Consider the following 144,179-nt stretch of genomic DNA (forward strand, 5'->3'; position numbering starts at 1 on the left):
GGACAAGCAACAATTTAAGTTTGGTGTTGTGATGAGCGGATAATTTATACGTTTTTTGGCATTGTTTTTAGTATGTTTTCAGTATGATTTAGTTAGTTTTTAGTATATTTATATTAGTTTTTAATTAAAAATCACATTTATGGACTTTAATATGAGTTTGTGTGTTTTTCTGTGATTTCAGGTATTTTCTGGCTGAAATTGAGGGACCTGAGCAAAAATCAGATTCAGAGGTTGAAGAAGGACTGCAGATGCTGTTGGATTCTGACCTCCCTGCACTCAAAGTGGATTTTCTGGAGCTACAGAATTCCAAATGGCGCGCTTCTAATTGCGTTGGAAAGTAGACATCCAGGGCTTTCCAGAAATATATAATAGTTCATACTTTGAATAAGGATTGACGACGTAAACTGGCGTTCAACTCCAGTTCCATGCTGTATTCTGGAGTCAAACGCCAGAAACAAGTTGCAAAGTGGAGTTCAATGCCAGAAACACGTTACAAACTGGCGTTCAACTCCAAGAATGACCTCTCCATGTGTAAACTTCAAGCTCAGCCCAAGCACACACCAAGTGGGCCCCAGAAGTGGATTTCTACATTATTTACTCAATTCTGTAAACCCTAGTAACTAGTTTAGTATAAATAGGACTTTTTACTATTGTATTAGACATCTTGGGACGTTTAGTTCTTAGATCATGGGGGCTGGCCATTCGGCCATGCTTGAACCTTTCACTTATGTATTTTTCAACGGTAGAGTTTCTACACACCATAGATTAAGGTGTGGAGCTCTGCTGTTCCTCAAAGATTAATGCAAAGTACTACTGTTTTTCTATTCAATTCAACTTATTCCGCTTCTAAGATATTCATTTGCACTTCAATATGATGGATGTGATGATCGTGACAGTCATCATCATTCTCAACTTATGAACGCGTGCCTGACAACCACTTCCGTTCTACCTTAGATTAAATGGATATCTCTTGGATATCTAATACAGGAGACTGAGTCCGAGATATTAGTGTCTTCGTGGTATAAGTTAGAACCCATGGATGGCCATTCCTGAGATCCGGAAAGTCTAAACCTTGTCTGTGGTATTCCGAGTAGGATCTGGGAAGGGATAGCTGTGACGAGCTTCAAACTTGCGAGTGCTGGGCGTAGTGACAGACGCAAAAGGATAGTAAATCCTATTCCAGTATGATCGAGAACCGACAGATGATTAGCCATGCAGTGATAGCGCATTGGACCATTTTCACAGGAGGATGGGATGTAACCATTGACAACGGTGATGCCCTACATAAAGCTTACCATGGAAAGGAGTAGGATTGATTGGATGAAGACAACAGGAAAGCAGAGATCAGAGGAACGAAAGCATCTCTATACGCTTATCTGAAATTCTCACCAATGAATTACATAAGTACCACTATCCTATTTTATATTTTATTTATTTTCATCCACTATAATTTCTTAATACAATTTAATCCGCCTGACTGAGATTTACAAGGTGACCATAGCTTGCTTCAAGCCAATAATCTCCGTGGGATCGACCCTTACTCACGTAAGGTTTATTACTTGGATGACCCAGTGCACTTGCTGGTTAGTTGTACGAAGTTGTGAAATAGATATAAGATCATGAACGTGTGTGTTGAGTTTTTAGCACCGTTACCAAGGAATGGAATGATCACAATTTCGCACACCAGAATCCAAACCAAGGTTAATACGTTGGATACTGTTGCTGCAAGAATTTGATTTAGAAATTAAGGATAGGAGTGGTAACCAGAATTTAGTAGCAGACCACTTGAGTCGCCTTGAGCACATTAAGGATGACTCCACTCCTATCAATGATTCTTTCCCATTTGATAGCTTGCATGCAGTATCTGAAGTAGTTCCTTGGTATGCACCTGTAGCTAATTATCTAGTTAGCCATACCTTCCCTCCCAATTTTACTAAGCATCAAAGAGACAAGCTGAAAAGCGAGTCCAAATATTATATATGGGATGATCCATATTTATGGAGGTGTGGTGCTGACCAAGTAATTAGAAGGTGTGTGCCCCAATCAGAATTCCAATCCATTCTAGAGGCCTGCAACTCTTCTGAGAGTGGAGGACATTTTGGCCCTCAAAGAACAACTAGAAAAATTTTATACTGTGGATTCTGGTGGCCTACTCTTTTTAAGGATGCTGCTACCTTTTATAAATCCTATCCCCCATGCCAAAGGTTTGGGAATATATCCAAGAGGGATGAGATGCCCCAACAGATTATGCTTTTTTGTGAAATCTTTGATGTTTGGGGTATTGACTTCATGGGTCCATTTCCAAACTCTATTCTGTTAGGCGTCATGGTGCAGATGAAACTTCTATTCTGTTAACCGTTTTCCCATTTTCTCTTGAGGAAAAGGCAAGGAAATGGTACTACACTCAACCGGAAGCGACTATTACTAACTGGGATACGCTTAGAAGAGAATTTTTGGAAAAATACTTTCCAGCTGAAGTTACTAATAGATTGAGGAAAGAGATTTCAATGATTGTTCAAGGCGAATCCGAGACTCTCTACGAATATTGGGAGTGCTTCAACAATCTCCTGGACGCATGTCCCCATCACATGATTGATAGGCTAGTATTGATCAGCTACTTTACTCAAGGCATGAACCCCCAGGATAAGACTACACTGGAAGGTGCTAGTAATGGTTCTTTGAAAAAGTACAAAACTGCAGATGAAGCATGGCAGCTGATCAGCGACTTAGCTGAGTCCACTAGGAATCACAGACAGAGGCGTAACCATCCCAAGGCTGTTGCCAAAGTTTCTTCTGGCATTGAAACTACTGCTCTCACATAGAGTATATGTGAATGACCATATTATATGTCACTTTGGATCACCACGAGCAATCGTGAGTGATCAAGGCACTCACTTCTGTAACAGGAGGTTAGCAGGATTACTGAAGAAGTATGGGATAGTTCACAAAGTAGCAATAGCTTACCATCCCCAGACCAATGGTCAAGCAGAGGTATCTAATAGAGAAATAAAGCGCATCCTGGAAAAGATAGTAAAGCCCCATAGGAAGGACTAGAGCACCAGACTTGTTGATGCACTCTGGGCGTATCGGACAGTGTACAAGACACCCATTGGGATGAGCCCCTTCCGTTTAGTGTACGAAAAGGCTTGCCACCTTCCAGTGGAGGTGGAACATAAGGCTTTTTGGGCTGTGAGGGAGTGCAACATGGGATTCGAGCAAGCTGGTGCTGAAAGGAAGATGCAACTAGCAAAACTGGAGACCCTTCGACTCAAAGCTTATGATAACTCCAGATTATACAAAGAGAATATGAAGGCTGTGCATGACAAGCATATCAAAAGAAGAGAGTTCAGACCGGGAGATCTGGTTCTCCTTTACAACTCCAGGCTGAGACTCATGCCAGGCAAGCTGAGATCCAGATGGGAAGGTCCTTACAGGGTGGAGAAAGCAGAGCCATATGGAGTTTTCCACCTACGTCATCCTTCAAGTTCCAATTTCATCAAGGTCAATGGACATCGCCTAAAGCTTTATCATGGTGAGAGGATGAAGGAACACAAAGAGCTAGAGGTCTTCCTCTTGGAGGACCCACCAACAGAAGCAGAATGAGCTTGAAGATCGTCCAACTTAAGGACGTAAAAGCAAAGTGCTAGGTGGGAGACAACCCACCATGGTATGATCGTTCCGTTTCAGTCTTAGTTTTATTTTATTTTATTCTACTTTATTTCTCTTAGTGACTCTTCTCATAATCTCTGCATATAGTCTGCATTTGCATTAGCATTCTGCATAAAAAAAAAAGAGGGCATGCGACGCGCGAGCGTCGTTGACGCGTACGCGTCATACGTGTATTCGAAGGGTTAACCACCAAAAACGCCTCCAAATTATTCAAACGCTGACAGAAATGTATCCGAATTTTACTATCGATAAAAATACCTTTAAATAATTTAAAAATATAACAACAATACCCAATAGTAAATATATTTTTTCAAAAAATGCCTTAGAGATTTAATTTTGATGTGATTTTTTACAAGAATAATTAAAAAAATAAGATATTATTATTCTTAAAATTTAATAATTTTTTTCTAAGTATATATTTTTTTGTGATTTTTTAAAAGTATTATTAGTTGTTAACAAAAAAATTACAAAAAAAATATATACACAACGAAAAATCAACAAATTTTAAGGATACTAATATCTCATTTTCTTAATCATGCTTGCAAAAAATTGTATTAAAATTCAATCTCTAATATATTTTTTGAGAAATACATATTTAATGTTAGATAATCTTGCAAAAAAACTAACATTAAATATGTATTTCTCAAAATATACACTAGAGATTGAATTTTGATGCAATTTTTTGCAAGTATAATTAAAAAAATGAGATATTATTATTCTTAAGATTTGGTGATTTTTTGTTAAGTATATATTATTTTGTAAGTTTTTAAAAGTATTATTGGTTGTTAACAAAAATAATTATAAAAAAATTATATACTTAACAAAAAATTACCAATTTTTATGTATAATAATATATTATTTTTATAATCATGCTTGCAAAAAATTGCATCAAAATTCAATCTCTAAGGTATTTTTTGAAAATATATATTTATTGTTGGGTATTGTTGTTGTGTTTTTAAATTATTTGAAGATATTTTTGTCGATAGTAAAATTCGGGTGTATTTTTGTCAGCGTTTGAATAATTCGGGGGCATTTTTCGTGGTTAACTCGTATTCGAAACAAAGAAGGAAAGAAACAGAGAGTTGCGCGGGAGCATGGCTGGAGGCATGCCTTAGGCACAAACACGCCCATTCGAACACATCCCTGACGCGTCCGCGTCACTTGCAAAATCAGCCTTCCACGCGTGCGCGTCACCCACGCGTACGCGTGAACCTGAAAAATCGGCTTAAACAAGGTTTGGGCAGAGAGTTGTGATGCCTTGATGCTGGAATGGTGCTAGGAGCACGAGCAACATCACGCGTACACGTCCCTGACGCGAACGCGTCATTTTCCCCTCCAGGCCATCCACGCTTGCGCGTCCCTCACGTGCACACGTCGGTTGAATTTTTGGCAAATGTGCGAATTGAACAGAGAGTTGTGCGTGCGCGAGGCTGCTCTCGCGCGAATAGCACAATTCAGGTCACGCGTATGCGTACGACGCACAGTTTAACTAGATCTGCACCAGAATTCTTATCTTTTCTCCCCCAATCCTAATTCTTTCTTCTCCCTTCTTATTTCTTTCTTCTTCCTTCTTCCTTCTTTATTCTCTCTTACTTTCTACTATTTTTTCCTCCTTCTTCATCTTCTTCATCAAGGTTATTTTCTTCTTTCCCTTTTTACTTTTCCATTATTACTTTTACTTATGTTTTCTTCTTTTTTTCTTTTTAATTTCATTATCTATGTTTTCTTTGTCTTTCTTTTTACTTTTTATATCCTTTTAATTGGTGTTAGAAATTTAATTGGGTGATTGTTTTCTTCTATATTTTGTTTGTGGATATATTGAGGCATTGTTTGACAATTAATATTACTTCTTAGGGTTGCTTGCATGTTCAAATTCAATACTTTCAATAACATATTTACCATGCATGCTAAGTGTTTATGAAAAAGCCCGTATGGCATTGTGCATTTTTTAATTCTTCTATCATTCTACTATAATGCCTGTTTTTTACAAAACCCCTTTCAATATATTATTGATTGAATATAATTGTCAATACAAACAGATTGTTAGTTTGAAACATTTGATAATCAAATTGGGCAATTAATGCTTGATCTATGCTACTCATGCCTTTGCCGGCATGCCAATAAACATCTTGCATCTACTTGCCATAACATGCACTTGCTATATTCCCATTGATGAACTTAGCACATGTAGTCGCGACCATGTGTTAACGACATCCTTCTTTACCTTGGCATCGATTATCACTTGTACCGTCCCTTCCTTGCTTTAACCCTTAGCTTTACATGTTACTTTCCTTTTCCCTTTTCAGGATGGCCACCAAGAAGGGTAAAGAGAAAGCTACTCCCAAACCACCGGCAAGGAAAGGAACAAAAAGAGCACTAGCTGCGGAACCATCTTCAGCAGCAGTAAATCCCTCAATAAAGCGAGTCAAGAGGATCATCAAGGTCGATGAAAAAGAGAAAGCCTTTCCAGCAAAGGACACTGCGCGGTTCACTAACCGCTACTGTGAGCAGATGTTCCCCATCTTGGCTGAGCGAAACTATAACAATGAGCACCTACTCATCCTCCCGACCCACATTGTTGAATTTGTTGAGCCCGGCGTTGAGAACAGACAATGGGGATTCTTACGGAAACAGCCACGGCAGGTTAACTTTTCATGGGTAGTTGAATTTTACTCTAATTTTCACATGCCAATCCTGCAGTCTGTCTATGTCCGTCAGAAGCAAGTCCCCATAACGGAAGAGGCTATTCAACGAGCTTTAGATCTTCCCCCTGCTCCAGAAGGATTGGACGCATTCCAAGAAGCCTCTTTCAAGCGCCAGACATACCAATTTGACTGGGACGCCGTTCTCAGAGTTATAGCACAACCTGGCAGCAGATGGATCTATTGATACCATCGATCCCGCCCTAAGGGAATATTGGCTTCAGCACTCACCTTGGAGGTTCGAGTATGGCCACAGATTATGTCTCACTACGTCTTTCCGAGCACTCATGAGTCCTCCTTCACTGCAGATATGGCTGTTCTTCTCTGGTGTATCCTTACAGACCAGCCTCTCAATTTACCAAGATACCTTCGGCATGCCATGGGACACGTATAGATCACGGACAACCTACCCTTTCCCGCCTTGGTTTCAGATCTAGTCTCAGTAGATGGAGTCTCCTACAGAGCTGGGGACACCAAGACCATACTTCCACGGGATGATCAGTACGTCCCCAATAGGAAGTACATCAGACCTCCAGCAACCATTACTGGCCAGACTACAGAACCGGCGAAAGATATCCCTTCTCCTTCCACATCACAAGAACCTTCAACAAATCAGCTACTCCTACAGATAATTCAGAGGTTAGACCGACTAGACCAGCATGCAAAGCGAATGGAGCGCCGTAACAAGTGCCAATTTACATACCTCAAGGAGCTAATTATTGGCAACCACCCACCTGAAGAAGACCCAGACACCCCGGACTCCACTTTATCTACTAGCACAGGGAGCCATGACAATCCCGACTGTGGAGATGCTGCTACCAGCCCACCTTTGTTCCTGACTGATGGCACCGAGGACGGTGCCAAGCTTTAAGTGTGGGGAGGTCGGTCAGTACCTGACTTCCGGAGGTAATTTCTCTTTCTCAACACCAATAGGTTATTTTTCTTTTGTTAGGATAGGATAGATTGCATAGTAATAAGTGTTTGCATGTATGTTCTATTTGGTTGAAAAATTTCACTAATTTAAATCAAAACTTTTGTGTTAAAACTTGTTTGAAGATTGTAAATTGGAACATAAATGATAGCAAAGAACACACAACCCAATAAGATTTTTGAGCTTAATTACATGGTTATATTATTTAACCATAATATTTTATTCTTGTGTGTTTCCTTCTCTATGATTGTAATCTATATTTTGTTCCATCCTATATGTCCAATGTTTAATGTGTTATATACATTCATATGATTGAGGCCATTATTTGATTATTAACTCACTTATCCCAAATAGCCTACCCTTTAAATTACCCTTGTTAGCCACTTTGAGCCTTTTAATCCCCATTTGTTCTATAATTTACCAAATCACTAGCCTTAAGCGGAAAAATAATTAATTACCCCAAATTGAATCTTTGGTTAGCTTAAGATAGAGATTGTGTGTTAACTAAGTGTGGGAAAACTGTGGGAACATGGGTTAATAGAAAATGTGTCATGATAAAATATTGGGAATTTGGGTACCTACTCATGTGAGACCAAAAAAATTAATTATCCATGTGCATTGGTAATGTTATGTTTACTTTTATGCTTTAAAAAAAACCAAAAATATTCAATAAATAAATAAATAAGGGGACAAAATTACCCCAATGTTAAGTTAATGAAAAGATCAATGCATATGTGATACAAATTAAAAGAAAAGTTGATGTATGAGTTTGTAATGCAAAAGTGGGAATTTTGGTTAGCTAGGCATGAATTTAAAAAAGTATATAGATTATGTGTATAGGTGAGAGCTTAGGTTAGTCAAGGATTCAATTTATAGCTCACTTAGCCATATATATACCCTCACCTTTACCTTAGCCCCATTACAACCTTGAAAAGACCTCATGATGTTTGCATTTGTACATTAAATACTTGTTGATTGGTTAGGTGAAGAACAAAGTTTAGAAAGCATGACTAGAGAAGACTAGAGAGGATTACCCTATACACTTGAGTGATTAGAGTGTACATACACTATCAGTGAGGGTTCAATACTTGATTCTATGTTCCCTGCTTTCACGAGCTGTCTTCTTATAAGCTTACTTGTCTTTACTGTATAATTTGAATTAGTGGAATTTGATTTATGTTTGTCTTGAAAAACTTATTTACTTTTAACCAAGTAGGCAAATTCATCTTAGCATATAGTTGCATTCATACATAGGTTGTATTTCATGAGTCTTATTTTCCCTTATTTAGTCTTTTAATCTCCTTGAACTAAGCATGAAGACATGCTAATGTTTAAGTGTGGGGAGGTTGATAAACCACTATTTCATGGTTTATCTTGTGCTCATTTGAGTGGTTTTCATCAAGTCCTTACCCACTTATTCATATGAATTGCCTGATTTTACAATTCCTTCCTAGTGTTATTCTATGGTTGAAAACTTCCTTCCTAAGAGATCTTTAATTTGTATATTTTAATTCTCCTTCATACCATTCGATGTCGTGATCCGTGTGTTAAGTGTTTCAGGCTTTATAGGGCAGAAATGGCTTAGAGAATGAAGAGGAAGCTCATAAAAATAGAAGGAACACAAGAAATCAAGGAGGTAACCAGCGAGCATCGACGCGCATGCATGGCTCACGCGAGCGTACGATATGGAGAAATTTGCAGCGACGCGTGCGCGTGCCTGACGCGTGCGCGTGGATTGGAGTTTGCACAAAGACGCGTGCGTGTGACTGACGCGTACGCGTGATACGCCAAAACGACCAGTGACGCGCATGCGTGACTGACGCGTACGCGTGACATGCGCAATCTGCAGAAATAACAAAAAATGCTGGGGGCAATTTCGGGCCGAGTTTTGACCCAGTTTCTGGCCCAGAAACACAGACTAGAGCCAGGGAACGTGCAGAGACTCAACACACATTCTCATTAGCATAGTTTTAGTTTTAGATCTGAATCTAGAGAGAAAAACTACTCTTCCTCTAGGTTTTCTTTACATTCATAGTTTTATAGTTTTATGCTTTTACCTTGGATATTGAAGAGTCATCACTTCCGTTGAAGATACTATTCTAGTTTGTTTTCTTACTCTTTTATTATTCCATATTCTTAATTCTTGTTTAGAGTTACAATTGGATTATTTTTAGAATTTATTAATGCAAAGGATTACTTTTACTTTTAATTGAATCGTAGTTATTGTCTATCATGTCTTTCTTTTATTCCTTATTTAATTCTATGCAAGTAATTCTCATGTCAATGGAGTAGATTCTCAACTTGACATGGGGGTTGATTAAAAGGAGACACTTGAGTTGGAATGCTCATGTGATTAGTTAAATTGGAAGTTGTTGGCTAGTTCTATATTTACTAACGCTAGACCTTCCCAAGGGAGAGGACTAGGATTTGCGAATAAGAGTTAGCTCAATCACTTGACTTTCCTTTATTTAGTAAGGGTTAACTAAGTGAAAATAACAACCTCTTTATACTACACTTGAGAAAATTCCAACAAGGATAGAACTTCCAATTAATCATTCCCCCAGTCAAGGCCTTTTACTTAGAATAATATAAATCTCTTTTAATTTTCATTGCTTTAATTTACAATCATATGCTTGTGCCCATTGCCCAAACTCAAAATTCTCGGAAAACTCCTGATTAATAAGATAGCACCCTTTTTGTCAACTCGTTGGGAGACGACCCGGGGCTTATACTCCCAGTATTTTTATTCTAATTTTGTGACAACCTTTCTAAATTGATAAGCCAGATTTTTGCTGGTTAAGAACTATACTCGCAACGTATTTCTATATTGATTTCTTAATTGGCTGACTTCCGCCGCTCGCGTCTGTAGAAATTGAATACAAAGAGAATCACTCTACTTTCTATCCAATTTCTTGACGTAACAAGAAAAGGATTTCTCAACGTAACTTGTCCATGCCATAGTTTGAGAATTGAATCGAAGGGACTCCTCAACCTTCTACTCAATTCCCTGATGTAACAAGAGATGGATTTCACTCAATCTCATTTGTCCACATCATGGTTTTATCACGAAACCAAAAGGGGATTTTTAAACCCCTAATCACTGATTACTGCAACTACAATAGCTAAGGAGGTATGTATAAGTATAACCTCTTATTAGGTTAAAAAAGAAAAAGAATGTAAAGCCCACAAACATAAAGCTCAATTTAGTAACTAAATAAACAAAATTAAAATATATCAAATTAAATTGAAAATTCTAAAAATATAAACTAATAACATCTAAATAATATTTGAACTATTCATATCATGAACATTTGAAACATGTATCAACTGTAGTTCTACATTTTTCTTCTCTGAAATCACTCCCAATAGGAACAATACTTAAGGATGCATTATGAGATGAATCATCATTGCTGTGAGGTTTACCAAGAAGGAATGGTATGTGACATGATGGATGCCGCAGTATTGGAATCCTCCACCAGATTCCAACCAGATCCTTGGCACCGTTGTCGGTCATCAGGATGACGATTTGGCTTAATGGTTTGATCGCGTGAGTATTATGATAAATAGTTTCAAATCAAATTTACTTTGAAGTTCTTAAACCAAATTTGTATTCACTAATCTTAACTTTTTCATTGATAGATTTGCACCGAATAACAATGCGTGTACATAGAAGTGTATGAACATGATTAAGTTGATGTGCGATCAGTCCTGGCCGAGTTACAAAAAAGATTCTTGCTGAGACCAGAGAGAGATGGTTTCATAAGTGGACAGTAAAATTTGTACATATTCAAACTTGAGTTACTTTCTATTATTATTTTTTGTTTAATTATGTATTTCATTAATATTAACTCGTGGTAAATGTTTCTTCGTGCAAGAGAAATTTACATTGGAAAAGATTCACGATGCCATAATCAAGAAGATCTTCAACCATTGCATGACTCGACGGCTTCAGCAGATGTTTGAGGACGTACGTGAAAGGCATGACCCCCTCAACTAGGCGTCGCCGAGCCACAAACAGGGTCAATAGGGCATCGGCTAAGTCGTTGAAATATACCGACGAGTCAGTGACTTTTATGAAGACAAAGGCCAAGCTGGTCCGTAACTTGGTTTATTTTGTTAATTATTACTTGATTTAATTATTACTTAGTTTAACATATTGTTTCAATATGTGTAGTCTAAGTCGTTGGATCGTAATACGATGATTGCAGAGACCTTCAAGTATACTCACACATTGAAGGATAATAAGGAGAGATTTGGTGATCAGCGGTCTACAGATTATTATGTGAGTAAACATCCTGTGATATAAAGTTTAACATGTATTCATTTTCAATTAATTGTCGTCTTAATCATAACATGTGTTACACAGAAGTCCTACACATAGAGATTGGAGGTCGCAGTCTAGTAATCTCAGCACAGTGAGGAGGACGACAACAACTCTGTTGCTTCAGTCATTGATCATGTGATATAAAGTTTAACATGTATTCATTTTCAATTAATTGTCGTCTTAATCATAACATGTGTTACACAGGAGTCCTACACACAGAGATTGGAGGTCGCAGTCTAGCAATCTCAGCACAGTGAGGAGGACGACAACAACTCTGTTGCTTCAGTCATTGATCCTGATATAGTTTGGCGCAATACCACATCTGAGCCGTACAGAAATCGTGTCTACAGGATGAAGTCATTCTTCGCCATCAACATCTGCACCTCTACATTGAGGGCTTCGTCTGCCTCTGTCACCAGTACTGCCGATCTCGAAGACAGCGTTGATAAGAGGGAGCAGGTGCAGAATCTCACCCAAAGCCTTCACCAACATGCTCAATAGGTGCAACAGACTGCAGAGAGGTACAACGAGATCTTCGCATGCATGTCAAACACGGATTCTCTCAGACTGGAGCTTAGACAAGAGCTGGAGTGGATTCAGCGAATGTAGCAACAGATGGCAGTGTATCCAGAGCAGATGCACACTTATAGAAGTTGTCGTAATACTCTTGAATGATAGAACCGGAAGCGTGACATTCTGATAGTAAGGATGTTACATTATGGTATCAGAGCAGTCTTTTCTATAGAGCCCGATGAATAGACTGACTATACTTTAATCGCATACTCTGAACATCTGTCATGTAGTAAGTCTTGTTTGGATGATAGGAGTTAGAGCTTTATGCACATGATTGTCTACTGATTTAACTCTGTTAGTCTACTGTGCACATTTCATGGTATTCGGTTTGGTCAACCTAATGCTATTGGTCTGTGTATTTAAGAACACTAATGGATTATCATAGACGAAATAGAAGTAATAGGTTATGTAAATCATGTGAGTTTGAAAGAGTTAGGCATTCTTCTTTAATTGGTTTGAGTTGACGAATGTGCTTGGATTGTACCGCATGATCTTATGAACCTTTTATTCCTCTATTTCTTGTCTTGGGATTTTTAGCTTCACTGTCTTTTCTTGAAATGCGACTAGTTCTTTTGCTTCCTATCTTACATTTGCTTTCCTTTATGGATCTTAATTGGCATTGCTAGTGAACTATGTATTTCTCTTGTAACGAGACAATTTTTAGTATGGCATGCTCATACCAAAATATTGAGTGTTACTGGTGCACGAAATTGTGATCTCTGATAATGGCTCCAAAAACTTGGTGCTCTAATCTTAATTCATAATTTGTCACAACTTCGATACAACTAACCAGCAAGTGCACTAGGTCGTCCAAGTAATACCTTACGTGAGTAAGGGTCGAATCCCACGGAGATTGTTGGTATGAAGCAAGCTATGGTCACCTTGTAAATCTCAGTCAGGCGGATATAAAATAGTAATGGGGTTTTTGAAAATAATACTAATTAAACAGAAAATAAGGATAGAAACACTTATGTAAATCATTGGTGAGAATTTCAGATAAGCGTATGGAGATGCATTCGTTCCTCTGAACCTCTGCTTTCCTGCTGTCTTCATCCAATCAGTCTCACTCCTTTCCATGGCTGGCTTTATGCAAGGGCATCACCGTTGTCAGTGGCTACATCCCCTCCTCTTGTGAAAATGGTCCAAGATGGCCTGTCACGGCACGACTAATCATCTGAGGTTCCCGATCATGCTGGAATAGGATTCACCCTCCTTTTGCGTCTGTCACTACGCCCAGCACTCGCGAGTTTGAAGCTCGTCACAATCATTCAATCATTGAATCCTACTCGGAATACCACAGACAAGGTTTAGACTTTCCAGATTCTCTTGAATGCCGCCATCATTCTAGCTTACACCACGAAGATTCTGATTAAGAGATCTAAGAGATACTCATTCAATCTAATGTAGAACGGAAGTGGTTGTCAGGCACGCGTTCATAGGGAATGATGATGATTGTCACGTTCATCACATTCAGGTTGAAGTGCAAATGAATATCTTAGAAGCGAAATAAGATGAATTGAATAGAAAACAGTAGTACTTTGCATTAATCTTTGAGGAACAGCAGAGCTCCACACCTTAATCTATGGAGTGTAGAAACTCTACCGTTAAAATTACATAAGTGAAAGGTCCAGGCATGGCCAAATGGCCAGCCCCAAAATTTGATCTAGGATAGCATACAACTGATCAAAGATGTCTAATACAATAGTAAAAGGTCCTATTTATAATAAACTAGCTACTAGGGTTTACAGAAGTAAGTAATTGATGCATAAATCCACTTTCGGGGCCCACTTGGTGTGTGCTTGGGCTGAGCTTGAGTGTTGCACGTGTAGAGGTCCTTCTTGGAGTTGAACGCCAGCTTTTGTGCCAGTTTGGGCGTTGAACTCCACTTTGCAGCTTGTTTCTGGCGCTGGACACCAGAATTGGGCAGAGAGCTGGCGTTGAACGCCAGTTTGTGTCATCTAAACCCGGGAAAAGTATAAACTATTATATATTGCTGGAAAGCCCTGGATGTCTACTTTCCAATGCAATTAGAAGCGCGCCATTTTGAGTTCTGTAGCTCTAGAAAATCCATTTTGAGTGCAGGGAGGTCAGAATCCAACAGCATCAGCAGTCCTTCTTCAACCTCTGAATCTGATTTTTGCTCAAGTCCCTCAATTTCAGCCAGAAAATACCTGAAATCACAAAAAAACACACAAACTCATAGTAAAGTCCAGAAATGTGAATTTAACATAAAAACTAATGAAAACATCCCTAAAAGTAACTAGATTCTACTAAAAACATACTAAAAACAATGCCAAAAAGCGTATAAATTATCCGCTCATCACAACACCAAACTTAAATTGTTGCTTGTCCCCAAGCAATTGAAAATCAAATAGGATAAAAAGAAGAGAATATACTATAAATTCCAAACTATCAATGAAACATAGCTCCAATCAGATGAGCGGGACTTGTAGCTTTTTGTCTCTTGAATAGTTTTGGCATCTCACTTTATCCATTGAAGTTCAGAATGATTGGCTTCTATAGGAACTCAGAGTTTAGATAGTGTTATTGACTCTCCTAGTTCAGTATGATGATTTTTTAACACAGCTATTTTATGAGTCTTGGCCGTGGCCCTAAGCACTTTGTTTTCCAGTATTACCACCGGATACATAAATGCCACAGACACATAATTGGGTGAACCTTTTCAGATTGTGACTCAGCTTTGCTAAAGTCCCCAATTAGAGGTGTCCAGGGTTCTTAAGCACACTCTTTTTTTGCTTTGGACCTTGACTTTAACCGCTCAGTCTCAAGTTTTCACTTGACACCTACACGCCACAAGCACATGGTTAGGGACAACTCGGTTTAGCCGCTTAGACCAGGATTTTATTCCTTTAGGCCCTCCTATCCACTGATGCTCAAAGCCTTGGGATCCTTTTTATTTGCCCTTGCCTTTTGGTTTTAAGGGTTATTGGCTTTTTGCTCTTGCCTCTTGGTTTTAAGAGCTTTTGGCTTTTTCTGCTTGCTTTTTCTTTTTTTCTTTCTATTTTTTTTCGCTATTTTTTTCTTTTTTTTTCTGCAAGCTTTGTTTTTTGCTGCTTTTTCTTGCTTCAAGAATCATTTTTATGATTTTTCAGATTATCAAATAACATGTCTCCTAGTCATCATTCTTTCAAGAGCCAACATATTTAACATTCTTAAACAACAACTTCAAAAGACATATGCACTGTTCAAGCATTCATTCAGAAAATAAGAAGCATTGTCACCACATCAATATAATTAAGCTAAGTTCAAGGATAAATTCGAAACTCATGTACTTCTTGTTCTTTTGAATTAAAACATTTTTCATTTAAGAGAGGTGATGGATTCATAGGACATTCATAACTTTAAGACATAGTTACTAACTACTAATGATCATGTAATGAAGACACAAACATGGATAAGCACTTAACATAGAAAACGAAAAATAGAGAAAGTAAGAACAAGGAATGAGTCCACCTTAGTGATGGGTGCGTTTCTTTCTTGAGGAACCAATGATGTCCTTGAGCTCTTCTATGTCTCTTCCTTGTCTTTGTTGCTCCTCCCTCATTGCTTTTTGATCTTCTCTAATTTCATGAAGGATGATGGAGTGTTCTTGATGTTCCACCCTTAATTGTCCCATGTTGGAACTTAATTCTCCTAGGGAGGTGTTGATTTGCTCCCAAAAATTATGTGGAGGCAAGTGCATCCCTTGATGTATCTCAGGGATTTCTTGATGATGAGCTTCTTCATGTGCCTGTTGAGATTCATGAATGTGCTCTCTTGTTTGCTCCATCCTTTTCTTAGTGATGGGCTTGTGAGATGAATCTTTCCATCTTCCATGGCTCAGAGGTGGAAGCATTTGTCTTCCCTTTCCTCTTTCTTGAGGTTTCTCTGGCCTTAGGTGCCATTAATGGTAATGGAAAAACAAAAAGCTTATGCTTTTACCACACCAAACTTAGAATATTGCTCGCCATCGAGCAAGAGAAGAAATTATAGATGAAGAAGAAGAAGATATGGAGGAGAAAGAGGGATGTGTGTATGGATATGAGTGGTGAATGGAAAACAGAAGGGATGACCATGAATGGAGAGAGAGAGGGTGAGGTGGGTGGGGATCCTGTGAGATTCACAGATCCTGAGATGATCCTGTGGGGTCCACAAATCCTGAGATGATCCTGTGGGGTCCACAGATCCTGAGATGATCCTGTGAGGTCCACAGATCCTGAGGTGTTCAAGGAATTACAATCTTGCACCAAATTAGGCATGTAAAATGCCTTTGCACACAACTCTGGGCGTTCAGCGCCAGGTTGGTGCCCATTTTGGGCGTTCAACGCCCATTTGTTGCCCATTTCTGGCGTTGAACGCCAGAACCATGCTTATTCTGGGCGTTCAGCGCCAGCTCTTCTCCAGGGTGCAATTCTGGCGTTCAGCGCCAGGATGATGCCCATTTTGGGCGTTCAGCGCCAGAACCATGCTCTGTTCTGGCGTTGAACGCCAGACAGGTGCTTCCTCCAGGGTGTGATTTTTCTTCCGCTGTTTTTGATTCTGTTTCTAAATTTTTCGTTTATTTTGTGACTCCACATGATCATGAACCTATGAAAACATGAAAAACAAAAATAAAATTAGATAATTAAACATTGGGTTGCCTCCCAACAAGCGCTTCTTTAATGTCAATAGCTTGACAGTGGGCTCTCATGGAGCCTCACAGATGTGCAGAGCTTTGTTGAGACCTCCCAACACCAAACTTAGAGTTTGGATATGGGGGTTTGACACCAAACTTAGAGTTTGGTTGTGGCCTCCCAACACCAAACTTAGAGTTTGACTGTAGGGGCTTTGGTTGACTCTGCTTTGAGAGAAGCTTTTTCTGCTTCTTCTCCATGGATGCAGAGAGAGATCCTTGAGTTGTAAACACAAGGTTGTCCTTATTTAATTGAAGGATCAATTCTCCTCTGTCCACATCAATCACAGCTCTTGCTGTGGCTAGGAAAGGTCTTCCTAGGATGATGGATTCATCCTCTTCCTTTCCAGTATCCAAGACTATGAAATCAGCAGGGATATAAAGGCCTTCAACCTTTACTAACATGTCCTCTACTTGTCCATAAGCCTGTTTTCTTGAATTATTTGCCATCTCTAATGAGATTTTAGCAGCTTGCACCCCATAGATTCCCAGTTTCTCTATTACAGAGAGGGGCATGAGGTTTATTCCTGAACCAAGGTCACACAGAGCCTTAAAGATCATGGTGCCTATGGTACAAGGTATTATGAACTTTCCAAGATCCTGTCTCTTCTGAGGCAATGTCAGTTGATCTAGATCACTTAGTTCATTGGTGAACAAGGAAGGTTCATCTTCCCAAGTCTCAATACCAAATAATTTGGCATTTAGCTTCATGATTGCACCAAGGAACTTGGCAGCTTGCTCTTCAGTAACATCCTCATTCTCTTCAGAAGAGGAACACTCATCAGAGCTCATGAATGGCATAAGGAGGTTCAATGGAATCTCTATGGTCTCTAGATGAGTCTCAGATTCCTTAGGTTCCTCAGAGGGAAGCTCCTTATTGATCACTGGACGTCCCAGGAGGTCTTCCTCCTTGGGATTCACGTCCTCCTCTCCCTCTTTGGGTTCGGCCATTTTGGTAATATCAATGGCCTTGCACTCTCCTTTTGGATTCTCTTCTGTATTGCTTGGGAGAGTACTAGGAGGGATTTCAGTGATCCTTTTACCCAGCTGGCCTACTTGTGCTTCCAAATTTCTAATGGAAGACCTTGTTTCATTCATGAAACTCACAGTGGCCTTAGATAGATCAGAGATTAAGTTTGCTAAATTAGAAGTATTTTGTTCAGAGTTCTCTGTCTGTTGCTGAGTGGATGATGGAAAAGGCTTGCTATTGCTAAACCTGATTCTTCCACCATTATTAAAGCCTTCTTGAGGCTTTTGATCCTTCCATGAGAGATTTGGATGATTTCTCCATGATGGATTATAGGTGTTTCCATAAGGTTCACCCATATAATTTACCTCTGCTATTGCAGGGTTTTCAGGATCATAAGCTTCTTCTTCAGAAGATGCCTCTTGAGTACTGTTGGATGCAGCTTGCATTCCATTCAGACTCTGAGAAATCATATTGACTTGCTGAGTCAATATTTTGTTCTGAGCTAATATGGCATTCAGAGTATCAATTTCAAGAACTCCCTTCTTCAGAGGCGTCCCATTATTCACAGGATTCCTCTCAGAAGTGTACATGAACTGGTTATTAGCAACCATGTCAATGAGTTCTTGAGCTTCTACAGGCATTTTCTTTAGGTGAATGGATCCACCTGCAGAAGTATCCAATGACATCTTTGATAGCTCAGATAAACCATCACAGAATATATCCAGGATGGTCCATTCTGAAAGCATGTCAGAAGGACACTTTTTGGTCAGCTGCTTGTATCTTTCCCAAGCTTCATAGAGGGATTCACCTTCTTTCTGTCTGAAGGTTTGAACATCAGCTCTAAGCTTGCTCAGCTTTTGAGGAGGAAAGAACTTGGCTAAGAAAGCCATGACCAGCTTATCCCAAGAGTTCAGGCTGTCTTTGGGTTGAGAGTCCAACCACACTCTAGCTCTGTCTCTTACAGCAAAGGGAAAAAGCATGAGCCTGTAGACTTCAGGATCTACTCCATTAGTCTTAACAGTATCACAGATCTGCAAGAATTCAGTTAAGAACTGAAAAGGATCTTCATATGGAAGTCCATGAAACTTGCAGTTCTGCTGCGTCAGAGAAACTAGCTGAGGTTTCAGCTCAAAGTTGTTTGCTCCAATGGCAGGAATGGAGATGCTTCTTCCATGTAAATTGGAATTAGGTGCAGTAAAGTCACCAAGCATCCTCTTGCATTATTATTATTTTCGGCTGCCATCTCCTCTTCCTGTTCGAAAATTACTGACAAGTGCTTGCTGGATAGTTGTAATTTAGCTTTTAGTTTCCTCTTCAGAGTCCTTTCAGGTTCTGGATCTGCTTCAACAAGAGTATTCTTATCCTTGCTCCTGCTCATATGAAAAAGAGGGACAGAAAAATAATAATAATAGGGGTCCTTTTTACCACAGTATAGAGGTCCCTGTGTGAGTAGATGAATAAATAAATAGAAGGAGATGAGAGAGGAAGAGGATTTTCGAAAATAATTTTTGAAAAAGAGTTAGTGATTTTCGAAAATAGTTTTTGAAAAAGGTTAGTAATTTTTTTGAAAATTAAAATCAAAAATTAAAATAATTAGTTAATTAAAAAGAATTTTTCAAAAAGAGGGAAGATATTTTCGAAAATTAGAGAGAGAGAGAGAGTTAGTTAGGTAGTTTTGAAAAAGATAAGAAACAAACAAAAAGTTAGTTAGTTAGTTGAAATAAATTTTGAAAAGATAAGAAGTTAGGAAGTTAGAAAAGATATTTTGCAATCACTTTTTTGAAAAAGGTAAGATAAGAAGATATTTTTGAAAAGATATGATTGAAAGTAGTTTTTGAAAAAGATTTTATTTTTAAAATCACAATTAATGACTTGATTCACAAGAAATCACAAGATATGATTCTAGAACTTAAAGTTTGAATCTTTCTTAACAAGCAGGTAACAAACTTGAAATTTTTGAATCAAAACATTAATTGATGATGTTATTTTCAAAAATTATGAGATAAAAAAGAAGATTTTTGAAAAACATTTTTGGAATTTTCAAAAATAACTAAGAAAAATGAAAAAAGATTTGATTTTTGAAAAAGATTTTGAAAAAAGATAAGATTTTTAAATTGAAAATTTGATTTGACTCATGAAAACACTAGATTTTAAAATTTTTTGAAAAAGTCAAATCTAATTTTCGAATTTTATGAGAGAAAAAAGGGAAGATTTTTTTTTTTTTTTTGAATTTTTATGATGAGAGAGAAAAACAAGAAAAATGATGCAATGCATGAAAGTTATGGATCAAAACAATGAATGCATGCAAGAATGCTATGAATGTCAAGATGAACACCAAGAACACTATGAAGATCATGATGAACATCAAGAACACATTTTTGAAAAATTTTTAATGCAAAGAAAACATGCAAGACACCAAACTTAGAATTCTTTAATGCTTAGACATAAAGAATTCAGGAATGCATATGAAAAACAAGAAAAGACACAAAACATGCAAATGCAAAGATCAAACAAGAAGACTTACCAAGAACAACTTGAAGATCATGAAGAACACTATGAATGCATGATTTTTTTTTTTTCGAAAAATGCAAGATGCACATGCAATTGACACCAAACTTATAACATGACACATGACTCAAACAAGAAACACAAAAAAATATTTTTGATTTTTATGATTTTCTAATTTTTTTTGTATTTTTTTTGAAAATTATTATGAAAAATAAAAATAAGGATTCCAAAATTTTTAATATGAATTCCAGGAATCTTATGCTCTTTAGTCTAAAGCTCCAATCAAAGGGTTAGGCATGGCTTAATAGCCAGCCAAGCTTTAGTATGTAACTCAGACATGACACGCCTGACATTCCCTACAGGCATGGCTTTACAGCCAGCCAGGCTTCAACATGCTTCATGAAACACTAGAATTCATTCTTAAAAATTCTGAAGAAAAATATATTTTTGAAAACATTTATTTTAAAATTTTTTTTTTCGAAAACAAAGGAGAAATTTTTGAAAGATTTTTGAAAAATTTTTTAAAACAAAACAAAAAGAAAATTACCTAATCTGAGCAACAAGATGAACCGTCAGTTGTCCAAACTCGAACAATCCCCGGCAACGGCACCAAAAACTTGGTGTTGTTGCCGGATCAAACTTGGCACTGATGTTACCGGACCAAAAGCTTGCCGAAAACTCGAACAATCCCCGGCAACGGCGCCAAAAACTTGGTGCACGAAATTGTGATCTCTGATAATGGCTCCAAAAACTTGGTGCTCTAATCTCAATTCATAATTTGTCACAACTTCGATACAACTAACCAGCAAGTGCACTGGGTCGTCCAAGTAATACCTTACGTGAGTAAGGGTCGAATCCCACGGAGATTGTTGGTATGAAGCAAGCTATGGTCACCTTGTAAATCTCAGTCAGGCGGATATAAAATAGTAATGGGGTTTTTGAAAATAATACTAATTAAACAGAAAATAAGGATAGAAACACTTATGTAAATCATTGGTGAGAATTTCAGATAAGCGTATGGAGATGCATTCGTTCCTCTAAACCTCTGCTTTCCTGCTGTCTTCATCCAATCAGTCTCACTCCTTTCCATGGCTGGCTTTATGCAAGGGCATCACCGTTGTCAGTGGCTACATCCCCTTCTCTTGTGAAAATGGTCCAAGATGCCCTGTCACGGCACGGCTAATCATCTGAGGTTCCCGATCATGCTGGAATAGGATTCACCCTCCTTTTGCGTCTGTCACTACGCCCAGCACCCGCGAGTTTGAAGCTCGTCACAGTCATTCAATCATTGAATCCTACTCGGAATACCACAGACAAGGTTTAGACTTTTCGGATTCTCTTGAATGCCGCCATCATTCTAGCTTACACCACGAAGATTCTGATTAAGAGATCTAAGAGATACTCATTCAATCTAATGTAGAACGGAAGTGGTTGTCAGGCACGCGTTCATAGGGAATGATGATGATTGTCACATTCATCACATTCAGGTTGAAGTGCGAATGAATATCTTAGAAGCGAAATAAGATGAATTGAATAGAAAACAGTAGTACTTTGCATTAATCTTTGAGGAACAGCAGAGCTCCACACCTTAATCTATGGAGTGTAGAAACTCTACCGTTAAAATTACATAAGTGAAAGGTCCAGGCATGGCCGAATGGCCAGCCCCAAAATGTGATCTAGGATAGCATACAACTGATCAAAGATGTCTAATACAATAGTAAAAGGTCCTATTTATAATAAACTAGCTACTAGGGTTTACAGAAGTAAGTAATTGATGCATAAATCCACTTTCGGGGCCCACTTGGTGTGTGCTTGGGCTGAGCTTGAGTGTTGCACGTGTAGAGGTCCTTCTTGGAGTTGAACGCCAGCTTTTGTGCCAGTTTGGGCGTTGAACTCCACTTTGCAGCTTGTTTCTGGCGCTGGACACCAGAATTGGGCAGAGAGCTGGCGTTGAACGCCAGTTTGTGTCATCTAAACCCGGGAAAAGTATAAACTATTATATATTGCTGGAAAGCCCTGGATGTCTACTTTCCAATGCAATTAGAAGCGCGCCATTTTGAGTTCTGTAGCTCCATAAAATCCATTTTGAGTGCAGGGAGGTCAGAATCCAACAGCATCAGCAGTCCTTCTTCAACCTCTGAATCTGATTTTTGCTCAAGTCCCTCAATTTCAGCCAGAAAATACCTGAAATCACAGAATAACACACAAACTCATAGTAAAGTCCAGAAATGTGAATTTAACATAAAAACTAATGAAAACATCCCTAAAAGTAACTAGATTCTACTAAAAACATACTAAAAACAATGCCAAAAAGCGTATAAATTATCCGCTCATCAGTTACCAACCTGAAACTACACTGGCACTGTTATTAATAATATCAAACATGTAATCGATTTCATTCTTGAAGGTAAACTCGCCCAAGTTCAAGGGGATGCTGTGGCAACCGAGGCGAACAACTGGTTTTGGAGAATAGAGAAGTCGTTGAGGGCGCAACAGGTACCCGAAGTACAGTTTGTTGAGTTCGCAACATATATGTTGGAAGGAAAGGCTGAGCATTGATGGCATGGAGTGCAGAAGTTGTGGCGGCAAGACACGAGGGAGATTCTTTGGGAAGATTTCAAGGAGGAGTTTTAAGAAATACTTTTCGAAGTCTGTTCACGAAGCTAAGGAGATGGAGTTGATGCAACTGAGTCGTTACATCTCTTATTCAGCTTGAACTTGTTTTGGCCTAAGACACCATCTTTTCAATTATTTCTATCGAAGTTCTTTATATTTTGTTCATTTTGGAGGACAAAAATTTTTGTAAGTGGGGTAGGATGTAAGACTCCAAACTTTTGAAAATTAAAAATATGAGCTTTTGAGATTTTGAAAAATGTTTTATGAATAACAAGGAAAATAATTTGGAATATAGACTCGAGCACTATCTTAAAGGTTTTGGCCTAAGATAGGGCCAAAAGATAAAAAATACAAATCGGGCCCAAGGCCCAAAACCCAAGGCTTATAAGTCTTTCACTCATCATATTTCAGCACATTACCCGTTTTTTATAGAGAGAGAAGCTGAAAAAGAGAAGAGAGAACTGAGAGGAAATGCCCTAAATGTTACTATTCACACTCACACAAAAATCCACATAACTTTCAATCCGCAACTCCGATTGACGACCTGTTTATGGCTACGCGTTCGTCTCGACTCCCTTTTCGTTTTTATCTAAACATTGTGGTAAGAAACTTCGAAATCCTTGCCTCATTTTCTATTTCTTCACTAAAAAAGTATTTTTGTTAGTTTGGTGTTGAGATTTTGTGATTTTGATGTTTAAGGAAAGCTTAACCTAGAGTTTTAGCGGGGTTTCGACCTATGAACACATGGTACAAGATAAGGAAATTCTTTCTCTTTGATTATCCCCATTTTGAGTGAAAAACCTAGCATAAATGTTTGGATAATTGATGCAATTAGATGATTTGGAGTGGCTTAGGTACTTGATTTATTTTGGTGTGTGTTGGATGCTTGGGTTGATTGTGGAGCACTTAGTGGAGGCTCGGTGCTGTTGGTTGAGGCGTGATTTCAATTGGAGAGGGAATTCAAGGGTCGGGAACCGCCGTCAACAATGTAGGAGTTTTTCTTAAAATCGTTTTTATTATCGAGAACTGTTATAAATCGATATCGATATAAAAATTATATTTTGGTGATTATGTGAGTCTCATAAATTAGTATGTTTGATTTTTGTGGTGATTAATTAATTGGGTGGTAGCTTGAATTATGAAATGGATATATGTATGTGTATGTGTGCATAATTGTAATGATGTGGTTTAATTGCCTATTATTATTGATGTAAAAGTTTGGACCTACGACCGTGATAGGGTGAGATATCCCCTATTTGGTAAGTCATGGTAAGTGGTGTATTTATCATGAGTGATATGTTGTGGAATAATGAGAATTGGTGGTATGAATTAATTGTCGGATTGGCTATTGGTGGGATAATGTTGGAAAAAGAATGATTATATGTAATTGGGTTAATTAGGTATTTGATGGGTTGAATTTGGTTGTTTGGAGTTTTGAATGGCGAGGGAATGAATCTGAAGTGGTACTTATGGAAAGTTGATGTTTAGAAAACAGTTATGAAATGGTTTGAAACTGAATTGAATTGAGTTTTGGTAATTGGGTGAATTTGGTAAAAATAAGATTTTGACCAACTACGACAGGCCATAACTTAGTGCTTGGAGTTTAAAATTCAATGAAATTTATCTTAAATTAAAGCTAGTGGAAAGATCTTTAAAACGGTTTAAGAATGAAGGAAAACGGAATTTTGTAGCAAAAGTTATTGATATTTGAAAATGGGGGTGAAAAACTGAATTATGCATAATTGCATAATTTTTGGCACAACTGAATCTTGAGCACTATCCCTGGTTGTGAGGTGTGACAGGGCACTCTCCCTGCAAGATATGTATCGGGTATTCACCCTGCAAGGTGTACAAGATACTCACCCTACGAGGTGTGGCAGGGCCCTCTCCCTGCAAGATATGTATAGGGTATTCACCCTACGAGGTGTACATGACACTCTCCCTCCGAGTTTGGCTTGTGATAAGTCCAGAGATACTTTCTCTCTTAGAGATGTGCAACAGAGAGACAATATCTGGGCTAACTATCAGATGTGTCAGGTTCTGGCACTGTGACTGACAAGTGAGCTCATGGCCAGCAGGATAGGCATACATCATACTGCATCTTTTTTCCATTGTTTGGGTGTACTTTATTGTCTTTAGTTTGCCTATGTGAATATATCTATTTAACTGCTAATTGCCATATTTGCTGTAATTGCTCTTGATTGTGTCTGAATTTCATTACTTGTGATTGTGACTGGATGGTTCGGATTGTGGTGGTTGAGTGTTGATTGTTTTGTTTTGGCCGGAGGCCGTGATTTAGTTTTGTTTGGTCCGGAAGCCGTGATTTGATTATATATTGGGCCAGAGGCAATGATTTGATTTTGTTTAGACTGGAGGCCGTGATTGGTGTAAGTTATATGTCTCGGTAATTTTTGGTGAAATATGATATGTATTTTGTCTTGTGATGTTGTGATTGATGATTTTGGCTTTGAACGGATAGTCACATGAATTTCAAATGAAGATTTTGGTTTGGTAAATTGATGAATAAAGATTGGACGGATTTAAGAATGAAATAAATTAAGTTAGAGAAAAGAGATTCATAAGACGAGCAATGATCACCGCTGTTAAACGAATTTTGATTATTATATGTATATCCTTCTATAACAATTCTTAAACTCCTCTGGTGAGACCGTGTGGTTAGGTTCTCACCCCCTACAGCCTTATCCTTTTTCAGGAAACAGACGAGGAAACCGATGAAGATTCTACTGAGTTTTTAATCGTGCTTTTGTTTGATGTATTATCTTACCTATTGTCTTCTCTCACCATTATTATTATTATTATTATTATTATTATTATTATTATTATTATTATTATTATTATATTTTTGTAAAGAGGGATAGGAGTTGTGATTTGATGGTTTTATATATATATATATATATATATATATATATATATATATATATATATATATATATATATATATATATATATATATACACTTGTAGTAGTTATTCTTGTGCATGTAAAGTGTGATGAGATGTATTTGAATATATATTTCGTATGTACACGTATAAAAGAAAGGAAAAATCATTATAAAGGATCGTTAGGAAGATTTAATTATTAAAAAAAATTTTAATATTAAAATTATTTAGAATGACTAATTTTATAATATTTAAAGAAAAGGACCAAATATTTTTTGTGAAGAGACAAATATATCCTTAGATTATTTTCTCATTTATTTCTTTTTTTGTAAACATATGTTTTTTAATTATCTATCATACTCAAATCCTGATTCTTCATCTATAACTCATAAAGATATTTGTTGCTACCAATCACAAAATGTAAGACCTGGGAGTACCTGGGAGTATACTAATGTCTTACTATTATCATATATAGAGTAGTCAACAATGAGCATTAAACAAATCATTCAAAACTTATGGAATTTGTCTCGAGAGATCTCTTTCTTCAATTATTCAAGACTTAGCCCTTGAATCAAATATAATAATTGATGCTGATCTAATTGGTCTCTTGCATGAAATATTTGTATACCTTTGTGATAGACACCTAGCTCCTGGCAGGTAAGTTGATTTTTTAATGCTGCATTTGGTATACCCTTGCAAAAATATTACTATTGAATAATATGTTTCTTTCACACTCGTTTTTAGATTTTAATGTCTCTGCCCTCTATTACCCCTCAGGACTTGCTTGCTTTCGAGGAATCTATAATGCCTTACTATTTTGTTTTTTAGAGTAGTCAACAATTAGCAGTAATTAGACAATATTAGTATTTCTTTTTTCTTGTAATCCATATTCTCATTATTGGTTATTTATTGTTTTATATTTTTGCATAGACATGGAATCTACTGTTCGTTGACAAATTTTTTGTTATTTTCACGTTGGAGGTAATATTGAAGTTGTACCAAACCAGAAAATTATTTATCATGGAGGAAAAATCATAGGAGAGGTAATTGAAGAAGGATGTACGCGTTCAAATTCAATGCGTAAGATATGGCTTCGAACCAAGGAAAATATGCAGACTAAACGCGTTACCTACACACGCAAGTTTAACCAATCTCAACTCATAGATCTCATTGATACTGATAGTGTTAACCAATTGATCACATTCAATGATGATACAACTCATGTATACATCATGGAGGTAGAAAAGACTAACCATGATAGTACACCTCATGAGGACAATGATGACAATGTTCATAACAGGTATGTATTCCAACTGTGTTATCTTTTTATAAATTTTATTATATTAGTGATTAGTGAATTGTTATAAAAGTAATTTAATTTTTTTTATGATTAGTACACTATCAAGTAATTCAACTCAAGGAGTCGACGTCGTTGCTAATATTAATGGTCAAAATCCATTGACACCAATTCTATGTACAACCCAACTTGTCCCTACACCCCAGATTATCAATCGCTCTGCTAAGTGGAATGATCTTATAAAGGAAGAAGGACGGTTTTTTTAAAATGCAAGTAAGCTGAGAAAAGCATTGTTTGAATATGGTATTGCTCATAAGTTTACATACAAGTTCTTAAAAAATAGTGCAGGTGAAATAATTTGTGTCTGCAAGGTTGAAGGTTGTCCATGAAAATTGTCAGCTTATGCTATGGAAAAAAATACTTTGTTCCTCGTGGTGAGACATTTTATCAAGAATCATAAGCACTCAGCTCAAGATGTATTGGAGAGTACTCACTCTTTCAGGTCTAATTTGGGGTCTTCAATTATTGTCGATAAGTTGATATTAACTCCTGACAAGTTGCCTAATGACATACAAAATGACATTTTCAAAGAATACGGATTTTCACTAACATATCACCAAGCTTGGGCAGCAAAAGATAAAGCATTAGCTGAAATTAATGGCATACCTAAAGATTCATATATGCTAATTCCTTGGATATGTAATCATTTAGTGGAAATTGATCCACAAATAGTTGCAGAATGGACATGCTCTCCTGGTTATCAATTTGAAAAGCTTTTTATTGCATATGGGTGTTGTGTGATAGGTTTTCTTCATGGAGCAAGGCCTATATTATTTATTGATGGTTGCCACTTAAGTGGTCCATACAAGGGAACTCTTCTAGCTGCCTCTACATGCGATGTAAATAATGACTTATTTTCAATTGCGTATGCAATTGTTAGTGCTGAAAATAATGAGAATTGGCTTTGGTTCCTATCTAATTTGAAAGAACTAACTGGGTCAATTCCAGTTACGTTAATATCTAATAGGCATCCGATCCATCAATTATTGCAGCTGTGGAGCAAGTATATGACAGGGATAGACATGCATATTGTTATTGACATGTGAAAGAAAATTTTTGTGCAGAAACTAAAATGTTATAGAGGGGAATACGCTGTGAAGTAAAAGAAGATGCAAAAAAGCTACTAGATGCAATTTGTTATACCCGTTTTGGCACAGAGTTTACAGAGGCTGTGGAACAACTTCGTGCATTTTCACCAGAACTTACAAATTGGTTAGAGACTAAAGGAGATATTAACAAATGGGCAAAGTCTCAATTCCCTCATCGACGATGGGACCTCATAACTACCAATGTAGCTGAATCATTTAATTCATGGATAAGAAAAAGAGAGGACTCATAGTATTGTGCTTTAATAATGGAGAAGAGACAAACTTGCAAATCTGTTATATACTGCAAAGTTAGAGATGACTAAATGGAAGAATGAAGTTGGACCAAAGATTGATAAAATATTGATGGAGCATGTAGCTAGAAGTGAGTTTCTTAAAGTAGTGACATATGGAGATCATAATGTTATCGTTAGAGGGTCAAATGTTGATGTATATGTGAATCTAATACGCAAAGAATGTACATGTCTTGAATGGCAAATGACTGGAATTCCATGTCCACATGCTTGTGCTGCAATCAAATTATTACATGGCAACATCTACACCTATATAGAGGAGTGCTATCTGAAAAGTTCACAACAAAAGATTTATGCGAGCAGTATGATCCTAATTGAAACTCGTGACATGCCTGATGTCAACAACCTGACCCTAACAGACTAGGAGAATAATATTTTTCTTATGTCACCTACAACAACTCGTCCTCCAGGAAGACCATGCAAGAAGTGCCGAGAGTCACAATTTCAAGATGTGCGTGTTTACAAATGTAGCCGATCTGATCAGAGTGGTCATAATCGTTCTAAATGTAGAAATCCTAATCCAAAAAGAATATGAGTTTTTTTTAGATAGTTCTAACTTTATAGATTGTCACATTTAGAATTGCAATGTTGGTTTTCTTAAGTTATGCATATTAGATGATTTTACTGAGTTTCTTAATTGTATTTGTGAAAGTCTGCACTTAAAATTTATAGTTTTACTTTGATTTTTAATTAAATTTGTGTAATCTTACACTTGAATTTTTTAGTTTTACATTGATTTTAATAGCGTTTGTGCAAATATGCACTTGAATTATGCAACAGGTTTGGCTTTAGTTCTATTGTGCAATTCTACAATCAAATGACAAAATTCTATAATTTTGCATTAAAGTTGTTGCACTTAGTAAATAAAAATCTGCAATTATGCATTAATTTTATGATTTTGCACTAATGTTCTGTAATTTTCTGCACAAACTCTGCAATTTTACACTAAAATTGTGTAACTCTTCTCATAGTTAAACAAAAGAATCTTAGAAAAAGAAACACTTTCTATAAAATTTCTAATTGATATTTTCATTACAAGTCAAAGATCCAATGAATAATTGTGCTTCCATACCAGTCTTCCAATAAAATTAGACCACTCTAATGTTTTCATACCAATATTCCTTATGCTTCATTGTTCAAGTACACTGTAAACAACAACAATCATTAAATACAAAGACATTGCAAAAAATGTAACTGAAAGATTGATCAAAACCAGAACAATCTTCTTCTAACATTCCATCATGATCTAACAATGCATTCTTATTCTTTGTCTAACTGAAGTCCCAAATACTTTATTGCTCCAACAGTTGTCATCTTCCATGTATTCTTAAAGATTGGGATCAAGCTATTGCCACTACAACACACACTGAATATGATGCACAAAGGAACCAATAGTTGGTAAAAACCTTGCTCTAGTAACATAAATTCCATCTTCAAAATCCTGCATTTTTTTGTGTAAACATAATTAAGAGTCATGACATATAATCAAGTTCTTCTAATTAGACAAATAAAAAGAAATGCTACAATCATAAGCAACGCTAAAGCATTGCGTTTAAAGTTTATAAAAAATTTTAGAACACAAGTTTAGAAACAAAAACTGATCCATCTTCATTTTCAACCTCATACCAAACACACCTTGAACATAAACCCTTCAAATTCAGATTCATTCATTCATTAATATATTTTTTAATATAGACAACAAGTGTTATTAGAGTCCTTACTGGGGCCAAAGATAATTCTCTTAACATCAATAATGCACTACTATATTCATTAAAAAAATTGTAACTTAGATTTTGTTTAATGCATATGCCCTTATTACTTGAAAGAAACAAAATTGGAAATCACATAATCAGTAAAATGAAACAGTGACTAATAGTGTCATAAGCTTTAAATTAAGGCATTTCTAGATCACACTGAAATCTTAATCATGAATTGAAAATGTTCAAACTTCATCATGTATTGCAGTTTTCACATTAAAAGCTATACAATTTCTAATTTCAGGGATACTAATATAGCTCAAAAGCTTAAGGCAGGGACTTGAATCTGAAAGAAGCGTATGGCTTTGGGGAGCTTCAGGCGGGCATTGCTGCTGCGAGTGACTGGAGGAGTCAAAGGAGCGATGACCGACGTGGGAGGAATGAGTTTCACTACCGGCGACGAGCTTCAGAAGACGATTCTGCCCGAAGATGACAATTTTGCCTCTGGCAACCTTGCTGGATGGCAATGAAGACGAATCTCCTTTGACACGACGAAGATGGCGATGATTCCGCCTCTGATTTGACGATTCTACCTCTGGCGAATCTTCTCAGGCATGTGCCAACGACGCTCCCCTCAGGCTGGGTCAGGCACGCAATGACGTCTCTTTTCTCAGCTAGGTCAATTCTAGGGTATGGAGGTGGAATGAGTTTGAGAATCATGATTTCTCTGTGGGTGAAGAATATGGGGAAAAAAACAAGGAGAATGAGAAGAAAGATTATTGGGATAATATTATCTTTTTAATTTTTATTTTTAATAACGTAAATTAGTCCTTTTTAATAATTTTTATATTAACAATCCTTCTTATTAATTAAGTTTTATTAATGGTCCTTTACAATAATTTTCCCTAAAAGAAAAAGTATTTCTAGTTTTTCAAAGAAAGGTCAATGCAATTTCGAGTTAAAGGCTTCTATTTTTTTATTAAGTATATAGAAGTCGTCGTAATACTCTCGCTATTAGAGTGGCCAGCAGGAAGCATGACATTTTGATAATAAGGGTGTTACAGACTGATTCTTTTGCTTTCAAGAATTGTGTGAAGTTTTATCACTCCGACTGTGTTCTTGTTACCCCTGAGAAGGACAAATCTTGGATTTCTGGTAAGCCATTTGAGTTTCTTGGTAATGTAGTAGAGTTTTTGCTGGATAGCCAAATGTGATTACTGATTAGTCTTCTTTTAAGTGGAAATATGAAATAACATTATAGATACTAAAAAAAAGTTAATGTCCTATGAGTATGAAACTGTTTACCCCTGGTTCTTATCTGATATTGTTTAATTGTAAAATATGTTTCGTTTCATTCTTCTTGTAGTATGATAGTACTTTCCAAATTTTTATTGTTTAACTTCATAACTGTCCATTTGTGTTATTTTAAGAGTTCTGGAGCATATTATAAATATTATAAATCAGTAAGTGACATTTATTCATCCCCCACTTTGTCCTCTTGTTGACCTTTATTCTAAAAAGGATTTCAATTTGCTAACTAGGAAAAAATTTCTTGTAGAAATCATGGGAAAAATATTCCACAATGAAACTTAACCCATGAGAGGGTGAGTCTCTTGCTCTTTCTAGTTTCCTTTAATTTTCTGGTTGTTTGCATTTAGTTTACTTTAAACTTCTGACTGTTTAGGCTTGCCACATTGCCTATAATATAATGTTGTTAAGCCAACAGGATTGACAATGCAGCAATATGTATCACTAGTTATTGTAGAATATGTATATGGTAACCAACTGTGTATGTTGTTTTGTGATTTTACTGAGATTTGGACTTCTTATCAGATTTTCTATGATACAAATGGCTTTTTAGAAAAGAGCAGAGATTTTGAATGCAAGTGTTTTATCATGATTTAGTTGTCCATTTTTTACGTGAATAAGATATGAATTATCGCTGCCTGACTGTTCAATAAGAATCTACAAGTTCAAATGAGAACATATTATTTCTCCTGGCTCGTCATCTCGAAGGTCAAAATTAAGAACCCGCAAATCAAATTGTCATGTTATCGTGAATATGTGTTCCTTGGTATCTTGTTCTTTCTTTTTATTCTTCTTTGGTGTGTGTTCAGTAAGTTTTGGATGAAGACTATGATGATGAGGAGGATGAAGATGACAAAGGATTATAGCTTATGTTTTTAGGATGTTTGAACATAATGTATCAATATATTTGTGTTTATGTTTTGAATTGACTTGCTAGTTTTTAGTACTTTTCTTCTAGTTTGATAACATGATGAACTTGTTTATTTTTTGAAATACTATTAATGTTCTAATATAATTTTGATTTCAATTAAAAATTAGATGAAAATTTGTCTTGATTAAATTTGTATTTATTTTGTATAAAAACATGTTTACTTTGTGTTAGAAAAATATAATTTTTTTATTTAACAGTTTTTTTTAATTTGATAAGAATATAACCACGCTTTAAAAGCATGACAATAGATTTACATCTAGGCACACAATTTAAAAAGCGTGACTATAATTTACATCTAAGTACGTTTAAAAATGTAGCTATATGTCCACCAGAGAGCACATTTAGAAAACGTGGTTATAAGGTTATACATATAGCCACACTTTTAAAGTGTAACAGTAGGTAATAGCGTGGCAACAAAGTATGCGTGCCGATAGAACAATAGGCACGCTTGCACATGTGATCCTTGCAAAAGCGTAATCAATGCTAAAAAAGCATGACTAAAAGCTGTGGCTACGCTTTTTCTCACTTTATGGCACGCTTTAAAAGCGTGATCAATGCTAAAATTAGTCATCATGTATTTATTTATAAATATATATTATTTAATTTATTTTCAATACATATTTTATATTTTAAAATATATTTTATACTAGTGACTAATTTTAATAGCTAATTTTATCATATACCTAACTTTTTAAAATAAATACAATATAAATTAGTATTACTAATTTTCACTAATTTGACCTACCAAACTATCGTACATTAGATCTTTTTATATTATAATTAAGATATGATAAAACATCGCATTGCTTGAACTTGCATTCAAAAGAATAAAGAATAAAATAAAAAAATGAGCTCACACTCAAGATCGCCCCTTTCTTGTTGTGAAGACATATAGCAATTATTTGTATTATATGAATAAAAAAAATCTTATAAATACAAAAAATAAATCACTAAATTAATTATATATATTTGTGTATATTTATATATATTATTTTACATGACACTAAAAAAAAGGATAAGAGTATATGTTGTTTTATATATTTTTTTAACAATAATAATTAATCACAAGAATAATCAGATATTTTACAGCAAAATATTGAAACCTATCATAACATTATAATCAAGTTTTTTTTTTCATAATGAAACCAATCATAACAATATAATCAAGTATTGTTCAGATTTAGATTTATTTTACCTAAACAAAATTGGTAGGAGTAAACGCGGATTGGATCGGATATGGCAAAAATTTCGATTCGATTTACACTAAAATCATCGAATCGGATCGAATTTAATATCCGCAGTTTTTTAGTTTAGATCCGATCCGATCCAATTTGTACATTTGCGGATCGGATCAGATATATCCGCAAAACATAAAATTATTTTTTAAAAGTTTAGTGTGCGGATCCAATCTGATAACCTTACGGATTGGATCTATATTCATAATTTTCAAATCAAATTGAGATAAATACTGTGGATATGCGAATTGAATTTGATCCATAAATACCCCTAAAAATGATTGAGAGATGTGTAGGAACGAACACCAAACTATTGTTGATATTCTCTTACTCCAAACTCATTGTTCGAAAAACCAGAAAGGGTGGTATTTGTAAAGCAACTCCATCCCTCACATCAAAAAAATATTCGAGGTGAAAATAAGATAATAATGTGGGAACTTTTAAGTGTACCGATATAAGGTATATTGGTATTTCAATAATTTTTTATTTTTAATTTTAATTATAAAAATATATAATATATATAATTAGAATCAACTGTAAACATTTATTAAAATACTATTGTACTGGTATACCTAAAAACCTTCTAATAATATGAATGTGTCAGAGTGTAAAATCATTTCGAAAAAAAGTTAATAGTTCTCCTATTAAGCCAATTCTATGATGCCTATGAATTGGTGCTTAAATTTTACCTAACTTACTTTTTGTAGTAAATTTTAATTTTTTTAAAAATTATTTATTGTTATATCTTTTAAATTAAATATTATTTTTTTAACCTTTTTTAATAAATAAACACCCCTTTTTAGACACCATAGCATTCACCTATCTATTATATATTTCGCCTTTTAAAAGAGGGGGTAAATTTGCATTTTCTATATTTTTAATTTTATGTATTTATTTAATTGTAATCGAGTCAGTCGATTTAACTAAATTCCATTTAAGACTCTATCGACACTTGATTAAACATACGAATGAATTAACCACTCGATTAACCCAATTGGTTTAATGACCCAATAGTTAACCAGTTTAGTTCACACTAAAATTATGATAACTATGTTTTAAAACTTTATATATAAATGTAACGTGTTTTTATTTTTTTCAACGCACATGAGAAGATATACTCCAGAATATAGAATTACCTAAATATTTTGTGGTAATTTTTGCTGTTTTGATTTGGTTTGGTCAAGTCGTAATTTGTTAATAGAGATATCACAATCCGCCAAAACCAAATGGTGTCAAAAGTCAAAACCCAAATCTGCAAGTTCTTTCAGCCACTACGCCCATTTTTTCAACAATCCAACATGGCACACAAATTACCTTATTTCCTTCGATATAGTCAAGGATTGAAACTTAAAACAATATACCATCATGTCATTTTATAATCTCAACCCTTACCTTTGAAAACAAAAAACACTTGAAAAACAGAATATGATGATCCAATAGAATAGAGCTCAAGAACAATGCAAGAAACAGATCATTATAAATATAAATAAATAAGTGCCATGTTCCTTCAAATCTGGGTCATCTTCACTTGCTGGTGCTGTTAGATTCCTTGACAATTGTTACAGGGCAAGGAGCATGGGTTGCTACAAAGTTGCTGACACTTCCCAATATGATCCTATATATTATTGTTTCAGGTTCACAAAAATGAATGTCAATGAATATTGTAATCAATAGGTATGGTTATTCAAATTCTCATCAGTCTTATAATCACAATTCAATATGTTAGGAGAAAAACAATAAAAATTAAAAATAGATCAAAACTGAAAGATGTTGCTCGCCCAAAAGCAAAAATAGAGTCAAATTAAAAAGTCTATTAATAATTTAGAATTTTAAGACATTAAATTTAATGTATTTAAACAAATTATGTTTAAACACAATAAATTAAATGTACTAGCATTTGAAAGTAAAAAATATTTTAAAACAATTTGAGATCAAGTAGTAATAAATATCAAATTGATTAAATATCTTCTCTTTCTCAATAAATGTCATTTTAATTTTTAGGTTTATTGAAGAATTAGTATATTTAGGTACCTTCTATTTTTAGATATTAGGCACAGAAATACTTTAAAAACAAAAGAGGAAGCTACAAAAAACTAGGAGGAAAAACCTATGCATGATTTCCATTGCTGTAATAATTCTCATTCCAGTGGAGTCTAAAGAGTTTAAATCAAGGAGTATTCAAAAATAAAAGAAAAACAAGGAGGAAAAAAATTTATAAAAAAAATAAAAAATAAATAAATAAGGAAAGAAAAGGAAGAAGTAGGAACCTTTTGATTGTGCTGAGACCCCTGCTTCCCATAACAATAGAATCCAGCTTCAGATCTTCAACAGCATCCAAAAGTTTCTCTCTGGCATCACCATAGTACAACTTTGTAACAATGTTCACCTAAATCAAATGAAATTTCATTCATAATTTGCCAAAAACATGTGCACCCCATTAACAATCAATGTCCTAAAATTGATTTTAGAAAAAAAAATAAGGAACCTCTTTTTGTCTGGAAGCAGTGTCAAGCAAATCAAGAACCTCAATATCAATTTGGACACCATACTTTTTCATAACCTCTGGCTCTCTAAACTCTTTCAAAGGAATAAGAGCTTCAAAAGAAAAAAAAAAGGAATCAAAGTCAAAATTAGATTAGATTAGATCAGATCATAAGAGAACAAAGAAGAACATTAGGGTACTCACGAGAACCAGATTTGGCCCAAAGCTTGGTGCGAGATTCATCAAGATCATTAGGGTTAATGTGGATTATATAAAAGGTGTCACCTTTATCAGCCAAATTCTCAAGTGCCCAACTTAGAGCATTCTTGCTGCTATTGGAAAAGTCCATAGCCACACCAATTTTCCTATCTTTCACCATGATGATATCTTTCTTAGGTTCTCAACTTGTGTACAAACAAAGTTGAACAAATAACAAACAGCTTCAAAGGATGAGTGGAACTTGGTAAAACATGAGATTCTAAACCTAAGATAGCTTCAAGAGAGAAGTAGATTTGTGTCGCAGATAGCATAAGATGGCGAATTTTATTTACAGTTCCATAGCGACAGAGATATATAGTGTATTCGTTAAAATTATTTGTTTAACACGTAGAAGAAAAAAATGGAAGGAAAAGTACAGGTAAGTAACAATATTTTTGAATAATGTGTAAATAATGTGAATTAATAGGGTTAAAAGAGTAAATTTAATTAGTAGCATTAAATTAGAGTGTATTGTATTTTTATTTAATTAGTAGTTGTTTATATTGTTCAAGATAATCATTATTTACCTAGCATTTCCCAAAATTGAATTTCAATATTTATTTGAAGGGACAAATAAAAATGATTGATTTCAAGTTCGATTATATTTCTTACATGGTAAAGCATTTAATTTAATAATTTAATTTTGATATATTATTAATATAAAATTATTTTATATGTGTATCTAATTTTATAATATTATATTAATAAAAATAATATTATATTATTAAAAATAATTATTTAAAAAAATAATTATGATTATATAACTGTGTAAATTATTGAATGAAGATTAAACTTTTAATTAAATTTATTTGTCTGTATGCAATATGTTCTGATATTAGTGAAAAAATTAAAATTCAATTAATGTTATTTTAAAAATTATATAAATACAAATATTTGATTATATAAAGACATAAAACTTTTGATACTTTAAACTCTTAAGTCTTAACAATTAAGGAGTTATTATGTCTCGGATTTGGTTAGAGTGAGAAACAACGTCATAGAAACGTATAAGTTAAGCCTCAAGAAGATGAAAACATATGGTACTGACTGACACAACACAGACCAACAGAGAATATAATCTAATAAAGAAAAAGGACAAAATCGGATAGTGATTTAAATATTCGTAATAGAAGAGATTAAATATTATTTAAAAATTATTAATTTATTTAATATATTTTAATTTTTATTTATTTATTTATTAAATTAGATTTTATGTTTATAGGTTTTAGAATTTTTTTATACTAAAATAGAAATAAAAATAAAAAAATAAGTTGAAATTGAATACAAAATTTTATTTTTTACTTAATTTTTTGATATAACAAAAAAAAAACTTCTCAATATTTAACTTGTTCACATCACAGTTTGAAAATTGAATCAAATAGGACTTCTCAACTTTTTATCCAATTTCTCCTACAATAAAAGAGAAATTCACTCAATTTAACTTGTCTAAATCATAGTTTCATCACGAAACATAAAAATACTCTAACATTTCTAATCACTTAATACTATGATTACAATAACTAATAAAGTATTTATAATCTCTTATTAGATAAAAAAAATCCTAAAATTTACAAACATAAAATTTAATATAATAAATAAATAAACAAAAATTAAAATATATCAAAATAAATTAGTAGCTTTTAAATAATATTTGATCTGTTCATGAACATTTGAAACACTTATGAAAAGCAATAATTATTGGGTGGAGGTGTTGGTTTATTCTTCTAAGGTTTGTACCTCTCACTACAACCGTACGTTTGGTGTGATGAACGTGATGATTAACCATCAAATTCTTAAAATGAATCAGGGCCGTTAATTGTTTAGGTTATGTGTGATGACTTTGCTTGACGCAAAGTAAATACATTAGCGTAACGCATTAAAATAAACCAAATCCTTGATTAAAGAAACATAACAATACGAGAACACCGAGAAACCATGTTATGTTGTTGGTTTCTGTATTACATCATGTGATATGCTTTGCTGGACGATTTGCATGAAACTTACCCCCATGGTTTTTATGTGTATTTTATTTATATATAGTACCGCATGATATGCATGGTATTTTAGATATTAAATGTTTTAACTTTTATGTATCACTCTTATACACTAAAACTGGTAGTATACTTTTGATCAACCAAAAGAAGAACAGACATACTTTTTTATAAATTAAAAATTTATTTAGTATTATAAATTTTTATTAGTTTTCATTATATAAGAAAATATATTATTCTTCATATAAACAAAAAAATATATAATTTTCTTATATTTTTTAAGTAAATTGTTTTTCTGCAAAATTTAAGTTGAATTAGAATGCATATTAAAAAATCAAAGTAAATTTTCATGCATTTTTTTTTTTAACTTTCAAGTGGGCTAATCATGTCCATCCATTGGACTTGGAAAAAGTTATGTATTTTTTGTTCTGTAGGCTTGTATAATGAAATTTTTAATGGTCGTTATATCTCATTTTACGTGGGTTGTGAAAAATATTAATTAATTTTGTACATAGGTGGTGTGAGTTATGAATAAAAGCCATAGTGCTACTCATTAGTCCATTAAAAGTGATATTAATTTAAGTTGAATTGGTATAGGAGTTTGTTCACTCATTTATTTAAATAAATATTTGACTATTCAAATTCCGCCTAAAGACATAAAAGAAATTAGTAACCAATGTGTGGGGACAATTGTCTTCCTTAAGTTTATAAAAGAAAACAATAATAAGAATATACATATAGAGATAATTGTCCTATTCTTATAATTCATTTGCTCTTCAGATTAAAAAAAATTGTGTAAGAAAAATTTGTTATTAAATTATTTTGTCAATTTTTAGCAAATCAATGGTGGTTCGATTTTAATAGTCTGAGAGCGAAACTAATTCCTCTTTTGCAGTTTTCTATAAGTGCATCAAAGGTTCTCGAATTAGACGAGTATGAAGATAGAAAATAAGTTCAAAAAATGTAAAAAACTAAAAGAAATGTAACATAAAGGATTCGAAAAGTAAAATTAACTGGAATCGAAAAGGTTTGCATTGAATTTTAAAGAAAGCGATAAAAATGCCTTCGATTGGATCAAAGGACTTTAGATATGAAAATTAAAAGTACTGGAATGTAAATTGGACATGGAAATTAAAGAATGCTTGAAAGATAAAGTTTTGCAAGAATTATAAATGAAAGGTAAAGACAGTGGAAGGAACCCTACAGAAATCGAACTCGAATGCAGACTCAGAAATTCGCTAGGATATGAGTGTGCTTGAGTGTATTTCTGAAAAGAGGTTCCAACCCTTATTTCCTAAAAATTACTAATATTTATAACCCACTTCCATAACCGACCATTAATTATACAACGTTGCCTTGTATGCGAATTCTTAGGTAACTGTTCCCGCTCCTTTGCCCATGAGCGTTACCAGTAAATTCCTAACTCAGAGAAAGCCTTCGACTTCCCTACTTGTGTAACTGCTCAATTCTCCTTTCGAAAAACTATTCGATTCTTCATTCGGGTAATTGTTCGATTTGTCAAGGTGTCTAACTCGAGTCTGTGTCCAATAACTTCCGATTAATGCTTGCACGTGCATCTTTTCGGCCTCTACTTCCTTCTTGACCCTTTACCAGCATTTTGAATCAGCTTAATCTTTCAAAAAGAATTATTTCGACAAACAAATTGCCCCTAGGATTAATATGTTTGCCTTCGATGTCATTTCTTGAAAGATGAAACACTTAATCCTAATCCAGTCGTCAATCTCCTAAACCGATAATAATTACCATTTACCTTCTCCATTAATTCTGACCCGTTGGACACGTCTCCCACGATTCACACTTTCTCTCTCCACCACTTCGCCTTTTTCGCAAAGTTACTGCCTTTCTCTTTGAATTCCCTCTGTAATAACGGCTAAACCAAAACTCCCTTTAAAATTAAGACTTTCATCTTTGTTCAACTTTTCCGAATCCTTATTCTCTCAACTTCTCTTGCATTCTCCCTTCTCGTACAACCTCTATTCTTCAACCTTCATTTTCTTCTTCTCATCAATGGCTACTTCTTCATCTCACATTGCTGCTCAGGACAAGGGCAAACGTCCTATGGTGCAACCACCGGCTCCTCCAGCCTTACACGTGCTGAACCAGGTCAATGATGAAGTCATTGATGACCCACAACTTCAACTTGATGACTCCAGGATTCTTATTCCCTTTACTGTGGGTGAAGATACCCACTGTTTTGTTGGCCCCATTGAGAATTTGGAAAGGGCGAACAAAAAATCCCTTTCTTTCCCAATGCTCAAGGGGAAGATTTACTGATTAATCAGGACCTCGACATTCTATTCTTCACCAATCAGAAACCTTTTAGAAACAACCCTAAAATCACCCCTCGTGGTACTGATTTCACAGCCTGGCATGGGCATCTTGCTCCATCGAAGAATGCTGCTTGGGGGCTCTTTGGATTCAAGATCTTCTGAGACAGGACTACCAATAACTTCCACCTTCCTTGTGGGATGATTGGCATGTCACTTCTCGATGTAGCTGTCATCACATGACTTCCGACTAGTCCTACAGATTTTACCTCTGACATGCAGCCTAAACATCAATACAACATTGCTCCTATGACCTCTTACAATGACTTCATTGCTCATCACGTGGGTGCAGAGGGTACTCCCATTACAGATGATGAGCATGTGGCTTTTTTGTTCTATTGGTTAAACCCAATTGCCTTCTGCTCTTGAAGCGTGCAAATGCAGAAGTTTTTCCTTCCTCTTGCTGCCCTACTTCACGAAGGAAACAACCTCAATTTGGCCAAGCTACTTTTAGGGCATCTTTTCGGAGAACTTGGCTAATTTGTTAATTGTCTTCGAAACAACTATTTGATAAGTACGGGAGGCCCTCTCTGGCTTCTCCAACTCTGTCTTAACGCCATTTTTAAAAAGTACATGATAAAACCTGGAGATGGTGCTTCAGACAAGCAGCACATTGAAGGTTTTCGACTGGCTAACTTCAAGCCAAATTTTCCAGAAGCTCAATCGAATGAAGACCAATTTTGGGCTGTCTTTTCCCTTTTTCACTCTTGTAAAGACTTCCACAATAAGGACCGAAATTTCACCCCTTTTTTGCGTCAAAATTGTGGTCCTGCCTGGCTCGAACGTCTCCTCTTCCCCAACGATACCGAAGAGAGCGAACTCGCTAACAGGAGTTGGGCCAATTTACTAGTTGTTCAGGTGATTCCAACAGGGCTACCTCAGGATAAAAAAGAACGTTTCAAAGCAGCTCTGTATGCCCCCTCATTACACAGCTAGACAATTAGGCTTCTCATAAGCCATCCCAACTCCACTCCCCAGAAACAGCAAGCCCTTTTGCTATATCACTTTGGCTTCAAAGAAGGAGCATAATATTTGCCTCTCGAAGAATCAACAACAAAGAGAGGGTTATAATCATCTTGTTTACGATCAAAGCTCTTACATTACAAAATCTTGCTTTGATTGGTAGACCACCTACTACTCTAAATATAGTCGTACTTTAGAGGAGATTAAAAGTTCTGTTGTCCGAGTGGTCCCTGCTGCTGAAGGCTCTCCCAAGAGGCCTTCGAAAAGAAAAATCGAAGCTACAGCTTCTTCATGACAACCTCCCAAAAAGAGTCGAAGAACTCCTTCAAGAACTTCTAGAAGGGTAATTACTTTCTACTTATATATTTAAACCGAAATTCTTTGAAAAAAAACACATCCACTTACAATCTTCTTGATTTCAATCTTTCATCAGTTATAATTGCAACCATTGAGCGAGAGCTCTTCTGATGACAGTGAGCCATCCATCCAGAATCTCCTTGCTGCATCCTCACATTCGGATGATACAATTAATTCAGATTCAGGCTCTCAACTGATTCAAAGAACACGACTTGTTCCGGTAACGTTATATCGTTTTCAAATATATTTCGATTCAATCAACATAAATATCGACTCATGTATGTTGTATTTCAGCCTGTTACTGCTGCTCAATCAATCACTTCATCTCTTGCACCTGATCAACCACCTCAACAATATCAACAAGATTTAAGATAACCAGCATCTCCGTCATCAATTCAGGCCACTGTATCTGCTGAACCTCTCAAGGTAGCTTTTCCAATTTCAACTGGGACGCAAGTGGTTGATTTAACAGAGGAGCATACCCATCATTCTCCAACACAAACTTTAAATATTGAACATGTTTCTCCAACAAACCAGGCTGAAACCTCCACTGGATTTCAGGTGGCCCCTGATTCAGAATCTCCCTCTTGAGTTACTGAAACTGTTGTCCCTGATTCGGACTCACCATCTCGAATTTCAAAAACCAATACTTCTCCACAAAGAACTTCTAGTCCATCCAAACATGCTGAACTTCAAACTTCTCCTGGTCTAGGATCTGGGGATTTGTGTATGTCTACTGAATCCACCAATACTGACCTGGTTACCTTGGTCACCATCCTGAACCAAGCTATTCAGGAAGATAAAGTATGCATTTCTACCCCTACACTTATAGGTCCTTCTACATCTGGTATTCCATCTGAATGGACCAATAATACAGCCATGAACAAGCTTTTGTCAGATATTTTGAGTTCATCTCTTGAACTTCAAGTTTCGTCCCCACACTCTGCCATAGTCAACCAATTCATACAAGTTGCCAACAGAAGCGTAACTATCCAAGAAAGGCTACAAGAGATTAAAGATGAAGTGGCTAAGATCAGAACTAAATCAGAAAGCTATACCACAACTCTTCAGCCAATTAAAGCTTCCCGTGAAGAATTTGACTTAAGAATTTCTCAAGCCTTTTCTGTTCAAGCTCATTATGATAAGGAAAAAAAAGAACTTGAAGCAGAATTGGCTCAAATTACTGAAAGACTTGCCAAAATTCAGAAAAGGAAAGCTGATATAGCTATACATCTAGCCATTGTCCAACACGAACAACAAAAGCTCGTGCAAGAAATCCATTCTATTGAGGCCAAGCAAGAAGAATTTGAGAAGCAACTTGATAATGCCCAATATGAAGAATACAAGCAAGCCGAAACACTTTCATTTTTGGACAGTGAAAGGATTAAGTTACGCTCAGACTTAGCAAAGCTTATAGCACCTTATATTTCTTCACCTTAGAATTCAATACTTGTAATGACTGTCTTTATCTTCAGAATTATGCATTTTAATCCTAATTTAGCAAACAATAATATTGCTTCAAATATTTTCCGTTTATTGAATTGATTATATTTCCGAATTCAATATCCTTGACTCGATATGCATTTCCAGAATATAATCCAATCACTTGGAAAGGGCCTTCCAAGTATGGGACCATTTGCCAAGAACTCTCGATTTCTTTTCCATTGGCAAAATAACTTTCAAAACCAACTCACCTATATTGAAGCATTTTTCTTTTATTCGACGATTATAATTTCAAGCAACACTTTCTTTTTACCTAATCATGTTTTTGAGCGCTAATATTCGCTCTGAGTCTAATTCATTCAACTCATCAAACATTGCATTCCAATAATCATCGACTGGCAAATCATTTTGTTTTGATGCCCTCAAAGTATTAAGATTAATTTCCAATGGTAGCACTGCATCATGACCATATACTAATTTATAAGGCGACATACCTGTTGATCCTCTTGGTGAATTTCGATAAGCCCATAATACTTGGCTCAATATTTCATGCCAAGTTCGGGGCTACTTCCAATTTGTTTCTTGATCAAACTAATCAAAATTTTATTTGCCGCCTCAACTTGGCCATTGGCTTGTGCATAATAAGGGGTTGAAGTAACCATATTAATATTCCTTGAAGCTGCAAAATTATTGATTCGCTGACCAGTAAACATAGTCCCTTGATCAGTACTTAATGTTTGAGAAATTCCAAATCGATGGATTATATGTTCCTCAATAAAATCTATTATTTCATTTTGCCTAGCTTCTATTAAAGGAACTGCTTCGACCCACTTTGTAAAATAATCAATTGCTACCAAAATAAATTTATGATATTTCGATGAAGGGGGATGAATCAATCTAATTAGATCCAAAGTTCAACCTCTAAATGGCCATGGCTTAATAATCGAATGCAATTCAGAAGTTGGGATCTGTTGTATCGATCCATGCCTTTGACATTCTTGACATGCCTTTGCATATTCGATAAAATCTTTAATCATGGAGGGCCAATAGACATGATTTCGATATAGTACCCATTTCATTTTTATCCCAGCCTGATGAGCACCACATACGCCTTTATGGACTTTCCCTAGAACAATGTCTTTATCCTCTTGACTTAGACATCTCGAAACACTCCTGTCAATTCCTTTCTTATACAACTCATCAGCCATCAAGACAAAATTCATTGCTCGCAATTTTATCTTTCTATCGACTGGTATGCTAGGATTCTTTAAATACTTAGCAATAGGCTTCCTCCAATCATCATATGCCCATTCGCCTACACACAAAACTTCCCTTTCATCTGCAGCCACCAAAATTTGATGGATATTGGCTATGTTTCTTAATGTTTCTGGGCCAACTCTGTATTTTGAAGTAATTTGGACTAACTCATTGGCGATCTCATTCTGGATCCTCGGGATATGAACCAGGAAAACTTTTCGAAAAGAAGTTAACAACTCCCAAGCCGTTGCCAGATATTTTTGCAACTTCTCATTATTACATTTGAACTCCTTCGATAACTGTTTCAGGACTAACTGAGAATCCCCTAGGATTTGGACTTCCAAAGCCCCTTTTCCGATCAAGATTTCAAGGCCCAAAATTAAAGCTTCATACCGCCATATTATTCGAGCAAGGATATTTTAGCTCGAACAGGAACTCTGATGGAATTCCTTCTGGTGAGATAATGAGAATTCCTACCCCTGCACCATCCTTGTGCTTCAATCCATCAAAATACAACTTCCAATAATTGACTTTAATGTCGAGTACATTTTTTCCCTGGTCATTCAGATTATTCGAATTATCAACTAAAAAATCTACAATGACCTGACCTTTCACAGCTTTTGCTGGGACATACTGTAAATCGAATTCTGTTAAAGCTAGCATCCATTTCCCCAAACGATCTCGTAACATTGGAAAACTCAATATATGTTTGACAAGATCAGTTTGCGCCACAACTTTCATCGATTTAGCTACCATGTAACATTTTAATTTCATGCACGCATAATATAGGGATAGACACAATCTCTCTATTGGGGAATACCTTGTTTCAATATCAGTCAAAATGCGACTAAGGTAATAAATTGCCCGTTCATGTCCATCCTCATCATCTTGGGCTAACATACACCCAATTGTGTTTGTAGATGCTGCAATGTACAGTTTTAAAGGCTCATGTGGACGAACACTTGCCATTATTGGAGCCTTAGATAAATATACCTTTATCGATTCAAATGCCTGTCGATGCTCATGTGTCCATTCAAACTGTGAATCTTTCTTTAGTTTTACTAAAGGTGCAAACACTCGAGTTCGATCAGAGAGATTCGAAATAAACTTTCGAAGATAATTCACTTTTTCCAAGAACGATTGCACTTCTTTTTTTTACTTAGGCGAAGACAATGCTAATATTGCATCAGCCTTACTTTTATCAATTGCAATCCCTTTTTTATGAACAACAAAACCTATGAAGTTCTCGGCTGACACACCAAAGGCACATTTCAAAGGATTCATTTTTAATCCTTTCTTCCGCATAGTGACAAACGCTTCTCTTAAAATGATCAATGTGTTGATTCACCGAAATCGATTTAACCATAACCTCATCGATATACACTTCCATAAATCTCCTAATATACTCATGGAATATGGCATTCATTGCTCGCTGGTAAGTTACACCAGCATTTTTCAAACCGAAAGGCATAACCACCCACTTATAAGTGCCTAATGCCCTAGGACAACAGAAAGCCGTTTTGGACACATCATCTTCTGCAATGAAGATTTGATTATAACCTGAGTAACCGTCCATAAAACTTAAAATTTTATTTTTCGCTGCAGAATCGATCAACATGTCTGCTATTGGCATGAAATACTTATCCTTCGGGGTGGCATTCTTCAAATCCCTAAAGTCTATGCACACCCTTAATTTTCCATTTTTCTTCATTACGGGAACAATATTCGAAACCCATTTTACATAACATGCGGTTCGAATAAATTTTGCTTTGATCAACAGTTCAATTTCTTCTTTAATATTTGGATTGATTTCTGGAGCAAAACGTCGGGGAGTTTACTTCACAGGTCGAGCATTTAGTTTCAATTCTAATCAATGCTCTACGAGAGAACGATCGAGACCAGGCATCTCATGATAATCCCAAGCAAAACAATCTTTAAATTCATGTAAAAGATGGAAAAGTTCAGTTTGAAAAGAATCCGCAAGATTCTTACAGATATAAGTAATTCGAACATCATCAACAGATCCCAAATTAATTTCTTCTAAGGGATCTTGAGATTCAATCCCCGTCAAAGTGATCCTCATCTTTTACTGAATATTTTTCAAAATCCAAAGGTTCTAAATCATAGATGCAATCGAAAGAGAAATCAACAGATTCATTATGAATGAAATGAACTTGATCATTTGCTAGATTAATAACAGCTTCAGTTTCAATACAATGGACTTCTACTATTATATCAACAGTTCGACTAATAATATCATTTGCATTACATAATGAAGAAAAACTTAAACCATGACTAAATTCGTTTGAAGACATCAAATTTTTACTACTAAAAGAAGACATTACATTCCTAAATGATTCAACTTCATCAGAAAAATCAACTTTATTCTCTACTGAAGGGAAATTACTTATATAATTATTTAAAATTACCAGGTAATTCGAGACGTCTTGAGCATGTTCCATCGAATACCGTCTCGAATCCATCCTAAGATAAACAATCCCAACCAGTTGGGGGCATATCAAGGTGTGGATAACGCAGCTTCACCGTCAAGCCTTCTGAAGACAAATAGCAGCCTTCACTGTTATAAGAATTCAACACCCTGTCAACATTTAAAGGCTTCAATTTCGGACTATATACCCTAAAATCGACATGTAGCTGTTCGACATACAAATTCAAATCAGCCTTGACAATTTCAAGTTTTCCATCTTTTGTCCAAAGGAGGACACTCTGATGCACAGTAGATGGTACAGCTCCAACACCGTGAATCCAGTCTCGGCCCAATAAAGCATTATAACTTGCCCTCGATGGCACCACCACAAAAACAATATTTTGCTCAGAAGATCTCACTTTCACCCCCAAAGTAACCAGACCTTTCGCGGGAGTAGAAGTACCACTAAAGTCTGTCACAGCAATGTTGGTGGGAACCAAATCATCAGAATGCTTACCAACTTTCATCAGCATCCTCTCTGGCAAGAGACTTATTGCTGCTCCACCATCAATTAAAACTCTATTTACTTTAATTCCACTTAAAGTAGAAGTAATATAAAGAGGGCGAAGATGAGATTTTTGTTTTTCAGAAAGCCTCAGAAAATACCCTAGTTCATCTTCATATCGGATGAAAGAAAAAGCTTCTTCAGCATCCATGTCATAATCTTCTTCAGGGTCGCCTTCATACTCACCCAAGTATTCGGTCAGAATAATTGAAATAGTTCCAACCATCTCATCATCTTCTTCCTCAAAATACTCTTCCGCCAAATCGGCATCCTTATCTTTGTCTGCGCCTAGAGTATGAGCTATTCCTTGCCTTTATCCAACTTCGCAAGAGAAGGAATACCCTTTGGGCATGTTTCCCCATCAGAGGGAAAGACTATTCGGGAGTGCACCGAAGACATTGCCCCCTTGCTTTTGTCAGACTGAGGCTTCTTACTTTGAGGTAGACTCCTTCTTCCTCTTCCCCTCGGGTATCCTCTGGCCCGACCACGTTGATAGGGATACTGGTTTCGAGGATGCCCTCGATGTCCCCATTGTGGATTCTGCCGATATTGAGCATCTCGATTCTGGAATTCTTGACTATTCCGAATCCACTGGACACCTATAGCCTGAGAGCGGCTTATTGGTGCGATAGCATTCTGCTGAGGAGCCTTAGAACTTTGCCCCTCTACTCGCCAAATTGGTTGCCTCTAACGAGCCTGCTCTTCTCTATGAGCCAACTCCTTTTTCATCCTCTCTTTCTCAAAGATCGCTGCAGCCTCAGCGTCAAATACAGCATTACATCGGGGACACAGAGATACGTCCTGATCTTTGATCTTTTGCTGCACCAAGAAATCTAACAAACCATCCCCTGCTCGAGGATATACTGATCAGACTTGTGATTCGAAATCACCTAGAGCCACATCGAATCCTAACCATATTTACTCCAAAATATGGTTCAACAAAACCAACTTCCACATCGAAAGGATCAGCATCTACTTTCATCTCTTTTTTCCCATCATCAAACTTCAAACGTCTTTCCATAATGGCCTCCTGAATCAAATCCCTGAAACAAACACAGCTATTAGTCGAATGACTGGTTGCTTGGTGACATTTATAATAAGGTTTTCCTTTTAAATCTTTTGCTGAAAGTAAAGTTATACCCTCAGGTAGAATTAATTGTTTATCTTTAAGCAACACATCGAAAATCTGATCAGATTTTGAGATTTCAAAACTATACTTCTTTCCACTTTTTAGCTTTGAATCATTCGACTTTTCATTACTAGGGAGCTTTTTAAGTAGAGAACAGACATATGGAGGACCTTTCTTAAGTTCATCCAAATCAACCTCTGCTTCGAAATCGAACTCCTCTCCCGAGGAATCCATGGCTACATAAGCAACCTTTTCCTTTCAAGTAAAAGGTTTACTCCTTAACTTTTGTTCATTCTTATATTTTTCCTTTTCTTTTTTCATAAGTTCGACCTGACGAACCCTTTCAGCTAAATAGGCTAAGTCAGGTATATGCACATTAAGCAATTTTTAACGCATATAGAATCCTAACCCCATAACTGCTATTTTCACCACTTCACTCTCAGGTAATGACACGTAACATCTACTTATAGCATTTTTAAAACGTATCATATAATCATCAATGGTTTCTCCATCTGCTCGTTTCAAAGCAACTAGATCAGTAACTGCTACATTCAACTCCCCTCGATAAAATTGAGCATGAAAAGCAGTTTCCAACTGATTTCATGTCGTTATCGAATTCGGTCTAAGATTCAAAAACCAAGTAAACATATTCTTTCTTAACGAATAAGGAAAAAACTTCATTTTCAAGTTCTCATAATTAGATAGATTCCCAATCTCGACCAAATATCGAGCGACATGTTCAGTAGTTGACTCTTCGACTTTTGCTGCAAATTTTGTGATTATCTTTGGATTTTTCACCCCTCTAGGTACTTCAACCATTTGAACAACTTGAGAAAAAGCATACAAAAAATGGGGTCGGTTCATAAAACCAACGTTCAAACCAACTCGATTGAGCACTTCTTCCACAATTCTTGCGACTTGATAACGTTCACCACCATGATTAGCACGTAATCGGGCTAGAACTTCATCTGCATTTTGACCACGGGGAACTATCTGAAGATTCTCTCTGTTTAAAATATTATTTTTATTTTGAAATACATTTTTGAATCTCTAATTATTCCCCCTGACATCATGCCTTTCACCTTCATCATAATCAACAATTCAAGCAATTCGTTCAACTTGCCTTGCAAGACGTTCGAATTTCGATTCGTGATCAGTCATCATGGGATTTAAAATTGTGGTCATTTGTTGAGTCAATAAGTTGACTAAATCATGATAACTTTTCTCTACATATTGTTGAAATACCGCCATGGAATTAGAGGCATTCGATGTAGAGCCCACATTATAATAACGAGAAAAATTAGAATACTGTTGTGGATTTTGAGAATTATTTACTCCATTTACACTCTCAAACTGAATGGGAGGAAGAAAACCATTCACTGGAGGAGTATGTCCAGGAGGATGGCCATAAGGAGGCCAACCAGCAGTTACTGGAGGCTGGACTGGTGGTACGTTACTACGTGGACGAATATTACGTCCAATATTTTCAGTTCACTTACAACCAAACCTTCCGAACGTGAAGTAACGTCCGAAGATTACACAGTTACTGGTATGCTATCATTGGTGGACAAACCACCATTCACATTTGACACTTCATCAGCCATGTGAATAATCCTTCCACTTCTCAATTGCATACACCAATTGACACAAAATTTTTTTGACACACTTCACTTTAAAACTGTCCCACCGAGTGTGCCAATTTGTTTTCTCAATTTTTAGCAAATCAATGGTGGTTCAATTCTAATGGTTTGGGAGCAAAACTAACTCCTCTTTTGTATGTACCAGTTTTCTATAAGTTCATCAAAGGTTCTCGAATTAGACGAGTATAAAGATAGGAAATAAGTTCAAAAAATGTAAAAGGCTAAAAGAAGTGTAACATAAAGGATTCAAAAAGTAAAATTGATTGGAATAAAAAAGGTTTGCATTGAATTTTAAAGAAAGCGATAAAAATGCCTTCGATTGGATCAAAGGACTTTAGACATGAAAATTAAAAGTACTAAAATATAAATTGGACATGGAAATTAAAGAATGCTTGAAAGATAAATTTGCTTGAAAGATAAAATTTTGTAAGAATTATAAATCAAAGGTAAAGACAGTGGAAGGAACCCTATAGAAATCGAACTCGAATGCAGACTCAGGAATTCGCTAGGAAATGAGTGTGCTTGAGTGTATTTCTGAAAAGAGGTTCCAACCCTTATTTCCTAAAACTTACTAATATTTATAACCCACTTCCATAACCGACCATTAATTACACGACGCTGCCTGGTATGCGAATTCTTAGGTAACTGTTCTCGCTCCTTTGCCCATGAGCATTACTAGTAAATTCCTAACTCAGAGAAAGCCTTCGACTTCCCTACTTGTGTAACTGCTCGATTCTCCTTTCAAAAAACTATTTGATTCTTCACTCGGATAATTGTTCGATTTGTCAAGGTGTCTAACTCGAGTCCGTGTCCAATAACTTCCAATTAATACTTGCACGTGCGTCTTTTTGGCCTCTACTTCCTTCATGACCCTTTACCAGTATTTCGAATCAGCTTAATCTTTCGAAAAGAATTATTTCGACTAACATAAATATTAATAGGATGATAACAATTATTATATTATATATATTTAATACAAATAATAACAAAAAAAATAATAATTCAATTAGCTAGTTACCTAAAGTCAAATATAACTTTTTAAATATAAATGAGATTATTAGTATTTAGTAGTTTTTTTTATATAATATATATTGATTACTTATTTATTTTTTATCATTTCATTTAATTTATTTTTGATCTTACATATAATAATTATTTTTGTTGAAAAGTTTTTACCATAAATATTATAAAATATCCATTTTGTAATTAAATGCTAATAAATTATTTGAATATTTACATAAAATAAAAAGAGACATTATCTTATCTATACCTATATAATATATATAAAGAGAATTGTGGTTGTTTAATTTAAATTTTTGTTTCTCACAAAAGTTTTTTCCTCACAAATTTTTCATAAAAATTTAAAATTATTTAATTTGAATTATATTTTTTATAGATTCTTTAATTATTAAATTATAATTTTTTTGTATTACATAAAAAATAATCAATAAAAATATAATTTAACAGATATGAGATACTTAACAACGCACTGATATTAATAATAAATGTATCATGTAATAATACCAAAAAATTGTAATAAAAAAATACTTTTAACATAAATTAATATATTTTTTAATGTGTTAATTATATTTATTTATTAAAATCTTGACTACCTAACCTACTCTAATTTTTAAATATCTAAATATATTGATATTACTTTTTTATAATTTTTATATATTATTTTTGTCCCTACTATTATGATTTTTTGGGTTTGGAAAAAGTTCTACAAAAATGAACTTGTGATAGATTCAGAAGTTGTTGGAGATGGCGACAGAATATGTGTTAGTTTAAAGTAGTTTTTTTTAATAAAGTATTTTTATTCAATTTAAAATTTATTTGGCTACGTCTTTAAAAAAAAGTTCTTTTATTAAAAAAATAAATTATTTTTTTTAAAAGCTAACAATACCTTGCTTTTAATAAGGCAAATACAAAAAACGTTTTTAATACTTAAAAATTCTTTTTTAAAAGATAAAAAAATAAATATTTTTTTCAAAAGCCAATTTAAATTGATCTATTTTTGAAAAAGAATTCCAACCTCTATTGCTGTATCTTGTCAATTTAAAGACTAATCTGACCAATTTGATACTGCCAAGAGTCAATTCTAAAGAATTCAAAAAATATATGTTTCTGTTGTAAAATAAATAACTAAGAAGGATAAATATAAAATAAGAAAGAGAGAGAGAATATTTGTTTTTATTATTGCTGTATCTCATGCCTCATATATGAACCCCTATTTATACATGTATGAGATTCTTATTTTCAACTTTCATTAAAGTTCAGTTTGGCTTGGAAAAATCAGTCGCCCATGTAATCAATGGTCATCCACATCAGCTCTTATCACAACACTCTCCCTTGGATGACCATTTAGGATTATTGCCTCGTTAAAACCTTACTAAAAAAATCCAGTAGGAAAAAACCTTAGTGAAGGAAAAAGAGTACAATATCCTTTGTGATAGGGACTGTTTCATTAAAAACCTTGTTAAGAAAAACCCAATGAGAGAAAAACCTGACCAAGGAAAAAAGAGTACAGTCTCCCCCTCTTGTCGACATCATTTAATGTCTCAAAATCGGCGCATCCCAATCTCATGTACCAATCTTTCAAAAGAGGATTTTGGTAGTTACTTTGTAAATAAATCTGCCAAATTGTCACTTGAGTGGATCTATTGGACATCAATTGTCCCTTGATTTTGAAGATCATGAGTGAAGAAGAATTTGGGAGAAATATGCTTTGTTCTATCACCTTTTATGTATCCGCGTTTAAGTTGAGCAATGCATGCTGTATTATCTTCAAACAGGACAGTTGGAGCTATCTTATGATCAATTAGTCCACATGATGACAGAATATATTGGATCAAACTCCCGAGTCAAAAATATTCGCGACTTACTTCATGAATCGCTAGTATTTTAGTATGATTAGTGGATGTTGCTGCAATTGTCTGTTTCGTGGACCTCCATGATATAGCTGTACCACCATATGTGAATAGGTATCCTGTTTGAGATCTCCCTTTATGTGGATCAGACAAGTATCCAGCATCTGTATAGTCAACTAATTGTGACTTGGATCCATAGGGATAAAACAATCCCATATCAACCGTTCCATGAAGATATCGAAAGATTTGTTTGATTCCACTCCAATGTCTTCTGGTTGGAGAGGAACTATACCTTGCTAATAAATTTATAGCAAATGATATATCAGTCGTGTATTATTAGCAAGATACATTAGTGCTCCAATGGTACTAAGATATGGTACTTCAGGACCAAGGATATCTTTATTTTTTTTCTTTAGGACGAAATTTATCATTTTCCACATCCAAAGATCTTACAATCATTGGGGTACTTAATGGATATGACTTATCCATATAAAATCTCTTCAAGATCTTTTTTGTGTATGTTGTTTGATGAATAAAGATCCATTTTTTGTATGCTTGATCTGCAGGCCGAGACAAAATTTAGTCTTTCCAAGATCTTTCATCTCAAACTCTTCTTTTAGAGTTTTTATAATTGTTGGAATATCTTCAAGAGTCCCAATGATATTTAAATCATCAACGTACACAGCAATTATAATGAATCCAGATGCAGATTTCTTTATGAAAACACATGGACAGATATCATCATTCTTGAATTCATTTTTGGCCAGATACTCAGTAAGACGATTATACCACATTCGTCCAGATTGCTTTAGACCGTATAAAGATCTTTGCAATTTGACTGAGTATAACCCTTGTGAATATTCATTCGATGGTTTTGATATCTTTAGTCCTTCAGGAACTTTCATATAGATATATCCCGATCTAATGAGCCGTATAAATATGTTGTTACCACATCCATTAAGTGCATATGCAGTTTATGATATGCAGATAAACTGACCAAATAACACAATGTTATCGCATCCACTACAGGGGAATACGTTTCTTCATAATCTATACCTGGCCTCTGAGAAAAATCTTGTGCTATAAGTCAAGCTTTGTAGCATACAACTTCATTTTTCTCATTTCGTTTTCTCACAAATACCCATCGGTATCCAACAGGTTTTGCATCTTCTGGTGTACGGACTACAGGTCCAAAGACTTCACGTTTTGCAAGTGAGTCTAATTCAGCCTTCATGGCTTCTTTCCATTTTGGCCAATCATTCCTTTGTCGACATTCTTCGACTGATCTTGGCTCAAGATCCTTACTTTCATGCATGATATTTAATGCCACATTATATGCAAATATTTCATTGACAATTGTCTTATTCCGGTCCCCTTTTTTTTCTTGTAAAGACATAATTTATCGAGATCTCGTCATTTTCACAATTTTCAGGTACCTGAACGTCTTCTGGCGTTAAAACTATATTAGAATTTTGGACAACTGCAGGTGTCTTTACTATGTCTTTTTCAGCAGAAATAGTATTTACCTCTTTTCTTTTTCGAGGATTTTTGTCTTTGGAACCGACAGGCCTGCCACGCTTCTGGCGTGAATTTGCTTCAGTGGCTATTTGTCTGACTGGACATCAATTTGAATTGGAGAATTTTCTGCTGGTATATAAGATTTGGTTATCCTCTTTGTATCGGAAAATGCATCAGGCAATTCATTTACTATTCTTTGCAAATGTATAATCTTTTGAACTTCTAGTTCACATTGCCCTGATCGAGGATCTAAATGCATCAACGATGATGCATTCCAATTAAGTTCCTTTTCAGGAAGCTTATTTTCTCCCACCTAATGTTGAAAATTTTGATTCATCAAAATGACAATCCACAAATCGGGCTTTAAATACATCCCCAATTTGTATCTCAAGATATATACCTTACTATAGAGGGAGAATCATATCTAACATATTCCCCAATTTTCTTTGGGATCCCATTTTGGTGCGATTAGGTGGTGCAATGGGAACATATATCGCACACCCGAATATTCTTAAATGAAAAACATCTGGCTGCTGGCCAAAAGCTAATTGCATAGGAGAGAACTGATGGTAATTCGTTGGCCTCAAACGAATAAGTGCTGCGGCATGTAAAATAGCATGCCCCCAAACCGAGGTTGGGAGATTTGTTCTCATAAGTAAGGGTCTAGCAATTAATTAGAGGCGTTTAATAAGTAATTCTGCTAACCCATTTTGTGTGTGAACATGAGCTACTGGATGTTCAACACTTATTCCATTAGCCATACAATAAGCATCAAAAGCTTGGGAAGTAAATTCACCAGCATTATCAAGACGAATTGCTTTGATTGGGTTTTTTGGAAATTGTGCTTTTAATCGAATAATTTGAGCCAATAATCTCGCAAACACCAGGTTGCGAGAAGACAATAAGCAGATATGTGACCATCTTGAAGATGCGTCTATCAGGACCATAAAATATCTAAAAGATCCACATGGTGGATGAATAGGTCCACATATATCACCTTGAATCCTTTATAGAAATTTAGGAGATTCAAATTCAATCTTTACTGGTGACTTCCTTAAAATTAACTTCCCTTGAGAACATGTAGCACAACAAAATTCACTAGATTTAAGAATCTTCTGATTCTTTAGTGAATGTCCATGGGAGTTTTCAATAATTCTCCGCATCATGGTTGTTTCCGGATGACCCAATCGGTTGTGCCAAATTATGAATTCATTTAGGTTAGTAAACTTCTGGTTTACAGTGGCATGTGATTCAATTGTACTAATTTTGGTATAATATAACTCTTTTTATTTGAATCATGAATTGTGTACTCATGACTTCCCTCATTCATAGTCTCAATATGATATCTATTTCGGCGAATATCTTTAAAGCTCAACAAATTTCTTAGAGACTTGGTAGACAATAGTGCATTATTTATTATGAATTTTGTTCCTCCGAGAAACAAATTATAACTCTTCCGGAGCCTTCAATCACATTGCCTGGGCCAATAATAGTATTAACATATTCTTCTTTTGGCACAAGATGGGTAAAATATATATCACTTTTGAGAATGGTGTGCGAACTTGCACTATCCGCAAGGCATACATCTTCATTATATATTCTTGTCATTTTCTTCAAAGACAAATAATAATAATAAAATAAGTAGTATGCATAGTTGAATTGAATACTTGATCGAAATTATTTTTTTAAAAAATACTGTACATAAAAATAATGTCATATACTAAAATTTTATTTTAAAACTTGACACATTTAATCATTTCAAAATTCATAAATATTAATATTTTATTATTTATATACATCATATTTGAAACTTAAATACATAGAAAATAAAACTTAACAATAAGTTCTTTACATTATTTATTTACATGGATACTTAACAATCCCACATATTAAACTATTCCATCATTGATCAAATGACCAATATTTCTTTCAGGATCTTCAAAGAAATCAGATACATCATAATGAGTGGTGGAATTTTCAGCATCATTTGAAACAAAATTCGTTCCCTTTCCTTTGTCATTCTTTTTCAAAGATGTTTGATAAAGATCGACTAGGTGCCTTGGTGTACGACAGGTACGCGACCAATGGCCCTTTCCACCACAACGGAAACACTTATCTTCTGTTGATTTCTTTTGTCCAATATTTCTTTCTTTATCCCACTTTTGGTGAGATCCTCTCTTTTGAACATAATTCCTTTTTCTTCCATAATTTTTCTTGTTGCCAAAACCTTGCCATTTACCTCTTTTGGGGTAATGATTTGCCGCATTTACTTCGGAAAATGGGATTGTGCCAGCTGGACGCGCTTCATGATTCCTTAAAAGTAATTCATTGTTGCGTTCAGCAGCAAGAAGGCAAGAAATTAACTCAAAATATTTTTTAAATCTTTTTTCTCGATGCTGCTGCTGCAGGAGTACATTTGAAGTATGAAAGATCGAGAAAGTTTTCTCTAACATATCATTATCAGTTATCTTTTTTCCACATAATCTCATTCGTGAGGTGATTCAAAATATTGCCGAATTATAATCATTTATGGATTTAAAATCCTGTAGACATAAGTGCGTCCATTCATATCGGGCTTGAGAAAATATCACCGTTTTTGGATTATTGTACCTTTCTTCAAGGTCTTTTCACAGATCTGCATGATCTTTTAATGTGAGATATTCATTTTTCAATCCTTCGTCAAGATGATAACAAAGGAAAATTATGGCTTTGATTTTATCCTTCTGAGATACATTATTTTCAGCCTTAATGGTTTCTCCAAAATCCATTAAATCAATATGGATTTCAGCATTCAGTATCCATGATAAATAGTTGTTTCCAGATATATCAAGAGCATTAAATTCAAGATGAGATAACTTCAACATAATGAAAATTTGTTACCTGAGCCTTCCTAAAATTTGATCAGAGTCTCATGCTGATAACGCGTTGTAAAATAAATAACTAAGAAAGATAAATATAAAATAAGAAAGAGAGAAAATATTTATTTTTATTATTACTGAATCTCATACCTCATATATGAACCCCTATTTATATATGTATAAAATTCTTATTTTTAACTTTTATTAAAGTTCAGTTTGGTTTAAAAAAATCAGCCGCCCATGTAACCAATTATCATTCACATCATCTCTTATCACAATAGTTTCCGCCTAATGCAAAAGATAGATAACTACTACATACATTATAAGCTTCATTCTTTAACGTATTACATCAAATCGAGATCCTTCAAAAACCTCTTTTTAAATAATTAATCTTGATAATTTTGAACAATAATTATTTTAATACTTTCTATTTCAATTGTGTTTGTTGCTGAACTAATCATTTAGTTTAAATTTATTTGTTGCTGAAAATAATTATTTAGCTATTTTTTTTACTTAAAATCATCATTTAATTAAATTTACTATCAATTATCATTAAATTTGTTATTGTCTTGCTAAAATAATTACTTAATTAAATTTTTTATTATAAAAAATTATCATAGTTGATTGTTTTTTGTTGCTAAAAAAATTATACTTAATTTTTATTAATATATTATATTTGTGGAGCATTTTAATTTTTTATTTAATTTTATTTTTATAATTTTATATTTTTATTTATTTTGACCGGATCATCAGTAACTCGTCGATTAAACCAGTGACCTGCGACCCGGTTTTATATGATCGGCTCAATGATCAGGTTCTAATAAGTAATAACTATGTCTCTTTCAGTCTCTCTCTCACTCTGTCTGTCAGACACCTTAACCGCCGCCTACTTCTTTCTCCGGTATCACTCCCATTTCTTTACTTCGACTTTAGCTGTGTTAGTTTTCTCTCCACCGTTGCTGTTGCTATGTAATGTCTCTCCGGCGAGGCTGCAACCTGTGACCTCGACACCGATCTGCTCTCCTCTGCTGTTGCGCTCTCTGCTCACCCAGTCGCGGTCACTTCCTCTGTACTCTCTCTCTCGCCGCTGATCAGTTTTCTCCACCGGTCTGCTCTCTTCTAGTTTTGTGTCTCTCTCTCAATATCTTGATTTCTGATTAATTGATATTGAATATTGATGACTTGATATAAGAATATGGATTAGTTTAATTTTTTAAATTTCTATTTTATTAGGTTAGTTCTGGTTTTGCCTCTTTATTAGGTGAATATAAGCTTGATTAAATTCAGCGGGAGCTCTTTAATCTTTGTGATTTCTGTTCTGCCAAATAGAGCCTTACTTTGCTTATGTATGATTAAACCTTGTTACTTTATGAATGAATCAACTAATTAATATTCCGGAGCCTTAATTTTCTTCTTTGTTGCTTGTCATTTGAATTTAATTAAAGATTGGAAGAAAATAGGCCTTAGTTTGGAATTCAAACCATAAAGTCTGGAATTTTGATTCTACAAACCATAACTTCCTGTGGATGAGCTTGAGGTTTTCATGTCTTTTTCATTAGTAAGTACTGACATATACGTTGGAGATTATATCTCGATGAACCTGATGACTTAACATCTGGCCAAATGAAATAGTAAGGCATGTTCAAAGTTGATTCTGCGGACAGATCCTAAGCTTAATTATATAATTTCTAATACTGTGTGCTCGCACTGAATTTGCTATAGTTGGAACTGTAATAATTGGTTCATATGGAGCTCCCTTCTCTGTTAATGTCATAGACACATTTTAGTTCTCCAAGCTAATCCTTAGCACCTCTTTAAGCCTTTAGATAGTAATGTTGTTGGCTTTGGATATTGTTGTGACATTTTTCCTGAGTTATCTTTGTAAAAGTTTCTGACATAATCTTTAAAGTTAGGCGGTTCCTTGCCATTCATGATTTCTGAAAAATAAACAAATAAATAAAGGGAAAAAAAAGAGAACGTAATAATGATGCATATGTAGGGGGAGAAGATTTTCAACAATAGATTGTCCAAATTTCAAACACACTTCTTTGATTCTTTCAATTTACATTTATTCCCTTTGATCTAATAGGTTAATTAACTTATGAAATTTCCATTGTCACCAGCACGTGGTAAGACTGAGGAATTCCAGCTTTCATGACATTTGGTTACTTTTCAAAGTCAATATTTAAAGCTAATTCCTATAGCTACAGGAAAGCAAACAAAAGCATTAGGAAGAAGGATATAGTGACATGCGGAGCTATGTCTGTATTTTAAGGAAATTATAAAGAAAGATTTGAGAAATTTTAAAAAGAAATAAAAAACATAAAGGAAGAAGTAGAAGCAGGTTTCCCAAAACTTGGTTCTTCTTTGTTTCCTTTCGTTACTAGATGGTAATGTTTTGCAGCAAAATTCATCATAGTTTCTAATGGCTAAGTGGCGGGTCTTGCATTGTTTGTTTGCCTCATTTGTGTTTGGTAACTTGTTTGATAATATTTTGGCATATGTTTTGTAACAAGAAATCAATGACAATATGTGCACGTCATGTGTTTGATGAACCTATTGTTGGCTACCTTTGATTCTCAGGGTGAATTCTAATCATTGTCCATGAGTCTCTATGATGAATTCAAAGAGATTCTAAAGATTCAGAAGTTTCGAAGATTGGTGTCATATACTGGATTCTACTGCTTTGCCACACTCATAAGCTATGCTTATGTTAGCAATACGTGAGTCTAATGTTGTCACAACCTTTTTTTTTAATACTAGATTTTGCATGCTTTACAAGATTGGTTTGAATGCTAATCTCTGGAGTGATATATGATTTGGTGTTTCAGAACCCGAGCTGGATATTCCAGAGCCGATCAATTCTACGCATCGTACCCGGCTGGTACTGAGCTATTAACAGATACTTCCAAGGTATTTGCCATTATATAATTTAGAACATGCGCAGCTTTTATACCTTTTTTTCTTTAAGGATAATAGTAGTGTTTGCAAATTGTTATTAGTTGTACAAAGCTGCTCTTGGAAACTGCTTTGAAGCTGAAGAGTGGGGTCCAATTGAGTTCTGCATCATGGCCAAACACTTCGATCGTCAAGGGAAGGCTCCATATGCATACCATTCAGTAAGTTTCAAGCCTATATGTTACTCTCTATTTTGATTTTTCTTAATTTTAGAATTGTTTATATTAATTCTGGAATCAGAACAATTTTTACTTTTTACCACTGATATTGATACTTAAAGACATTGCTGTGTAAATCCTAGTTTTATGTGAAACTCGAATCTTATGATTCTTTCATTTTAGAGTAATTGGTCAAGTTGGTTCATCAAATTTCAGGCACGAATCAATTTAATCATTTGAATTTCTTGGTTCCTCACGTTCTGTGTCTGAATTTTTTTAACAGTTATTAAATTTAATAATTCCTTTAACTTCTACAAGGATAGTACAATAAAATCACAACTACTTTTCAAATCCCTTCCATTTCCTTTCTTCACCAAAATGAAATTACTAACACATCCTAGTGAATACACTTTTAGTCAAATTCAGAGTTATTCCTGGCCATTTGTCATTATAGCACTATTATTAAGGAACCATTGAACAGTCTCTCTTCCTGGCTAAGTGACTTTGTGAGGTCCACTTCATAGTTTCATCTAAAGTAATATAGAGAAATCATTGATAAGAAGGTGCATCAATATTTTCTTGAAAAATTGACTTTTCAAAGGATAATGCAAGTATATGGGTGAGTACGTAAAGGATGGATTTTTTCAGTCTTGTCTATTGAATGTTTGAGGAATATTATAGTTGCTGATATTGGAGAGTTAAAAGATGAAATAAAAATGCTTAAATGTTAGAATTCAGGTCCTACACTAGTGTAAGATAGGTAAGTTCTGCAAATAGAAAATATAAACAAAAAGTTATATGGTAAAGCATAATCATAGAAACGTATTGGAGGAATTATGATTGAAGTCTTTAATAATATTTGCAATTGCAAGTATCACGTAAAATATTTTTCCTTCTTAACATTTTGTTGACGGCTAAGCATTTCATTGGACTCAATCCAACCATGGGAGGTGTACTTTTAGTCAGGACTGCAAGATTTTAAACATGTTTCTAATCCTTTTAAATGGAGCAAATTATAGTTTTGGTTTCTCAAATTGTTTTTTTTTTAATCCAGATCTTTTCAAAAATGCTTGGTTTTAGTACAATCATTTTGAACAATGCATGTATCCACATTGGTCCTCAAGAATGATTTCTAGAAAAGTTTGGAATAAAGCCAAAAAAAAGTTGATGGAGGAGGGACTAAAACTAGAATTTGCTATATGTACAAGGAAAAGAAAACATATTTAAGCATAACTGCATGGCTTCAACATTACACACTTTTTTTTTTTTCGTTTTTTATTACGCTGTATTTGGTTTGGGTCTGTTTGAAGTGTATATGGAAGGTATAGGTAGTTTAGCCCACATCTTAGTGGTTAAATCTCTACATCCAAGCTTAAGAGTGTGCTTGGATAAAACATTTGGAATGTATTTTTTAAAATCCTTTAACTTAAAATGTTTTGTTTGGACATTAATACAAAGAAGTTTATAAATTCCAAGGATCTTAATAGCGTAGAGAATCCAAGATACCTCGGGAGAGAAGGAATCAAGACTCTTTTTATTATCCTTTCATGAAAACTTGATTGATAATATAGAAAGAAAAGAATTTGCAATCAAACTTGCCACATATGTATCCCTTTTCATCTTTTCTTGCTGCATATACAAATAAGGTATTTTAAAGTTCCATGTATTTGGATTTTGGCAATTTACTTATATTGCATTTTAAATTCTTTAAAATTTTAAAATACCTTATCCAAACTAAGGTCCCCAGACCATCACCTCCTTCCCCTTAGTATCTTAGGTCAAAAAAGGTTCATAGGCAAAGGATTTTGAGTTTTCACCCTCCTCTTTCCATTACATGTGACATATAGCCTTTTAAATTCAAGGGAGGATCACTTTAAAATTAAATTCTTAAATGTTAGACATCTACATTTTGAATGAGGTGGCCGGGAGAGGTTTAGCATATTTGGGTTAAATTGAAACATGATACATGATAGGGGACAATGACATTATTTGATGCATATAACCGACTCCATCTAGGGTTCAAGGACATTATTTGATGCATATAACCGACTCCATCTAGCAGGAAAATGTTTTGTTGTTTTAGAACATTTTACTTTTAATATCATTGTATTTTGGCTTCTTACAGAAATACATGGCACACTTGCTTTCACTTGGACAGCTTGATGGAAGTGGTTAATGGGAGAAGTTAACCATTTAACTCCGATGATATTTGATAATTTGGGAGTTGTTTTAATATAATAATTACATAGCCATATGAAAATTACTTGATGATTACTGAGTACTTGCTCAAGTTTTGGGCTGCCATGTATGCTATAACTGGCTTTTTATGATCAAAGAATATAGTATCTTGAGCATTGATTCTGTTTTTTGTCTTTAAAAAAAAAAAGATTTATCATGCTTCTTGTCCATATACAAACTCTTTCTATTCTTCCCAAGATATTGTATGACTTGTTGCTTGCCAATAAGTACAACATTAACTACCTTCTCTGTTTTTTAATATTCTACTCTTGAACATGAACACCTAGTAGTTGTGCAAATGTAGAAGATGATAGAGGCACCGGAAGAAAAGTTAAGTATAGCAGAGTAAAAAGGGGAACTAAGGAAAAAAGGAGGGTATTTTGGAAAAAGAATATAAAAAAATGTTGAATAAGAGTGATATTAGTAATTTTGGAATTACATTGTCGCTGCTTTACATTTTTTTTCCAGGATTTTCTTCCGATCTGTTTGTTATTTTGTCTACTAATTTGATAACCCATTTACAATATTTGTCGACCTAATAAATTTTAAAAATGTATTATCACTAATATATTTAGCCATTATATTAATGTTAAAAAATCTATATATAAAGTCCCATCAGCATCGTGCATCGTGCATCGCAAAAGCGACTACTGTAATATAATACATTTTACTCATGACCTTCTATATTGGTAAGTGGCCATGCAATATGCATATTCAAATTATGGTATGTACTTTTTGTCTTTATTATTATATATGATTGGTAGTTAATTTATATGTTAGAAGAATATTGCATTACTGTATTATTCTACTATTTCACACATCATCTCCGATCCCTATTCAAAGGTTTATATATCGTTTGTTCTTTTTGTTCTTCTTGTGTCTTCTCAAGCCTTGAATTACGTACTAGTTGAGGGTGAGTCTTCTTTTTGATTTCTTGACCAAAAATTAAAGAATGTATTTCCTATTTGTTTCTTTTCGTTTATATATATACATAATTAAATAGAGATAGTGGATGTTTAGTATGAAACTTTATTCCTGCTTGATACATGGACAGTGGAATTTTGTAACTTGTAGGTATGATAGATAAATGTTAACTATATATGTGATATTGTAATATGTATGTCTACTTCATAGTCAATTATTGTTGCTTTTGTTATGTTCCCTCTCGCATAATAACATGCATATGTGCTAATTATACATTTTGTAGTAATTTTTACTTGGTCTACACATGCAGGAAAAAATGCAACCTAACATAAATATGAAAATATATGGAGGACTATCAAAAAAGATGTGAGATTTATGAATATAAGAATAAAAGAAACAATTTGCTAAAATTTATTATCAAAAAATTGGTTCTCTAGTTGGACTCTAAACATATAGAATAGATTTCGTTTCAGTCGGGTTGAGAATAATTATAGAAAACTAACTTTTAATTAGTTAATATTAGTCAATTTTTTTTTATCATAAAATTATTTTTATAATTTTCCCTTGATAAGGTTCAGGGTTAGTGTTTAAGATTCATGATAAAGATTATGATTTAAGATTTAAAATTTAGAATTTAAGATTTAGAAATTAGGATTTAAAATTTAGGATTTATAGTAAGTCGGCAACAATAGTGCAACGGTCACTGGTTAATAATGAGTGGTAGGTGAGCAGGGAAGTTTTGTACGGTGTTAAAAAAAAGAAACAACAGTGAAAAAAATGATGGTTGGATATAAGAATAAAAAAGTCATTTAAAAAATAAATAAATTTAAAGGTTTTTTAGAGACTTGAGAAGAAGGGTTGAATTAAAGAACATAATAATAGTAACTCAAACAAATTATTTACTGATAAATCAGTAGATTATTTAGGTTTTTGTCTCCTCTCGAAAATGCAGTAACAAAAATAAAGGGAGAAGGTAACACAATGATATATCCTGACTTGGTCACTAAGTGCAATGTGTGATATATTCTGATTTGGTCACTAAGTGCAATGTCTCCACTATAAATCATGTTGAAATTTCTATTATAATCAATTTGATTTCGATCACTAATACAAGAGTTCAAATCAACTCTTTGACATCTAAGCTCTACCTAATTTAGAACATTTCTAAGTGCTCACCTAACTTAGAAAATGTGAACTATATGAACTCTATCTGAACTTAAACCTCTGAATTACTACTAAGCTCAAATCAAACTTAGGAACCTCTAAGTGCTAATTCAACTTAAAGAAAGAGGAACTAATCCTAGTTCAAGCAACCGAAAACTTCATTACAAAGATATGAATATTATGGCTTTTGTCAAAACTCTCTCTCTTGCCTTTTACCATTCTTGGCTTTTTCTATAATTTCTCACCCAAGCATAACTTTGTCTTTTTCAATTACAAAAAGATAGAATAGAAAAAGATGAAAATAAGATTATTCAAATAAGCTTTTGTGAAGAATAAGATGAAATATGAGTGCTCTGTGTTTACCTCTTTTTTCTTGAGTTCATCCTTAAAAGATTGCCAATTATATAATGATGATCAATCTCCAACCATGAATTTTCCATCTTCAATTTTAAATTTGTTGCATCAAATGAATATTTTTTTTTCTTTTATTTTTTGTACTGTTGCAACCTCAGTAGTCATTTGCATTGATTGAAAAATCTTTTCTATTTTGTTCTGCAAATCGTTGCCGCATTATTGTTATGACTGTTAGTAATGAATGAGAATCCTTTCTTTGTTTTGCTTGATATACAACATCTTTTTTTTTGTTAGACTTGATCTGATGTTGAAGGATATTTCTTGATTGTAGCTAATATTCCTAAGATATTACATGTTGAATAATTGGCCTTTTTTTCTCTCGCCTAGAGAGTGACCTGCAACGTTGGAGAGTGCTCCGTTAGGAAGATTAATCAGATAATTTCTAACCAGAAAACTACACATATACCATATATAACAACCCTAAACACACAACTTACTAAAGCCAAACAAGCATTTTGTCCCAAAACAGAAGGTTTTACACAACATATCTAGAAAGTTACAAGCATGAATTTCACTTGTTGGGAGCCTATAGAAGGCAAAGTTATCACTTTCAAGAATGAAGAGCAACAAGATTACAGGAAAGATTGCTTAAACCTAATTGGAAAGATCATCACAGAGAAAGAGGTTCCCTTCAAAACTACCAAAAATATGCTCATGGGTATATGGGGAAGTCCAGTAGGGGTATCAATCTCTGAAGTGGGTAGAAACAAGGTACTTATCAGTTTCAAATACAAAAGAAAAGGGTTGCAAATCTTGAAAAATGGACCATGGAGCATCAGAGGTAATTTGATCAATTTGAAGGTGTGGATTCAAAATGTTGCCATTGGAGAAGTGGATCATACCTTTCTAGAGTTTTGGATTCAATTTCATGGGGTACTATTGGAATTCACGAACAAAGAGAAGGCCAGAAAGATAGGAGAACTACTGGAAATCGTTGAGGAACTGGAGGACCCGATTCGGGAGAATGTGTTAGCAAGAACGTTTTTAAGGGTCAGAACTGCGATTAATGTCAACAGGGAATTAGCAACAGGATTTTGGATGGAGAGGGATGCTCTACCGCCAACCTGGATTCATTTTAAGTATGAACGGCTTCAAGATGCGTACTGCATGAATTGTGGAATCATTAGTCATGGGAAGAGAGAGTGCAAAATCCTACTGCTATGGTAGCTTGGGATCCACATAAACCCAGATACATGGAAGGATTGAGCACAACTCAGGTAAGAACGCTTAGTCACAAAGTTGTCAAGAATGAAGGAGATGAAGATCACCAACAATTGGGAATGGGTGAAGAGGCGCGTGAGCTACAAAGCACGGGGAGAAATGTAGGAATGAGCCAAGACTCTGCTGCCGGTGGGGTAGGTAACAATCTACAGAATGTTCAACGTAATTTAGGAGAAAGGATGGGAAATGATCAGATTGAGAAAGAACAAGGATCACCAACAGATGCAGAGTAGTTAGGGAAAATCCTTGAAAATCAGCTGAGAAGGAAGAAAAATTAGGGATTTGAAGAATTAGGTTTGATTGATATGCTGAACAGATTCATCAATGAAATAAAAGAGAGAACCAAGAGTAATGAAATGGGCCTGGATAAAGGAGGCCCAAGTGGAATAAAAAAAATTTCAAGATAGCACAATGACTGAGGGGCATGCCCAAACTAATAGCAATGGCGAACAAATAGGTAATGAATTTTATGGGCCAAACAAAAAAAAAGAGAAACAGCCCAAAAATGATTAAAAACAATACAAGTTCACAAATAATAGCAGGCCGGGAATTGAAAGACAAGGGTCCAGTTGGAGTAAGCCTATGCGACATGTGCGGGAAAGGTAACATTGAGCACAAAGTTGAACAAGAGCTGGGAGGAGCAGAGAAAGGAAAACAGATAATTCAGAACAGGAGAAGCAACAATAGCAAGTTGTGGAGCTATAGGGAAAGAAATGAAAAAGAAGGGAAGAAAAATAACACAAAAGGAGCTGAAGTGCATCAAACTGATGAGGGTGATATTTATTTGGTGGAGCTTGCAGGAGAAAAAGAGAACAAAGGAAATGGTGATCAACAGAATAAATTTTAGCAATGGAAAATTGAGCTTACCCAGATCCAAAACAACAAATTGAGAATAAAAAGAAAGAGGGAAATGGATGCAGTTTTTTTAATAGAGGGAACAGGGAATGTTGAAAAGAGGGTATTGTAAAGATTAGAAATTTATAGCCATTTGTGGGTATAAGTTTTCATCACTGAAGTTAGCACGTGATCCATTTGTTTACTAAATGAAAAAAAGAGCTTGGTTTTCTGATTTTATCAAAGAAAAAATGTCTCTTCAAAGTCATTTTTAGTTTTTGTCATTGTGTAGTCATTCTTTGAATATAAAATATTAAATTTTTTTTATAAAGGTCAATGCATTGTTTACTGTGTTGCTAAAGTAATACTATTTCAGATAACTTGATATGATATATTCTACTAATTGTCGAGACTATATGCTGCCATTTGTGTAGGTTATAGAGAACAAAATCTTCATTTAATACCGAGATTTATTCCCGATGAATTGGAAAAGAACAAATTGGAGTTTTTATAAGATAAACCATGCTTTTAATAGAAAATCCTAAAAAGGTTAATATAATAACTTGGAGTTTTTTTTTTTTTTTTTTGAAATATAGAAAGCTCAACACATTAAAGTGGAGCAAAACACACAAACATAAACATAAAATATAAAACATGTAGACCGAGAACCAATTCCCTGACACCTCCGGCTATGCTACCAATCACCTAAAGAATCACATCCAATCCACTCATAATAACTTGGAGTTGTCAGTATTTTTTACATTTGATCGGTGCTATATAAATTTTAAGATTGTTTAGTTGTGCATTATTTGAATTTCTAACATTTGGGTCAAATAGCAGAAAAATTTAGAGCATCATTTTTATAATTTGTCAAAATCACTCATTAATAACATAAAATATTCTATGGCATTTTTTTAATGGCAGTCTTTTCTGCTTACTTTAACATTTTTATATATTTTTTCAAATAATATCAATGCTCATTTATTTTCTATGTTAATATTTTTTTTTTACCAAAGATAAGAGACTCGAACCCGCAACCTCTTAATTGAGTATGGGGAGATTATGCCATTTGAGCTATAACTCATTAGCAAGCACTACATAATTTGATATCAACAATTATAAAAAATAATATTAGATATAATTCTTGTAACTAATATAATTTATTAGGGTATAAGTTTTTAACTAATAATTATAGATTGAGTAAAGTAAATTTTTTGGCTTTAAATTTTTTTAAAATTTTAAAAAACATCCCTATATTTTGTATTTTATTCCTGTTCCAAAGTTTCTTGCGTGTCAACTCCGTTGTATTAAAAAAAATTTAAAACAAAAGTTGTTCCAGATATGTTTTCAAGTTATTAAAATTTCATATCAGCAATTTTTTAAAAAAAATATCAGATACAATAATACCTATAACTAATATTATTTATTAGGATATAAATTTTTAACTAATAATTATAGATCGAGTAAAAAGTAAATTTTTTGGCTTTAAAATTTTTAAAAATTTTCAAAACCTTTCTTACATTTCATTTTGTTTCCATTCTTTTTTTTTCCGTTTTCAATTTGCATAAGATATATCCGTGATAGCTTAATTCTAGAACCAAAATGAGAAAAATTTTCACATTTTTATTTTTAAAATTTTAAATAAATAAAAAAAACAAAAAAAGTTTTGTGGTTAACCTTACGTACTTTTTATGTACTCTGACGGACTATAATTAATTACCATCAATATAAACTATCAAAAAAATAATCTAGGTAACTCAATACCTTTAATTTCATATATTTTTTTATTTTAATGCATATTATAATTATAATCTCCTGAAATATTTTATGTGATTATGTATGTAATTTACACGTTATTTCTTTGATTTATGTATGACAATTTTTTTTAAATCTATCTTATTTTTTTCTACACAAGAAATTTTAGTGATAAACTTAACAAAGCTAGTTATCCGATATATATTACATAATATCTGTAACATTTTCATACAGTTATTTGCTAATTTAAATAAGAAGACTGGGTTAGAATTGAAGAAAATGAAAATATTTTTTTTTGTGTAAAAAATAAGTTATAAGTAAATATGTCCATATGTTTATGTAAATTAAAAATAAATCTTAATATGGGTTGATTATATTGGATCCAGTTAGGTGTTATGATTGGAACATTGTATAATCCACTATTGATATAATCCTACTACAATTTACCGTCATACTACAATAAACATATAAATTTATGAATTTGAGAGTAATATATAAATTCAAACCCCTTCACAATTTAAGAGCCATTCTAATTGCAAGGAAAATATGAATACATAATACCCAAATCATCATTAAAAAAAAAGGGGACATGTTACTATTAATATTGTTTGTCACCTGGTGATCGCGGGTGCTCGACGGATTGGGTGATGGTGAAGGTTTAAGAGGGAGAGACCCTGAAGTAGCTTGGAACGGGTTCCTAGTCTGGAGCTGGAGAATGGCGAAACCGGTGGTTGAACGGACGAAAGGGGGATGGCCACCTGCAAGGACACTCCGACGCTCAAGTCAGCCAAATTAGGTAAGGTGATGTGTACCTCGGGGGGAGCGCTGACCTCTCCCCTTATATACTGTGCTGGGCGGGTCCAAAGATGACCTAGCCCACTGGTCAGGATGTCTGTGAGCTGTCCCTGTCCACGTGGGAGGAGCAGGTCGTTTCGGTCCTCGGGTCAGGGCTTCGGATGCTGCCCCGAGGAGGCCGACCCGACTGGTCTGGTAGGCGTGGTGTTGGGTCGCGCAGGGGGTAAAGTTGGACGTCGACCGGGTCGGGTGGTGGAAACCGACCCGTTGGATTTTCTTTGTGAGGGATAGTCTGGGCCTGGGTTAGGAATGGTGCCCCGACCCGGCGACTAGTTGGGTTGGACTTGTCATGGTCCGTAACAGTGCCCCCAACGCGCTAACCTTGAGGTTTGGAGCTCGTGGCTAGGCGCGTTTATCCTACTCACCGAGACGGGATGTATTCTTCTTCTCGGGAGTTCGTTGATGGCGTTTCGTGTTTCTTACGCGTGATTATCTCGTCTCTGACGCCGCCTCCTTGGCTTTTGCGCAGGGCATTAAATGCCCCATCGTTTCACGATTTGAAATTTGCATGAAATGTCAAATATGCCCCTATCTTTTGGCGCTCCTCCTCGACGGTTACATTCTTTGTCCCTTTTTTATTTTCGCAACCTTCTCATTTCTTTACTCTTCTTTCTTCCTGCTTCTATTTCCTGGAATCGCTGCTGCTTCTCTTATTTGCTACTTGTTCGTTCTTTTTCATCTTGCTTTTGTTGCAGCTTCAACTTTTCGGCCTACTTCTTCATCTTTTCTGGTATGTTTATTTTATAGTTTTTATTATGCTCTTTCCTTTTGGTATTTTTGTGCATTCCTCTACGCATGCCTGGGTTTCTGTTTTGTTTTTTTTTTGCCCCTTCTTCTTTTAGAGGGGGCGCCACTGGGTTTTTCATAGATTTTGCTTGAATTATGGGTTAGTGTAGGGGTATCTAGAGGGTGATTTGGGAAGTCATAGTTTTTATTTTACTGCTTTAAGGGTTCTCGACCTCCCGTTCTGACTAAGTGGTATCCTGCTGTAGGTATGGCCGAGTGCCTCGTTCTTCCGGATCAGGCTCAGCGATCGCTAGCCGACTTCGTCGATCATTATGCTTGGGTTTCTTCCGACGTGAAGGACACCCCTTCCAAGGTCACGAAGGAAGGCCTCCAAGACTTGTGCCAGGCTGGGCTCTTGTGTGGGGGTGGTCCTGAGGAAGCATTTTATCAAGTCTATGTTCCTGCTAATCGGGAGTGTGTTTGCCAGAAGAACCTGGCAGCTCCACGAGTCGTTGATTGGTTGTGGGTTTATGAACCCATGTTCATGACCTTGGGGGTTCATTTGCCCTTTTCACCCTTTGTCATGGGCTTGCTGAACCGTTGCGATGTCGCTCCGTCGCAACTGCACCCGAACATCTGGGCTGCCATCCAGTGCTTCGAGATGGTTTGTGAATATCTGGAGCTTCCGATCTCTGTAAATGTTTTCCTCTACATTTTCCTTCTTACGAACCCTTCTCGCCAGGGGAAAGCGAAGAAGGGATATATGTCCTTCAGGGCCCAACAAGGTCGTAGGATTTTTGGCCTTTTTGAGGGTCATCAACCCTTCTGGCTTACTGCCGAGGGAGAAAGGCGGATCCCGACCTGCTGGAGCTTCGGGGCGGGATCCGATTATTTGATAAAAATATCTTACGATTGGTTGAGTCCGGAAGATCGTAACATCGCCGATATCTTGTTGGAAATTTTCGGCGAGAAAAATCTTAACCCTCGTATGGTTATGGGGGACCGGGAGGCCGGTCGGTCGTATGTTGGTGAGTTCCTTACTTTTTGTATTTCAGTGTTTTTGTTCTTCTATTGCTCACACCTTTGCCTCTTTGTTCGCAGTTTCCATGGCTGGCGGGAAGAAAACCTTGGCCGACTTGATGAACCTCATTCAAGGGAATGATGAGGGTGGTGAAGACTCTTCGGCGAGTCAAGACCAGGAGGATGCCGAGGAGGCTAGTGGTCGGGTTGACGGGGCTAACCAAGGTCAGCCGGAGAAGGGTGAGGCCCCTCCTGAGAACACTTCAGGGAACCTAAGTGTAGAGGCGGAGGCTCCTTTTGATGAGGAGGATCTAGGGCTTGATGATGACGATGTGAAGGTTGTCAGCAACCCGAAAAAAGGAGGCGTGACTCCGGGAAGGCCCTCTCTGTCATGGAAAAGAATTTTGATGCTGAGGGTTTCATCGAGTCCCAGTTGCTTCCCGGTACTGAAGAGTTTTTCCGGGACGCCGACCTCTCTGGCCAGGCGAGGTGGATCTACCGCAGCCTTCTTCGAGCTGCTGCTATTGCCAAGAAGGTGGAACCTGTCTTGGGAAATTACCATGTTTTGGAAGGGAAACTTCGAAACTCCCAGAAAGATCTGACAAATTCGAGATCTCGGGAGGAGTCTCTGAAGACGAAGTTGTTTGAGCAGGAGAAGAAGGCTGAAGAGGATGCCAAAGAGATCAACAGGCTGGTGGACTGGGATCTCGTGTTGATGAAAGATTTGAATACTTCTCGTGGGGAGACTGCCGCCGCTGAGAAAAAGGTCAAAGAGTTGGAGGAGAGGCTAAAGCTGGCGGAGAACTCGGCGACGACCGTCCGCCAGGAGATGGCCGTCTTGAAGAAGAAAAATAAGGAGCTTGCCAAGGGGGCCCGGGAGGCTGTGAAGCTGACTGAAGAGGAGATTAAGCTTCAGGTGGCCGTGCTAGCTCCTGACCTCGATCTTTCTCAGGTTGGGGCCCTCAAGACGATTGAGGGCGGGAAGATTGTTGATATCATCAAGCCTTGAGGTGGATACTTCTTGCAGCTCTTGTGTTTCTTGTCTTGCTTTTGTAATTTGTTATCTTTATCTTTAGGCCTGCTTAAGGCGCCTTTTATTTGTAATGAACACTGGCATTTTATTTTGATTAGGCCGTTTATGTTTTATCGTTTGCTCGTTCGGACCGTTGTGGCTTTTTGATTACTTTGTCGTTTCCGCTTATTTGGGCCGTCGTGGCCTTTCGATGTTTGGTTTACCATTTTTTATGGTATTTACCATTTTTGTCGCTCTTTGAGTTGTGTTTTGGCTTTGGGGTCCCTTTGGTTCCCGGGGTGATCAATCCCGGATTTCTGTTAGGTCGACCAGTCGTTGTTTGTTGTTTTTTGTCGCATCGGCGTATATCTTACAAAAGACGAAGTTATTGTATGCGTATATATATATATATATATATATATACGCATATATATATATATATATATATATATATATATATACGCATATATATATATATATATATATATATATATATAAGATTTAAAGCAAAGTGATGTAATATACTTAAAGTAAAAGAAATGAGAGTGAGAAAGGGATGCAGAGAAAATTAAAGTGGGGGGGGGGGGGAGGCGAGGTCGTCAGGTCGTGCGGTTGCTTTTTCTTATGAGTAGAACCTTTTCAGGTTTGCCATATTCCATATTCTCGGTACCTCGCTTCCATCTAACCTCTCTAACTTGTAGGCGCCCTTGCCGGGGACTTCTCTTACCCTGTAAGGGCCTTCCCAGTTAGTGGCCAGTTTACCTTCTCCTAGGGTCGGCAGCCCTATGTCGTTGCGCCGTAAGACTAAGTCACCTTCTCCAATGCTTCTTTTTAGCACTTTGCCATTGTACCTTAGGGATATCCTTTGCTTGATTGCTGTCTCTGTTAGATGTGCCATTTGTCTTGTTTCGTCTACCAGATCACTTTTGACTGCCTCGCTTCCCCCTCTGAGGAGTAGCCTTGGACTCGGTTCCCCGACTTCAACTGGGATGACTGCGTCGACCCCGTATGTGAGTCGGAAGGGGGTTTCACCGGTAGAAGATTGTGGGAAGGTTCTGTAGGACCATAAGACTGAGGCTAGCTCGTCTGCCCACGAGCCCTTCTTTCCTTCAAGTCGTTTCTTCAGCCCCTTTGAGATGACTTTGTTGGCTGCCTCTACCTGTCCGTTGGTTTGGGGGTGCTCGACTGAGGAAAATTTTTGTTTGATTCCTAGTCCTGCTAAGAATTCTTTAAACTTCTTGTCGATGAACTGTGTCCCGTTATTCGATATGACGGTTTCCGGGATACCGAATTTGGTGACCACTTGCCTCCACATGAATTTTTGGCAATTTGCTGAAGATATGCTGGCTAGTGGTTCGGCTTCCACCCACTTGGTGTAGTAGTCTATGGCTACTATCAAGTATTTTACTTGTCCTGGTCTGGGTGGGAATGGTCCAAGGAGATCGACTCCCCACTGGGCGAAAGGTCGGGGCACCATCATCGTGCTGAGTTCTTCCGGTGGAGCCTTGTGGAAGTTGGCGTTTTCTTGGCATTTCTTGTATTTTCTGACGAACTCCTGGGCGTCTGACATCATTGTGGACCAGTAATATCCAGCTCGGATGATCTTTCTTGCTAGCGACCTTCCTCCGATATGGTGACCACAACACCCCTCGTGGACTTCACTTAAGACGTAGTCGGTCTGGTCGGGGCGCATTTGAGTAGGGGTTGATGGAGCCTTCGCTTGTACAACTGCCCCTGTATGATCACATATTTGGGGGCTTCCCTACTAGTGGATTGTGCTTCCTTCTCGTCTAGGGGTGTTTCCCCGTGCTCCAAGTATCGGAAGATAGGGTCTATCAATGGGGGGGTTGGAGTTTGGGTTGTGCATAAGATGATTGCTGGCTCGGTTGCTAGCCCCTGGATTAGGGATCTGTTCCCTGCCCCTAGTTTAGTGCTTGCTAGTTTGGAGAGGAGGCCTGCTCGGGCGTTCCTTTCCCTAGGAACATGCTGGATTACGACCTCTTCAAAGTTTTTGCACAACTATCTTACCTTCTCCAGGTATTTTTGTAATAGTGTGTCCCTGTCTTGATAGCTGCCGTTTATCTGGGATGTGACGACCTGGGAGTCGCTGTTAACTTCTACCCTTGATGGTCCGACTTCTTTGGCTAAGATTAGTCCTCCTATCAGTGCTTCGTACTCTACTTGGTTGTTGGAGACTGGAAAGTCGAACTTGATCGACTGCTCATAAGCTATCCCTGCCGAGTTTTTAAGAATGATCCCGACTCCTCCGAACGTTTGGTTGGATGCTCTGTCGACGTGGAGCTTCCACCATGTGTTTGGTATGTCGGGTGTTTCTCCCGTGACCTCTACCAGGAAATCTGCCATTGCCTGGGCTCATATCGTAGGTCATATTGGGACAGCTCTATTGCCCATGCCATCATTCTCCCTACGAGGTCGGGTTTCTGGAGAACTTGCCGAATGGCCTGGTCGGTTCTTAAGATGATTACGTGCCCTTGGAAGTACTGTTTGAGCCTTCTTGACGAGGTTAGAAAGGCATAAGCCAATTTTTCCAACTTGGTGTATTTCAACTCTGCCCCTTGGAGTACTTTGCTGATGAAGTATATTGAGCGTTGAGTCTTGTCTTCTTCTCGGACAAGAACTGCTGCCATGGCCTGTGCGGTTACTGCCAGGTATAGGTACAGGGGCTCTCCTTCTCTGGGTCTGCTGAGCACAGGTGGTTCCGAGAGTATCTTTTTGAAATGGCTGAATGCTTCTTCGCATGCCGGGGTCCATTCGAAGGCAATTCCTTTCTTCATTAAGTTGAAGAATGGGAGGGCTTTTTCTGCCGAGGCTCCGAGGAACCGGGACAGAGCTGTGAGCCTCCCGGTAAGTCGTTGCACATCTTTGACGCATCCTGGGCTTGTCATTTTGAGGACGGCTTCGCACTTGTCTGGGTTAGCCTCTACCCCTCTTTGTGTTATCATGAATCCTAGAAACTTTCCTGATTCCATGGCAAATGCGCATTTGAGTGGGTTGAGCCTCATTTTTAATTCTCTTAGTGCCTTGAAGACAGCTTGGAGGTCGTCTATTAGTCTATTCGATTCTGCTGTCTTTACTAAGATGTCGTCGACGTACACTTCTACTGTCTTACCAATGAGGTCGTGGAAGACCTTGCTCATTAGCCTTTGGTAGGTGACTCCTGCGTTCTTCAGCCCGAATGGCATTACTTTGTAGTAGTAGGTACCTCGTGGCGTTATGAACGCCGTTTTGTCCTCGTCAGGTCGGTGCATTGGGATCTGGTTATAGCTAGAGTACGCATCCATGAAGCTGAAAAAACGATACCCTGCTGCTGAATCTACCAAGGTGTCGATATTGGGGAGTGAGAAAGAGTCTTCTGGGCATGCTTTGTTTAGGTCAGAGTAGTCGACGCATATTCTCCACTTCCCGCTGGCTTTTTTGACCAGGACGACGTTGGACAACCATGTCAAGTAGTCGAGTTCTTTGATGAACCCTGCTTCTAACAACTCGGCTGTTTGTTTGGCGACCTCGTCGGCCCTTTCTTGAGACATCTTTCTTCGCCGCTGGGCCACTGGTTTGGCATTTGATTTTACGACTAGCCGGTGGGACATGACCTCGGGATCTAATCTCGGCATGTCTGATGGAGTCCACGCGAAAAGGTCACCGTTTGCCCTTACGACCTCCATGAGGGGGTCCTTGAGTTCATGGGACAGGTTCTTGTTTACGAAGGTGAGCTGGTCTGCTGACTTTCCTATCTGAAACTTTTCCATGTCCCCTTCTGGTTCTGGTCTCGGCTTGTCCTCCATCCTGACGTCCAGGTCTGCCAAGAACACGCCAGCTACCTTCTTGGATTCTTTCCTTAGAGAGAGACTGGCGTTGTCACAGGCGACCGCCGTTTCTGGGTCTCCCCTTATGGAACCAACTGTTCCCTTATCCGTTATGAACTTCATTGTCAAGAGCTTAGTGCATATTATGGCTGAGAATTCATTGATGGTTTTCTCCCTAGGATGATATTGTAGGCTGTGGAGTCTCTGAGGACTACAAAGTCTACCATAACCGATTTTCTGGCATCACCGGTTCCCAGGCAGATTGGGGGAGAGATCATCCTGTCAGGTTTTATGTAGTTATCGCCTACTCCCATGACTCCGTGCTGGTGATTCTTGAGGTCAGACTCCTTGAACTCCATGGCGTCGAACACATTTCTGAATAGGATGTTAGAGTCAGCTCCCGTGTCGACGAGGATTCGTCTGACTAATCCTGTCCCGACCATCGCAGTAATCACCATAGTGGGGGTTCTCGGGGAGGTCGTGAAACCATTTATCTTTCGGGCCAAAGGATATCGTGGGAGGTCTTTTGCTGGCGACGGGACCTTCTGTCGAGATGGAGAGTACCCGTGTATCCTTTTTCGCTGCCGACTTAGATTTGGGGGGGCTGTCGCGCCCGACCACGATATTGACCACAAAGGTTGGGGGGTTGCTGGCGTCCCCCATGGGTTCTTGCCTTGGCTTGACAGTTCGGCTATGATCTTCCTCGGAGCGCTCTCGTTCTTGTCTCCTCGGCTCTCTGATGAGCCGGGAGAATTCGCTCAGCTTTTCTTCTCTGATGGCCTGCTCTAAGGCATCTTTGAGATCGAAGCAGTCTTGGGTTTTGTGACCGAATGCCTTGTGATAATCGCAGTAAAGGCTTTTGTTGCCTCTCGTTCTTTCTTTCAATGGTCTAGGTCTGGATAGGATTCCCTTGTCTGCAATTTGTTGGTAAACCTCTACTATGGGCGCCGTAAGTGGCGTGTAGTTTGTGAACCTTCCTACCCGTGGGGGTTGCTTGGGTTGCTTGGCTAGGGTGCCGTCCCTGGGAGCTTCCTTGTACCTGTCGAACTGGGGGGCCTGCCGAGCTGGGGGGTTTGAGAGCTGCCGTTTGTTGGCTGCTACAACCTGACTCACTTCCTCATCATTGATATATTCCTTGGCCACGCTTTGAATTTCCTGCATGGACCAGACAGGCTTAGTAGTGAGGTACTTTCTAAAGTCCTCGTTTAACAGGCCGTTCATTAGGAAGAGACTTGCGACTGAATCCGTAAGGCCGTCGATTTCTAGGCATTCGTCGTTGAACCTGTCCAGGAACTTCCTGGTTGGCTCCCTGGGTTTTTGGGTGACCCCTAGTAAGTTGATTGGGTGTTTTGCTTTAGCTATGCGCGTCGTGAACCGAGCCAGGAAGCTTTGGGAGATGTCTTCAAAAGCCGTGATGGATCCTTGTGGGAGGGTGTTGAACCATCGGATCGCTGGGCTGGCTAGCGTCACAGGGAATGCTCGGCATCTGACCACGTCGCCTACCCACTCTAAGTTTATTCTTGCTTCAAAGGCTGTGAGGTGCTCCTAGGGATCCTTAGTCCCGTCATACCCATGTCTGTCGGCTTGTCAAAGTTCTTCAGGAGCCGGACCTTGAAGATTGAGGGGTGAAATGGAGTGGCTCCCATGAAAATGGGATCCTATTGTTTCTTGGCTTTCCCCCTCTGGGACTCCCAGTGGCTCTCGGACCTGCTTTGGGTAGGTCGGAAGGTCGCCTGTGTATGCGGCTTTTCGTGCTTTGTTAGGCTCCTTTCTCAGCTCTCGTGTCTTCGGGAGGGGGAGCGAGTGCAGGTGCGGGATCGGCTGGCGTCGCCATGGGAGTGGCTGACGTCTCCGTGGGATCGGCCCCTCGCTGCTAACTCTTGCTCAAGATTTTGTACTCTGTGCCTGAGTTCTTGCATGATCTTGGCATTGTTGGCCCCCGTTCCCTGAAGGGACATCTTTCGGGGGTCTTGGTATAGATTGGCTGGTTTGGCTGAACGGAGGATCGTGGCTGTTCGCTGGCACGGGCTGTCGAGCTTGCCCTACTCAGGCGGGCTCCGCCCCATTCGCGGAGTTCCTCCGAAGTGGGGAGTCGCTCCATGTCTACTCCAGCGTCCCCACAGACGGTGCCAATGTTCGTCACCTGGTGATCTCGGGTGCTCGACGAGTCGGGTGATGGTGAAGGTTTAAGAGGGAGAGACCCTGAAGTAGCTTGGAACGGGTTCCTGGTCTGGAGCTGGAGAGTGGCGAAACCAGTGGTTGAACGGATGAGAGGGGGATGGCCACCTGCAAGGACACTCCGACGCTCAAGTCAGTGTCCGTACGAAAGGATAGCCAAATTAGGTAAGGTGATGTGTACCTCGGGGGGAGCACTAACCTCTTCCCTTATATATTGTGCTGGGCAGGCCTAAAGATGACCTAGCCCACTGGTCAGGATGTCTGTGAGCTGTCCCTGTTCACGTGGGAGGAGCAGGTCATTTTGGTCCTTGGGTCGGGGTTTCAGATGCTGCCCCGAGGAGGCCGACCCGACCGGTCTGGTAGGCGTGGTGTTGGATCGCGCAGGGGTAAAGTTGGACGTCGACCGGGTCGGGTGGTGGGAACCAACACGTTGGATTTTCTTTGTGAGGGATAGTCTGGGCCTGGGTCAGGGGTGGTGCCCCGACCCGGCGACTAGTTGGGTTGGACTTGTAATGGTCGGTAACAAATATGAAAGTAGATTTGGGCATATGACATATATTTTCATGAGCAATCTTCCCCGTTCATACTAAGGCTAAATTAATACAAATGCTAACAACTAATGACAGCAAGAAAGATTGAAACAAAACATGATAGAAAACTAAAAACAGACACTACCAGCAAACCAAATATAACAAAGAAGACATTAAAGTTGTAAATTAGGATGGGAAGAAACTTTCGTTGAACTTGTGGATTGATTTCATTTTCACGAAGCTGTCATATTGGATCCACCGAACTGTTTTCCTTGTGTGATTTGTTTTATTGTACTTGAGAATATGGAAATAAGTGGACTTCATACCATCCATATCCAACATTGGTAGATGCCTTTCCATGATGTGTAAAAGGTTATCATCAACATATAGTGCAGGTATGTAAGGAACTCCAATACCATTAAACGTATAAAGCTCGCTCCAAATAATATCATCATTGATAGCATCAGCTTGCCAAATGGTAGAGCTATATGACTGATCATCATGATTATTTATAGCCAGACAGAGCTTATCATTTCGGATCAACAGATTATGGCAATGGGCATGGGCTTCAGTTGGGAGGAAAAATTTATGGAAAGTAAATATTACTACAGAGAATGATACAATACATGGAGGGTCAACATCCTCCTCATGAAGTAAGCAACTTACCCAATAAATAACAACATAAAGGGAAACGTAATCAGGATCCAATCTATCAACGTAGGGTGGACGTGTGAGCGACACATTCCAATCCCTGACTAAATTTGTAGACATTGTTAATGTCCATGTAGGACTTTCTGGCTTTTCCTTGAATAGGTGGACAATTGCATAATTAACGGACCTGGATAATAAACAAATGAGAAAAAAAAAAGTACAATCATCACAATAATGTTTTCCAGGATCATTCATGATGCTAGACTTTCTAGTTGTTGGGTTCCAAGTAAGTATAAAGGTTCTTTTTCCCATAGAACAACAACGTATACAAAATATACCATTCTGAACACCAATAATGTGAAACCATCCCTTTTGTGTTAACAAAAATGGAAATTGGAATGCAGAGGTTTGACCACTCTATGCATTAATTTTCATCATCTAATCTAGGGGAGTAGCCCACCTAGATGAGAATCCGAAATGTGCAAAGAGGGAACAACCATTGCTTTTCCATCTTGTTCCCATTTCTGTTATGAACTCATAGGAGTTAAGTTTGTTTCTCCAATAGCGGCATGTTGATCGAACACTTAAAAGTGTTCTTGCATCACAACAATGAAATATCTCAACCATGATCTCATTAGGAAGGTCTGGTAGGATGATTCTCTTAGGGGAAATGTCACTCATTTTTGAAACTGAGAAGCAAGGCAAAGACAATAAAAGGAAAGAGTCTATTGATAGTTATAAGTGTTAGTTGTTTAGTTTTTGAGTATGAAATGGTAGCTCATTTGAGGCCATTTTATAGCAAAGTTTTTCAGTATTAAGGTATGAAATAAGGAAAATTAAGTTGACTATTTTCATGCTTGTAGGGAGTCACAAATTTTGAATAACCATTTTTTGATAAAATGGTAATTTCTCAAAACTAAATAATGATGGCTAATATACCAGGCTTTATATAGCACATACTTCACATTTGTTGGTACCGTCCTTTAAGATTAGCCATTTCTTTTTAGTCATTTAAATGACTAAGTCTAATTTTAGTTTCAATAATGATGGCTTATCAACATTTTGCTTCAAAAGGTTACCATCGAATGAAATTGTTTATTTGAGTATATTTTACATGATCTATAAATGGATATCCAAAATCTGATTGATTGATGGGGATCATTGCAAAGATTTTAAAGCTAATAAAGTTAAGGGAAGGTTTATATTGACATTAACAAATGAACGCCATAAATGCAATTAATCGAGTGTAGAGCTTCTGTAGCAATGGTATATCTTTAAGCGGCATAATCTCTCCCTAAATTTTTCATTAATGTTGACATAGACCGTTTATTTTATCTATCATTTTTTGTTTTTGTTTCTACCATCCTTTCCTTAAAAATAAATTTATTCCTTATGTCAGGAAGCACACAGATTTTTCATCTTCTTATTTAAAAACATACATATTCCTGTATTCATGTATTGTCTATTATATATGAGTTAAAATAATCATTTAGAGTTGGAGATAACATAAAGTCTGATCTAACCATAAGGACCTTTTATTAATTAGTGAAGAGAGTACATAAATTTTATTATAGATGTGGTTTCTGATGTTATACTTTCTGTATCTCAAAAAATGTTCACAAAATAAATTTGGTTAACCTTAATTGATTACATGTCATATCTTATTGTTGAACCTAAATAAAGTAACTGTTTACACAGCTATTTTTTCTATTAGCTAATAATTTTATACTACCTCGTAAAATATTTCTCAATTAACCTCGTATAGAATTCTGAACGTGGGACGTTTTTATTCTACAATTATTTATATAAGGTTCTAATAGCTAATGGTAACCAAATGCAACTAACAAAATATATTTATCAATGTTCAAAGGTCCTTGTTTTGTTAAAATGTCGTTATATTCATGCGGTTCAAATAAAAATAGAAAGAAAGCTGATGTGCAAAATAATATGAAGGCACAAACTCGAATTAGAGTATAAATACATTAACATGTTCAGCTTATAAGGCAATAAACTATAAAATATTATCTTCGTTATTGACCATGCAGTTATGCCCAACTTCAATTTTAGTGAACCGCTTAATATAATCCTCATAAATATCTTTCCTAAAATTGATAAAAAAAAATTAATCAAATACCCATAAGTTTTATTTTGTTTTAATTTTTTGGTTAAGGTTTACGATTTGCATTAAAAGTCCCTCTCACATATAATATAAATTTCAGATAGTTTAGGATCAATGTTTTCATAATATATGATAATTATGTCTCATTTGTTTGTGTTAATTATTGTTCTTGCATAAAATATCCCTCTTATTTGCTTTCATAAATAGCAGCTCAGGATATATTTGATGTAAGTAGAAAATTCTTGGGATAAAATTAGAACAATATAAAATTATCTAATGCATAAGAAGGTCTCATATACATTTTCTAATTTTTTTTACTTGTTAAAAAAAGGGTTACAACTTGTAAAATATGATTTAAGTCAAATTTAAATTATCTATTACATAAAATGTTAAAAGTTATTATTCTCTTTTTAATAAGTAATTTTTAAATTATCTATAACGTAAAAAGTTACATTTTTTCTTTCATGCTAAAAGTTAGGAATTAAAATTAAATATTTTTTATCAAAGTGAAATTAAAACAAAACATAAAAATAAACATAAAATTCATTAAAAAGGAAAAAGAACTCCAGAAAAAGAGTAATATAAAATTTTGTATTCTGATTTGGGTTGACTTTAACCCACTTAATACATATTACAAAATTTCTTATCCTAATAAATATCCATAAAAATTATTAATCTTATAAGATTATTATTTTATATCCCGCAAGTTGTAATCAACTTAAACATACATGTCTAAAGCAACTTTTTTTTGTTTGTAAAAATATATTATTAATAATTGTATCGAATAGTATGAGTCATTTACTATAATTTTTTAATATAAATGTATTAACCGTTTACCCAAGAAACAAAAATTGGCATTACTTTAATCTTAATTTATTACTTAAGCATACATTTCTTGTAGATTCGTTTTTATTATAAATTATTACTTAAAATATTTTTTCTTAAATCTTTTCAGTTATAGTAGTAACGTGAGTCAAGTAGTATATATGATGTTGAATCTCAAATAAATAATTTTAGAACTTTTTAATGAAATATATTAAAAACGTACAACTTGTAGTTTTAAGAAGAAATTTCAGCCGGAAAGTATTTATTCTTTTTTAATCATCCTAAATATACAAAGTTAACGGAATTTATTGATATTATTAAAATATGATAATTTTATAATCATAAAGCTTGATTCTTATTTTCTAGTCATTTATATTGGCTAAAATAAATTTCACTTAAACTTCTTTTGATATCTTAATATTCATCCCACGCGAATCATGATTTAGTACATTATTAAGAAATATTGGGTATACTATTTTAAGCATTTAACTAAAAAGGGAGGTATTTGAATTCCCTAAAAGTAACCTTATACCTATTCGAAACTTTGCAAAGATAAAGACACGTTAAATTTTAGGATGAATTTAAAACAACCGTTTGTCTAAATAATCATAGTCAAAGACACTCAAACCATTACGTGCAACACATGATAACCAAATAAGATACATGTAAACATTCCTCCTACATGAACTTCCTTGAGCGACAGCAGTAAATGTCATCTCTGAACCCCTACCACCATTTGGAGTCTTCATTGTTGTATTAATCTCTTTCAACAAAATTAACTCATTACCATTAAACAGTTGAGGAGTTTCTGAAAATTCAACTTATTGGCCTTCCATACAATAATGCCATGAGTAGCTTCCTGCTTTTGCTGCAATATTCCACATGAGCCACCTATATCCATGTGTTTGATTGTAGTTGGCAACATAATACAGGGAATCATTACTAACTAACAACCTTTGAAACCTACACCTTGCTTCTAAAGGAATGAGTATATATCCGAACTCATGATTTAACATAGAATAATGTATGATACACTGGTTCTTAGTAACTCCATAATTATTCCAGTTCAACCAATAAATAATGCCATTTGACACAACATACCTTGGATCAAGACCTTGGACGTATGGTGGGCATATACAATGTCTATCCCACCGACGGGTGACTGATGAATATAAACTAAACCAAGAGTTTGTATCTAAAATTTTTTTCTTAAATATACTAACCAAAACATAATCGAAAGAGATTGGAAGATAAGTGAATGCATAAGAAACTCCACAGATACTACAATGATGTTTCACAGGATCAGAGATCCGACAAAAGATTTCCATCTGTGGATTTAGCACTATTATATTAGTTGGCTTACCTTTGCATGAGTACCTGATTGCTATATTATCATTTTGGCATCCAATGACATGAAACTGACATCCATTTGCTGGCCAAAATGGAATTCTAATAGCTTCTCTTTTGCCAGTTTCTGCATCAAATTGAATAACCCAGCCACCACTTGACCTAGAACCCTTCACAGTTAAGTGTGCCAAGATGGTACCACCTTTTTTATTCGAATGGTTTAAGTGCATTAAGATGAATTCTCGTGTCGACAAAGCTCTCCTCCAATACGTAGATGTTGTTCTGCATCGACCGACCGTTTTACTATTGGTTCTACTAAAGATTTCATAAATAATCTCATTTGGTATAAGGGGCAACAACCCTCTCTTGGCCGGTGAGTTAGACATTTGAATGGTAAATTGTGGTTTGGATAGTGCAGAAAATACAATAAGTTCTTTAAATTGAAAGTTTAATGGGCTAAAAGTGCTCCATATCCTAAACGACAAACACTGGATTAAATAGTATATTTTTTTCCAGTTGGGATCCAGTAAAAAAAGAGTATTTAACTTTATTTAGTCTGACAAAGGCAATTTATTTGCTTGCCTTAAACACTAAACTGGTTCTCCATGGTAACACAGTACATATGGACAAAATTGTATATTAACATAACCCAGCAGATATATGAACGTAGTATTATGGAATGGTTAAACTATTATTCATTGCTTCTTTTCCGCTTACGTGATTTGACAAAAATAAATAAAAAGAGTTTTTAACGCTCTTAAAAAGGCTCGTGTCACTTTTATCAGCAAAGCAATTAACTCAAGCTATGCGTAAACGTGATTAGACATAATTGACTAAAAAGCAGCGTGGTTGGTTCTCTAAATAAATGTCTTCTAATTGAAAATTCAATCACTTGTTGTGAAATAATGTATCTCTGAAAGTTGATGCGCTTCTTTTGATGAGTAGGCTTAATTTATTGGTGTTCATTGTAACAAACCTGAATTTAAAATTTAGTGGAAAGCAAACTAATAGAAAGGACAATTTTGTTTACCAATATATTGATAATAAGTTTTCTCTCGAAGCTTATATCATTTAATATTTAAGACTGTCAAGAATCAGTCATTTCTGAATACAATTTCAATTACAAACTCCATTAGATGTTGTTCCATATGACTAAAATTTAATTTTTAAATACATGAAAATAATTTGGTCTCACAAACATATATAATAAGGGAGTCACTCAGATAAAGACACTGAAAACGTCTTTTTATAAAGATATTCTTTTAATAATTAAAATTTAACACATATAATCGATTAAATCGTGTTATTTTTGTCAAAATTAGACTAGACAAATTGATTTGACCGAAAAATGGTAAAGCAAATCTTGAACTGTTCTAAATTAATATTATTTTTTATAGAAAATGACTACAATATTCTATTATAGAAAATGACTAAAATACTTCTATTATATATATTAATTTTGAGAATCCTAAATTTTAGTCCTTTATTTTTTTATCGTAGGGTTAGGATTTAGAATTTTTAAAATTAATATATATATATATATATATATATATATATATATATATATATATATATATATATATATATATTCATGAACAATAGTACCGTGAGTACACAATTTTTTTACCAAGAAATTCCCATTTTTACACACACACCACACACACACATTTTCCTTTAGCATGATAAGAATTCTATTTTAAATCAATTTTTTTACCAAGAAATTCCTATTTTTAAACACACACGTTTTTCTTTAGCATAATAAGAATTCTATTTTAAATTAATGTTGAACTTTGGATTTCAACTAAAATAAAGCAAAAGCAACATGTTCCACACATAGAATTTATGAACATAAGTGCCAAGTAAATATTACGAATATGGTTAAAATTGGTAAGTTTTCATTACACAGGTACCTCTGGATTAACCTATTAAATATATATAAATTGATATTAAAAGAAGGTACTCTTTAGTTAAGAAATAACATTTAACTATAAAGGGTTACACTTAAGAACACAGATTGGTACCGAAGCTTAGATGGTCAACCGCATTACTTCATACCTAAATAAATAGCACTAAGACATATAAATTGGAAACATTAGCAAAAGACATATTTCTCTGGACTTCAGCATATGATCAACTACATCTAAAAATATAAACAACAATAACTATAATAGATCTTCACTCAATCTTTCGTTTCCCAGCTCCACGTCTTGTGGTCTTGTTGCTGGAATCTTGCACATCTGGACTATCCATCCCGACCATTATTGTAGAATGTGAAACAAATTCAACACCCGTAGGCTTGGCAGGAGTTTCCAACCCTATATCAAAATTGCTTTCCATTACAGAGTCCTGCACAATTAAACGAATTTCTCAAATTCAGGATTTTTAATGGATTGTTAAGTAAGTTTTTATATAAGAAAATTATAAGAATTTGTTACTGACCTTTGATAAAGAAACAGCTGCTACACCAATTCCGTCCGAGTCATTAGTTTGTCCACTTATATCCAACAAATTTGAAACACTTGGATCCGTACCCTAAGCTACAACATACGAAACCAATGAAAAATGAAAAACTTATCTATAAGAACCAAAATTTTTGACAATGGTTGAAAACAGACCTCAATTTCTACAGAGGAAGCTTGGGAGCTATACATTCCAATAAGTAAGTCATCATCACTTATCTTAATTACATTATATACCTGGTCAAGAGTACTAATATTTTTCTTTCCAATGGATATTTTAAAAAGGTACTTCCTCTCAAGCAGTGAGTCAAAAGCTTTTGGATAGGAATTAGTGCTTTCAGATTTCTGCTAATTCAAGGAATCAAGCTAATATGTAAGACACAAAATACTTATAAACTGCATAGCATAATCTTATATGAAAGTAAAGAATGAAAATGTTATCTTACACTCAGGTCTCTCATGTCACCTGCAGGCTTTTCCATAATCAATTGAGCTTCCTGATTCCGTATTATAAGATTAACACATCCAGTTCCATCAGTGATGACCCATTAAACCGATACCTACAACGCAATAATGTCAACACATTTAGGCAGCACAACCTTTTCTATTATTCAAACGTTGTTCACACTATCATAACTATTTATAAATCAATTCCACAACCTCAGTGGAGGATTAAACCCAACTTTTCCACAGTACTCACAAAAATATCGATCTTTGTTATCCTTAACTTTTCTCGGGCAAGTCTTACACGAAGCATAAAACCAATCTGTAGCACCAACCTCAATGGAGACAATTGTTCCAACAACCCAACACAATGTTTCCTACAATATGTAAATAAAAATATATAAAGAAAATGATATAAATCATTTAACTAATACGAACTGACAGGAATAAAAAATCACACAGTTGTCATGTTAAGAATCTCTTCAATTATCTTTACTGGAAATGCCCCGGCTAAAAGCTCATGACTAACAGAGTATTGAGGTTGCCTATCAATGTGACTAATAGGCTGTGACGCTCTCTCACCCTGTTTCATTAAGCAAAATCGAATAATACATCAGCATGCATATCTTTTAATTATAAATCTTCACAACAATAAATAACAGTTTTAATACATTCTATAATTACCTATTCTTAAATGATACAAAATCAGCAATATCTGTATTGAAAAAAACCCGAGAAGCATAAAGACTGTTTTGAACACTGACTTCATTCAAGTAGAAATGTGGCTTAAACAACTGTGCCACCAAGATGACTGGCTCGTTTTCAGGTTTATCCATGAAACTAATAACTTTACCCATAGATTCACCAAAGAGGGTGCACTTTATCCTATTCTGCCTAAACAATGACATGAGGATTATTCACAATGATAAAGGAATTTTGGTGAAGAACATTATATATAAACAAACCCATTAATAACACAAAAATTAACTCTAAATCCTCCATGTAAAGTGCAATGTATTTACTCTGCTGGCCGAATTTTGTAACCATAGCTTGAGTATCTTCCTTACCTACCACCTGGCCGATGAAGTCTGTAAAATCAAGAAAAAAAAAAGGAAACCACAATTAAAACCAAATTATGAAACCAACAGAAAAAATGGACCGAACACAACACATAATAGAAAATTACCTAACAGGTGATTGCGATTCATTCCAACCATTGCCTCAATTTCAGGAAATCGAACAAAACTAAAAGGATTTAAAATAAACGTATCACTGGAAAGATGTGAAACACATGTCTTCATGTAAAAACTCAATTTATATTTGTGCCCCGTTGTCTTCACCAATTTGTTATTTCCTTGAACAATGAAATTTTTCATCGAGTATATTTCATTCTCACGTATCAAGGTCTTGAATACCACAATATTTGCTTTTGGGATTGAATAATATATCCGATCACCCTGAAAATAGAAAAAATTACTAATAAGATAACAAATGCCAACCAACTTTATAACCACAACACCAAGAAATTACAATCAGCACAGAAATAAAATACCTGTTCATCTTGCAGCACCATCCAAGCTATAAACATCGGCAGGATTGGATTGGCTGCATAACTCGTATAAACGGACAACACCAACCACTATATTCCAAGCTAACTTTGTTGGATTGATATCTGCAACACGATCAACAATTTGATTCATGCTACTCCTTGGTTGACTCAACAATGTTTGGGATTTGAAAACCTAGAAGCCTCTGTTTCCAAACCGCTTATGTGAGTAAAAGATACACACTATTTTAAAATGGTGAGGTTATTGCATAACCGACATGCTCCATTTATATCCTTGAGCTCATTTTGAAAACCATGCATGCGCAGCAAAAGGAAAGCATTATTTACACCTTATTATCCAATCTTACCAAAAGGATTGAAATTCGAAAATTTTTTAAAGATCCCCGCTCAAAATTGCTGGAACTTCTTTCCGTAATCCTATTAACTAAAGATTAGAACAATTACCTGGGAGATAATTACTTGGCAATCCCATATTTATACCATAAAACCAATCACAAAGCAGTATTTGAACTCGAAAGAGTAATTTGGGGATTGCTGAAGCCACCTCTGCCTTCGATCCAGTAGACAAAAAGGGACCTTGCAACCGTTCAAAACATTGCAAGAGAGAGAGTTCGAGAAATAAGTAGTTCCCTCACCTTTTCAGCTTCAAATGGGTTAAAAGAAAGATACAAAAAGGACAGATGTTGTAAATAACAATGTATAACACGTGTCTCACTAACAAAGCTTGTGGATGTAGTTTTACTATTTTGTCTAGCCATCTTTATAATTATAAATTGATTATTGACAAAAATTTTGGTAAAATCACAATTTAATAATTAAAAAATTATTGAAGGGTATCTTAAAAAAATAATTTAATTATTAAATTTTTTTAAAAAATAATTTGGTAAAAATACAATTTAATTAATAAAAAACAAATTATTAAAGAATATTTTGATAAGAAAAATTTAATAACAAAAAAATAAAATTTTTGTTAAAGGATATTTTTGTAAAAAGTAATTTATTTTTTCTTGAAAAATGGATAAAGTTAACATTAGTTAATACAAAAAATTTAAAATGGATTAAAGATGAGATTTTTTAAAAGTTTTAAAAGAGAAACATGTACATTTTATAAATAGAAGAGATGAAAGTGTCATTTTACCATCTCAAAAAAAATAAAGTGAAATTTTCTCCAAAAAAAAAAAGAAGTCAGAATTTATCTACATTTTCATTTATATTGATAAGCATTTTTAGTTAGTAACTCAATATCTCTTTAGCTAACACTTTTAAATATGGTTGGTTATCCGTTAGTCAAAAAATAATAAATTATACTAATTTTATAATATTATTTAGGGTAAAATATATTTTTTGTCCCTAAAGTTTGACAAAAGTTTCAAAAATACCCCTAAATTTTATTTTGTTTTAATTTTATTCCAAAAGTTTTCGATTTGCATCAAATATATCCTTGACGGCTAATTTTTCAAGAAATTTAAGACCAATTCAACAACAATTTCATAAGAACAACCCTCAACACAAGTAAATCAAGCATAATTTTCATGCATTATTGTTAGATTTGTCTTAAATTTTTTGAAAATTTAGTCGTCGGGGATATATTTGATGCAAATCGAAAACATTGGGGACAAAATTGAAACAAAATAAAACTTAGGAGTATTTTTGAAATTTTTATCAAACTTCAGGGACAAAAAGTATACTTTACCCTATTATTTATAAAAGAAAATGCAAAAAATAGGATAATTAAAGATAAATAAATAATTAGTGACTCAAGGCCACAATACACAGATGAACAACAAAGCCACAAATGGAATGGGAGAGGGGGGAAGTACTAGCTCTCATGGATTTGAATACTCATGGTAAAGAGTAAAGACAATACAAAATTAAGGAGGAGAAGGGCTCCATGTGCAAGGAGTGAAAAGCACGTGCCACCAATGGACACTGAGAAAAGGAATGAGCCAAAGGGTCAATGAGTATAGCGAGCAAAATGCGAAAAGGAAGCAGTGGGGGTGTGGAAGAAGGTGGCGGAGAATGTGATGGTGATGGGTATAGAAATTACAAACATGGAAGGAAGGAACATTGATTGGCTCAATTGGTCTCTTTGTCTACGGCACCTGCGTGGCAAAGTGGGACCCACCACTTAGTGGTTCAGTACGTGAGTACATGTTAGCGGATCACATGCACCACCACCATAACGGTTACCCACTAATTATTAACACTCCCGCCACAACTCATCATCTCAAATATGAAATCTCAAATCTAATCTAATTCTAATCTTCTAAAATTATTTGCCGGACTTTTATAATAATATGAACCAAATCTATGCCCATCTGCACCATGTTTCAGTGGTTGTTTGCTAGAAATTTCTTTTTCCTTTTCTTTTTCTTGTAGTACTAATTTTGTTTTTTCTCTGATTTTTTCTTCTATTATTTCTTATTTATTTTTTTTATGTTTGTGTAGGGACAGATGTATTCATTAGTTAGTAGGAGCAGCAAAATTTTAAAAATATCAAGTAGTTTTTAATTTAAAATGTTAGTTGCTCCCACTACAATATTAATCTTGACTCACTCTTTAAATTCTTAACCCTTCTTCTTCTCTTCCTTTTCAATTTTCTTTTTCTACTTTCCAGACTCGAGTTACTGTCGTTGTCCACCTGTCCCGCATCACTGTCGCCAAGGTTGCTGTGCAACCTTTCTTCTTGCGTTGCTACTCGGCTGTTCTATTATTCACGTCTGACCATTTGTTTTGCGTTCTTCTTTGTCGACGTCTGTCACCATTTCGTTATTGTCTTTCACCAGTCGACACTCCGTCATCATCTCTCACTAGTCGCTACTCTATCATCGTCTCTGAGTCTTTGACGGTCTCGCCACTCCATCATCTTTCGAGTCTTGAGTCTTGCCTCTCTAGTTTCCAGTCGCCTCGGGCACTGGCCGTACCACACCTCTTCAGTCTTTAGTCTCTCAAGTCTTTTCATCCTTGCTGCCTGTTGGGCGCTGCACCGCTGTTGATTGCTACCTCCTGGAGTCTTGGACTATTGGTAGTTGGTACATTCACTAATTTGCTTACTTTCATTGCTTGAATTTGGCATTTTGTTTAGTAAAATTTGATTTTATCCTATTTAGTAAAAAGAATTTGATTTTGACAAAGATGGTATGAATTATGATATTATTTTTTTGTTGTTGCTATTTGAATAATTGAATGATTTATGTTTGTGTATATTAAGGTGTAATTGAATTAGGATATTGTTCTTTGTTGCTCTTAAAAATTAATTTGAATGACTTTTACACTGGGTCTTTTTATTGAAAGATGATATAAGATGAAGAACAATGTGGGTAGTTATTTTTGAGATTTACATTCTTGAATTTTTTTTACTATCTACATTCTTAATTTGATATTATATTATTGTATATTTTTTAATATTTTGTTTATGTTTTGTATTTATAATTTTATATTGTACTTTTAAATTTTTATGGAATTGTGAATTATTTTTATTAATTAATTAACTTAGGTTTACAAATTTATCCTTTTGGTAATGGAGAAATATTTCAAAAGAACATTATCGTTGGAGATTGGATTCTAAAATAATTCATTGATCACTTCTAACAAAAGGAAGGTTGTAATTCGAAGTAGAGAGTCTTATAGCAAATTGTAAGACCTAAAACTTTTGAAAAATCTTATTATGAACTAATTTCAAATCATTTATTTATTTACAGCTCTAATTTTAAAAATTATTTTATTAAAGATAATTAGAGGTAGTTTTGATTAATTGAATTTGAAATAAATTAAAGTTTTTATCCAAATTCTATAATTATTGAGCATTTTCCTATTTACAACTTAAAGTTTTAGAAATTCAAAGTTTATGAGGTTTAACTATTTAAATTAGAATATTTATCTAATTTTATAATTATTCAATTATTTTCTATATTTGAATTATAAAATTAATAGTCATAAAATAATAAAATTTTTATATGATAATATTTTTATAATTAAATACTTTAAGTTTTGTGAATAAAGAAAATTAATTATATTGTATTATATTTTTAATTAGAGTATTTGAGTGAAAACCAAATAGTAATTTGATACAACAAATAAATTTTAAAGTAATTTTAAGGATTTAATTAGTTTTCAAATTAACCCAAAATCCCCAATTTTACACACAAATCATAACCCTAATTAACACATATTTTTTCTCTTTACCCCAAGAAACCCTAGCGGCCCTTCAGAAAAGAGAATCAGAGGGGCAGCTCGAAGAAAGAAAGAAAGGGAGGGCAGAGAGGAAGAGAGAACCGAGGGAGAATAGAAGGAGAAGAAGGAGGAGACGCCGCTGCTACCGTTGAGCCCGCCGTCGTGTCGCCATTGCCGTCCCTAATGAATAGAGACACGCGGGAAGGAAGGCTTCGCGAGGAGCGTCGCGTCGCTGCTGGGAGCCTACCGCCGCCAAGGCCAGTCGCTTTCCGTAAAGCCATCGCCGTCAGCCGCGTCATCGCTGTCACTGCCAGCATCCTCCGTCCACGAGCCGTCGACAGAACTGCAAAGAGAAAGGATGCGCGAAGAGAGAGAGAGAGAGAGAGAGATCGACAGGAGGGTGTACGCGCGAGATGAAGCCGTCGCGAAGCTGCCTTTGCCGCCGCCCCCAGCCGCCGTCGCGAGCTTCATTGCCGTTGCTGAAGATGTGCCGCCGAGCTCCTACCGCTGGGAAACGCCGTTGCCGTCATCAATGACCACTACCGATAAGGATTTTGAGTTTGGTTTATATTCCTGTGAGATTCGGGAACTTTATGTTATTACAGTCGCCGTCACCGAAGTTCTGGTCGCCGCTGCCGCTTGAGGTGGCTGCCAAGACTGCCGCCAAACTGGTTCAGAGACTGTTGCTGTTTCATTTTCTTATTACAGTAAGTATCTCTATTTTGAAAACTCGTGTTAGTATTCTGTTACGTGTTAATAAGGTTTTCGCAATATTAATGTTTTTAGGATTTAGTAACCGAGGTTGCATGTTTCGATTAAGGCTGTTTCTGCTATTGAGAAAGCAAGCGGAATTGTGGTTGCGGTTACCGCTGATCGCGGGTCAAGAGGAAAGGTTTTCTTTGACGCGCTTGATTTATGGGTTCGACTTTTCGAGGTAGGGATTTTTCTAAAAACTCAATTTTATAATTTGGAATTGTTATAAATGGATATTGATGTGAGAAATACACTTTTTAGTGATTGTATAAGTCTTATATATTGCCTGGCTATTTTGGATGAATATGATTGTTTGTTTGCTTGGATTATTGTTTGGTTTTGTTAAACGGACGGTTGCTGAATTGTTTCTTTAAAGTTTTAGAAATGAGTTTGATTTGTTGATAAATGAGTTGATTTTGAATCAGTTTCCTTGAGATATGAATATGGCAAAACTCCCTGAGGCGCGGGGATCCCTGCGGGGACTGCCCCGAATGGGGATCCGACTGTGGAAAATTTTTTCCGCGGGGATGGGGATGGGGGACAAAATTCCCCCGAGGCAGGCGCGGAGACCCGAGTGGGAATCCCTGTCCCGTCCCCGCTATTCCCCGAAATTTATAAATTTATTGAATTATCCTTAATAGTTTATTTCTCATATATGTTTTTTAGTCATTTCTCTCTCTCTCTCTCTCTCTCTCACATACACACACACACACACACACACACACACACACACACACACACACACACACACACATATATATATATATATAGAAATCCAAAACTCCTAATCTTCATTTACATAACCCTTCTTAAATTCAGAGATTCCTAACGTTGTCCATACTCCATCCAACCTCTCTGCAGCCACCCCCTCACCACTCTCGCTTCTCATCGAATTGTGACACTTCACCATGCCATCACCCTCACCGCGTCGTGCTTTCTATTTGCGGCGTTCCTTTTGTAACTCTGCCATCGTGTTCATTCTCCTCTCTGTTGCCGCGTCTTCCACATTGTCCATTGCTTTGTCCTTTGGCTCGTCGTTGCGTCCCCCCACTACATCATTTCGAAAGAAGTCACTATCGTGTCATTTAGATTTTTTGTATAAAATCTTGCTGGTTTTGTATATGATGGATACTTGCAGCTCTCATCATATAGAAATTAATAATTAGTTAGAACTATTAGATAGATGGGGAATTGGGTCTCCACGGGGAATGAGGCCCCGTGGAGAATGAGAATGGGGAGCAATATTTTCCCACAACGGAGAATGGGAACAGGGATGGGGAGCAAATCTTAGGGCGGGGATGGGGAGCATAGAGGCATCTCCCGCCCCCGCCCTGCCCCGTTGACATCCCTGGATATGAAAATGACATGGCTTTTTGGAATCAGCTTGATTTTGAACTGATTTGGTTTTGAACTCATTGGAAAGGGTTGCGAAATGGTTTGGTTGGAAACCGAAAAGAGTGGCAAAGTCCAAGTTTTAGGGGAGGTGCTGCCAAAATTTTTATAAAATCTGAGACTTTGTTTGAAATATTATTTAGAAAATTATGAATTTAAGAATTATATTATTTTACTTGAATTATTTAAGAAAATAATGAATTCTGTTTTGAATTGAATTATTGAAAAGAGAATTATGATTGAGCTTTATTTCTTAAGAAAAGTATTCTATTTTGAGTGCAACTTTTTAGAAAAGACTTATGTTTGAAAGTTGATTTAAATATGACAAGGGTTTATATTTTAAATTTAATTAAAGAATCACGTTTGGAGGAGTTTTTGTAGATTTAAAGGAAATTGGACCTTGATTTCCGTTTGTGATGTTTTGAAAAAAGTCATAGAATTGGTTTTAAAAGTGAACCTAAAGGTGGTTTTGATTTGAATGGATTGGTTTTGTTCTAAGTGATTCGGTTTTGAAATTTGTTTGGGACTTCTAATTCATATGATTTGGTTTTGATTTAATTTAGGAACTTCATTTGATTGATTCACTTTAAGAAAACAATTATTTTTAAGGATCTTGAATGAATTTAAGAAATTGAGAGTTGGCGGACTTCTCCTTAAAGTCTTGAGACTTTGCCGAGGTAGTTAATTGATAACTCCAATTTAAAATAGTTAAACAAATGATTTAAAAGTGAATGATTTTGAGTCTTTTCAAAGAGAATTACCATTTGATATAATTTTGAAATTGTTTGGAAGTTTTGGAAAAATGTTACATAAACTGGCTCTATTTTAAAAGGGAATTTATTTTGAGGAAAAAGTGGCTTATGAGCTTGAAATAACATGAGATATGAGGAGGATTTTGGAATCAAAACAAAGATGAGTTTAATTTGGTTTCAAAGTAAAGTGATTTGAGAAAAAAGTGATATATGGTATGAATGATGTTTTGACTTGATGTGGATTGTTCAGGAAGTGCGAAAATGATTATGAATGAATATGAATGATGAATTGGCTTGTGAACTTCTTTCTATCTGAGATACGAGTTTCCCTGGGTAAGATGCAGTGGCTTTCCACCATGTGCTCTAGGTCGAGACTCAATACTCTGTTGACCCTACGTCGTAAGATGTGGCCGGACACTTTAACGCCCCGAAAATTCCCCCAATGAGCAGAATTTGATTATGATTGAGAAAAAGCTATGCATAGACTCTTGGGATGTGCGCACGGGAGACTATCCAGGGTTTAGCAACTGGACATGTCGGGTTGGCTTTATAACCGACAGATGAGATTCATCAACCATAGGGCAGGCATTCATCATATGCATCTATGTGACATTGTTTGGGAGTGCATATTGTAATTGGTTTGCTTATGTGAATAATTATATTTAATTGCTAATTGCTATAATTGATTTAACTGCTTTGATTGTGTTTGAACCTTCTTACTTGTGTTTGTGACTAAAATTGATTGGATTGTAGTGAATTGGATGTTGATTGAGTTTTTTGGGCCTAGAGCTGTGATTGATTATGTGATGGGTCGAAGGCCGTGATTAGTTTGTATTTTTGTTTTAGTAAAGTATGAAAAATTAAACTGGTTCAGCATAGACTTAATGAACATATGCTTGGAACAGCTTGGTCATTTATACTGTCTAGGAAAACTTTTAATATTTGATACAAAAGGAAGTGGTTTTGGATTTTGAAGAATTAACGGATTTCTCTTTTAAAAAGGGTTTTGAGTTTTGAATGTAAACCTTTGGTTTTTAAAAAGATACATAAGGCGAGCAACAATCACTGTACTTTGAAAATAGTTTTATATTATGTATCTTATTATAGCAATTTATTTAACCTTCTAGTGAGAACCAGCGAGGACGATGTTCTCACTCCCCTACAGGTTCTTCTTTTTCAGGATATGGACGACAAAATTTAGAAGAGTTTATTTTGTTTCTATTTATACGATGTATTGTGTTGTTTTAGTTATTTTTCTCTCGCCTTTATCTTTACAATTTTTGTAAGAGGGATAAGAATTTTGATATGCAAGGCTTGTAAATTAATACTGTGTATATATGTATATGATTTGTAAGTATTGTATCTGGTCTGTATGTACGTATTTATGTTTTCAACCTAAAAAGTCTTTTTGAAAGATTATACGGTTTTAAGTTTTAAACATGCTCCTATTTTAGTATTAAATATGTTAAGAGTCGTCGTAATACCCAAGCCATCAGAGTGGCGTAGCCGAAAGCGTGATATCCTGGTAGCAAGGGTGTTACACAGATCCAGGACAACGACCAAAGATATTAAGTTATCATCCAAATGACAAAGACAAAGTTAGATGTGCATATTTGCAAAAAGGTCCTTGTCAACCAAGGGCTCATAATTGGTTTGATGACTATGGCAACTAATTAGAGTATTGTATATCAAAAGATGTTACTTTTTGTCTTTCTTGTTACCTTATGAAATCCAAAACTAAAGGTGGTGATGCTTTTGTAACTAATGACTTTTAAATTAGAAAAAGGAGAGACTACAAACTCATGTTAGGATTCATGATAGCACTCATAATCAAGTTTGGAGAAAATGTGAAGCACTTATGAAGCCAAAACAACACATTAGTGATACTATTGAAAAATAATCTCAGCAAGCTAAAAAGAATTTATCAAGTTCACTTGATAGCAACAATTGATTGTATAAGAAATAAGGATTTACTACAAGAAAAACACTGAATACCCTCGAATTAAGCGTCGGACATTACTGGCATATGTAGCATCGGATTTCCTGACGGTTATGAGTGAAAATTCGTCCCTCAAAAAAATTACCGTCGGAGTAGAAATTCCGCTACTAAATCCGATGGTAAATATTGGCGCAAAATTTTATTTTATTAGTGCCAATGTTACTGTCGCATTTTACTGCAAAATTTTTTTATGATGACAGATTTTAATGAAATGTGGCATTTAGGCAATGATAAACGCCTCACCAGTGAATATTTTCGCCGGTAAATTCAAGGTAAAATTGGGGTAAAATTCAAATGCGAAATCCTTCCCCTCACTTCTGCAAATTCTCTCTCTCTCTCTCTCTCTCTCTCTCTCTCACACACACACACACACACACTCTCAGCTCTATGCCGCTACTCCATTGAGGTTGCCACCGTCACCACCACCTGGAGATGTCGCCGTCGCTGCCGTTGCACGTCGTCCTTACTACTGCAGGAGCCATCGCTGCTGCTGCCGCTGTTGGTGTACGTTCTCATCCGAGGTCCTCACCTTGTCACCGTCATTGCCACGACCTGTCAACACCACGCTTCCACCATCTTGCATCTACCATCTAAGGTGATTTTTCTATTGTGTTTTTATTTTTCAGTTTTTTTTTGTAAATTTAGGATTTCGTTAGGTATTTTATTAAATTATTAATTGAATTTGTTTAATGAAGTGTATGATTAGGTTTTGTTATGTTAATTTAGTATAATTAGAAATTAAATAATATTAGGGTAGGTTAGGGTAAGGTGAAATTAAGAGCGCTTGAGCTGTTGGAAGATTTTATTTGAGTATTAAGGGTGGTTGAGCTTATGGAAGATTTTATTTGAGTTTGGTGAATGTGTTTCTTTCAATTGCATTGTATTTATATCGTTTCTTTTTGTTATGCCTATTAATTTAGTAAAATTAGAATTAGGTTTTAATTAATTACAATGTTGACTTTTATTTATTCCTTTCAAATTAGTTTTTAATGTAGTTTTACCCTGTAAATTTAATAAGTTATTTTTTTTATTAGGACGGTGTTTTTTCCTCTGAGATTAATTCGAGTTCACTTCTTTTGTAGTTTATGCAGTCATATTCTAGGTTGATTTTCTATCTCTGAATATAATGAATTGTTTAAGTTTTATTCTGGACTTACTTCTCCTATGATAAAGTTTTAGGACGGAAGTGGGAGAAAGTTGTGTAGTGGCGCCTTCTCGAAACCCTTGTTTGTTGGAAAATTATAGAGTTATAAAGGATTGTGCACTAGAACAGCTAGGATTTGATGTTTTATTGAATTTGTGTTTGTTCTAATTTATGCCTCCAGTTGTTTTCTCTGTCGAACTTTTGTTTATATTGTTTAAAACATGTTTGGCTTGTGAGAAAAGGATAATTGGATTTGGTGTGAGATTCTAATTATGAAAAAAGCTCTAAAAATATTAATAAGTTGTGTTGTTGGTTAAATTTTAAGGTGATTGTTCCAAAATCATTCTACGTCATTGTCTATGGATGTACGATAGGGATAATGTTGGACTGGTGGTTTAAAATGTGAGTTCTTTGAGGGGGTTGACGAGTTTGTAGTGTCTTCAACATAAAACCATTTAGGTCTCAAGGGATATCTAGGTGTCCGTGCTATAAGTGTCAGTTGACTAAGTGGTTAGGACCTTCGGATATAACATTTCATCTCTACTGTAATAGGCTCAAGGATGGGTATTGGATGTGGACGGAACATGGAGAAGTGGATAAGCAAGGAATTAACCAGTCTACCTCGAATTCCAATAGGTCTGAGGATTGATCAACGAGAGTTCGGGTGGTTTGAGAACTAAACATGGAAGAAATAAATTGTGAGGGTAAGCAAGAGAGATACAACGAGATGGTGCTTGATGCAATTGGTATTACCAATATGGAAGATGCTGAACAAGAGCCTAACTTGAAGGTAAAGAGATTTTATCATCTGTTAGAATCTACTACAAAATCTTTGTTCGAGGGGTGCATTCATTTGAAATTGTCTGCATGTATTAGAATGATAAGTATTAAGTTTGAGTCAAATCATACGCAAAAGTTTTTTGATAAGTGGGCCACCCTTTGCAACGAATCAATACCTGTCGGGACTACTGCCATCTATAAAAACCGTAACTAATCAACCAGTTAATGAAGTAATTAATTGTCCAAATTAGGTTCCGAAATATTAGAGTGAGAATTTGAGGTTTTAGATGTAATTTTTGGACTCAGTAGGTCTTTCTGAGTCAGAAAATGTATTTTTTGCGAAAAACCGTGAAATAGCGAACCGACAGTTGAATCGGTTCAACCGGTTCAAGTCTGCCTGGTACCGCATGAGAAAAAGTAGAAATAGTAAAAAATCTTAGAAAAATATTAGAAATGAAAAATCGGGCGTTAATTTTAAAGGGTTTGGCCCGAAGTTGGGCCAAACGTGCTAAAAACGCTAACGGGTTAGACCGGACCCAAGTTGGGCCCAAGCCCAACATATATAAGGGCTCATTAATAAACCCTTACCCTCTCACAAACACACACACCTCAGAAATTGAAAGAGGTAGGGGAGAAGAGATTGAGCACTATTCATCATCATCTTCTCTAGCTCATATCTTGAGCTACGGAGCTCCGACCGTCGCACCGTTTGCGGCTACACGTTTCTTGTAAAGAGCTCTACAAAATCCATATAAGAAACTGATAAGGGAAGCTCGAAATCCTGTCAGTTCTTCTCCTCAAAATTTTGAAAATCTAGGGTTTTGATTAAGTGAGTTTTTGTGATTTTGGATATTTAGGTTCACTCTAATCCTTGCTTAGCATTGAATTTTAGCGTCCAAAGCTATTGGGAAAGGTAAGAGGCATTGAACTCTTGTGAAATTTTATTTATGTTAAGCCTTAGGTTGATTTGTGATGGTTTATGTATATATAGTTTGATTATTGTGAGTTTGGGAGCTTTTGGAACTTGTTGGTGCTTGTTGGAGTGGAATTGAAAGCTTGGATTGTGGTTGAGAGCTTGATTATGCTAAATTGGAGTCTTGGTTCATATAGGGAATCGGCCAAGGTATGGTTTCGATTTCCTCTATGTAGTATATAATATTCATAGACACTTAGGCTAGTGACCCATATGATAGGTTTGAAAATTATATGTTGTTGATGATTGGTTTGGTTGATGATGTATAATGTTTGATGTTGTTGCTGTGGTTAAGTGACGAGATTGAGATATGATGAATTTGGGTGAATAAATATTGTTGACTATTAATGTGAATCATGGTTGAGTTGATGCTGAAAATTGATAGTGATGTAATGATGATTGGTGGATATGTGATATATGTGATATTGTGGTTGAGAATAAAATGTGGTAAGATTGGTGTAATATGACACAAAGGGTTGGCTTTCAGGAAAAATGGGAGTTTGGTATTGTTTTGGTTGGGTGTGGTTTGAGGATTTTGGAAAATTTGGTAAAGTGTGAATTTTGGTAAAAGTTGGTTTTTGATGAACTTTGTCTGATCATAACTTTTGCTTTAGTTTTCAAAATTTTTTGAAATTTGAAACTAAAGCTTATTAAAAACTCTTCAAAACGATATAAAGTTTATAAAATTTGAAATTTTGAAGAGGAAGTTATGATCAAACAAAAATCTGTGTTAAAATATGAAATTATGCAAAGTTGCAGAATTCTGTGATTTCTGGTATGTGCGCACGCACAGGCAGGGAAATGCGTTCTGTTTGCAGAGCTAGCACAGCTTGTGCGCGAACATACCTAAGAGGGAATTACAACCTGTGCGTACGCACAGCCTTGTGCATAGCACATGTTGGAAATGTCAGTCTGTTGGGGGCGCTAGCACAGCTTGTGTGAGTGAACAGATTTGTAAATTTTCGTATCTGTGTGTACGCACACCCCTGTACATACGCACACTTTTAAAATCTTTTTGGGCGTGCGCGCTCACACCCCTGTGCGGACGCTGATGTCAATTGGGATGTATTTCAGACGGCCTTTTATAAGAAATATTTCCCTGAGTCTGCAAGGGAAGCGAAGGAAATGGAACTCATGCAGTTGAAGCAAGGTTCTCTATCTGTGACGGACTACACAAGCAACTTTGAGGAACTCTGTAGGTTTTCTAGGGTATGTCAGGGTGCCCCAGAGACTTATGAGAGTTGGAAGTGTATTAAAAACCAAAGGGGGCTGATGGACAACATTATGACTGCTGTGGCTCCAATGGACATTCGTACTTTTTCTGACTTGGTGAACAAGGCGAGAGTGGTGGAAGAGTATGCCAAGACGGTAGCTTCGCCCAAGGAAACACACGGAGGATGTTCTAGTCGAGGACGTGTCAAGCATTTCCATCCGAGGGGTCAAAGTTTCAAGAGAGGAGGATATCCACATCAACGGCAAGGAGGCTTTAGAAAGAACAATCAGAATCAGTTTCAGTATGCTAAAGGGAGAGGAAATCAGAGTGGTTGCTTCAATTATTGGTTTCCTGGGCACATTGCGAGGGATTGCACTTGTGGGAGGAACCAGAATGCGGGTCAGGGTCAGCATCAAGGTCGTGTCTTTGCTGTGAACGCCAAGGATGCTTCCAAGGTGGATCCTTTGATGAGAAGTATATGTCTAATTGGTGATAAAATATTAATTACATTATATAATACTGGAGCATCGCATTCGTTTATTTCTTTTGCTAAGGTTGAGGAACTAAGCTTGAAAGTGTCAGATTAGCTTTTGATCTGCATGTACACACTCCACATCAGACGGTTATAACTAGGTCAGGGTGTAGGCAAGTAGGTTTCAAGCTTGAGGGTAGAGACTTCGTGCATGACTTGATCTGTTTACCAATGATTGGATTGGAGATGATTTTGGGATTTGATTGGTTGTCGAAGAATCAGGTTTTGTTGGATTGCTTTGAGCGGTCAATTCGGTTTATGCCGGAAGGAGAAAATAGAGCAGTGGTAGCTGTGGGGTATTACCTGAACTCTATAATAGTGCACTGTAGTGGGGAGGAGTGTCAGGGATATATCCTGTTGGCTGCTAACGCGTTGGGGGATGCCCAGGACTTAGACCAGATTCCGGTAGTTAGAGACTTTCCGGAGGTATTCCCGGAAGATATCCCTGAATTTTCACCTCAAAGGGAGATTGAATTTGTGATTGAATTGGTGCCGAGAGCCGGACCAGTGTCGATTGCACCGTATAGAATGGCTCCGATAGAGCTGGCAGAATTAAAGTCTCAGTTGGAAGAGCTTCTGAACAAGAGGTTCATTCGACCGAGTGTATCTCCATGGGGAGCGCCAGTTTTATTGGTGAAGAAGAAGGATGGAGGAATGCGTTTGTGCGTGGATTACCGACAGTTGAACAAAATGGCGGTGAAGAATAAGTACCCGCTGCCGAGGATAGATGACTTGATGGATCAACTGCAAAGAGCCGGAGTATTTTCCAAGATTGATTTGAGATCAGGTTACCATCAGATAAGGGTGAAGGAGGATGATATCCCTAAGACTGCGTTCAGGACGCGCTATGGACACTACGAGTTTGTGGTGATGTCCTTTGGGTTAACGAATGCACCTGCTGTTTTCATGGATTACATGAACAGAGTCTTTCGTCTCTTTTTGGACAAATTCGTGGTGGTTTTCATAGACGACATCTTAGTTTATTCCAAGATGGCAAAGGAGCATGAGGAACACTTGAGGATTGTGTTGCAAATCCTAAAGGAGCGAAATTTGTATGCCAAGTTGTCGAAGTGCGAGTTCTGGAAAGAGGAAGTGAAGTTCCTAGGTCACGTGGTGAGCAAAGGAGGGATAGCGGTGGATCCTTCTAAGGTAGAAGCAGCGATGGAATGGGAAAGACCAACGACGGTGACGGAAGTGAGGAGCTTTTTGGGTTTAGTTGGATATTACCGAAGATTTATTGAAGGGTTTTCCCGAATAGCACTGCTGATGACTAAGTTGACAAGGAAGGAGGTGTCTTTTGTGTGGACGTCGGAGTGTGAGGAAAGTTTTCAAACTTTGAATCAGAAGTTAACTTCAGCGCCAATTTTAATCTTTCCGGAATCGCATGAACTGTTCGAAGTGTACTGTGATGCTTCTTTGAAAGGTTTGGGTTGCGTGTTGATGCAACACCAGAATGTGGTGGCTTACGCATCGCGTCAGCTGAGACCGCATGAGGTAGATTACCCAACTCATGACTTGGAATTAGCGGCAATTGTGTTTGCGTTGAAGATTTGGAGACACCACTTGTACGGAGTAAGGTTTAGCGTTTTTTCTGATCATAAGAGTCTCAAGTACATCTTTGATCAGAAAGAGCTTAATATGCGTCAGAGGAGGTGGATGGAGTTGTTGAAGGACTACAATTTTAAACTGAGTTATCACTCTGGAAACACGAATGTGGTAGCAGACGCATTAAGTTGGAAGTCTTTAACTGTAGCTTGGATGAGAATCAAGGAATAGGAGTTAGCGGGTAAGTTTGTGGATCTTAAGTTGGATATTGGTGAAGTTACCGGAAGAGCTTGCTTGAATCAGTTACAGATCTCAAGTGACTTTAAATCCGAACTCCTAAGGGCTCATCAAAACAATGACGTGTTACCTAAGGTGTTGCCAGCTATTGAGCAAGGGAAGCAGTGGAGAGTGTCATGGGATCAAGATGGATTGTGGAGATTCAAGGGTAGAATCATTGTGCTGGATGTTGGGACTTTGCGGCAAGATATATTGAGAGAAGCACACAACAATGGGTTTTCGATTCACCCTGGGAGCACTAAAATGTACCACGATCTGAAGGCTATGTTCTGGTGGCCTGGTATGAAGAAAGATGTGGCGGAATATGTCTCAAAGTGTCTGACGTGTCAGAAGGTGAAGATAGAGCATCAGAAACCATCAGGGATGCTACAGCCACTTGAGATTCCTCAGTGGAAGTGGGAAGGAATCGCAATGAATTTTGTGACTGGTTTACCGAGGACTAGGTCGGGATTTGATGCAATTCGGGTGATCATGGATCGCTTAACCAAATCCGCTCATTTTCTACATGTTTGAGTGAATTGTTCTATGGAGGAGTTGGCAAGATTGTATATCAAAGAGATAGTAAGGTTGCATGGTGTGCCATCGAGAATAGTGTTGGACCGTGATCCCCGATTCACATCAAGGTTTTGGGGAGCTTTTCAAAGAGCTTTCGGTACGAAGCTATGTCTCAGTACCGCATATCATCCGCAAACTGAAGGACAATAAAAAAGAACTATTCAAATGTTGGAGGATATGCTAAGGGCATGTATATTGGATCAACAGGAAAGTTGGGACCATCACATGCAATTGGTAGAGTTTACGTACAACAATAGCTTTCATGCGAGCATTGGGATGGCTCCGTATGAAGCCTTGTATGGACGGAAGTGCCAATCTCCACTCTGTTGGTATGAATCTGGTGAAGTGAGCATTTTGGGTCCTGATTTGATAGTAGAGACTACTGAGAACATTAAGACAAAGAAGTTGAATCCGAGGTTCATTGGACCGTTCGAGATTCTAAGACGATTCGGGCCGGTAGTGTATCAAGTAGCTTTGTCACCTCATCTGTCTAACTTACATGACGTATTCCACGTGTCACAGCTCCATAAGTACACGTCAGATTCGGCTCATGTGTTGGAGCCTGAGTCGGTGGAGTTGAGAGAGAACTTGACTTTTCAAGTAACACCAGTGAGAATTGATGACACCAGTGTGAAAAAGCTATGAGGGAAGGAAGTCTCACTGGTTAAAGTAGCTTGGGAACGAGCAGAAATCAAAGAGCATACTTGGGAGTTGGAATCCGAGATGCGAAAGGATTACCCCGAGCTTTTCTCAGGTAATTCAAATTTTGAGGGCAAAATTTCTTATTTGGTGAGGAGAATGTAAGAACCGTAACTAATCAACCAGTTAATTAAGTAATTAATTGCCCAAAGTAGGTTCTGAAATATTAGAGTGAGAATTTGAGGTTTTAGATGTGATTTTTGGACTCAGTAGGTCTTTCTGAGTCAAAAAATGTATTTTCTGCGAAAAATCGTGAAAAACCGCGAACTGGCAGTTGAACCGGTTCAACCGGTTCAAGTCTGCCTGGTACCGCACGAGAAAAAGTAGAAACAGTCAAAAACCTTAGAAAAACATTAGAAATGGAAAACCGGGCATTAATTTTAAAGGGTTTGGCCCAAAGTTGGGCCAAACGTGCTAAAAACGCTAACGGTTGGACCGGACCCAAGTTGGGCCCAAGTCCAACATATATAAGGGCTCATTAATGAACCCTTACCCTCTCACAAACACACACACATCAGAAATTGAAAGAGGGAGGGGAGAAGAGATTGAGCACTATTCATCATCATCTTCTCTAGCTCATATCTTGAGCTACGGAGCTCCGACCGCCGCACCGTTTGCGGCTACGCGTTCCTTGTGAAGAGCTCTACAAAACCCATATAAGAAATTGGTAAGGGAAGCTCGAAATCCTCTCAGTTCTTCTCCTCAAAATTTTGAAAATCTAGGGTTTTGATTAAGTGAGTTTTTGTGATTTTGGATGTTTAGGTTCACTCTAATCCTTGCTTAGCATTGGATTTTGGCGTCCAAAGCTATTGGAAAAGGTAAGAGGCATTGAACTCTTGTGAGATTTTATTTATGTTAAGCCTTAGGTTGATTTGTGATTGTTTATGTATATATAGTTTGATTATTGTGAGTTTGGGAGCTTTTGGAACTTGTTGGTGCTTGTTGGAGTGGAATTGAAAGCTTGGATTGTGGTTGAGAGCTTGATTGTGCTAAATTGGAGTCTTGGTTTATATAGGGAATCGGCCAAGGTATGGTTTCGGTTTCCTCTATGTAGTATATAATATTCATGGACACTTAGGCTAGTGACCCATAGGATAGGTTTGAAAATTATATGTTGTTGATGATTGGTTTGGTTGATGATGTATAATGGTTTGATGTTGTTGTTGTGGTTATATGATGAGGTTGAGATATGATGAATTTGGGTGAATAAATATTGTTGACTATTAATGTGAATCATGGTTGAGTTGATGATGAAAATTGATAGTGATGTAATGATGATTGGTGGATATGTGATATATGTGATATTGTGGTTGAGAATAAAATGTGGTAAGATTGGTGTAATATGACACAAAGGGTTGGCTTTCAGGATAAATGGGAGTTTGGTATTGTTTTGGTTGGGTGTAGTTTGAGGATTTTGGAAAATTTGGTAAAGTGTGAATTTTGGTAAAAATTGGATTTTGATGAATTTTGTCTGATTAAAACTTTTGCTTCGATTTTCAAACTTTGTTAAAATTTGTATGAAACTAAAGCTTATTAAAAACTCTTCGAAACGATATAAAGTTTATAAAATTTGGAATTTTGAAGAGGAAGTTATGATCAAACAAAAATTGGTGTTAAAATATGAAATTATGCAAAGTTGCAGAATTTTGTGATTTCTGGTATTTGCACACGCACAGCCTTGTGCGCATGCACAACCCTGCAAAATTTTCAACCTGTGTGCACGCACAGGTAGGAAAATGCGTTCTGTTTGCAGCGCTAGCATGGCTCTTGCGCGCACATACCTATGAGGGAATTGCAACCTGTGCGTATGCACAGCCTTGTGCGCATGCACACGTTGGGAAGGTCAGTCTGTTGGGGTGCTAGCACAGCTTGTGCGAGTGAACAGATTTGTAAATTTTCGTACCTGTGTGTACGCACACCCCTGTACATACGCACACTTTTAAAATCTTTCTAGACGTGCGCGCGCACACTCTGTGCGGGTGCACACGCCTGTTTCTCAAATTTAAACTTTGTTTTCAACTCTTTCACCTTTCCAACAAGGTTGTAAGCTTTTGTAACACCATTTTAAGGCTTCTGGGCTTAATTTTGGGCAGGAGAACATGGGAATAATCTAAGGGTTTTAGTTGATGATTTTTATGGAAAAATTAGAAAAAATGGAAGATTAGGTTTCGGGTGTACTGAGGATGGTTTGATGTTATGCGAAGGATGATTGATATATGAGATGAGATATGATGAACTGTTGATGTTTGAAAACTGAAATGTGAATTGACAGTGGTTGAGGTGAGCCGAGGACTCTGAATGAGATGATGGATCCTTGTATACTGAAAATATTTTTTGAAAACCACTGAGGTACGGATTGGTACTGAGATTATGAGACGCTATGCGCCCGGTAGGGATGGTGGTTAATCCCGCCTGTCGAGGTAGCGGCGGCGGCATAAGGACGGTGGTTAATCCCGCTTACGTTGAGATGTGAAGTCTGAGGCAAGAGTATCCCGCTCGCATCCCTTCGGATCAATAGAGCGTGCAGGTGCAAACATCTCCATGGAGATGTGTCAGGTTGGCAGTTGAACCGACAATGTGATATCATAGCCAATAGGGCAGGCATTCATCATATGCATTTTCTATCTGATTGTTTGCTTTGCCGACTTGTAAACGTATGCCTAATTGAATAACTTGCCTAATTTCTTACTTGAAGTACTTGCTTTATATGCTTCTACTTGTGCTTTACTTGCATTGTATATAATTGTGATTTCTACTGGGATTGAGAAGGTTCGGAAGGCAGTGGTGATGGAATCGCATGGAGGATGGGTTGGTGAAGGCTGTGGGACAGCGGTGTTTGGTTAGAATAGAAATCCTCTAAGATAGATTACCCGGTTTATTTATGCTAAAGATTTATATAATCATGCTTATCTGTTTTAGTATGCCTTAAGATTGAATCTTGTGATGGATATGAAATCTAGGATTGCCTTTGGCATCCTGGGGTCTTATATCCTACATCACTAGGCACTGTTACCATACTGAGAACCTCCGGTTCTCATATCATATTTCTGCTGTGTTTTTCAGATGTAGGTCGGAACCCACCTTGGTGAGTTGCTGGATGGTGACAGAAGCGGAGGATCCGGATACCTTTTGGGAATCTTTTGATTTATTTTGTTTATACATCTCTCACTTTTGTATTCTGTTTTGCCTAGAGGCATGTATTTGAGAGAACAAAATTTGTATAAGCTATTTTTTCTGTCTGGTTTATGTATGGTCTGTATATGGATAGCCGGCTTAAACTCCGCGAGCCGTGGCTAGTTTCTTATGGTATTATACTATATATATTTTGATGTATCTTATCTGTATCTGGTGCTTTAAGTTAGTAGTTTCGTTAGTACGTTTGCGCTTTGTAAATCCTGTTTTTGAGCTATATCCTTCATCGGGCTTCTAGATTATATGATTCTATATATATATATATATATATATATATATATAAGCTTAGAACTGTCGTAATCTCAGATTAACCTTTGCTTTACGACACGAGGTAAAGCTTGGGCTAATTAGGGTGTCACACCATCCCCTAGAGCCACTACAAAACAAAGAAGTTAGTTTCGAAATTAGGTCTAAATTTGGTGAAAATCGATTTTTGTTTGAATAGTTGTATATTGTATTACAAGGGGGACGTAGATCTAACTGCTTGTAGATTTTGTTATGCATTGAGGTTTCAATTCGAGAGAGAACGGATTGGTAAATGGCGGGTCCAATTTAGGTGGATGTAACCTTTTGAGAGGATGATCGAATCCTTCAAGCGCACCATGAAGAACAGAGCTTAGATCGAGGGTAGCATCTACGAAGCATTCCTAGCTAAAGAAATATCCGCATTTTACGCTTTCTATTTTGAGCCTCTTGTTGATTCATGTAGAACAGGAGTTGGAAAGAACAATGAGAAGGAAGAATCTTCGTCAACTAGAATAACCTATCCAATATTTGTTCTAAAAGGAGTTGCAATGGGTACGGGTAGTGAATATTGGTTAGAGAAAAAGAAAATCGATGCCGCGCATCTGCATGTGTTGTTTACTGTGACCAGGTTTCACCCTACCTGAGATGAGTTTTTTAAGTCTTTGTAAATATTATAATTAGTAAGATAATAACTTTTTCATCTAATCAAAACTTCAGTATACTGAAATTTCATTGTTTATCATATTGTATGATAGGTTATTCCAGGAAACAAATTCTGATACATCACTGAATAATTTTTCACATTGGTTTAGAGAATATGTCAGTGTCTCTCTAGTTGACACAACGGATTAAGAACTCGTTGCACTTAGTTAAGGCCCAATGAATAAGGGCATAAGCTACCCGATATACAAAGTTAATAAATATCGGTTCATTTTTTACAATGGTCGGTGAGAAAGAAAACAGATAATACCAGAGTCTGGGTTTGTGGGGATGCAGGCAGTAGTCATTCTGATTGGTATGGTGTGTTGCACACTATAATTCAACTATAGTATTTTTGTCACACTACGTACAAGATGTGCATGTTTAAAATGAATAGTATGATCCATATTCGCAACAGGAGGCATGAAAGCACAAGGACTACAATATCACTGTAGCAAATGTAACAGAGCATATAGGCACTGCGATCTTTTTATTCTACCTCAAAATGTATGACAGGTATGCTATTTGTCTTATTCGAGGTCATGCAAATCTAGTTGGGTTGTTGTTGTGATCCAATCACCCTTAGATCGGCTGTTATGGATGATGGCATCATTGACCTTAGGGTAGATGACAACACACTACCATAAGAGGACGACAATCTTTAAGAAGAAAAGATGGTCGATGGAGACGAAGAAGAAAAAGACGAGTTCGATGATCAAGAAATTGCCTCGGAAAAGGAGGATGATGAACCAGAGGAAGAAAATGATGAATCTGAATAAGGTTCACCTAAATATAGTTTAACTAGCTTGTTGTATGTTTAAACCTTATTTTAGTTAGATCATATAATTACAACGCATGCTAGCCTTAGTTCTATCTTATGTATTTCTTTATTCCTTATGTGTTTTTATTCTATATATTTGATATTTTATATCATATATAAATAACTTTTTTCAGATAAATTACTAATTTATTCTTTACTAAATAGGAGTGGACTATCGATTATTAACTATTGGGGTCCATTATAGATTGAAGAAGAAAATAAAAAAAAATGACTTTTTCGTCGGATTTACCGTCAGAATTTTTCGATAGTAACGATTATCCAGATTTAAAAAAAAATTGATGCTTCCGTCAGATTTTTCCGACAATAATGCAGCACGAGGTTTCAATGTTTGGCGCCATAATTACCGTCGGAAAAATTCCGACGGTAAGTCGCATCAGATTGTCGTAATTTAAACATCGAATTTCGCCGTTAATTCTACCGCAAGTTACCGTAAAAAAAATAATAAATCCGTCGATAAACATTTACCAGTGAGGTTTATAACTTCGGATACAATCTAACGCAAAATCTAATGGTATTCAGCGTTTTTCTTGTTGTGATTGGTCTTTCGTGGTAATGATGAGACAGATGATTCTCTTAATAAAAAAAATTTGAAACCTCTAAACTTTCTTGTACAACATAATGAAGAGATTGATCATGCTTTCAAAAATGTTTATGAAAATATTAAACTAATAACACCCTCAATTCAAAAAACATTGTAAGAGCTGGTGCAAGAAAAACAACAAAAGTTATTGTTGATGATATTGGGAATGAATTGTTTGTTGTTTTGGTTGATGAAGCCCGCGACATTTCTATTAAGGAGCAAATGTCAATTTGTTTGAGGTACGTGAATAAAGAAGGATAAGTTAGGGAGCATTTTCTTGGTCTTGTTCATGTTTCTAATACGAATACTTTATCTCGAAAATTAGCATTGGAGTCATTATCAGAAACATATAATTTATGTTTATCAAGAGGATGTGGACAAGGATATAATGGTGCAAGTAACATGCAAGGAGAATTTAGTGGCTTGAAGATTTTGATTTTGAAAGAAAATTCTTATACTTTCTATGTTCATTACTTTGCCCACCAACTTCAGTTAGCTCTTATAATGGTTACAATAAAACAAGTTGAAATTGCTTTATTTTTTAATTTATTAACCAATTTGTGCAATGTTGTTGGAGTTTCATGTAAATGAAGAGACATGCTTCGTGAAAGTCAAATGACTAGGATAATTGAAGCATTAAAAAGTGGAGAAATTTTCAGTGGATGTGGTTTGAATAAAAAAGTAGGTTTATAAAGAACTGGAGACACTAGATGGGGTTCACACTATGAAACTATATTTAGATTAATTTTTTTGGTTTTCTTCCGTGGTCAATGTTCTTGAATATGTTGAGGAAGATGAAAATAATTCAGAACAAAGAGCTTAAGCATGTCATTCAGTTCTTTGAATTCATTTTCAACTTGCACTTGATGAAAAATATCTTGGGAGTTACTAATGAGTTGACTCAAGCATTACAAAGAAATATAAGAGATCATGGTTGGTCTCTTCTACTTGACGAAGTCTCATTGTTTTATAACAAATATAATATTTCTATTCCAAAAATAGATTATATATTTGTGACAAGGAAGATCAAGACCCAAAACTCAAAAGATCTCAAATTTGCATAATTTTCAAGTTGAGATATTCTATCAAAGAAAAAATATCTTGGGAGTTACTAATGAGTTGACTCAAGCATTAGAAAGAAATATAAGAGATGATGATTGGTCTCTTCTGCTTGACAAAATCTCGTTGTTTTATAACAAATATAATATTTCTATTCCAAAAATAGATTCTATATTTGTGATACAAGAAAGATCAAGATGTAAAACTCAAAAGATCTCAAATTTGCATCATTTTCAAGTTAAGATATTCTATCAAAAAGTCAATAATCATTTTATAGAGGTGAATACTGAATTACTTCTTTTCAATTCTTTATATAACTTATCTGAATCTATGACAGTCATTTTTTTTCATTTGATAAGAAGAAGTTGATTCAGTTAGCTCAATTCTATCCATTAGAAATTTTTTCTACTCAACTTTTAGCACTTGATAGTTAACTTGAAAACTTCATATTAGATGTGCATTCTTATGACTAATTCTCAAACTTAAATGGGATTGATGCTCTTTCTCAGAAATTGGTTGAGACAAAAAAATATTGTTTATCTATTAGTATTTTTTCTTTTGAAGCTATCTTTAGTTTTGTCCGTAGCAACTGTATTAGTTGAAAGAACTTTCTCTGTTACGAACATCATAAAGAGTTGGCTACATAACCGTATGGGAGATAGATTTTTAAAAGGTGAATACCCATCCCGGCCTTTGATAATTTCTTCGAAGGACTTCAAAGCTCCCGACAAAAAAAATACCATTTATGCCCCTTGATATTTAACTTTGTAGGACTGATTAGCCCTTCTGTCAATGATCTCTCTTCAAAACATACTTATGTGACACGTTAATCACTAATATATTTTCCATTTAATTTTAAGTAAAAACAATTTAAAATTAATATGTTAGGATTGATAGAGACAAAGAAGGAGGTGATTACTAAGTTTGATGTAGTGCAATTTTGGGGTAATGATGCGGTGGGTTTGGAATTTGTGGGACCGGAAGGTGCTTCTAGAGATTTATTAATAATGTGGGATGATATGATGTCTAGGTTGAGTAATTGTTACAAAGAGGAGAGATGGTTGTGTATAGAAGGGAAATTGACAAACAATAATTTTCATATGTGCGGTTTGCTTGGTGTATGCTGCGTATACAAGGGAAGAGAAGCTTGCTGTGTGGGAAGAGTTGAGTTTTTTTATAGGGAATATATCAAGTTCCTCTTTGCTACATGGGTGTCTTCAATGAGGTTCTGCAGTTAGAAGAAAGGAAAGGCGCTAGTGTGTTAAGAGCAATATGAAACTGGTGGATATAGAGCTGAATGTAAAATTAATTGAAATGTAAAATTTACAAGAAAATAAATTGAAATAATAAGGAAGGTGGAAGGAACCCTACAAAAAAAATTACTCGATCGCAGACTCAGGAATTCTCTGAGATGTGAGTGTGCTTGAGTGTTTTTCTGAGTAAAAGTTCCAACCCCTTTTTCACTGAAATTTCCTAGTATTTATAAGCTAACCTTACATAACGGTAAATTAATATTACATTAATTACAATTAATTATAATTAAAATAAATTACAATTTTGAAACACAACCGCCCTTGGTAACTGTTCCCGCTACACGATTATAGATATTCTCCATGTGATTAATTATCCACTAACCTTCTCACTTCTTTGACAACTCGACTAAATCTTCGAAAGTCTTTCAAATCAAATCTCCTTCTCGACTCAGCTTCTTCGATTTCGACAAAGTAATTGGAAACAATTTCCGCGTCATCTACTCCCATACTTGATATTTTTCGATTTGACTCTTTCTGATCGAAAATAATTTTTTGATCTACAAATTGCCCCCTTGGATTAATGTGGTTTCCTTTGATATTATTATCGAAAAGTAAAGCACTTAATCCAAAAACGTCAGTTTTCAAATTAATAATAATTATCATTTAAACCTTCCATTATCACCAATCCACTCTACACGTCTCCCAAGAGTCACGCCCTCTCTCTCTCCACCATTCCATCTTCCTCAAGAAGTTACCTCTTTTTGCATTTTCTCTATAATAACGGTTACATTAACACTTTAAATCCACCGTTCTTACCTTCAGTCAATTTTCCTGAATTCCATCATTCTCCAAACTTTCTTTACAACCCTGCATCTCTTTGCAAAACTTTCTAATCTGAGAATGGCTGGCTCTTCCTCACAAATCACTTCCTCTGACAAAGGTAAAGGCCATACATCAACACCACCACCTCCACCAGCTCTTCGCATTCTCAATCAGATCAATGATGAAATCATTGATGATCCTCACATTCAATCTAGTGATAATAGGATTTTAATTCCTTTCACAATCGGAACTGAAACACATTGCTTCCTCGGACCAATTGAGTCTCTGGAAAAGGTGAACAAGAAGTCTCTTTCTTTTCCCAGTGCTGAAGGGGAAGATTTGCTAATAAACCAATCTTTCAACATTTCCCATTTTATCAACCAAAAGACGTTCAGGAACAACCCGAAAATCAACCCACGAGGATATGACTTTACAGCCTGGTACCGATGTCTCGAACCCACCAAAAGTGCCAGTTGGGGAACTCTAGGGATTCACGAACTGCTGAGACTCTCTCATTTTTCTTTAACCACACATCTTTGGATGATCGGGGCTGTTACATACTTCTGGAACAGAACCACCAATAATTTTCACATTCCTTGTGGAATGATTGGAATGTCTCTTCTCGACGTAGTCGCAATCATTGGACTTCCCATCAATTTACCAGATTATACTTCTGAAATGCAACCTGAACGTCAATACAACTTCGTTCTGAGCAGCTCTTACAGTGAGTTCATTACCCACAACATGGGTAGAGAAGGTACCAGGATCACCGATAATGAACATGTAGCTTTCCTGTTCTACTAATTAAATGCAATTCTATTTTGTTCTCATAGTGCCCAAATGTCAAAACTTTACCTCTCTTTGGCCATACTTCTCCACGAAGGTAAAATTTTTAACCTGGCTAAACTTCTCTTGGGGCACATCTTCGAGGAACTTGGCCAATTTGTTTGTGACCTACGAGATAACAAATTAATAAGTGCAGGAGGCCCTCTATGGCTTCTTCAGTTATGGCTCAACGCCATCTTCGAGAACTTCATGACTAAACCTGAAAGTGGTCATACTGACAAGTAGTATATTGAAGGGTTTCAATTATCTGTGTACAAACCCAATTTCCCAAATGCACAATCAGATGAGGATAGGTTTTGGGCTGTTTTCGCCCTTTTTCATTCTTGTAAAAATTTTGAGAATGAACAACTGAATTTCACTCCTTTCTTACGCCGCAACCGAGGCCCTGCCTGGTTATACCGTTTGCTCTTTCCAAACTCATATGAAGGAAGTGAACTTGCCAAACGAAGTTGGGCACACCTATTAGCTGTTCAAGTAATCCCCACAGGATTATCTTTACAGAAAAAAGAAAAATTCAAAATAACTTTGTATGCTCCTCACCTGTCCGCCAGACAATTAGGATTTTCACAAGCCATTCCCAAACCTCAGTCTCGAAACGATGACCCTTTCTGTCACTTCCTTCTGACTACCCAAGAAGACTTCGATTCTTTCCTTGCCATGAATCAATAGCGCGGGGATCGTTTTAGTTTCATGGAGTATGAACGCAGTTCTTACATTACCAAATCATGTGTTGAATGGTGGGCTGCATATTATGCTAGGTACACTCGTACCTTAGAAGACATTCAACAAACTGCAATCCAAACTGCCCCTATTGCTGAGAGTTCTCCAAAAAGAGCTCAGAAAAGGAAAACTGAAACTGCTCGACCACCATCAAGTAAAAGCAGGAAAACTCCCACTAAAACTTCTCGAAAGGTAACTTTATGTTTCCTTTCTTTATTTAAAACATATTTCAACTTTTGTCTTTTAGATCACACTTAATTTTGGATTTCTTATCAGTTGATACTACTTTCATCAACTGAGAGTTCTGAGGAAATCGAACCGGCCAACAAAGACACTCCTGCTGTCTCTTCCCAATCAGAAGATATAGCCGATTCTGATTCTAGCCCCCAATTGATCCGCAGGACCAAAACTTCTCAAGTAACACGATCGTCACTACAAACTTTACCTATTTTAATGTAAAATTCAAATTCACAAATGTGTACCTTTTTGTTTTAGACTGCCCACGTCACTCACTCAGTCACTTCTGCTGAAGAACTTAACCCATTAACTTTGCCACAGCAACACGGTCAAGAACAGTCAACGTCACATGACACGATTCAATTTTCAGGACCCAGAGTAATTCCAGCCACTTTTCCACTTTTCTCTCACACAACCCAAATAGTGGATCCAACAACCAATCCTTTGCAACATTCTCCAGCAAAAACTCAAAGGATTGAATCAACTTCATCAGGTTATTCTTTCCAAAAAGAATCTAATAGTTCCTGACTCTGATTCTGCTTCCAAGGCTGCTGACACTACCAACTCAAACTCTTCCAAATCCAAGGTTTCAAAAACTCCACCAGAATTGCAACCAACACCTTCAGATTTAGCACAACTTCAAACTCCTCCGGGACCAAAACCAAGCACATCATTTATCCCGACGACTCCATCTAGTGCTACCTTGGATGACTTAACTTCTATTTTGAATAAAATCATCCAGGGAACCAAAGTACCAATACCTGTTCTAGTCATCCCAAGTCCAGTTTATACAAGACCTCCAATCGAATTAAATTCTGATACTCGGGAACAACTTCGATCGCTCATCAAGCTCTTGGATCATCCTCCTGCCACATGGGTTGATGACCCAATTCTTAATCAACTTTTAACCTCTCTTTTAAGCTCCTCTTTTGAACTTCCAACCAACATTCCCAATTTTGACTTAATTCAAAGATTCAAACAACTCATTGAAGAAAGTTTCGCATTCCATTTTCAATTCTAGGAAATTGAAAATCGAGAAGTCACAGCCGTATCCAAAATTGAAAATTACCAAGCAAATGCTCAACCAATCAAAGTTGCTCGTGATGAGTTTGATTTAAAGATTGCCCGTGCTATTTCTGTCCAAGCCTTTCATGACCAAGAAGAAGCAAGGCTTGAAGCAGAATTGGCTCTAATTCAAGAACTCACCACTCTTCGCCAAAATCGGACCACCTTGGCTAGACCTTTGGTTGCGGCTCAGCAAGAACAACACCTCCTTATCCAACAACTTGTCTTGATTGACACTGAGTGAGAGAAAGTCGAACAAAAACTTGAGAAGATCCAAACTGATAAATCTAAACAAATTGGGATGCTTACAACTCTGGAAAACAAAAGGACAACACTATGCTCTGTTCTGGCTAAATTATTGGCGCCTTAAACTTTTCTTTATTTTGTAATGACTTTTGTCTCTTTTAAACTTTATGCATGCTAAATTTTCTGTGTTTGCCAACAATAGAAAAGTTTTAAATATTTTCCATTAATCGAGCTAATCACCTTTCCTGACTCGATATCTTTAATTCGATAAGCGTTTCCAGAATATGTCCATATTACTTGAAAGGGACCTTCCCAACTATGGGACCACTTACCAAGAAATCTCGATTTCTTTTCCATTGGTAAAATAACTTTCAAAACCAATTCGCCTGTTTGAAAAGATTTCTTAGAAATTCGACAATTATAACTTCAAGCAATACTCTCTTTCTGTCGAATTACATTCTCTAGTGCTAAAATTCTCTCTGAATCTAACTCATTTAACTCATCAAACATTGCATTCTAATAATCATCGATCGGCAAATCGTTTTGTTTCGATACCCTCAAGGTATTCAAATTAATTTCCAATGGTAATACTGCATCATGGCCATACACCAATTTATAAGGTGAAGTTCCTATCGAACCTCTTAGTGAATTTCGATAAGCCCATAATACCTGACTTAAAGTCTCATGCCATGTTCGAGGCCTATTCCCAATATGATTTTTAATCAAGCCTATCAATATCTTGTTCGCTGCTTCAACTTGGCCGTTAGCTTGTGCATAATAAGGAGTCGAAGTGACCATATTAATATTCCTCAAAGCTGCAAAGTTATTAATTCTTTGACCAGTAAACATAGTTCCTTGGTCAGTACTTAATATCTGAGGAATTCCAAATCGATGGATAATATTTTCCTCGACAAAATCAATTATCTCACTTTGACCAACCTCTACCAACGGAATAGCCTCAACCCATTTTGTGAAATAATCAATAGCCACCAAAATAAATTTATGTCGTTTCGAAGAAGGAGGATGAATCAACCCAATTAAATCCAAAACCCAACCTCTAAACGGCCGCTGGAATTTGTTGTATCGAACCATGTTTCTGACATTTTTGACACGCCTTTGCATAATCAATACAATCTTTTATCATAGATGGCCAAAACACCTGATTACGATATAACACCCATCTCATTTTCCTTCCTGCTTGATGAGCACCACAGATTCCATTATGAACTTCACCCAAAGCAATTTTCTGATCTTCTCGTCCCAAACACCTCAGCAAACTTCCATCAACCCCTTTTTTATACAACTCATCAGCCAATAAAACAAAGTTCATTGCCTATAACTTTATTTTTCTATTAACTGCAGTATTGGGATCTTTCAAATACTGAGTAATAAGCTTTCTCCAATCAGAATCCTCCCATTCATCTATACACAACACTTCTCTTTCACTTGCTGGCACTAAAATTTGATGGATACTAGAAAATTTTCTAATAGTTTCCGGGCTAACCCGATATCTTGAAGCAATTTAGGCCAATTCATTAGCAATTTCATTATGAATTCTAGGGATATGTACCAAAGAAACCTTCTGAAAAGAAGTTAACATCTCCCAAGCAGTTACTAAATATTTCTGTAACGTTTCATTGTTACATTTAAATTCCTTTGAAAACTACTTTAAAACCAATCGTGAGTCTCCAAGAATTTGAACTTCTAAAGCCCCTTTGTCGATTAAAATTTCGAGACCTAAAATTAAAGCCTCATATTCAGCGACATTATTTGAACAAGGATACTTTAGTTCAAACAAAAATTCTGATGGAACCCCCTCAGGTGAAACAATAAGGATTCCAACCCCTGCACCATCTTTGTGCTTAGATCCATCAAAATATAATTTCCAATAATTGACCTCTATATCAATAATATTTGCCCCCTGGTCATTCAGACCTTTCGAATTATCCACAAGAAAGTCTGCAATGACCTGTCCTTTAACAGCTCTCGCTGGGACATATTGCAAATCGAATTCTGTTAATGCTAACATCCATTTTCCTAAACGCCGCCTTAACATAGGGAAACTAAGCATATACTTAACAACATCAGTCTGCGCTATCACCTTTATCGATTTAGCCACCATATAACACTTTAATTTCATACAAGCATGATATAATGACAAACATAATTTTTTAGTCGGTGAATACCTTGTTTCGATATTAGTTAAAACTCAACTAAGGTAATAAACTGCGGGTTCATGCCCATTTTCATCATCTTGGGCTAACATACATCCAATCGAATTCTCAGATGCTGCAATATATAATTTTAAAGGCTCAACTGGACGAACATTCGCCATAATTGGGGCTTTGGCCAAATAATTTTTTATCGAGTTGAATGCCGCCTGATGTTCTGTAGTCCATTCAAATTTCGAACCATTCTTTAATTTTACTAGAGGCGCAAACACCCTAGTTCGATCTGACAGATTCGAAATGAACCTTCGAAGATAATTAATTTTCCCCAAAAACGATTGTACTTCTTTTTTCGATTTGGGTGCAGACAAAGCTAATATTGCATCTGCTTTATTCTTATCGATAACTATCCCCTTCTTATGAACGACAAAGCCTAAGAAATTTCCCGCCGATACACCAAAAGCACACTTCAAAGGATTTATTTTCAATCCTTTTTTCCTCATAGTCAAGAATGCTTTTCTTAAGTGGTCTATATGTTGATTTACATAAATGGATTTGACCATTACGTCATCAATATACACTTCCATTAAATTTTCCAATAAACTCATGGAAAATGGCATTAATTGCTCGTTGATATGTCGCTCCAGCATTTTTTAAACCAAAGGGCATAACCATCCATTCATATGTACCTAATGCCCCAGGACAACGAAAAGCAGTTTTGGCCACATTATCCTCTGCAATAAAAATTTGATTATATCCAGAATAACCATCCATGAAGCTTAGGATTTCATTTTCCGCTGTAGAATCAATTAACATATCTACAATTGGCATGAAATACTCATCCTTTGGTGTAGCATTGTTCAAATCTCGAAAATCAATACACACCCTCAATTTTCTATTTTTCTTCATCACTGGAACTATATTCGACACCCACTCTACATAACAAGCGGTTCGAATAAATTTGGCTTTAATCAAGCGTTCTATCTCTTCCTTAATTTTCACATTGATTTCAGGAGCAAAACGTCTAGGGATTTGTTTCACAGGTCAAGCATTGGGTTTTAATGCTAATCGATGTTCTACTAACGATCGATCAAGACCAGGCATTTCATGGTAGTCCCACGCAAAACAATCCTTAAACTCATGTAACAAATCGATAAGATTAGTTCAAAAAGGATCAATAAGATCTTTACAAATATATGTAATTCGAACATCATCATGAGTACCCAAATTAACTTCTTCTAAAGGATCTTGAGATTCAAACCCCTTATAATGATCATCTTCAGTTGTACATTTTTCAAATTCCAAATCATAAATACAATCGAAAGTAAAATCAATAACATCACGAGAGAGAGTAGAAACTTGATCTTTGATTGAATCATCATAACTTTTATTCTCTAAACAATGAGCCTCTGCTATTAAATCGGCAGTCCGACTCATATTGTTAATTTCATTACAAGTAATAAAAAGATCATTACTACATTCGACTAGAGGTGTCGAATCAAACATATTACTACTAACAAATCTATCAATCCTATCTGATTCAACTTTATCAGAAGAATCATCTTTATTCTCTAAAACTTGGAAATTATTTAAATAATTATGCAAAGTTACCAGGTAATCGAAAACTTCCTCAACCTGGTCCATGGTGCAGTCTTCAAGATCTTCAAGAAGAACAATCCCAACCCGTCAGCTCGAAAGGCATATATGGGTGGCGCAACTTCACCGAAAGTCCTTCAGAAGTCAAATAACAGCCTTCACAATTGTAAGGATTCAAAGATCGATCAACATTTAAAGGCTTCAATTTTCGATTATATATCCTAAAATCGACATGCATTTGTTCGACATATAAACTCGAATCTGCCTTGACAATTTCAGGCTTGCCCTCTTTAGTCCATAGAAGCACGCTCTGATGCACTGTAGATGGCACAGCACACACTCCATGGATCCAATTCCTTCCAAGTAAAGCATTATAACTAGTCTTCGACGGGACCACCACAAATACAGAGTGTCTTTCTGAAGACCCCACCTTCACTGTCAAAGTAACTAACCCTTTTGCTGGTGTGGAATTTCCACTAAAGTCAGTTCCAGCGATATTTGTAGGGACCAACTCTTCAAAATGTTTTCCTACTTTTCCCAGCATCCTTTCAGGTAAGAGACTTATCGCTGCTCTACCATCAATCAGCACCTTATTTGGTTTAAAACCATTCACAATAACAACAATGTGAAAGGGACGCAAATGAGACATCTGCCTCTCAGTTGGACGAGCAAAGAAACCTGGTTCGTCTTCTATACGGATGAAAGAAAAAGCTTCTTCATCCTCTTGATCGTAATCCTCATCTGGATTACCTTCACATTCCCCAAGGTACTCGGTAGGGATTATCAAAATCGTCCCCACCATGTCATCATCTCCTTCGTCGAAGTGTTCCTCATCGACATCAACATCTTTATGTTTATCTACCCCAGAAGACTGAGCGACTGCCTTTCCTTTGTCCATCTTAGCTGGCGATGGAATCTCCTTAGGATAAATCTCTCTATCAGAAGGAAAGACAATTCGGGAATGCACCGAAGGAGTTGCCCCCTTGCTTGCTTCCTTCCCTGTATCAATTTGAAGTTTTTTATTTTGATTGAAACTTCTCCTTCCTCCTCTTCCTCTTGGGTATCCTCTGGCTCGCCCTCGAAAAGCTGCATATTGATTTCGAGACGGCGCTCTATGTCCCCATTGAGGATTACGTCGATATAAGGGATGTATTCACATCATGTAGAGGAATTTTCGAACCAGAACCTTCTACACGTCGAATTGGTTGTCTCTGACGTGCTTATTCCTCCCTGTGGGTTAATTCTTTCTTCATTCTTTCTTTTTCAAAGATTGCCGCCACTTCAGCATCAAAGACAGCGTTACACCGTGGACACAACGACACGTCCCGGTCTTTGATTTTTTGCTGAACCAAGAAGTCCAACAAACCATCCCCCGTTCTGGGGTACACAGCTCTTACTTGTGACTCAAAATCATCAAGAGCCACATCAAAATCATAAGACATCCCCACTATATTCACTTCAAAGCAGGGTTCCACATAACTGGCATCAGTTTCGAAGGGATCTACATCGACCTTCATTTCCTTTTTGCCATCATCAAATTTCAAACGTCCTTCCATTATCGCCTCCTGAATCAAATCCCTGAAACGAACACAACTGTTAGTCGAATGACTTGTTGCTTGATGGAATTTACAATAAGGCTTTCCTTTCAAATCCTTCAAGGAAAGTAAAGTTCTACCCTCAGGCAAAACCAATTGTTTATCTTTAAGCAACACATAAAAAATCTGATCAGATTTTGAGATATCAAAACTATATTTCTTTCCACTTTTAAATTTTAAATCATTCGACTTTTCACTACCAGGGAGTTTTTTCAACAAAGAACAAACATATGGAGGGCTTTTCTTAAGTTCGGCCAAATCGACTTCTGTTTCAAAATCGATTTCCTCCTCTGAGGACTCCATGGTTACATAAGCAACTTTCTCCTTTCGAATAAATGGTTTACTTTTCGACCTCTGTTCGGTTCTATGCTTTTCTTTCTCCTTTTTCATTAACTCAGTTTGCCAAACCTTTTCAGCCAATTGAGCCAAATCAGGAATATGCACATTAAGCAACTTTCTGCGCATATAGAATCCTAACCCCATAGTTGCTATTTTCACTATCTCATTCTCAGGCAATATGACATATCACCTACTTCTAGTATTTTTGAAACGTATTAAATAATCATCAATGGTTTCACCATCTTCACGTTTCAAAGCTACTAAATCGGTAACTGCTACATTCATTTCCCCTCGATAAAACTGAGCGTGAAAAGCAGTTTCCAACTGATTCCATGTTGTAATCGAATTTGGTCTAAGATTCGAAAACCATGTAAATGCATTCTTCGTCAATGACGACAGAAAAATTTCATTTTCAAATTTTCATCATTTGCTAAATTTCCAATCTTGACCAGATATCGAGCAACATGTTCAGTTGTTGATTCTCCAACTTCTCCAGCAAATTTTGTAGTTATTTTCGGATTCTTTACCCCTCTTGGCACTTCAGCCATTTGAACTACTTGGGGAAAAACCGAAACAAAATGTGGCTGATTCATAAAACCAACATTCAATCCGACCCGATTTAACACTTCTTTTACAATTCGGGTGACCTGATAACGATCACCACGCAATCCATGTAAAACATTATCAGCATTCTTATGTCGATGAACTATGCGAGGATTTTCTCGATTTGGAACATGATTTTCATTTTGAAAAATATTTTCCATCCCCTCATTAGTTCCTCGAGCATTATGCCTTTCACCTTTATCATAATCGACGATTCGAGCAATCCTCTCGACTTGTCTAGCAAGACGCTCGAATCTCGATTCATGATCGGCCATCATAGGATTCAGAATTGTAGTCATTTGCTGAGTCAATAAATTAACCAAGTCATGATGACTTTCCTCCACTTGTTGTCGATACGCTGCCATTGAACTTGTAGCTTTCAAAGTGGGGCCCACTTGATACTCACAAGAATACTCAGAGTGTTATTGTGAAATTTGCATAATATTTACTCTATTTGCATTCCCAAAACGAATAGACGGGACAAACCCGCCCACAGGTGGGGTGTAACCAGCAGGAAGACCATAAGGGGGCCAACCAGCGGTTAATGGAGGTTGAAACGGTGGCACAGGGCCCCGTGGACGAATATTACGTCCCACATTTCCAGTTTGAATAGTTGTGACAACTATGCTTTCAGTTCCAATTGCACCTTCCGAACGTGAAGACACGTCGGCCTGTTGCATGGATACCGGTATGCTATCATTGGTGAACGAACCACCATTCACATTTGACAATTCATCAACCATGTGAATGATCTTCCCACTTCGTAATCGCATACACCAGGAAACTTGTGGAAAACCACTATTTTAACACACTTCGGTTTAAAACTGTCCCACTGGGCGTGCCAATTTGTTTTGTCGGTTTTTAGCAAATCAATGGTGGTTCGATATCTAGTGATCTGGGAGCGAAACCTACTCCTCTGTGCGAGTACCAGCTTTCTATAAGTGCATCAAAGTGTCTTCGATTAGGCTAAATTTGAAAATTAAAATAAAATAAAATTAAGAATTGACAAATAAAATTTAGAAATTAAAGTTTTGTAAACTAAATTAACAATTTTTAAAGAAATTAAAGATAAACAATAAATTGCCTTTGTTTGAAGCAAAGAACTTCCACATGAAAAATGTAAACACAAAAAGGTAAATTGAACAATAAAATAAAGAACATTTAATAGATAAAATTAATTGAAATGTAAAATTTACAAGAAAATAAATTGAAATAATAAGGAAGGTGGAAGGAATCCTACAGAAAAAGTTACTCGATCGCAGACTCAGGAATTCTCTGGGATGTAAGTGTGCTTGAGTGTTTTCTGAGTAAAAGTTCAAATTCCTTTTCACTGAAATTTCCTAGTATTTATAAGCTAACCTTACATAACGGTAAATTAAAATTACATTAATTACAATTAATTATAATTAAAATAAATTACAATTTTAAAACACAACCGTCCTTGGTAACTGTTCCCACTACACGATTATAGATATTCTCCATGTGATTAATTATCCACTAACTTTCTCACTTCTTTGACCACTCGACTAAATCTTCGAAAGTCTTTCAAATCGAATTTTCCTCTCGACTCAACTTCTTCGATTTTGACAAAGCAATTAGAAACGATTTCCGCGTCATCTACTCCAACTTAGCCTCCTAAGCACGTTTTCTCGAAACCCATACTTGATATTTTTCGATTTGACTCTTTCTGATCGAAAATAATTTTTCAATCAACACTATTTTAATTTGTTAGTTAAATAATTTAAAAAATAATTATATTTGATAATATTATGTGTAATTATAAAAATTATTATATTATGTGTATTTTATTTCTGCGAACGAAATTTTCTGAATCTATTTTGTCGAAATTATGCAAATATGACTGGGGTTGTTCCGTCTCTCTCTCTCCCTCCTCCGAGTTGGACATGCACAATACATAATATTAATAAATAATCCAACGAGCCAATCAAAATACTAAACAAATAAGTTTTTAAAAGATGATTTATTAAATGTTCAATTTCACTTCTAAAAATGACTGAGCTTACCTCTTGAATTCCCATGAACAAGATGATTGTGCTTATTACATTTGATAAGAATCCCGTGATTAAGAAGAACTTTTTATTTTTAATATTGGAGTGGTAGTGGTATTTTTTTAAAATATGGATTGTTGAGGTGCTATACTCAAATGTGGAATCGTTTAACTAGAGAAGAAGAAATCGGACCGTTCGATTTATTAGAGATACAGAAATCAGACCGTCCAATTTTTAAAGATACACAAATCGGACCGTCCAATTTATAAAGGTACAGAAATTGGACCGTCTAATTTTTATTCCGCAACAATATTATATATATTTACTTTTATTATTTAATTTTAATTTTATTGTAATTCTATATATTTATTTTTTAATTATTATCAGTTCAAACAGTATAACTAATGACTTATCGATTGAACTATTAATTCAATAATTCAATAATTTAATTTTTTTATAATTATGTTAAAATATATATTTTTTAGCAAAAAATAAATATTTTATATTTTATTATTATTTTAAATCGATTAATTACCAAAAACTATATTGATTTATCTAAACTAAACTGATTTGGTGACCAATTTTCAATTAACCTAATTGAACCTGCTAGTTTGGTCTAGTTATTTGAACCATAATCTAGACCATTGCTATAGCCACGGTTGAGCAACCAATAGACAGCCACCGAAGCATTGCCAATTGCCATTGGACTATACCATTGATAGCTAACTTCAATCATTTATTATATGAATTAGCATCTAAAATGAGAAAATTAGTAAAATAATAAAATAAAAAATTAATTATCATTAATTTTATAATTTCTATAAAATATACACCTTCATCATCTTAGTTGAAAAGTGATCAATTTTTCATTTTATCAATTTATCAATTTTTTTACTTTAAAAAGTTTTAATCTCTTATTATATTGGTTAGAATTTAATTAGAGAGTAAAATTTTTTATTTAATATCAAATAAATTTTTATAATAAAAGAATACACTTCAAATAAATTTATAAAAGAATACAAGAATAATTTTATAATAAAAAATAACTTGATTCACATAATTAAAATTTATAAAAATAAGACAAATTTTAATGCACTTCGAAAAAAAAAAGTGTTACGTCTTTTTAACTTTAAAACCTAAATTCTAATATGTAAACCATAAATTTGAATTTTAAATTTTAAATTATAAATTTTAAATTTCGAATTCTAAATTCTAAGATTGTGTTTGGAAGAAAAAGTGAGATTGATAGAATAAAACCAAATTAAGTTTTTATATTGTATTTGATATAAAATATACTGAATTAAATTATGTCTAAGTATTATATTTAATTTAATATAAATATGAAAATTAAAGGATAGATTTGAAATTTAAAAAGTTAAATGAGAATATTTTAAAAAAAAATATTAAAGATTCAGTCTCCAATTCTAAAAATTTAAGTTTTTTTGTCTCCACTAAAGTTACTGAAAAAATTATAATTTATGTCTCGAGATTAAAATTTTAGTTTCAATTTCTAAGCACCAATCATAATACTGAGTTCTAGTTCATAGTCTCAGTTTCAAAAAACAAATCTACCTAAATTCTAAATCATAGATTTTAAATTCTAAATCTTGAATTTTAAACTTTAAATATGAGTTATTGACATAAAATATAACAAATAAAGAATTAAAATTTGTTTAATTAAAATAGTGTTCATCAACACTTTTTATTTAATAAGAAACGTAAATAAAAAGAGTTTAAAATTAAGGTCAAAATTAGAAGCAAATTAGTATCTTTTTCCGTAATAATATTACGAAAATATAAATATTTTAAAATTATGTCGATCCTAATATTATAGATTATGGCACAAAAAATTTATAGCATGAAACTACTTTTACAAAAAGGTTAAAAGGGACAAAAATTCCTGTTAACTAAGAAGATTAGAATATCTGTAGATAAAAAAATAAAGAGTAAAGTATATTTTTTGTCCCTGAAGTTTAACAAAAGTTTCAAAAATATCTCTAAGTTTTATTTTGTTTCAATTTTATTCCAAAAGTTTTCGATTTGCATCAAATATACCCCTGACGACTAATTTTTCAAAAAATTTAAGACAAAGTCAATAATAATTTCATAAGAATAATCTTCAATACAAGCAAATCAAGCATAATTTTCATGCATTATTGTTAGATTGGTCTTAAATTTTTTTGAAAATTTAGTCGTTGAGGGTATGTTTGATACAAATCGAAAATTTTTGGGACAAAATTGAAACAAAATAAAACTTAGGGGTATTTTTGAAACTTTTGCCAAACTTTAGGGACAAAAAGTATACTTTACCCAAAAATAAATAATAAGTTTTTTAGTTATTATTTTTATAAAAAAGAGTTTAATTTTTTATTAATAATTAATTTTAACATTCGTTATCTAAAATTTAAATGAATTTGACGTGTATACTTTTATATTTGATTAGATGTTAACTTTGTTGCACAAATAAAAATAATTAATTTTATATTTGATATTTAAAAATAATTTTTTCTCCATACATATAAAGATATAATTAGATATTAGCATAAAAAAATTTATATTGATAGTTATAAAATTAACTCAAATCTATTTATTTTTTAAACAATTGAATATTGATTCTAATTTTTAATCACAATATTAGTATTTTTTTTAAATTATAGGTAATAAATATTTGAAGAAAAAGAAGTAAAAATATAGATTAAAAAGATAAGTAGTAAAAATTTAAAATTAAATAAAAAATATGTATATAATAATATTTTTTATTTAAATTATATTATATTATTAATTTTATTTTTTTATAGAACAAAGAGGTAGAGAAAAATAGAGAATGAGACAAAAGAGAGAGAAAGATAAAGAAGAAGAATGAGAGAAGGAGTTTGTTAATTTTGGAAATTAAGAAAAAAATTATTTTAATTATAATAAAAAATATTTAATAATTTTTTGTTGATTTTTAGCAAATCGATGATGGTTCGATATCTAGTGGTCTGGGAGCGAAACCTACTTCTCTTTGTGAGTATCGGTTTTTTTAAATGTGCATCAAAGGATCTTTCGATTAAACAAAAATAAAAAGAAAATCTGAAAGACAAAGTAGTTTCGAAAATAAATGGACTAAAATTAAAATAAATTGCATTGAATTTAAATAAAGTAGTAAATTGCTTTCAACAAGATCAAAGGACTTTGAAATTGAAAAAACAAAGTGCTGAATCTTAAAGAGAACAGGAAAAGTAAATGATGCTTGAAAAGTAAATTTGCAAAGAAAGTAAAGTTTGCGGAAAATGTAAATGAAAATATAAAAACAAATGGAAGGAATCCTACAGAAAATTGACTCGAAGCAAACTCAATAAGTCACTGAGATGTGAGTGTGCGTAAGTATTTTTCTGAAGCAAAGTTCCAACCTTTTTTCCTTCGAGTCTTCTCATATTTATAAATATCTCCTACCAATCAGATTGAGATGTAACTTCCACGCTCCTTAGTTTTAAACAACTGTTCTCGCTCCTTTTAGACTAGCAAAAATAACTGCTACAAACAATCTTTGACACTTGAACTCTTCGATTCGAACATATCAGCCAGCATCCTCGATCAGATCGATCGATTAGCTCCTGCTTCGTATTCTTTGCCATAAATTTTCTCGATGCGGACTTTTACTCTTTAAGATACAAATTTATTAAATCTCTAATTCAGCATCTCTTTGAAATATAATATTTTTTATTAACAGTGATATATTTTGATTTGTCAAATTATTTATATAAAATATAAATTATAAATCATATATAGAGTGGGAAGGATAAAGAAAAATAGAAAAAAGAGAGAAGTAGATAAGAGAATGTAAGAAGGAGATTTATTAATTTTGGAGAGAAATATTTTTCTAAATTTTAATAAGACAGTGTTATGTGACACATTTTTAGTTATTAAATTAGTTAGTAATATATAAATATAATATAACTATATTTTAATTTTAATATTTTAATTTAATTTAATTTAAATGTAATTAAAAAATGCCATGTTATATAAATTGTTAAATTTGTAATTAGTTATTAATAATGATATATAAAAGAGATAGAATGAGTGAAGAAATGAAAAAAATGAAGAAAAAAAAAAGAAAAAAAAATTAATTTAAAAAAAAATTACTTTTAATTGTAATAAAAAAATAATATGTAATATATTTTGGTTATAAAATTAATAATATATAATAAATAATATATTATAATTTTATCTTTCTATTTAAGCCAAAAAACAAAAAATCCGAAACTTTTAATCTCCTATAACGCTTTGTAGAAGATTGTGGGTGGCAGTGGCACCGTCCCAGGCTTAATTAGTAGAATTTTAAATTTGTGACTTGAGCTAATGATTCGATGCTTATTGTTTGGCCATTTAAGAGCTTGAGGGAGAGAAATTAAGTTATTAGAAAAAGATTTTGAATTAGTTTGAATTAAACTTTGAAAAAAAAATATTTATATTTTTTTAAAAATTAATAAATAAAAATTATTTTATATTTGAATAAATTCTTAATTTTTTTAAATATTAAATATATTTCTTATTTTTATTTTTCTAAATTTTTTAAAATGTATCCAAATAAATTTAAAATTAAATAAAAATATTTTATTTGAAAAATATTTTTTTATTCAAAAAAATCATTTCAAATCAACGTTTTTTTAATAAAAAAGATTTTTTTATTTTTTATGTTTAAAAAATTTTAATAATAAAAAAATAAAAAGATCTTTGTTTAAAGTTATAATTTATATTTTTTTAAAATTTTTTACTTAAAAAAGATATTTTTAATATAATAAATAAATAAAAATTATTTTTATGTTGTTATATTTAAATATAATTATTAAATGAGTAATTATCCAAATTAGTCCCCAACGTTTTTAGAATCGAACATTTTAGTTCCAAAGAAAAATAAATACACACATCAATTCCTAAGGTTTTATTCCGACAGACAAATCAATCCCCAGGTCATTTTCCAGTAAAGTAATTACCCAGATCAGTCCTCAAAGATTTTAAAAACGGACATTTTAGTCCCCAAGAAAAACTAATGTACAAATCAATCCCTAACGTTTCTCTCTGTTAGACATAATAGTTCTCCGTCCAAAAACAAAATAAATAAAATTATTATTATTATTAATTGCACAACAGTATTGTACTATATTTTTTGGACAAAAATAATGATAAATTTATTCATTAAATTCTTATATATATATATATATATATATATATATATATATATATATATATATATATATATATATATATATATAGTCACTCAATAATAATAATAATAATAATAATAATAATAATAATAATAATAATAATAATAATAATAATAGAGATTATTTTACAAGAAATTTAAGATTAAAACCATTTGATATTTTTGTATTTAATATAATCAAAAGATGTCTTATGTAAAAAAAAATATTTGTATTAAAAAATGTGTATTAGAAAATGTGTATTAAAAAAAAATATTTTAATTTGGATTTATATTAAATACATATTTTTTTAATACAAACATATTTTTTAAAATAGTACATCTTTTGATTATATTAAATACAAAAATATCAAATAGTTTTAATTTTGAATTTCTTATAAAATAATCTCTAATAATTTTATTGATTATTATTATTATTATTATTATTATTATTATTATTAATTATATAATAATATTATACCATAATTTTTTGTATTTTCTAGAAAAAACCAATGATAAATTTATTCATTAGATTCTTATATATATAGTCACTCAACAACAACAACAACAACAACAACAACAACAACAATAATAATAATAATAATAATAATCAATAAAATTATTAGAGATTATTTTCAAGAAATTTAAGGTTAAAACCATTTGATATTTTGTATTTAATATAATCAAAAGATGTACTATTTTAAAAAATATGTTTGTATTAAAAAAATATGTATTTAATATAAATCTAAATTAAAATATTTTCTTTTAATACATATTTTTTAATAAAAACATATTTTTTAAAATATATATAAGAATCTAATGAATAAATTTATCATTATTTTTGTCCAAAAAATACAAAAAAATATAGAATAATAATAATAATAATAATAATAATAATATTATTATTATTATTATTATTATTATTATTAATTTTATTTTATTTTATTTTATTTTTGGACGGAGGACTGTTATGTCTAACAGAGAGAAACGTTGGGGATTGATTTGTACATTAATTTTTCTTGGGGACTAAAATGTCCATTTTTAAAATCTTTGGGAACTGATCTGGGTAATTAGTTTATCAGAAAATGAACTAGGGACTGATTTGTCTGCTGGAGTAAAACCTTGAAGATTGATTTGTGTATTAATTTTTTTGATGACTAAAATGTCCAATTTTAAAATCTTTTGAACTAATTTGGGTATTTATTTTTTAAAATTCTTTTAAAAATTAAAAAGGGTTGTTTTCGTTGATGTTTACCAAACGACCCCTAAAAGTACTTAGGATTTACGGTAGGCGATTCGATCTTCCTATCAATAAATCCAAGTTATACTTATGGCCTTATGCAATGCATAATTATTTAAAGGCATCCAAGAATGATTATGTTCAATTCAATTATTGATCAATCAGGGGGTAAATACATGCACGGTCTACACATCATGTGAAATAAACAATCGAACATCGCGTAAACAAAAGGGATGATGAGAAATAATTGAGAATTTATGATGTATTGACCCTCACACATATATAAGATACGATACGATATGATTACGAAATATGTAAATATATAAATTTTAGAATTTTATAAGATATAGATATAACATATATAAAATATAAAGTATTTTTATATAAATTATAATGATATTTTGATATTTATTGATATAAAAATATAAAATATTTTTTAAATTATTTTTAATGTCTTTTTTAATTATATAAAATATTTAAAATATTTTTTATTTTAAAAAATAATAATATATATTATTTCTAAACTCATTTTAAGATACAGGTTATAAATAAGGTTAAATATGTTGACATGTGATGGTATTTATATGTCCAAGTGTATTCGAAAAAGAATTTTTTTTAGGATTTTGCTAGGTAGACAATGACTTTTGTGAACAATGGAATCTAAAATTGGTCCAATAAATTTAAAACACACTACACCCCCAAATTACTCATCTAAATTTTAATATTAGGATAACCATCCGCACACCTAGTGAATTGAACATCCGATATATTCATTGTTCACATTGTTTAGTATTTTCATTGTCTACCTATACTTTTCTTTTTTTATTTTTTTATTAAGATACGGTTAGGCACAATAGACACGGGTGTCGGTCTGTCGGACGAGTGTCGATGAGTGCCATGTCCAAAATATGTCTGACACGCGGACACGACAACTCAGCAAAGTGTCCGTACTTCATAGTTGAGAATTATTTCAATTTTTTTTAAACAAAGGAGCTCAACAGACAAAGTGGAGCGAAGAAACAAAGAAATAAAAACGAGTAAATAGCCAAAATCGTCCCTTAAAGATACCCCGATCTTCATTTTGGTTCTCGAAAGATAAAGTTAATAAAAATCGTCCCCGAAAGATACACGATTGGTCACGTTAGTCCTTCCGTTAGTTGGATGATGACGTGTTACGTTAAGTGCCACATGGCATATGATGACGTGGAGGGCTAATACCACGTGTCACAAGATGATTGGTTGACGTGTCAGATCAGTGACACGTGGCATGCCACGTGGCACTTGACATGTAAAAAAGTTATTTATAATCAAAATAGTACTTGAAAGTTCAGACGCAAGTCATTTTCATCCCTAAAATTTTAAAAAATAATCAAATTAATCCTTATATATTTTTTTATTTTTTCTTGATACTATTAAATTTAAAATATTTTTTGATACTACTAATTTTAATAGAAATGTAATTGACAATAAAAAAATTAGTAATTGTATCTTTTCTTCTTAAAAATTTTTTCAATAAAAATATCTCTCTCTTTTAATTCTTGTCAAAATCTCTCTTATTCTTTTCTATTCTAAAACTTTTTTCTTACATTATTACATTTTGCTGGAATATATATATGTGTGTGTGTGTGAAATGTAGGTATTTGTTAACCTAAACAAAGTTATATGCTCAAAATAAAAATTAATAAAAATTTATACATCTTTTTTTTTCATTACGGTATTACTTTCATTTAGGTTAACATACATAAATTTTGATTTTGAGCATATAACTTTGTTTAGGTTAACAAATACCTACATTTCAATTTTGAGTATATATATATATATATATATATTCCAGCAAAATGTAATAATGTAAGAAAAATGTTTTAGAATAGAAAAGAATAAGAGAGATTTTAACAAGAATTAAAGGAGAGAGATATTTTTATTGAAAAAATTTTAAGAAGAAAAGATACAATTACTAATTTTTTTTATTGTCAATTACATTTCTATTAAAATTAGTAGTATCAAAAAATATTTTAAATTTAATATTATCAAGAAAAAATAAAAAAAATTATATAAGAACTAATTTGATTAATTTTAAAATTTTAGGAATGAAAATGACTTACGTCTGAACTTTCAATGACTATTTTGATTATAAATAAGTTTTTTACATGTCAAGTGCCATGTGGCATGTCAGGTGTCACTGATCTGACACGTCAACTAATCATATTGTGACATGTGGCATTAGCCCCCCACGTCATCATATGTCACGTGGCACTTAACGTGACACGTCATCATCCAACTGACGGAAGGACTAACGTGACCAATCGTATATCTTTCGATGATGATTTTGATTAACTTTATCTTTCGAGGACCAAAATGGAGATTGGAGTATCTTTCAAGGACGATTTTGGCTATTTACTCAAATAAAAACTAGTCAACATAAACCATAACCATCTAGTAACTTACCAAACAATAACATGTCCCCTTGTCATCTTCGGCATTGCCATCAACAACAAAAGGGATCATCACGCCTCCATTCCTGATAACTAAGACTAGACATGTTAACGAGCTCTCCTACCCCTTTTTCTTTATTCTGAAATATCCTCCTATTCCTTTCGATCAAGACGTTCCAAACTATCGCAAAGAAACATATGAACCATTTCTTACGATCCTCCTTGCTACAAGTTGCACCTGTCCAGCTTTAAAAATGTTCCTTCAAAGTACCGGAGAAGGACCATTGTCTGTCAAGATGAGCTAACCATGCACACCACACCTGTCAAGTAAATTCACATCTAAGAAATAAGTAATGAACATATTCCACATCTTTATTACATAGTACACACATATTATCCTCATGATTAACTATCCCAAGCCAACACAATCTTTCTTTGGTATTCACCCTATCTATCAAGACGAACTAAACAAACAGCTCCACTCTTGGAGGAACTAAGCCTTTCCAAATAGTATTAGTGAAACTATAACTTATTACGTTCTCCGAAAGCGTTTCTTCCTGCAACACCTGCACAAATGATTTAGTAGAAAATACACCTTGTCTACCAAAATTTCACATAACCGTATCCTCTCTGTCAGCTGTTAGTTTAACCAGCCTCAAAGTGTCATGTAATTGATTCACAAGTTCCAGCTCTCATTGGAATAACTCACCTCCATTGGAAGTTCCAAATCCACTCTAACCCATCTCAGAACCCACAATCCTCGATGATAGATCCTTTCTGGATTAAAACTGAGAAGAGCCTTGAAAATCTATCCTTCAAAGGACCACAATATAGCCAGACATCCTCCCAGAAACGAGTTCTTCAACCATTACCAACTTCCATAGTCAATCCGGTTATCATCTTGTCTCTTACATGTTGCTCCTTAACCTGTAGTTAACAAATATCCTTCCATGGCCCTCTAGTAGGTAATGTCTGAGTAGAAAGTAGCTCATTAGTATTGAGATTATTACAAGAGCATACCATCTTTTTTCACAACGGACATTCTTCCTCTGAAAACCTCCACCACCACTTAAACAACAGGACTGTATTACGAACCATCGCATCTCCTACTCCTAAACCACCTAGCTTTTTCGGAACCTGAACCACTTCCCATCTAACCAAAGCTATACCATTCCTACCATTCTCCTTACTCTACAAGAATTTTCTCTGTAATGAAATCAATTTCTCAGCAACAGCATTCAGCATCTTATATAAGTTTAAATAATATATCGGCAGGCTATTTAAAACAGTTTCAATAAGCACCAACTTTTCCGCTTTGTTGAGCACCTTCGATTTTCATAAGCTGAGTTTTTTCTCCACTTTGTCAATTATTGGCTTTCAAGTCTTGACTAGCCTCGGGTTAGTTCCTAGAGGAACTCCAAGGTATTTGACGGAAAGAGTAGCTTCCTTGCACCCCAACAAGCTGCACATACTTCATACCCACTATTGGCCACAATTGATTGGGATCAAACTAAATTTGTCAAAATTGATGCTTAATCCCAACATCAATTCAAAGCAACATAAAAGCCTCTTGTAGTTCTTAACAGTCTCCTCCTCTGGCAGACAAAACAAGATAGTGTCATCTGCAGACTGAAGATACGACAATTCTATATTGTCTCTCCTAACTAATAAAGGGGATATACGTCCGTTCCTAACTGCCTCTCCGACCATTCTATGTAGGATGTCAACAACAAGTACAAATAAAAAGGGAGATAGTAGGTCACCTTATCTCAACCCTCTTTTCATCTTAAATGGCTTTGTTGGTGAACCATTTATCAAAAACCGACATAGACGTTGTGCCGACACACTCCATAACCCACTCCCTCCACATTCTTTCAAATTTAAACGAAATATAGAAAACTTAGAGTGATACTATACTTCCAATCCCTTTTGGCAACTAAGTCCAACCAAATTAGTTCAAAGTCTAATAAAAATCAACTTTATTATTAGTGCGTGTAAACACGTTACCTTTTCATATCTTGCACTTGTTCTTCGCGTTCTTCTTCTTCTACTTCTTCTTTGCATTTTTCTTCTTCTCCTTCGTGTTCCTTTTTCTTTATATATTTTCTTGTCATCGTCATTCTTTTATTGCTTTACTATTGCTGTATTTTTTTCTTTTTCTCTTCTTTTTTGATAATTTTTGCAGCATTATGTATGCGTTCTTCTTATTTGTTTGATTTTTCTTCTCTTTTTATTGTTTTTATTCTTGTTACGAGGGTAAAATAAAAGAATTATGAGAAGTTGAATTAAAACAAGAAGAAGAAGATGATGATAACGAAGAAGAAGTGGAGAATGAGTTTTGAGTTATGTAGAATTTATCAAAAAATAATACCAAAATTTTTTTACTGTGACACATAAGTTTTTTAATTTTAACACCGAAAATTTTTAACGGTGACACTAAGAAGGTGAAATAAAGATGATAAGGATGTGAAAGAAGAAGAAGAAGAAAAGGAGGAGGAGCAGGAGGAGAGTTTTGAAATATTATTTAATTGAATGAATGTATGTTTATACTTATTGGATGGAATTCTTGCCATAAACAAAAATAGAATCCAAAATTCATAATTTTACGCCGAAATTTTGTTACAAAATATAGAAATTTCTTCTTTAATGCTGTATTTTTTTCTTCTTATTCTTTGTTTTATTTTTTCTTCTCTTTTTCTTGTTTTTATTCTTGTTATAAGGGTAAAACAAGAAGAATAATAAAAAGTTGAAAAAAAAGAAGACGATGTTGATAACAAAAAATAAGAAGAGGAGGAGTTATTTTGAGTTATGCATAATTTATTAAAAAATAACACCGAAATTCTAAAGAATAACAATGAAATATCTTTTTTAATGGCTTAATGCTGCATTTTTTTACTTTTTATTCTTCTTTCTTTGTATCTTTCTTTCTTTCTTTTATGTTGCTCATTGTTTCTCATATTAGTCTTGAATGAACATGTTTGTAATTACAATTTATTTAATTAGATGAATGTAGGCCTACACTTATTGAACTGAATTCTTGCCATAAATAAAAATAGTACCGAAATTTCTTAATTTTAATACTGAAATTTTGCTATAAAAATATTGATTAATCTCGTCTTTAATGCTGCATTTTTTTTATTCTTCTTTCTTTTTTTTTTCTCGTACTTCTTTTTTTAGGATTATTACTTCTCATATTAGACTTGAATACATATTTATTAGATTGAAATCTTATATGTGCAAAGAAAAAGAATAAAGTAGAAAAAAGAATACTGTAACAATAACGATAACAATAATGATAACGATAACGATAACGATGACGACGATGACGATGATGATGGAGGAAAAAGAAAAGAGAAAAAAAATTCAAATGAAAAGAAAGGAGAATGAAGGAAGAGGAGGAGGTAGTGACGGCGGCGATAGTGGTGGTAACGATAACGACGACAATAAAAAAATAAAAAAAAGAAAGAGAAGAAGAAGAAGAAGAAGCAGCAGCGGTATACGAAAGAGGAAAAAAAAAGTATGTGTGAATATAAAAAATAATTATACAACTTACTCGATTGAACTTGATTGAATAAATTAAATCACTTATTTGTAAAATATTTTTTGAAAACTTAATCATTATACTATGAATTTACCTTGAAAATTATAAATATTTTTAAAATTTTTAATAAATATTATAGATAAAAGTATATATCATTATATATTTAAATAAACAAAAAACCAAAACAAACTATAAATTTTGGGGAAAAAAAAATGTGTATCATAAATGAAAAAATTAAATTACATCGGACACAAAAAAGTAATTTAAGTAGTTGAGTTTGAGCAAGTGTTGTTGCCACCCCCACACCATGCATGATCGTGTGATAGACAATGGTTTGACATTTGGACAAGATTAAGCACCGACTCTATTTCTATAGTCTATAGTATATTCCATACTTCCTCCTTTTGCTCTGTAAAACATAAACATAAAGACATAGAGATAAAGATATAAAATATCAAATATAATGGAACATAAATTTTTAAATTTATTTAGTATTTAAATATATGATATTATATTTAAATTACAATTCTAATACAACAACACGGTATTAACTCTATCACCATTATCACTTTTTCATTTTTATTATCATCACCATTATCATATTAATTCAGACTATCATCATTAATAACTTTTAATGTAATTATAAATTCAATTCAACAAACCAACAAATTAACATAAAAACATTTTAACAACAAAATTAATCAAAATTTAAATAAAAAATAAATAAAAAATTCTTCTACTAGATTATTTTTTCATCTTATTACCTGCAAAAAGCATGATCTAATTATAGTTACAAACAAAAAAAATTGAAATTAAAATTAAAAATAAAAAACTATTCTCATCACCAAAAAAAAAAAACTCAAAGAACTGAAAAGAAAAAAAAAGTAAAAATAAAACCAGAACAAAATAGATGACCACATAGTAAAAGAGAGACAGAGACATAGAAAAGAGACGGAAGCAGATCTAAAAAGAGAGGTGCAACAACGGTAATGAGACAGAGAACGGTGGAAACGCATGAATGAAAAATACGATAGTGGCGACGACAACAAGAAAAAAGGAGAACAACAGAGACTACGACAACACGTGAAGGAAGAGATGACAATGGCAAAGACGACGTAACGCGGCAGTAATTGCGACAACGCGTGAAAGAGGAGATGACAGTTGGTGGCAATGACAACGACGGCAACAAAGTGCAAAGGAAAGAGACGGTGGTAGAATGAAAGAAGAGTAGGAGAAGAAGAGGAGGGTGTATGATGGAAGGAGGTGAATCAACGAAAGAAAAAGGAAAACATGAGAGAATAACAAATAAAGGATAAAATTAAAATTTAAAAAAAGAGATAATATTAAAAAAATTTGTATTTTAATATCTTAAATTAAAGGAAAGACACAAAATAAATATTTTATGTACTTTTGTGTATCATCAAATTTATTAAAAATATGTGTCTAATGTGACAAGAATGAGTATGTGGATACTATTTATTATGAGCGGCTCACACATTTTCAAAACTGATTACATTAAAGAGGTTTGAAAGTGTAAACATTTCACCTCTATAAATAGGAAAATGTAATTGTACATTCGTACACAACAACATAAATAAAAGCACTTCTCTTTCTTTTCTTTCCATATTCTACTAATACAATATCAATATATTATAATAGTATTGGTGAATATTAATATTGGTGTCTTCTATTTATACTTTGTTGTTTTTATTTATTATATCTTTTTCATTTATTTATTTTACAACACGTTATCAGCACGAAACTCTAACCAAATTTTAGAAGACTCCAGGTAACAAATTTTTATTATATCGAAACTCTCTCATCTTGAATTTAATGTTCTTGATATATCTGAAAACAATTATTTATCATGGATACTAGATGCTAAAATTCATCTTGATTCAATGGATCTTGGAGATACCATTAAGGCTGAAAATAATACATCCCAGAATAATAAAGTCAAAGCCATGATTTTTCTTCGTCGTCATCTTGACGTATGATTGAAAAATAAATATCTCACATTAAAAGATCTTGTAGATCTGTGGAAAGACCTTGAAGAAAGGTACAATCATGTGATACTTCCTCAAACCCGATATGTTAGCGAAAACTTTCTCGACCTTCCATGCCTCGAATGTGCTCCTGCAGCAGCAGTATCGAGAAAAAGGATTTAAAAATATTCTGAACTAATTTCTTACCTTCTTGTTATTGGGCTCAACGATGAGTTACTCTTAAAAAATCATGAAGCGCACCCAGCTGGTGCCGCCCCATGTCCTGAAGCAAATGCGACAAATTATAACCCCAGAAGAGGTAAATGGCAAGGCTTTGGTAACAAGAAAAATTATGGAAGGAAAATGAATTATGTTCACAAGAAAGGATCTCACCAGAAGTGGGATAAAGAAAGAAATATTGGGCAAAATAAATCAACGGAGGATAAGTGTTTCCGTTGTGGTGGAAAGGGCCATTGGTCACGTACCTGTCGTACCCCAAGGCAGCTAGTCGATCTTTTTCAAGCATCTTTGAAAAAGGACGACAAAGAAAAAGAGTCGAATTTTGTTTCAAATGATGCTGAAAATTCCACCACTCATTATGATGTATCTGATTTCTTTGAGGATCCTGAAGGAAATATTGGCCGTTTGATCAATGATGGAATAGTTTAATATGTGTTTTTGTTAAATATTCATGTGAATAAATAATGTAAGAAATTTCTTGTTAAGTTTTATGCATTTGAATTTCAAAATTATTGAATGTGCTAATAATAATAAAATTTTTAGTATATACTATACTTTTTAAAAAAATATTTTCAATTAAGGAAATAATTTTACTGAGCAAACATTTCTACTCATTCTATTATTATTTGTCTTTGAAGATAATGGCAAGGACATATAGTGAAAATGTTTGCCTTGCGAATAGTGCAAGTTCGCACACCATTCTCAAAAATGATATATATTTTACCCATCTTGTGCCAAAAGAAGAATATTTTAATACTATTATTAGCTCAGACAATGTAATTGAAGGCTCCAAAAGATCTATAATTTTATTTTCCGGAGGAACAAAATTCATAACAAATAATGCACTATTGTCTACAAAGTCTCTAAGAAATTTGTTGAGCTTTAAAGATATTCGTCGAAATGGATATCATATTGAGACTATGAATGAGAGAAGTCATGAGTACTTATATATCACAACTCATGATTCAAGTAAATATGTTATATTAGAAAAGTTACCCTCACTTTCATTTGGGTTATATTATACCAAAATTAGTGCAATTGAATCACATGCCACTGTAAACCAGAAGTTTACTAACCCAAATGAATTCATAAATTGGCACGATCGATTGGGTCATTCGCGAACAACCATGATGCAGAGAATTATTGAAAACTCCCATGGACATTCACTAAAAAACCAGAAGATTCTTAAATCTAGTGAATTTTGTTGTGCTGCATGTTCTTAGGAAAAGTTAATTTTAAGGCCATCACCAGTAAAGATTGGATTTGAGTCCCCTGAATTCCTAGAAAGGATTCAAGGCGATATATGTGGACATATTCATCCATCATGTGGATCTTTTAGATATTTTATGGTTCTAATAGACGCATCTTCGAGATGGTCACATGTGTGCTTATTGTCTTCTCGCAACCCGGCATTTGCAAGATTACTGGCTCAAATTATTCGATTGAAAGCATAATTTCCGAAAAATCCAATCAAAGCAATTCGTCTTGATAATGCTAGTGAATTTACTTCCCGAGATTTTGATGCTTATTGTATGGCTAATGGAATAAGTGTTGAACATCCATTAGCTCATGTTCACACACAAAATAGGTTAGCAGAATCACTTATTAAACGCCTCCAGTTAATTGCTAGACCCTTACTTATGAGAATAAATTTCTCAACTTCGGTTTAGGGGCATGCTATTTTACATGCCACAATACTTATTCGTTTAAGGCCAACGAGTTACCATCAATTCTCTCCTATGCAATTAGCTTTTGGCCAGCAGCCAAATGTTTCCCATTTAAGAATATTCGGATGTGCGATATATGTTCCTATTGCACTACCTAATCGTACCAAAATGGGACCCCAAAGAAAATTGGGGATATATGTTGGATATGATTCTCCCTCTATAGTGAGGTATTTTGAGATACAAACTGGAGATGTATTTAAAGCCCGGTTTGCGGATTGTCATTTTGATGAATCAAAATTTTCAACATTAAGGGGAGAGAATAAGCTTCCTGAAAAGGAACTTAATTGGAATGCATCATCGTTGATGCATTTAGATTCTCGATCAGGAGAATGTGAACTAGAAGTTCAAAAGATTATACATTTGCAAAGAATAGCAAATGAATTGCCTGATGCATTTTTCAATACAAAGAGGATAACCAAATCTTATATACCAGCGAAAAATGCCCCAATTCGAATTGATGTCCCAGTAGGACAAGTAGCCACTGAAACAAATTCACGCCAGAAGCGTGGCATGCCTGTCGGTTCCAAAGACAAAAATCCTCAAAAAAGAAAAGAGGTAAATACGATTCATGTTGAAAAAGATATAGTAAACACACATGCAGTTGTCCAAAATTCTGATATAGTTTTAACGCTAGAATACGTTCAGGTACCTGAAAATTGTGAAAATGACGAGATCTCGATAAATTATGTCTTTACAGGAGAGAAATGGGACCATAATAAGACAATTATCAATGAAATATTTGCATATAATGTGACATTAATATCATGCATGAAAGTAAGGATCTTGAGCCAAGATCAGTCGAAGAATGTCGACAAAGGAATGATTGGCCAAAATGGAAAGAAGCCATGAATGTTGAGTTAGACTCACTTGCAAAACATGATATCTTTGGACCTGTAGTCCGTACACCAGAAGATGTAAAACCTGTTGGATACCGATGGGTATTTGTGAGAAAGAGAAATGAGAAAAATGAAGTTGCACGCTACAAAGCTCGACTTGTAGCACAAGGTTTTTCACAGAGACCTAGTATAGATTATGAAGAAACGTATTCCCCTGTAGTGGATGCGATAATATTGCTTTATTTGGTCAGTTTATCTGCATATCATAAACTGCATATGCATTTAATGGATGCGGTAACAGCCTATTTATACGGCTCATTAGATCGGGATATCTATATGAAAGCCCTGAAGGACTAAAGATATCTAAACCATCCAATGAATATTCGCAAGGGTTATACTCAATCAAATTGCAAAAATCTTTATATGGTCTCTAAAGAAATCTGGACGAATATGGTATAATCGTCTTACTGAGTATCTGGCCAAAAATGGATTAAAAAATTATGATATATGTCCTTGTGTTTTCATAAAGAAATCTGCATCTGGATTCATAATAATTGTTGTATACGTTGATGATTTAAATATCATTGGGACTCCTGAAGAGATTCCAACAATTATAAAAACTCTAAAAGAAGAGTTTGAGATAAAAGATCTTAGAATGACCAAATTTTGTCTCGGCCTGCAGATTGAGCATATAAAAAATGGGATCTTTATTCATCAAACAATATACATAGAGAAGATCTTAAAAAAATTTATATGGATAAGTCACATCCCTTGAGTACCCTAATGATCGTAAGATCTTTGGATGTGGAAAAGGATCAATTCCGTCCTAAGGAAGAAAATGAAGATATCCTTGGTCCTGAAGTACCATATCTTAGAGCCATTAGAGCACTAATGTATCTTGTTAATAATACACGACCCGTTATATCATTTGCTATGAATTTATTAGCAAGG

The 144,179-nt window shown here is 35.0% G+C and overlaps 5 protein-coding genes, 1 non-coding gene and 1 pseudogene across 23 annotated transcripts; 4 read left to right on the forward strand and 3 right to left on the reverse strand.

Moving 5' to 3' along the window:
• The first annotated feature begins 18,581 nt into the window (after nucleotides 1-18,581).
• LOC148575094 (small nucleolar RNA R71) lies at nucleotides 18,582-18,689 on the forward strand. Its single transcript, XR_015905921.1, has one exon. It is a non-coding gene; the product is annotated as a small nucleolar RNA R71 (small nucleolar RNA).
• A 9,936-nt stretch (nucleotides 18,690-28,625) lies between these two features.
• LOC148575095 (uncharacterized) lies at nucleotides 28,626-28,985 on the forward strand. Its single transcript, XM_088506049.1, has one exon. It carries the CDS (start codon nucleotides 28,626-28,628, stop codon nucleotides 28,983-28,985), a length of 360 nt encoding a protein of 119 aa, XP_088362175.1.
• A 6,154-nt stretch (nucleotides 28,986-35,139) lies between these two features.
• LOC107625639 (universal stress protein PHOS32) lies at nucleotides 35,140-36,880 on the reverse strand. Its single transcript, XM_016328331.3, has 4 exons — nucleotides 36,479-36,880; nucleotides 36,278-36,387; nucleotides 36,060-36,178; nucleotides 35,140-35,407 (listed from the first exon to the last, which is right to left on the reverse strand). Exons 1-4 carry the CDS (start codon nucleotides 36,651-36,653, stop codon nucleotides 35,317-35,319), a joined length of 495 nt encoding a protein of 164 aa, XP_016183817.1. The 5' UTR covers nucleotides 36,654-36,880; the 3' UTR covers nucleotides 35,140-35,316.
• Nucleotides 36,881-44,548: 7,668 nt separating this feature from the next.
• Nucleotides 44,549-46,602, reverse strand: LOC107627566 (uncharacterized). The gene is made up of 3 exons (XM_016330403.1): nucleotides 46,207-46,602; nucleotides 45,285-45,902; nucleotides 44,549-45,190 (listed from the first exon to the last, which is right to left on the reverse strand). Exons 1-3 carry the CDS (start codon nucleotides 46,600-46,602, stop codon nucleotides 44,549-44,551), a joined length of 1,656 nt encoding a protein of 551 aa, XP_016185889.1.
• Nucleotides 46,603-58,685: 12,083 nt separating this feature from the next.
• On the forward strand, nucleotides 58,686-63,369 carry LOC107625640 (uncharacterized). The gene is made up of 5 exons (XM_016328333.3): nucleotides 58,686-59,006; nucleotides 60,483-60,622; nucleotides 60,731-60,812; nucleotides 60,902-61,018; nucleotides 63,141-63,369. The coding sequence occupies exons 2-5, from the start codon at nucleotides 60,504-60,506 to the stop codon at nucleotides 63,189-63,191; spliced, it is 369 nt and encodes a 122-aa protein (XP_016183819.1). The 5' UTR covers nucleotides 58,686-59,006; nucleotides 60,483-60,503; the 3' UTR covers nucleotides 63,192-63,369.
• An 8,765-nt stretch (nucleotides 63,370-72,134) lies between these two features.
• On the forward strand, nucleotides 72,135-73,175 carry LOC148575096 (uncharacterized; annotated as a pseudogene).
• A 13,398-nt stretch (nucleotides 73,176-86,573) lies between these two features.
• On the reverse strand, nucleotides 86,574-89,747 carry LOC148575097 (uncharacterized). Of its 18 annotated transcripts, none has more exons than XM_088505223.1 (8): nucleotides 89,567-89,747; nucleotides 89,108-89,227; nucleotides 88,742-89,012; nucleotides 88,016-88,643; nucleotides 87,772-87,932; nucleotides 87,558-87,671; nucleotides 87,092-87,456; nucleotides 86,574-86,998 (listed from the first exon to the last, which is right to left on the reverse strand). In XM_088505223.1, exons 4-6 carry the CDS (start codon nucleotides 88,145-88,147, stop codon nucleotides 87,620-87,622), a joined length of 345 nt encoding a protein of 114 aa, XP_088361349.1. In that variant the 5' UTR covers nucleotides 88,148-88,643; nucleotides 88,742-89,012; nucleotides 89,108-89,227; nucleotides 89,567-89,747; the 3' UTR covers nucleotides 86,574-86,998; nucleotides 87,092-87,456; nucleotides 87,558-87,619. The 18 variants fall into 18 exon arrangements, with proteins under 18 accessions (XP_088361349.1, XP_088361348.1, XP_088361350.1 ...); XM_088505224.1 differs by having other exon boundaries at nucleotides 86,575-86,998; nucleotides 87,092-87,189; XM_088505218.1 differs by having other exon boundaries at nucleotides 86,584-86,998; nucleotides 87,092-87,671; nucleotides 87,891-87,932; nucleotides 88,016-88,138; nucleotides 88,240-88,643.
• Nucleotides 89,748-144,179: the final 54,432 nt, after the last annotated feature.

Source organism: Arachis ipaensis, chromosome B2 (genome assembly GCF_059453495.1).
Source record: "Arachis ipaensis isolate K30076 ecotype BB chromosome B2, ASM5945349v1, whole genome shotgun sequence".
Classification (NCBI taxonomy): Eukaryota; Viridiplantae; Streptophyta; class Magnoliopsida; order Fabales; family Fabaceae; genus Arachis; species Arachis ipaensis.

Excerpts from the sequence above, each read along its gene's own strand:
- LOC107625639 (XM_016328331.3), bottom strand. The coding sequence starts at position 36,653 with ATGGTGAAAGATAGGAAAATTGGTGTGGCTATGGACTTTTCCAATAGC. Across the intron at positions 36,388-36,478 it reads TTGGGCCAAATCTGGTTCTC|CTCTTATTCCTTTGAAAGAG; the intron begins GTGAGTACCCTA and ends TTTCTTTTGAAG. Across the intron at positions 35,408-36,059 it reads GGTCTCAGCACAATCAAAAG|GATCATATTGGGAAGTGTCA; the intron begins GTTCCTACTTCT and ends AATAATATATAG.
- LOC107627566 (XM_016330403.1), bottom strand. The coding sequence starts at position 46,602 with ATGAAGAAAAATGGAAAATTAAGGGTGTGCATAGACTTTAGGGATTTG. Across the intron at positions 45,903-46,206 it reads TTGATCATTTTAAGAGAAGC|GCATTTGAATCGATAAAGGT; the intron begins GTTTGTCACTAT and ends GAGCATCGACAG. Across the intron at positions 45,191-45,284 it reads CTTGCTCGAATAATATGGCG|TTATCGAAGGAGTTCAAATG; the intron begins GTATGAAGCTTT and ends GTCCTGAAACAG.
- LOC148575097 (XM_088505217.1), bottom strand. The coding sequence starts at position 89,143 with ATGTTTATAGCTTGGATGGTGCTGCAAGATGAACAG. Across the intron at positions 89,013-89,107 it reads TGGTGCTGCAAGATGAACAG|GGTGATCGGATATATTATTC; the intron begins GTATTTTATTTC and ends TTCTATTTTCAG. Across the intron at positions 88,644-88,741 it reads GAATCGCAATCACCTGTTAG|ACTTCATCGGCCAGGTGGTA; the intron begins GTAATTTTCTAT and ends TTGATTTTACAG.
- LOC148575095 (XM_088506049.1), top strand. The coding sequence starts at position 28,626 with ATGACTAAATGGAAGAATGAAGTTGGACCAAAGATTGATAAAATATTG.
- LOC107625640 (XM_016328333.3), top strand. The coding sequence starts at position 60,504 with ATGAGTCTCTATGATGAATTCAAAGAGATTCTAAAGATTCAGAAGTTT. Across the intron at positions 60,623-60,730 it reads TATGCTTATGTTAGCAATAC|AACCCGAGCTGGATATTCCA; the intron begins GTGAGTCTAATG and ends TTGGTGTTTCAG. Across the intron at positions 60,813-60,901 it reads TATTAACAGATACTTCCAAG|TTGTACAAAGCTGCTCTTGG; the intron begins GTATTTGCCATT and ends AATTGTTATTAG.